The sequence below is a fragment of the Mauremys mutica genome, chromosome 7 (assembly GCF_020497125.1).
Source record: "Mauremys mutica isolate MM-2020 ecotype Southern chromosome 7, ASM2049712v1, whole genome shotgun sequence".
Classification (NCBI taxonomy): domain Eukaryota; kingdom Metazoa; phylum Chordata; order Testudines; family Geoemydidae; genus Mauremys; species Mauremys mutica.
The window spans coordinates 125,286,831-125,431,009 of NC_059078.1; the positions used below are offsets into that span (position 1 = coordinate 125,286,831).

The 144,179-nt window shown below is 46.4% G+C and overlaps 3 protein-coding genes across 8 annotated transcripts in view; 1 reads left to right on the forward strand and 2 right to left on the reverse strand.

The window, feature by feature from the left end:
• Positions 1-6,204: 6,204 nt before the first annotated feature.
• On the reverse strand, positions 6,205-90,898 carry WBP1L (WW domain binding protein 1 like). Of its 2 annotated transcripts, none has more exons than XM_045024663.1 (4): positions 90,773-90,898; positions 26,833-26,935; positions 10,078-10,239; positions 6,205-8,415 (listed from the first exon to the last, which is right to left on the reverse strand). In XM_045024663.1, the coding sequence occupies exons 1-4, from the start codon at positions 90,857-90,859 to the stop codon at positions 7,664-7,666; spliced, it is 1,104 nt and encodes a 367-aa protein (XP_044880598.1). In that variant the 5' UTR covers positions 90,860-90,898; the 3' UTR covers positions 6,205-7,663. The 2 variants fall into 2 exon arrangements, with proteins under 2 accessions (XP_044880598.1, XP_044880599.1); XM_045024664.1 differs by lacking the exon at positions 90,773-90,898 and adding an exon at positions 44,032-44,279.
• Positions 90,899-101,648: 10,750 nt separating this feature from the next.
• Positions 101,649-144,179, reverse strand: part of SFXN2 (sideroflexin 2) — a 90,170-nt gene continuing 47,639 nt past the window's right edge. The window contains exons 1-12 of one of the 5 annotated variants that reach the window (XM_045022613.1): positions 132,831-132,903; positions 118,787-118,959; positions 117,983-118,153; positions 114,161-114,259; positions 112,720-112,795; positions 111,462-111,547; positions 108,480-108,540; positions 107,936-108,002; positions 107,012-107,061; positions 106,507-106,556; positions 104,625-104,672; positions 101,649-104,053 (exon numbers count right to left, since the gene is read on the reverse strand). In XM_045022613.1, coding sequence (XP_044878548.1) covers positions 103,954-104,053; positions 104,625-104,672; positions 106,507-106,556; positions 107,012-107,061; positions 107,936-108,002; positions 108,480-108,540; positions 111,462-111,547; positions 112,720-112,795; positions 114,161-114,259; positions 117,983-118,153; positions 118,787-118,944 — 966 coding nt within the window. In that variant the 5' untranslated portion in view covers positions 118,945-118,959; positions 132,831-132,903 and the 3' untranslated portion in view covers positions 101,649-103,953. Of the gene's footprint in view, positions 104,054-104,624; positions 104,673-106,506; positions 106,557-107,011; positions 108,003-108,479; positions 108,541-111,461; positions 111,548-112,719; positions 112,796-114,160; positions 114,260-117,982; positions 118,154-118,786; positions 118,960-126,024; positions 126,049-127,539; positions 127,699-132,830; positions 132,904-144,179 lie in introns of those variants that run through there. The other 4 variants (XM_045022611.1, XM_045022615.1, XM_045022612.1 and 1 more) reach the window with 4 other exon arrangements.
• ARL3 (ADP ribosylation factor like GTPase 3) overlaps positions 140,165-144,179 on the forward strand; it is a 19,926-nt gene continuing 15,911 nt past the window's right edge. The window contains 3 exon segments of the mRNA XM_045022616.1: positions 140,165-140,188; positions 140,190-140,345; positions 141,611-141,727. Of these exon segments, the coding sequence (XP_044878551.1) occupies positions 140,165-140,188; positions 140,190-140,345; positions 141,611-141,727 (297 nt within the window).

Genomic DNA, 144,179 nt, shown 5'->3' on the forward strand with positions numbered 1-144,179 from the left:
CCACCGGGGGTCGAACTGATTCAGTCCTCACGGGCACACTGGCCTTCCAGGCCCCCAACCCCAGTTCAGTGTCTCTCCCCCCTATTTCGCAGAGCTGGGTCACAGCTCAATGTCGCTACAGGAGCCAGACTTGCTCCCTGGAGCTGCTGCTTCAAGCCAGCGTCTCAGGTTTCTGTTTTCGGAGCATCCCTTCGCTGCAGCCACCTGCTGCTCTTCAGAGGGAAACAGCTCCTCTCGCACGTGTAACCCCTTAAGTACTCGGGGTTGGCTGGCCCCAGACACTCCAGCCATTGGGGGCGATCCCAGATACGACCAGCGCCTGCCGATAGTTGGTGGGGTGGGGGCAGAGTGAGGGCAGCTGGCTTCAGCAGTGTTACTGGGCCTGCTCGGTACAAGCCAAGCAGCAAATCTGGGAGCAGGAGGGATGCGACTCTGCATGCCCCCCATGTCAGGTCTGGGCAATCCCTCCCCCTCTTACAGTCCCATTTGCCAAAGCAAAGATTAACTTTAGAGGACAGGGAGCATTGCTCCTGAGCTGCTTCAGGTTCCCCATTGGGTGTGTGTATGGGGGGGAAGATTTAGCCCCCTCCAAGGGCTCTCAACGAAGATGGAAGGAGACCACAAATCAGGCCACCCCCTGGGAATCCTGTCTGAGGCCCCTTCCCAGACACCACCATCCATTTCTTGGCTACACTGGCCCTCTTTGCAGGACCCACCCACCACGCTGAAGGGAGAAGGCAAGCTGGTGTACAATCACGGCAGCCCCATTTGCAGCTTGTGAAGGACGGTGGCTTTACCCTAGTGCTTCATCCCAGATGGAAATGACGGACCTCCCTGTGTTCTGGCTCCTGGGGAGGTGGGTGGGGCACTGCTGGCAGGTTGGGGAAGGACTTGAGAGATCTGGGGATCTGCAACAGGTTTCATTTCCAGTGTCAAGCCACACGCCTTGGAGCAGGAGATATGGGATCATGTCAAACTGAGTAAGAGCCTGATGGTAACCTAAAGGAGGAAGAGGAGGAGGAGATGGGGGCGTTGAATCGCACCAGAGAGAGAGAAGTCCTAGTTTTTTGCAATCACATCTTAAGAGTTTCCCCATTTTGCTGGCCTTGGCGTAAGCATAAAAAGTAGATGGAACCATCCCTCAGGCTGGTGTTCCACCCCCAAATTAGCTTGGCCCACCGGCAAAACTTGCTCACCAAGTACATGCGACAGAGAGAAAGAGACAGAAATTCTTGTGCCCTTTTAAAATCTTGAAACATTTAGAAAGTAGGCGGATTAGTGACGCTCCCAAGGTCACTGGTACAGAGATCCAGCAGCCGCTTGGCTCCTGATCCAGAATGAGAGTTCGAGGCAGGTTATGGCTGGTTGCTCCAGATGCCACTTGCTAACATATTTAGCGCCGTCTGCTAATTTCGCCTCGGTCATAACAATGATCCAGTTTCTCAGGTTTCCTAGCAAGTGTCTATGGTATTACTTGAGAAGCTGATAAGGGCTGAAATACCCCCCCCCCGCCCCTTTACCCTAGCCCAGCCCTTGGATTAGGCCAACGTGATCTACTAAAGCATCAAACACTCAGGCTATGTCTACACTAGCACTGCTGTAGAAGCAGCAAAGAATCCTGTGGCACCTTATAGACTAACAGACGTTTTGCAGCATGAGCTTTCGTGGGTGAATACCCACTTCTTCGGATGCAAGTTGGTCAGGGCAAGTTGGTTGGTCTACACTAGCACTTCTGTTGGTCAGGGCTGTGCTCTTCCGCCAGCATAGAGCGCCTAAACGGGAGACCTTACAGCTGTGCCGCTGTAAGGCCTGTGGTGTAGATCTGGGCCTCTCACCTTCCTTTCCAAGCCAAGGAACAGGCAGCTGGGCACTAAATATGGAGCATTTCACATGAGGGCGTGCCCTGAACTCAGCAGAGACAGAGGAACAGATTGCAGATCCGAAGTGATGGTGGATGGAGGAGTAAAGACAGATGATGTTTTAGGAAATTCTGGATTTGGATCAAAAATACTCTTTGGATTTAGGTTTACGTTCATCTGCTGGGGCAGATTTTCAATTCCTGAATTTTGTGTGTGTTCTCTCTCTCTCACCCCCCCCCCCCCCCGTACGATGAGTTTGTGTGTGACCACTGATGTTCTACTAAAGTCAAAAATGCCCAGCAAATGCACAGGGCTGACTCTTCAGACCATGATATAGCAATTTCACTTACCAGGCAGTGCATCTCAGGGTGGCTAAGTTCTGATCGCTCCAGTTTCCTTCTGCCTAGCTAAATTCTCCTGCAGCTTCAAATGGCTCTTCTCTTCCTGTCCTAAAGCGATGGACGCTGTGGACTGCCAAGTACTGTTGAAAAGTTACTGGGTTTTACCCCAGAGGCAACTGAAGTTTAATAGTGAGTGAACAGATCCTGCTATAAATATTTTTAATACCACAGAATCCTTTAGAAATAGGCAGTGTGTGTGTGTCTATTTTAACATTACTAGCACCTGAAGCGTGTTGTCTGCATAAATTGTTTGAAACACAACCACAAGCCAGACATATTAACTGTCTATATTATACAGATGTATCCACCCCATCCCTCCCACACTTTCTAGTTCCTCTCCCTTTGAATACGCAGGGATTGACCTGGTTGGGCCTCCGGAGAACAGTGCCAATATGGGACCACACTGGTGACACTGCATTATTCCATGAGGTGCCTGGAAGCAATCCCAATATGGTCTAGGAAGGCTAAGACCATCGCAACCAACCTGATAAAGGTCTTTGCCAGAGTATGGGTGAGCTGGGAGATCTTCACTGACCCAGGGACCAACTTAATGTCATAGCTGATGAAGGAATTACGTAGCCTGTTAAAGATTAAAACCATCCAGACCTCCTTGTACTGCCCTTAAATGGACAGTCCTGTGGAATGCTTATACCAGACACTGAAAAGAATGCCCAAGAAACCTTGGGATGCCCAACAGCCTTGTTCATAGACCCTTATCTGCTAGAGTTAGGAGCCCAGGCAGGAGAGACTATACATGTAGGGGAGAACCTTCCGCCAGCATAGAAAGTTCAAGTGCAGCAGACTCATTCCCTTCTTTCTCACCTGAATTAGGGCAAACCCACTTAACCTATCACGCTATCGAAACCAAGCAGGTCATAGAGGTGGACACCCCCGGCTCCTTTGAAGGAAGATGGGGCAAGTTGTTAAACAGGAGCTCCAAGCCATGCTGGAACGGGGAGTTACCGAGGAGTCCCATCGGGAGTGGAGAAGTGCTAGAACGTTGGCCTTCAAACTAGATGGCACCTCCCAGTTCTGCATCAGTTTCTCCCATGCCCAGAGTGGACAACCTGCTAGAGTGCTAGGATGAAGCAAACTACATCACCACACTGGCAGATGCTTCTTGCACCCAGATCCCATGAGAAGACTGGCTTCTCTGCTCTGTATGGGCTCTATCAATGCCAGGTCATGCCGTGTGGCCCCCACAAAGCACCTGCAACAATTCAGCAGCTGATGGACTGGGTCCTCCAGCCACAGGCGCAATACGGCATGGTTTATTTGGATGATGTGGTCATTTATTGCCATGGCGGGGAGATCCACTTAAATAATGTGGTGGCCACCCTCAGGCACCTAGAAGACACTGGGTTGACGGCAAACCCAGCTAAGTACAAAACAGGGAAGGAGAAAACCACCTACCTGGGGTACACGTTGGGGAAGGGCAGGTCCAGCGCCTTGTCGATCAAGTGCAGACCTTGAAAGCTTGACCCATCCAGCTGTACTCAGTTAAGACACCACATAAGGTGGGAAAGGCCTCCCCAACTGCCTGCATATTCTTCCAAGGCAGGTGGGGAGAGCTGATGGTACCATCTTGAGGGGGAGGGTGTGAGAGAAGAGACACCCCACACTGGCCAGGAAAGGGTTAAACTACTGTGGGCTCCCTCCGTCTCACCCCACAACCCCTGCAGCAGGCGTCAGGCTTGGAGGGAGGGGTTAAGAGGGGACAGCTCATTTAGGGCTGGCTAGGAGGGAGAGCAGACCCCTGGCCCCCACTCTGTGTGAGGGGCCGGGCTGGAGCCAGGAATTTCTTGAGAGCCTGCTGCCTGTCAGAGCCTCCCTGAGGAGAGGTAGGCCTGATGCGGGACTGTTTGCTACCAGCACCTTGCTTGCTGCGGCGGGGTACGACTGTGGCATGTGGTGCCCTGCGTGAACGGGGTGGCAGCCAAATGAACCTTTGTTCCGTTACACCTGGCCAAGTTTACGCTAGTGATTTTCCCTGAGCCCATCTGAGACCCTGCTCAGAGGATCTTTCTACCACAAGGGTAAAAGATGGTTTGGGGGAAAAAAAAAAGTGGTCTGTGCCCTTTTTGCTTCTTTATGATCTACGAAAGCAGCCTGAAAGGGCTTTTCAAGCACAACGAAAGTCCTTGTTTTTCACCTTAGAATGTCAGGACTATCAGCTTACTTTCCTTTTTTGCTGGAGACGACCTGGACGATTGAGAGAACTGAAATGGGAACTTCCTTATCCTTAAACTGAAAAGGCAGGAGTGTTGCAAACTAACTGTAGTAAGATGAGGCCCTGAAACAGAAACCCTTATATCAAGAGGCCTGGTATGAGGCCTGAACTAAAGTAATGGTCAAGACTTTGCTAACGCAAAGCCAAGTGAAGCTGTGAGCCAGAGGCAGGCCACGCTCACAGAAGCTGGCAAGGAAAGGGCTGATGCTGCAAAAAGAGACAGACCTAAAAGGTACTGGACACCAGATATCAGAACATTCACATACTTGCACATTCCACACAGATAACAAGGAACAGGCTGACCCATCCCAATGATAGGGCCAAAAGGGGAATATGATGGATAGAGTTTTGTTCGAACCAACATGTACAAGGTGAAAGGCGGCACCTTGCTACGTAGAGGGGTTGCACCTCAATACGTCAGGAGTGTTGTGTAACTTGTTTGTACCTGTGTATAAGAATGCATCCCTGGCACAATGTCTGTGTGTGGCCTAGGCGGCAGTGGAGAGTCCCGCCTTTGACTGAGCCGGTCCGTTGTCAGGGAGCACATATGTACTAGCAGAACTGGAGACATCTGATCCAGGGAGCTTTTGTTTGACAATAAACCTGGCCAGGTGCCTTCGTACCTTATCGGAGTCTGTGGTCATTGGGGGTTCTCTCGGGGTCTGCTGTGCCAGCAATCTGCAGAGCTGGGGCAGCACACAGAGGGAACACTCATGCAGCTGACTGGTATCAACATTGAACAGAGCAGAGCACCACACCGGTGGCTGTCTGACAACACTAACAAGGAGAGCTTTTCTCCTAAATGTCTGCGAGGCCAGATTCAACACATGGGATATAGGGAGGAAATGTCGATGGAGGAGAAGGTGGAGGTATAGGATTCTTATTATTAAAATCCTGCTTTCTGAAAGTTAAATGCTTTTTAAGCTTCCTTGAAATATGTGAGGAAGCGAGTTTAACCATTTGCAGGGGGGAGGGATAGCTCAGTGGTTTGAGAATTGGCCTACTAAACCCAGGGTTGTGGGTTCAATCCTTGAGGGGGCCACTTAGGGATCTGGGGCAAAAATCAGTACTTGGTCCTGCTAGCAAAGGCAGCAGGCTGGACTCAATGACCTTTAGGGGTCCCTTCCAGTTCTATGAGGTAGGTATATCTCCATATATTATAATTCTGTAGCTGACAGATTTTAGTTCTCTCCTCAAAGGGAAGAAATGATCGATGAGCACAGCAGCTGGTGACAATTCTCCATGGGGGAAGGGTGAGGAACAGAAATCCTAGGCTTCTAGCAAATGATCAGTTCCCTACTTGTGTGAGCCACTAAGTCTGGTCACACTATATGAAGAGCCAGTCAGAACAATTAACGTGCCATGGAGTATTTTTTAAACCACCTGCACACACCACAGCATGGAACGGGCTTTGATGAATCTCAATGAAAGACTGTTTCACTGCATTCTAATGTAGACATTGCAATTCTAGTTCCAGTGGACATCTGCTTGATGTAAGGCTGTTTGTTATGGGAGGGGAGAGAAATGGCTGCCCTTTAAAAAAAGTTGCCCATTACAGATGAACAAGCACATACTAAAATGCGCTACCTTCAGTAGAGAGGCAAAGTATTTAAATGAGACAATCCACATTTGTTATGAGCAGAACATTGTGTATGTCAAGTAAAATGTAAACACAGATTTTTGTTCTCCCTTCACAAAATGAAACACACGCGAGTTATCAGAAAAGGCATTATATTTGGTTTCCACGTTACTGAAAACTGATTTTGGTTTCGATCAATCAAATCTGAATGCCTGCGTCAAGGTTTCAATTTCCCTCCATAACAGTAATGATCGAGATGACCATAAGTAAAGGAAAGCCAGAGGGAAACCCAAGCACACTTCATATATAGACTGACTCCTGCCCTCTTCCACAGGAACGCTCCAGGGAATGTTAGTTTCAGCGGTTTGTTTTTTTTTCCTTCTGGTTATACTAACAAAAACTCTACTGTTTATTAAAGCAAAGCTACAGTAAATTTTCTTGCAGTCTTACAGCAGGTTTCATATTACCAGTAGGACATGCATGCATGTATTGCAGTCACACACATACACGCTCAGACATTGTACAGTAGCCATTTGCCACCTTAAAAAAAGAAAAAACCCTAGACATTCATTTCTTGTAAGTGGTCAGCATTAGAATCGCACCAAACTTTTGGATTTAAAAAAAGAATACTGCCCAGATCTCCGCTGTAAGTAATCCTTTTGCAACGGACGGAGCTTTTGTCTCCATTTGTTCAACATGCATCACTGAAACCTGAAGGCACACTGGCCAAAGACAGCCCTGGTTTTCATTTTGTCATCTTAACTAAAGTGCTGCCCTAAGGGGACAAAAATAAAATGGAAAAAAAAAAGGCCAAACCTTTTGCAGCACACAAGTTGAATGTCATGTAGAGACCACAGTACTTGGAAAGGCAGCCCAGCTGCCTGGATTCTAACTCACAGCTGTGCTCTGAGAGGCATTGATTAAAGGAATATATTTGCCTTAAAAAAAAAAGTATGTAAAGGCAAAATCTGCAATCCTTTTTGCAACTTGCATGCTATAGACTAATATTCCATCTGGAAGAAACTGGTCCTTCAGTTACCAGCTTCAAGTGGGGAATCTCCTGCACCCCTACCTGTTGCTGAAGCACCAGAGATTACAGCGCTGTTCTGATTTAGTGATTTCACGATTTGGGGAAAAGTGGATGTGCTCTACTCCCCTCAAGAGCCCTAATCAAACCAGAACTCTCGGGCTGCTGACTGCCAGTGCTATCAGAAGCAGTGTGCTTCTGGGAAGACACCTGGAGGGTGGAGCCATACTGTATTTCTTATCCTCACAGGGTTAGACTTGCTGAACTTCATGACTTGCAAGATAAAGCAGGTTTTGGAAAACTAAAACCAACCAAACAATAATAATCCATCACCAAAATCATCATTAGCAAAGTTCCATTTTACAAAAGTCTCCTTTTGAAACTGCAGTCCCTACTATGTGTACGAGGAGGGATGTGATATTAAAAAAACAGGCGCAGTTGCCCACCCTCCCAAGCAGTGCTTTTGGGGATAGTCCCAAAATTACATCTGGGGTAAAAAAAAAGGTTGCGTCACCTTTTTAAAAGTTGTTAATCCTTTTATAGACTCTCCCTTACGACTCAGCCACTTTAGCTGGGAGAGTGATTAGTATGAGAGTTTGGAGAGTCCTGCTCGTTTATGGTGTTCAGAAGGACACACACCGGCTGCCGAGGCAGATGGTGGTGGTTATGTTCACGGTGCTGCTCTTCGGAGGCACTGAAAAGCCCTTCTTCCTCATCCCCATGGAGGCGGCCACTGCAGCTATCACAGAAGTCCAGGGGCCCATCCAAAGTATCGTCGATGAGCCCATCAAGCTCCTTAAGGTCGTCGTCATGGTGGCCCCGGTTGCAGACGCAGACTTCGATGCCTGAGTCGCCAGTGAAACGGCGGTGCCTGCCGGGAGTCTTGTCCCTGGCATCGGGAATAGCGCTGTTCTGGTCTAAGCTTTCACAGCTGTAATCTTTAAGCAGTTCCTCCTTGCACTCGGAATCCTTATCCGGGAAGGACACAGGATCGGCTGTCTCCTCCAACTCAGCTCCGGTGCTGGAGTTGCCTGGCTCGGTAGCCTGCATTTTGGTGACGGTTCGTTCAACCAGTGTCATGGAGGATTCAGGGTCCCGGACGCTGAGGGGCCCAGAGCTGTCAGTGCTGTTGTTATTGCCACCTGGTGGTGGAGGAGAGCTTGTCTGTGCTGGCTGGAGGTTTCTTGGAGTATCCGGGATTGTGCTACTGCTGCCTGCCGGGACACACTGCTGATGTAAGGCACTATATGGTGGGGGAGGGGTTGGAGGTCGGTTCACCACTTCCTCATAGGGAGGTAGTAAATAATTTGGCAAAAATCCTAAAATGGGGAGGTAGAAGTTATTTCATGTGCAATTTCATGAAATTTGTTATTCAAAATAGATCAATGTCATTCACGTAATTTATGATACTTTGCCCATCTCTAGCAGCTTCTAAACCAGCGGTTCTCAAACTGTGGGTCAGGACCTCAAAGTGGGTCGCAACCCCATTTTAATAGGGTCGCTAGGGCTGGCTGGGGCCAAAGCCCCACCTCCCAGGGCCAAATCCCGAGGGTTTTAGCCCTGGGCGGCAGGGCTCAGGTTACAGGCCCTGCTGCCTGGGACTGAAGCCCTTGGGCTTCGGCTTTGGCCTCTCAGCCGGGGGCAGCGTGGCTTGGGTTTTGCCCCCCTCTTCTCCCCCAGGACGGTGGGGATCAGGTGAGCTCAGGCTTTGGTCCCCGCTCCTGGGGTCGTGTAGTAATTTTTGTTGTCGGAAGGGGGTCGTGGTGCAACAAAGTTTGAGAACCCCTGGATTCCAAACCAAGCAATAATGAGTTAGCATCATCCCCTACGTGAGGATGTAATTATCACATTTTAGAGAAGGGGAAACTGAGGCACAGAGAGACAACATGACTAGATCGAGGTCAGAGGGAGTCTGTACAGAGCTGGGAATAAAATCCAGATCTCTCGACTCCCAGTCCCATGCTTAGCTACTAGACCACCCTGGACACAGCACTATAAATTACACCAGAGAATAATCCTGTATTGGTTGCAGGAAATTGACTAGGTGACTTCATAGATTTCTAGGCTGGGGTTCTATAATCACTGGTGTTTACATTTCCAAAAAAATCAAAGATTTCACCCCCTGAAGGAGGCAGCTATTATAAGAAAATTAAGAGATTTGTCCATATTTTGTTTTAACATTGGATTCAGTATTTGTGGTGTGGCCAGAGTGAAACCCTATCACCACGAGTGACGAGGGGAACATTATATTTGTGCTTATAATGGACTTACAAATCAATTAAAGATTTTCCTAAGGAGGCAAAACAGGCTAAAGTGGACTGAATTAAGCAACTGATCAAAACACTCTTTAAAAAGTATAACTTCAAGTGAAATGTCCTTATATCATAATATACCGGGGCAACTGCACTCTCTTCTCTTTCTGCCAATAAAGCTCCCCCAGATGCAGTAACAATGAATCTGTTAACTCACTGGAAATCGAGCATGGTCTAGTAGGCAGCGTATAGGATTGGGAACCAGGAGGGTCCCAGCTGAGTCACCATTCCCGCCTGGCCCCTGGGTGACCAACCTCTGTCAAACCACTTTCTTTACCTCAGTCAAACCAGCTGCAAAAATAGGTTACATAGCTGGCGTATCAAAGAAAGATCGCTCCAAGCTCTCCTGAATTTGGTCTTTTAAAAACCTCTCCATGGCTCCAGGAAAAGGTACAGGTAACCCAGGAGCAGAAAAATGCCTGTGATAAAGGCCCTGTTGCTGGCACAGTTCTGCTTCCAGAGTCAGCAGGGCCACATGTTCCAGGCAGCTAGAATGTACCTCCTCCTCTCCACAAACCACAGGCTAGGCAGCAGCAGCCCCCAACCTCTCCCTCTGCCCCAGCAGCTTCTCCCCACCTCCACCCGACATGGCGAATTCTTTGGTCTTTACTCTTTCAAAAGCCAGCCTGCTCCCTCTTGCATCTAGGAAGATCTGTAGGAAGTACATACGGAAATAAAATGGCAGGGCTGAGTAGTTATGGGCTTCTCGGTAAGCAATCAGGTTAATCTCGTGTTGCCGCTGCTGTGCCTGGAGGCGGTGTTTGGCACGCCGATGATGGCAAACGCAACAGCAGCTTAGTATGATGATGATAGTCCACACCAGCCAGAACCCTGGGAACAAACAAGGAGGGGAGAACCGGTTATTCACAGTGCAAGTCATTTCCTTGGGGGGCAAAATGCGAAATACACACAAGATGCAGTGGAAGAGATTATGGGATAATATTTAAAGCAATGAGCTGCAGATGTTCTATACGTTACATTTGTGTTAAAAAATATACAGGTTACAACCAGGCTCCACGGCGACATATTGACCCAAAGAACAAACCAGGCAATTTTATATGTGCTTCAGCACTCGAAAGAGCAGAGTCCTGGGCGAGATCACGAGCGTGCTGGGGACACAGCTCCGAGTTGTCCAGGCAGGGCTGGTGCAAGGATATTTTGCGCCCTAGGCGAAACTTCCACCTTCCGCCCCCCACCTCTTCCCCTCCCCCTAGAGAGTCGCTTATTATGAACTTTCAGAAATGAATACCACAGCATGTGGCATTGTTCATTAGAATTAATACACGTTCGGCTTGAAAATTTATTAATTTCATTATTCAGTCTACTTATTTAATAAAAATAAATGAATAACCTGACAACATTGACATTGTTTTCACTTTGCACAACACAGCATGGATCTTAAAATAAATCACGTACATTACACACAATACGCTGTCACTTCCTTCCTTCATTCTTTCATACCAAAATCTACTACATTTTATTCTACCTTTATAATATCCAATTATTGTTATTAATAAAATGTATAAATTCAGAGCCTTGCATGGTGTCAAGTATCAGGGGGTAGCCGTGTTAGTCTGTATACACAAAAACAACAAGGAGTCAGCAGCAACTACACACCACACCACAGAAACACTAACCCAGGAACCAATCCCTGTAGCAAGCCTCGTTGCCTACTCTGTCCCCAGATCTACTCTGGCGACATCGTCAGAGGACCCAACCACACCAGCCACACCATCAGACGCTCATTCACCTGCACGTCTACTAATGTGATATATGCCATCATGTGCCAGCAGTGCCCCTCTGCTAGGTACATTGGCCAAACCGGACAGTCTCTATGTAAAAGAATAAATGGACACAAACCGGACATCAAGAATGGTAACATACAAAAGCCAGTAGGAGAACACTTCAATCGGGTTTGGCTCGGAAGCGGAAGGGAAGCAGACCGGGGTCAGTCACTGGGAGGATCAGGTTTAGCTGGGTAGTGCAAGGGGAGCAGACCGGGTTCAGTCAGTGACAGTTCGAGTCTGGCCAGGAATTGGGTTTGACAGGGAAGGGAAGCAGACTGGGTTTGGTCAGTGAGGGTTCGGGTTTGGCTCGGGAGCGGAAGGGGAGCAGAACGGGTTCAGTCACTGGGAGGATCGGGTTTGGTTGGGGAGGGGAAAGGAAGCAGACCGGATTCGGTCAGTGATGGTTCAAGTTTGGCCGGGAGGAGAAGGAAGCAGACTGGGTTCGGGTCAGTGGGGGATTGGGTTTGGCTGGGGAGAGGAAGGGAAGCAGACCGGGTTCAATCAGAGAGGGAATCGGGTTTGACGGGGAAGGGAAGCAGACCGGGTTCAATCAGAGAGGGAATCGGGTTTGACGGGGAAGGGAAGCAGACCGGGTTCAATCAGAGAGGGAATCGGGTTTGACGGGGAAGGGAAGCAGACCGGGTTCGGTCAGAGAGGGAATCGGGTTTGACGGGGAAGGGAAGCAGACCGGGTTCAATCAGAGAGGGAACCGGGTTTGACGGGGAAGGGAAGCAGACCGGGTTCAAACAGAGAGGGAATCGGGTTTGACGGGGAAGGGAAGCAGACCAGGTTCAATCAGAGAGGGAATCGGGTTTGACGGGGAAGGGAAGCAGACCGGATTCAATCAGAGAGGGAATCGGGTTTGACGGGGAAGGGAAGCAGACCGGGTTCGGTCAGTCTGGGTTCGGGTTTGGCTGAGGAGTGCAAGGGGAGCAGACCGGTTCGGTAACTGGGAGGATCGGGTTTGGCCGAGGAGGGGAAGGGAAGCAGACCGGGTCTGGGTGTGGAGCGGGGAGAGGGCGCAATCTGGGTTTGGCTGGGAGGCGGTGGGCGGGGCCGCAAGGTGAAATGGGTGCTCTCCTCTCCAGTCCCTGGCATGCAGCAGCAGCAGGCTAAGTGCAATTGCAACAGGGCAATGGGAGCGTGTCGCCTGCTTTGCCTTCACGAGTCCGTCCTGCGCCCGGGCCGGGGACTTGAATGCTGGGCTCTTGCTCTGGCAGGGGGGCGTGGAGCAGGCAGGACTGTGAGGCAGAGAGTGCGCTACCCTCATGCGAAAGCAGGGTCGGGAGGGTAGAAAGCTGGGGTGCAGGGAGGTGGGTTAAAGCGGCTTAGCCACCCCTCCACACAAGACAGCCTGCAGAGCTGCCAGCCTTGGCGTCCCTCCCTTCTCTCCCCAGGGAGCAGAGCCTCTGGCTGCAAATCCTGCAGCCAGCTCTGCCCCGGCTGCACCTCTCTGACAGCACAGCTCAGCCCCAGCAGGGGTCTTACACCTCCTGGCTGCTGTGCAATCTACAAGACAAAGGAGCTATTACTGTGCAAATGTACCTATCAACACAGCAATCAAATCAAAGGACTTTCTGAAGGCAGGAGAGCAATTCATTGGGAGCGTGGTTCTTATCATATACGTCTTCCCTCCCTACAGTCTGCGATCTGCAGCCAGCGTCTTGATCGGTGGCAGTGCCCCCAAATCTTGGTGCCTTAGGCCGCTGCCTAGTCTGCCTAGTGGCTGCACCCGCCCTGTGTCCAGGCACCGTGCTTCATGTCAAACATCTCACCCATCATAAATGTTTGTTCTAGCCAAAAAAAATGGTTCCATATAGAGCTGATGATGGCAAAACAGATGACTCTAGACTGGAAGGATACGTCACCTTCAAAGGGGATCTCTCACCCAAGGAGCAGCATACATCGGTGCTGAGATTTTCTTTTCCCCAGGAGTGCGCCAACCCCGCCCCGGCCCGAGGCCCCGCCCCCATGCAACTTTCTCCTCTGAGGCCCCGCCCTTGTTCCGCCCCCTCCCCAGTCTGCTTGCTGCTCTCCGCCCTACCTCAAGCCCCTCCTCTAGCCGTCAATCAGGAAATCAGGGGCACCTCCAAACAGCTGTTGCTGGAGGGTGCAGAGCACCCATGGAGTCGGCGCCTATGGCAGTATATGAAGGGCCCTGACGGATTACAAAGCAAGTCTAACATTTAAGGACAGAGAACAAGTCTGATATTGATCTGACTGGAGACTAACATTTCTCATTAGTAAATTATTGAATTTGTAAACTTTGGTGTGACCTGGCACACATGAAGGGGGTGGACAAGGACGACGACCTTGAGGTCTTTACCTTCTGTGGCTGCCTGAGAGATGGGATATGGGAGGCTCTGGTGAGAGGAGACAGGTGGGGGGACTAGGGCTTGTGCCTCCTGCTTGGCATGGGGTTGGAAGAGGGGAGCCACAGCAGTGCCAGCACCCCAGACGGCCTCCCGGGGTCTCGGCCGGGGTCAGCTCTAGGGCAGTGTTTTTCAAACCGTGGGTCGCGGCATGTAAGGAGCTGGGTCACCTTCCTTTGGTCAGCACCGCCAACCAGGATATTTAAAGTCCCATCGGTGGTGCTGCCCAGCTACGGCAGGCTAGTGCCTACCTTTTCCGACACTGCGCTGTGCCCCAGAAGCAGCCAGCAGCGTGTCCAGCTTCTAGGCAGGGGGCCCAGGGGGCTCGGCACACTGCTCCGTCCCGAGCACCGGCTCTGCACTCCCACTGGCTGGCTTGGGGGAGGGGTGAGGGAGGTCCCTGCGGGCGAGAGTCACATGGAACCAGACCTGCTGCTGGCCACTTCCAGGGCGCAGCGCGGTCTGCGGTGCACCCCTGCTGAGCTGCTGACCGGGAGCTGCCAGAACTAAGTCCATGCCCCAACCCCGCGCCCCCCCAAACCTGGAACCCCTTCCTGCACCCCAAACCCCACCCCAGAGCCTGCACCCGCAGCCCAGAGCCCTGACCCCCTCCCACACCCGAACCCCCTGCCCCAGCCCTGAGCCCCCTCTCAAACCCAGAGCCTCTCCTGCACCCCAAACTCCTCATCCCCAGCCCGAGCCCAGAGCCCTGACCCCCTCCTGCACCCAACCCCTTACCCCAGCCCAGAGCCCTCTCACACCCTGAACCCCTCATTCCCAGTCCCACCCCGCAGCCCACACCCCAACCCTCTCTGCCCCAGCCCAGAGCCCTGACCCCTCCCTGCATCCCAACCCCCTACCCCAGCCCTGAGCTCCGCCAAACCTTTTGGAGTCCAGCACCTTTGATAATTCAAAAGGAAACTTTAAAAAAAAAACCCACCAGCGTTTTAAACTGGGTGTGGTCACTGCTGCTTTCATTTTTCTCATTCTGGACAACAAAGTCAACCGTTCAAACTCTTTGGTCTTAGTGAATTAACACAATGCTTTTTCACAAGGGAATTTTAAAACAAAACTCTTATCCAACTCTCTCCGAAAAGCAAACCAACCCCAACCACTCTACACCAGGACAATATTTCTAGAAATGTGTGTTTTACATAGGATTCCGCCTTCCTAGCCACAATATTTAGGGGTGTTTGGTTCAGATTCATCTCTGGTTCATTCTTTTTAAACCTAATTTTTGGCCTAACTTACTTAGCATACATATATAATTTACACACACACACACACACACACACACAGAGCATCTCCATAGTTAATGTTGCAACAAGATTTTCCTTTTAATGGGACCTTTGCAATTTTCTAATACACTCTCTTTCTCACACAATACATATTAACATTAACGCCCATTTCAAATGCTGTAATTATACACTAACAAAACTATTTTTTGCCAAGTATAAAGTTGTATTAATAACTGAAAAAAATATTAAATTCACCTCCCGAGAAAAGAAGTGTTTATTTTTAGAAGGTAGGGAGAGGGAGGAAGAAAAACCTAGGAATCTCAGGAATGAGCAATCATTCATTCCAAACTCAGGACAGAAAGTAGTGCACCCACAGCACTAATCTGGAATAAGTTCACTGTTCTCAGTTCAAACAAACAAATACAATATACTGTGCCACCACGTTCTTAGAATGGTGCCTTGTCTTGACATAGTGAGATACACAAATCAGCCTAAACTCCTAGCTTGGCCAAGCAGATTGAAGTACTGGATCTCTCATTATTTTCCTAGAGGAATGGAAATCTATCTTGTGCCCAAAAGTGTTAATGTTTTATGAGTACTCTGCATCTTCTGATATCTGTAGGTAAGTCCTATTTAAAGCTCCCATGCAGTTTTTCCAGCTAGTCCACTCTGCCGGCTTACTGTACGGGTGACAGGAAAGAATGTAAAAACAATGAGGAGTCCTTATGGCTCCTTAGTCCTTAGAGACTAACATACGTATTTGGGCATAAGCGTTTGTGGGCTAAAACCCACTTCACCAGATGCATGGAGTGAAAAATATATATACTGCTTATATATATATATATATATATACACATATATACACATATATATATATATATATATATATACACACACACACACACACACACACTGTATTACAGAACGTGAAAAGATGGGAGTTGCCTTACCAAGTGGGGGGTCAGTGCTAACGAGGCCAATGCAATTAAGGAGTACATCGCCCATTTCCAACAATTGACAAGAAGGTGTGAGTATCAGCAGAGGGAAAATGACTTTTTGTAGTGAGCCAGCCACTCTCAGATTTGTTAGTCTCTAAGGTGCCACAAGGTCTCCTCATTGTTTTTGCTGATACAGTCTAACATGGCTACCACTCAGAAAAGAATGTGAACTTTTGAGTAACAAGAGTGACAAGGAATGCCTGTGGCACTCAGTGTTCCAGCCTGATGTCAGAATTTTGGTATTTCTCTCTCCCGCAGTCACTCCCACTCCAAAGAGGCCTTTATCCAGAGTACTGAGGATTGCCCCACTCCAATCTCCAACACTGCCTGGAGGGACTGATTTGCAATCAGCACCTTTCTGGTTGAAGAAGACTGGACAGAACTCCTCCTGAAAGAGATGATATCCACTCACTCAAGCCCTAGCTAGACTAGGAAGTGAGAAACCAGTCATTGAAATCAGGTCTTTCACATAGCATCATTATGGAGTCAGCACCATGGTAGGCCTAGGTTTCATTTAATCACCTTTCTGAATTTAATCTCAAGAAGAACAGAGAAAGAAAGGAGGAGAGGAGAGAGATTTGGAGAAAGTCATCCATAGCCATACTCAAAAAACAGCTGTGAATTACACCCACCCTTTTCCAACTGTTACAGGGTTGTTAAAATAAACACAAAAGCAGATTACTGTAGTACATTTTATCAGTTAATTTCCCCAGGAATTATTCACGTACTGGTAAGATGTGCATGTTCAGCTAAGATGTGCTGGAGAAATGCCACTGGTAAGCAATAGAGCTGAGGCAGCAGAATTCTTCTATTGGGATAGCTGCTCCCTCCCACGTCTTAGTCCTCTAGATACAAATCAAATATTTCTATATGAATCTTATTGCAAAGGAACCCAAAGTGCTTTACAAGACAAACTGATAGACAAGCTGGATGGAGGGACTCAAGTAAAGCACTGTTACCTCTGGAGTGAAGTGTGGCAACTGTATAATGCACAGCAATATCACACAACAGTTCAGGATAGTAAATTAATGCTGGATTCCACTGAAACTGCACATGGACTTTGAGGGAAGCAGAACATAATTAACTGGCTTGTTGTCTGACCAACACTCCAGGAACACACCCTATTCTTATGGAAAGGGTCATGGGATTGTTCTTGAACAGAAGCAGTCAAGACTTCTGCTGTATTCCTTGTATGAATTTCTGGAACCAGAGCCAGCAACCGCCATGTGGAGGGACTAGTTCACTGACCACCAACACTTCTTGCATCTTGTAGGTATTCATAGGTGGCCTCCAATTACTGACTCAGCCCAGGCCAGAGTAGCTTGTTAGATCAGAGGATCACAGTGCAAGATGTTAAAAGTTGCAAGCCATAAAAATCTTAAAACCTAGCAAATATTTAGTGCAATTATTTATTTGAAGTGGAAGTATGAATATAAGGCTAAGCGTAAAGATGTCTAGTAAGATGCACTGAAAATACTGTACTGTGTTTACGAGAGGGGGAAGCACATTAGGGAGTGAACTGTACGTGAGTGCACTGAGTGTTGACTGACCTGGAATGAGTGATGGTGAAAATGTGAACAGAAACACATGCAGGATCATGCACAGAACAGGTTGTTGTTTCTGGAGGTAGGGGAGAGTAGGGGATTTCCAAAGTTACCCACGCAAGACTGGCCACATAGCAATTAACAGAAAACCCACAGAAATGAAAAATGGCGAGAGAATGATCTATTGGTTGACTGGTGGGGATCCGGAGCTGGCAAACCATGGCTGAGCACAGTGGCAGCAGCTGGACTCCTAATTTGGAGAAACATTCATAGATTCCAAGGCCAGACGAACCATTATGATCATCTAGTCTGACCTCCTGTATAACACAGGTCACAGAACTTCCCCAGAATAATTCCTAGAGCAGAGCTTTTAGAACCACCACCAATCCTCTAAGTATGGCCTGCTTTTTGTTTCCTACCCTTGGTACATGAGCACAAAAGAAAACATGTTTTCCATTACGCACAGGATAAAATATACTTCCGGAGGGACTAAATAAAAGCCTTTCAAGAGTTGTTTCAAAGACCAAGAAAGCAGAGAGCAAGTCTACCTCATACAAACAATGGGGGAGATATTCAAAAGGCAAAACGGAAGTCTGGCACCCAACTCCCAATGAAAGTCGATACGAGTCAGGCACCCACCTGCCCTCTGTGCCTTTGAAAATATTTCCCTGATGTGTTTCAACAACTTTCTCCCTCCCACGTGGAAGATACCTACTGGCTTTATTTTGGGCTGAGCAAAATTATCCTTCCAGGGAAGGTGATAAAAGAACAGGCAGGGATCAAGCTACCCAGAGATGGAAAGTGCCTTCTTTGGAAGAATGACCAATCACTTCTTGGTCTATTGGTCAACGGCATCAAGATCTCTCAAATAGACAGAAATGACAGAGCGGCTCATGTTCTCGGTTAAAAAGATGCACAAGACAATCATCGAATTCACGGAAGTTTCTGAATATTTCTCAGTTCACTAAAACAGTTTTGTCAAAAACAGAGGCTGCCCTCATCTCAAAAAAGGTCAACCTCTGAGACAAACTGGTATCAACAGCAATCTGTGGAGAATATGGCAATAGTGATGCATTCAAAAGTGTTTATTGCATCAGTAACAGCCAGGGAGTTAAGTTTTTCCACAAGAGCTCTGTGCCACATAGTGTCAAAAGCTTTTATTAAAAGATATTCATCAGCTCCATACACAGCATCAAACACACTGTCCAGGTAACAACAGTATGAATACTGATCGCAGCCAAAACAGGTGCTATACTAGGATTTTTGTATGTGGAGGTTCTATTCCCAATACAATCAAACCCTTTTCTACTACACATCGGTGTCTTTGGAGATACCTGTAACAACATTTCACCAAGGGGGGAAGGTGGTCATTTTCTGTCTGACAACAGGACGCACAAATACCATGTTCACCAAGGGCAACATTCCAAGCAAAGATTTCACTGAGGGAAGCTCCTTTTATCCAGTGCAAAATGAAAAATATGTTTTCTTTTGTGTTCGTGTTGCAAGGGTAGAACAGAATAATCTGCCCTAGAGATCACAGTAAACTTGGGTAAATGCCACTGTTCTGTTGGCAGGAAGCTCACTAAGGCCAAGCCAAAATACACCACAGAGTGCTTCTCTGTCTGACAAGCACGTTGGGTAATGATCTTGGATTCACAATATCTGGTACAACAGGAGGGGATGTGGGGCAGCTTCACTAACAGAAAGGCATACTTCCAAGTAGCAGCATCTTCCACAAAGATGCTTGAATAAAAGCTAGTTGAAGGGTCAATATTTTTGTCACCCAAGAATGGGAGACCACTTTAATCAATGTTGCAATCTTGGTGTACTGGAGTTTTGCAGATCGCGCCAGGAAAAGACAACTCTGATCTCAAAGGCCATGTCAATATCCTGCCTTTTCAGAGAGGAGGCTGCTCCAAATCAGTACTGTCCCTTAAGAAGGGATTATGAGGCTACTGACAACGTAAGTCATCATACAACAGTAGAAGCTGCCAAGTGTAACAAATATTTGTAGAGTGGAATTGTCAAAACTCCAACCCCTGTTTATCTGCCCTCAGAGCTGCTGACTTGAACAGGTGACGATGGAGGTTAACTGCAGCTAATTCTTAGCCTCCTGGATGGTGGTGAATATACACACGATGTAACTACTGTATAAAACCTAGAGAGAGACATAATAAACAGTACTGAACAGCCCTGCTCGTAGCTTCATCATCTTTCAACTATAGTCAATATGAGGCAGCAAATCAGCAAACGCTATTTAAGTCTCTGTTTGTGTCCTGGGGAAAGACTAGCTAGAGATAAACAACTTCTTTATGCTCCAGATGAAATAACAATGCTACAGGCCTAGTGAGGACCAGCCTAGGACAACTGATCCCCAGTCTCTGTTACTAGAATACAAATGGCAAGTTGAACAATGGCCTCAAATGAATCCAAGGTGCACATCAAATTTCAGAACATGTCCAGGCCATTGGAGAACCAACTCCAAGATAATATTTTACACAGGCAAACCGAAGTGGCGAGAGGTGCAGAAGAAGGCTGGAAGTAAAATGACCATTGAGGGTATGTCCACACTGCAATTAAGACACCCGCGGCTGGCCCGTGCCAGCTGACTCAGGCTAGCCAGACTCGGGCTAAGGGGAAGTTTAATTGCGGTATAAGACATTCAGGTTTGGGCTCTCGGACCCTGCAAGGTGGGAGGGTCCCAGAGCTCAGGCTGCAGCCTGAGCCTGTCTACACCGCAATTAAACATCCCCTTAACCTGAGCCCCTTAGTCCGAGTCAGCTGGCACAGGCCAGCCACGGGTGTCTAACTGCAGTGTAACTAACAGGGTCTCAGCACAAATATCCTGACTGAGGATTGGGGGGGGGGGGGAGGAAATAAAAACAATCGCCCTCTCTCAAGGTTCCAGGGAACACATGTAGAGGGTTAGTGAGAAAATGGTTCAGAACAGAAATAATATAAATGGTGTTGTCTGCAAATGGAGAATGTTTTTCATTTATAATCCTTCTCCCAGTGGCTGCATATTAAAGATTTTTTTCTTTCAGAATTGAGGTGATCAGTATCACTGCTGAGGGGTGAAAGCAGCAGAGGCCACAGAGAGGAAATGTAGAGCTAGAAATAATTCTAACTGCCAAGAATTCTTGCTCACTGAGCACCTATCTGTATAAAAGCTCCAGAATAAAACTGCCAGTAAAACACTATGGCTACTCAGTTAAGCACTCAAAAAACATGAAATGCCAAAATTAAGATTGCACATGCAACCTGACTCGGCTAATTGCACATGTGTTATGACTCATTCTTGATACAACGAGGTTACTCTTCCAATGTACAGTATTTTCCTACAGCCCTAAGTTGTTTTGGTTTGGTTTTTTTACACCCTTTAGGGTGTCAGGCATCAGACTCAGGGCATATCTACACTTACTGTGGATTGGTGCTGCGGCGATCGATACACCGGGGGTCGATTTAGCAGGTCTAGTAAAGACCCGCTAAATCGATCATGGGTCGCTCTCCCGTCAGCTCTGGTACTCCAGAAGAATGAGAAGCATAAGATAAGTCGACGGGACAGTTTCTCCTGTGGACCCAGTGCAGTGTAGACACTGCAATAAGTTGACCCAAGCTACATGAATAACGTAGCTGGAATTGCGTAACTTAGGTCGACTTAACCCCGTAGTAGACCTACCCTCAGACTTCAAGTCCAGAAGGGATCATCGTGATCAGCTTGTCTGACATCCTGCACGTTGCAGGCCACAGAACCTCACCCACCCCTCCTGTAATAGGCCCATAACCTCTGGCTGAGTTACTGAACTCTTCACATCTTGATTTAAAGATTACAAGTTACAGAGATTCCACCATTTCCTCCAGTTCAAACACCAGCAAGTGACCCGTGCCCCTCGCTGCCCAAGAAGGCAAAAACACCCCAGGGTCTTTGCCAATTTCACCTGGGGAAAATTCCTTCCGGATCCCAAATGTGTTAGATCCTGAGCATGTGGGTGAGATTCACAAGCCAGGCACCTGGGAAAGAATTCTCTACAGTAACCCAGAGCTCTCCCCATCTAGTGTCCCATTTCTGGCGGCTGGAGATATTTGCTAATAGTTACAGATGGGCCATATGCCATCGTAGGCAACCACCATAAACTCATACTCAGTCTTGAAACAAGTTAGGGTTTTTGCCCCCTACTACTCCTCTTGGAAGGTTGTTCCAGAGTTTTACTCCTCTGATGGTTAGAAACATTTGCCTAATTTCAAGCCTAAACATATCGATGGCCAGTTTATATCCATTTCTTATTCTGCCAACATTGGCTCTTAACTTAAATAATTCCTATTCCTCCCCCTGGTGTTTATCCCTCTGATGTATTTATCTTCCCTCAGCCTTCGTTCGGTTAGGCAAAACAAGCCAAGCTCTATGAGTCTCCTCTCATAAGGTAGGTTTTCCATTCCTCTCATCATCCTAGTAGCCCTTCTCTGCACCTGTTCCAGTTTGAATTCATCTTTCTTAAACATGGGAGACCAGAATTGCATGCAGTATGCCTGATGAGGTCTCACCAGTGCTTTGTATAATGGTGCTAATACTTGTCTCTCTCTACTGGCAATACCTTGTCTGATGCACCTAGGATTGAATTAGCTTTTTTTCCCCACAGCCACATGACATTGGCAGCTCATGGTCATCCTGTGATGGACCAATACACCCAGGTATTTCCTCTCTATTGTTTCCAATGGCTAAGTCCTCAGCTTGCAACAAAAAAATCTTGTTTTTAGTCCCCAAATTGATGACCTTGGACTTTGCACTATTACATTTCATCCCATTTCTATTCCTCCAGTTTTCAATTTTATCCAAATCTACTTATGTGATATTCCGGTCCTCCTATGTATTGGCAATACCCCCCAACTTTGTGTCCTCCGCAAATATCACTAGCACACTCCCACATTTTGTGCCAAGGACATAAATGAAAATGTTAAATAAGATTGGTCCCCTGACTAATATAGTGTCAGCTTAAACATTCAAAAATGACACCTTGGGACAAAGGCCAAACTCAGAAATTTCCAGCAAATTATAAGCAATTGAAAAGGGGATTAGAATGGAAATTGTTAGCAACCTATTTACAGTGGCTACTGCACTCTTACTATTTACCACTTGGATAGTGCCTCCCATCTGGGGATTCCAAAAGCACTTCAAAAACATTAATTAAGGCAATTCAACACCCCTGCAACGTAGGTGTTCTCTCCATTTCAAATCCTCATCTAAAAAAAAGGAAGATTCTATTCAAAGTGACATTCTTCATTTCATCTTCTCCTTGTGCTTACCAACAGATAATTCAGGCTGTATAGCTCAATTTTTTGGCACCAAGGCATTCAAATTTTGTTTAACGAGGGGAGGGGATGGATAGCTCAGTGGTTTGAACATTGGCCTGCTAAATCCAGGGTTGAGTGTTCAATCCTTGAGGGGGCCACTTAGGGATCTGGGGCAAAATCAGTACTTGGTCCTGCTAGGGAAGGCAGGGGGCTGGACTCAATGACCTTCCAGGGTCCCTTCCAATTCTATGAGATAGGTATATCTCCATATATTTATTTTATATGTATATTTAAGCTGTTACCTATTTTTAAACACAGCCTGTTCACCTGCTTGACATATGTTCTTTATTCCTCCACTCCACCCCTTAACAAAATAATACAATGATTTTGCTTCCTATTCTCCCCCTGCTGCCACACACATACCATCATCTCTTTTAATTGGTTCATAACACTACATACCTCTCACTCCCAGTTATTTCTAGAACTTTTCAGACCCCCTGATTTCTAAACCAAGACTCCCTCCAACTCCTTAAAGTGGAAAGAGAACCTGTTTACAGGAAATTCTCCCACTGCCCATAAGATGGGATCATATTACAGGAGGCACCTCCAGCCTGGACTAAGTTTCTTTCCATTCCAAAAAACATTTATTCACATAGCTGGAGTTGCATAGCGTAGGTCGACTTATTGAGGTAGTGTAGACATAGCCTTAATGTGCATTGCAGGAAGTACAAAGAAGTAACATCATCATCATATGTATGTGTTGGGAGCCGAGTGTGTGTGTGTGTGTGTGAGAGTGTGTGTGAGAGTGTGTGTGTGTGAGAGAGAGAGAGAGAGAGAGAGAGAGACAGGAGTGTATGAGACTGTGTGCTGGCTGCTGGAGAAGTCTATAAAGAGACAGCACACGCTCTCTCAAGGAACTCACCTGAAGGCTCAGACCACAGCTCTCCTGCTACTGAGCCCTGTCTCCCCTCCCCTGCTCTGTGGAGATGGGGTACATGGGAACGGAGGAGGTGGGGGAAAGGGGACACCCTGACATCAGCAGTGCCCCCAGACACACACACACTGGGAGCAGCTGGCCAGGCACGCCAAGGCAGAGGGCAGGAGCAACGTGGCTGCAAAGCAGTGGTGGGGAGGAGCACCTGAACACACACCGCTGTGGGCAGCTCTGCTAATCAAGTGCACGGCACTTGATTCACTCCTGAGCAGCCAAGTGACCACGCAGCTTAGAGGGAACACAGGCCCTGAAAAGGTCAATATGAGCTGCAACTTCTCTACAGCTATTTCAGTATATGGATTGCACTGGTTAACGTCAAAAGCAACCACAATTTAAAATGGCAATTTAATCATTCATTAGTAAAAATTATTAATATGAGTCCCTATGCTGGCTGTGTGGAGAGCAAAGCTTTGCCATGCACGCAATGGCTGTTGCTTTCCATATGGGGGAGAGAAGCGTTTGAGCTCTGTAAACTTGAAAGCTTGTCTCTCTCACCAGCACAAGTTGGTCCAATAAAAGATATTACCCCTTTCAACTTGTCTCTCTAACATCCTGGGACCAACAGGGCTTCAACACCACCACCGCTTTCCATATGGTCATTTAACTGCCCATAATATTTATATAGCATCTCTCATCTTGAAGGATCTCAAAGTGCTTCACCAGATATACATACCCAGAATCCTGCTGTTCTGTGATTTATGTGGCAATGGATGAAGACTGTAGATGCAGGGCTGAGCTCCAGAATCTGAACTTTAATTTAAAAAAAAATTGTTCTCATGGATGCAAAGAAACCCTTGAAAAAAATGTAAACTGAAGTGATATCTGCCTGGGCCTGCAGCCAGCCTGAAATAACAGCTCTGAGGCAGGAGTTGCCCCATTGAGATAAACTGGGCAAGGACTCAAATCTAAAAATGCCAGTTTGAATCCCTATATTGTTAGCTATTCCCCGATGAACACTTTAGCACATATATCCAGTTAATGCGTTTATTCACCCCATAATCTTCAACTGCCTTCCTCATTTTCCCCAGCCAAATGTCAAAAATGTTTGGTTCCCAGCTACCTAAATCTTCAGATTTTCCGACTGCTTTTATGACGCAGTGAGATATTGTCAATGCAAAGAACTGTCACATACTGATAATGTGGGCCCAGTGTAAAATAAACTGAGTTTAATATTAAAAAAATAACAGGCACTACTATGCTGATTGCACTGTTTGCTTTCACTTCAGTACAATCTCCATTTTAAAACATATAGGAAGCTGTCTTCTGATTTCCATATTTCTTCTAAGGAGCAGCTGTATTCAAGGCCCCTGTTGCAAAATTTAGGTCCAGACAAAGGACGAAGCATCAGGAATTATTGCCGTTGAATCTGGAGAGATCGGAACTCCTCATGTTTGTGTTACTACTTTTTACGTAAGTATCTCACTGTAGGAAACAGACTGCCAGTATCCGAGGGATTAAGCAGTAGGTACAACAGTTACATAAAAGCAACAAGACTACAAGGTGTGGTGATAAATAGTATCAGCACATTAGAGATGGGTGATCAGTTCACAATAGTTCCAGGGGGCTTGTGCGCAGGCCCTCCTTTCTACCCAACCCCTTGGTATTATAGAAATATACAGAATATCACCACCCCATTTCTCGGGTCATATAAGATGGAGTGATCTTTCTTACTTCCTGTCCTTTGAGCCTCCCTTTTCCCCTACACCTCTGATAAGAATCCTGCTATCTTTAATCAGCTTCTCTCTCTGTTTGGTGCCCTCCAGAAATAGGCTAGTCTACACTAGGACCTTACATTGGCATAGCTATGTCTCTCGGGGGTATGAAAAATCCACATTCCTGAGAGATGTAGCTATGCTGGCCTAACCCCGGTGTAGGTCGCACTAGGCCGACAGGAGAATTCTTCCGTCAATCTAGTCACTGCCTCTTGGGGAGGTGGATTACCTATACTGATGGGAGAACCCCTCCCATTGGCATAGACAGTGTCTACACTGAAGTGCTACAGCGCCATTGTAGTGGTTTCAGTGTAAACATACTCTAGATCTGACAGCTCCAGTCCTTGTGAGCCAGCAGATGTATTTGAAGTATAAAAGAATCCTGTCCTCCGACTCAATTAGAAGAAAAAATATGGGCACTCTCAGTTCCTTAGGTAAAAAAATTAAGCTAGCAAGGAGTGTAGACAACAGCGTACATTAATCAGGGCCCCACACACCTACTCTACATCCATGGAATCGGCCCAGAATCCATTCCTCACCAGATGAATTGTGCTCCAAATCTGAACTTATTTTTTTTTAAAAAGATGAAATTTCTAGTCCTGATGCTTAAGAAAACCTTATAAATAAGGCTACAATTATGTCATGGAATCCGTGACTTCCAGAGATCTCCGGGACATTTTTTGCTTCATCCCTGGGGCAGCTCTCAGCTGCTGCTAACAGCAGCACCCTCGCCTTCCCCTGCACCTCCCAGCCCCTGGGCAGCAGGGGGACCTGGAGCTCCCAGACTCTGCAAGAGGACCTGGGACCCCACACAGCTGCTGCCGTGACTCCCCCAAGAGCTGCCTGCCACAGCAGGTGGCAAGGACCCCCGGAGCTGCCCAGCTGCGGCGGGCATGGGAGAAGGGGACCCTGGAGCTGCCCAGACGTTGCAGGTGCTGGACCCTCCGTCCCTCCCCATTTTGTCAGGGATATTTTCAGTAAAAGTCAGGGACAAGTCAGAGGGTTCTGTGAATTTCTGGTTATTGCCCGGGACCTGTCCCTGACATTTACTAAAAATATCCAAGACAAAATCTTAGCCTTACTTCTAAACAAAGTGAATCAAATGTAAACCAACCCAGTGTTGTACAGTGCGTCCGTTGCAGATAGCCTAAAATGATGAAAGCTCAAGCTGTGCTTGTCTCTGAAGCTAAAACACAACTGCCTGAGCCAAATGGAGAAGGTTTTTTTTGTTACAAACTCCAAGCACTCTGTCATGGCTGTTGGTAGGTAGTACCACTGCCATTACACCAGAAGATGCCAGGCTAAGCAGGTCCTAATTGCCACAACACTCTCACCCAGTCCAAAGCAGGGATCCAGTTGTTGCCACTGCTGTAGCACAGCTGGATGGCAACACATAAAAGGAATTTAAGAAGGAAACCCAGAAGGCGGCTCAGAAAGGCCCATGGTCATGCAGATTATGAAGGGAGTCTATAAAAGAAGGAAGGACTTACACCAGAGTTCATAGTAGTAGTTGCAACACTGTGACTGTCCACAACAGTGGCCTGTTTCACATATATAACTTTGATTGTTGACGCCCAGGCAGGTTTGCTTGTCCTAAAATTAAAAACAGAGACACACAAGTTACTAACATTATATTTTTAAAATGTAACTATATAACGCCTTCCACACAAGGCTCTCAAAGCATTTTAAACACATGCATTAGATTTCTCAAGACACTACTGAGATACGTAAGTATTAACTCAAATTTACACAAAGAGAGAGAGTGCGAGAGCACTGCCCAAGTCTATTCCATAATTGAGATGATAACCCAGGTCTACCAACTGTATATGGTCCCAGGCTTTAACGACTAGACCATGTTACCTTTTATTACACACCCTCCAGTTCATTTTTAAGATATCACATTTTGTGCTCTGGACATTTTGTACATAGGAGAGAAAGATTTTGTTCCACATTTTACTCTGTTGTATTACTGAGGCCGCGTGTCAAGCGGAGGAAATGCTTTATAAATAGAGAATGTTGTAATTTGAGTGAAAACTGCTTGAGTTTATTTAAATCCAAGTGGCAATTACGGTATATGCTTGTAAAACTCAGCTCTGGAATTATTCTCTTATAATTAGTAGCCTAGTTTATATAAAATCAGCTTTCCAGTAAAGCTTCTTCCTGGAAGCTTCAGCATTCTAGGAGTGGAGCCAAATCAGCTGTACTTTATCACCCTTGCAGTCTTCCCTCACTGTGGTTCTCAACCTGCAGCCCAGGTGTGGACTGCATATGTGGCCCACAATGATAAATAGTTGAGAACCACTGGTTTACGTGTTACTACAAATAGGACTACACGTTTAAGTGATGTGTTTTCAAGTACACACCATAATAGGTGAACAACAACTGTCATGTTCTTGGTATTTACCACGGCTAACTGGTTCGCTGGATACCCTGTGTATATTTTATTCCTTCATTTTAGGGTGGTTGTTTTTTTTTTTTAACCAAGTGATATTTCACTTTTGTTGAACATACCACTCGGACCAATTATAGTTCATGTAAATGAAACCCCATAAGCTTTTTTTTTTTTTAAAAGACGACATTCTATTTTTGGATTCAAGGAACATGTGAGTATCAGTATTAAAACATTCCCACCCTTCCCACCAACCCAATTAAGAGTTAGCATACACCACAAAAGCCACACTTCTGGCTTCAACTCCTCAAGTGCCTGCATCTAAGTAGCAGTGTAGTTTCTAAGGGTACGTCTACACTACCCGCCGGATTAGCGGGTAGCAATTGATGTATCGGCGATCGATTTATCGCTTGTAGGGTAGACGCAATGAATCAATCCCCAATCACTCTCCTGTCACCTGCTGAACTCCAGCTCAGCAAGAGACTGAAGCAAAGTCGACGGGGGAGCCGCAGCGCGCCACGAGGACGCGAAGTAAGTAATTTTAATTCGATCTAAAATACGTTGACTTCAGCTACGCTATTCTCGTAAAGCCTTGCAAACTGTAAAGGGGTTTTTGAGCATGTGCACAGCTTCATGAAAATACAGAACAGTGTGCTACTTTCCCTTAAACTGAATTGGGGCAGAGGCCATGAAAAGATATCAGCAGCCCACCTGCTTAATAGACAGAATGAGAGAGGGCTGACTGTCCTGCTAGCTCTGCAGAGGCAGCAGAACTTTCTGCAGGACAAACCTCCTAAAGAGCTTGGCTGCAAGTGACTGCTTTTTCCACTCACAACCCTGCTGTTAGACTTGCTTTGAAATCAAGTTCGTTCAATCATGAAGTGCTAATGCAATTAAACAGTATTACAAAGTGCCGTGCGTTTTATGTTCTTTATTGGAGGGGCTTTTTTTTTTTTTTTTTTAAATGCTAGATGCAGAAAGCAGATGTCCCACGCCTTGATAAGGTCTTTTCCACCTGTAATTTCTAAGATGACAGTCAAATGTGCAAGTCAATCTGCTACGCTATCATAGCATTTTACATTTCAATTTCTTTAACCACAGCATTTGTTTCCCAACGTGCAATTATGGTCAAGGAAATAACTAGAAATGGCACATCTTGCAATGTCTTTGTGGCTGATGTATCCCAAGTCATATGTGTCCACTTACTAACCATTTTTTCCCCTATTAGCCATGCAGCAGCAATGCTATTGGAGAAAGAAACGATTCTTTCCTGGCTCATACATCAGCAGAATTGAGACTTAAAATCTGTAATATTGTTGATGATGCACAAGAAAATGCAAAACTTGATTTTCAGATCAGAAACTTGGCTTTGCAGCTGTGACAAACTCTAAAGCAACATTACATGTGTCAACTGAACAACTGTGAGTTAGAGTCAGAGACAGGCCAGAACTGGAATCTCGCACTGTCATTTTAAGCGTTGCTTTGCACCAGGTCACACATTTCAAGGAATTAAACAGCATTTATTCCTATACATATTTTCTTCTGTTCAAAGTATAACATTTCAAAGAGCAAAAATTAAGACTTTGTGGCAACAACCTGTAACAAAGATATAAACCTCCCTGGATTGTCTCACTCAAAGTTCAATTTTATTTTGGGGGATTTCATCGTAAGTTGTTCAAACCATATAATCAACCCTCTGAATTCCCCCACCGACTCCCCCTTGCCTACAAAAATCAAGTTTAAGACAACTGCCCTGTCCAGTCCAACGCTGCACAGTATCATCCTTGCCTATACGTACTTACAGCAGGCACTTGGTGACCCTGAATGTTTTGTCTTGTTAATTAGGTATGTTGTAACTACCACCAGGCACTTTGTTAAACTTTGATTTCTCACGGCATCCCACTTTGTCCCTTTACTCCACAAGTGATGCAAACCTGATTTAGAGTCTCCCCCTTGCCTTCCCCCCCAATATTCAATGTCTTGTAGGCACAGAGGGCTGCATGGAATATCACATTTTCCTCTGTTTATGCGCCAGGCTGCCACACACTTAACTAAATCACACAGCCTGAAAACCCCCTTTTCCCACAAGGCCTACAAATGTTAAACTTACTTCAACAACATGCCATTCCCATTCCCATCTATATTATATGAAAGATTTAAGTTATCCCCATCCCAAGTCTCCGAACGTGTCCTTGTTGGGACTTTGCGATTTAGGCCAAGCTCTTCTTGGGCAAGGGATGCATTTGTAAACACTCTGTTTAGACTATTATTTGGAACACTAAACACATGGTGCTTATATAATAATTAAGGTAGCCTTCAACTGCAGCTCTTTTAAATGAAGATTAATTTTTACAAAATCGCAGCCATTGAATTATTAGTTACCAACATACCCCAAACAATGTGACTCTCATATTTCAAATGTCTCCTGGGCAAACACCATGTACCTTTATTATTATTCATTATTAAAGTGAGGCCCAAAAGGAAAAAAAACAGGTATGAGCAAGACAAAGGACAGGAAGAATATTTTTGTAAGAAGAGAATGCACGCATGCAAAAAATTATTGTCTCATGGAGGCAAAAATTAAAGGATTAATGCATTGTGTTAAATTGCTTTTGTGTCTAGCAGCTATTTTTAGATGAGTAGCTGTAAAGGTCATTTTAATCAGAGAAAGGACTTTCTGTGCTAATAATAATGGAACAATTAGATAGTTGCAGTTTTAAAAAGGACATCGGCAAATGCCGCTTTATGTTTTGTTCTTGCACTCACTTGTAAGTTTTATGATCAGAAATGGGGGGGGGGAATCTTAGCTGACCAATTTCCCCCCCTCGTTTCATTAAAGCATTATTCTTTGCCATAGGTACTAGAGCTGCAATGCAGGGGTTCTATTGGACTCTACTGGCTGTGTCTGGTTGTCAAATAGCAGCAATTTGCAAGCATGCTTCTCCCACCTCAACCTTCATTGGGCTAATAGCAACCATTCTTCTCTGCTGGTAACCTCACCACAGTTATCCATTTACTGTCACCTCCAGAATAGATTCCTGCAGTGGAGTCTACACGGGACTACTCTTGAAGGACATTCAAACTTCGGCTTAGAGCAGAAAGTGCCAGTCTGCTTACTTAGCATTTTGTGCATGTGCCCATTACATCTATTCTGCAAAGACTGATTGGCTTCCAACAAGTACAATTCAAGGAGTTGGCTCTCCCCATAAAGCTCTGTATACTCTGGGTTCTAGGTACATTACAGACTGCCTCTTTTAGGCTATCCTCCAAAAGCCATGACTATCTGGGACACGTGAGCTGAGCCAGCATTAGGGGATAGCAAGCAGGGCAAATTCCCAGGACCCCATGCCACAGGACTTCAGCCCCAAGCTGCCGGGCCAGAGCTCCAGCTTCAGCCTGGTGGGGCTGGGGCTTTGGCTTCAGAAATGTTGCAGAAATCCAATGTGTAAGCAGGTAAGGAAGGCAGGGTGGGGCCCCACTCTGTTTCTGCCCTTGACCCCAGCAAATCTAATGCCATTCTTGCATGTGAGTTGACAGAACATTGATACGTACCATTTTGGGGGCAGGCGTTTTCAGCGGAGGGCCCTCAAGCCTGGCACTCAGTTCGTACACCCACTTGGTACAACAGAGCAAGCACAGCAAGCTGAGGGGCATGCTGCAAGGCCCAGCTATTGCTCAGGATTTTTCTGAGGTTGAATTGGCACAGTCTGAAGATCCTTTCTGTATTATTTTGACATGTTAATCTGGATTATTTTTGCATTACACCTGTAGTATTTATAATACACACTATATAAATAAATAAAAGTAAACTTGGCTATTTTGGTTCGTTTCCCAGTAAATGATAAACCCACTGCTGTGTTGACAACTCCACAACTAACAGGGGACATAGGGTGACCAGATGTCCCGATTTTATAGGGACAGTCCCGATTTTGGGGTCTTTTTCTTGTATAGGCTCCTATTACCCCCCACCTCCTGTCCCGATTTTTCACATTTGCTGTCTGGTCACCCTAAGGGGACATGCAAAGCTGTTTTTATTTACACCTTGTATAAATAGTGATTTCAAATTTTATAGTACACTACTTTCAAAACTGTATTAATAAAAGGCTAATTAGGATTTCTATAAACACTTCATATTCGGAATGCTTTACAAACAATCCTTGTAACACTCATCTGGAGGTGGGCGTATGCAGAACTTGAGACAGCATCGTTAAGCAATTTGTTTAAAACCACAGAGAACACTAATGCATCTGTGCTGGGATTAGGAATCAAATTTCTTACTCCTAGTTCTGCACTCAGACCTCACTGTGTATCCAAGTCATAAACTTAAAGAAGGTCAATTTTGAGACTAAACTACTTAATGTCTCTAACCTTCACACGTATGCTACCTGAACTGCCAGTCCCAAACGAGCAATAAATAAGATTACATTTATATAACTATAGAATGAGAGAGACAAGGTAGGTGAAGTAATATCTTTTATTGGACCAAATTCTGTTGGTGAGAGAGACAAGCTTTCGAGCTTACACAGAGCGCTTCTTCAGGTCTAGGAAAGGTACTCAGAATGTCACAGCTAAATACAAGGTGGAACAGAAAAGGAGTTAACACACGGCACAAGGGACCAGTCAAGAGGAAGTGGGCAGTAACACATCTACAGTCATAGGACAAAGGAGGGTTATAGTGGGTTACAGATTGTTGTAATGAGCCATTAATCCAGTGTCTTTATTAAGTCCATGATTTTTGGTGTTTAGCTGAGTTATGAATTTAAGTTTCCAGGCTAGATTTTAGAAGGTGTTGGGCACGTTTCCTTGGAGGATGAGGTCAGAGGGATTTTTTTTCACCCTTTACTGAAGCATGCTTTCTTGGGGTATTTGGGTGGCCCGGTCCTGATGCAATCTACTTATCTGGTGGTATGTTCTTGTTTGGTGAACGCGGTTTTAAGTGCATTAGGTGTGTATCCTGGACTTCTCCTCAGAGCACATTCAGGAGTCTCTGTGCTTAGCTGTAGCGAACAGATTTCTTGGTGTGTTTGGGGTGGTTCTGGATCTGGTTTCTTGTATATAATTGTCTGTAGGATCCATTATTGAAACTGATTGTGGTGCCCAGGAAATTGATGCTGGTGTGAGAGTGTTTCAGACAGAATTTAATGGATAGGTGGTGGTGGTGGAAGTTGTAGTGGAATTCTATGAGAGAGTTCAGGTCACCTGTCCAGAGGATGATGAAAATATCATCGATATATCTCAGTGTATCCTTGATTTCATGATGCCTTTGTCCAGAAATTCTTCCTCAAGGCAGCCCATGAAGAGGTTGGCACATCCTGGGGAGCCATCCTACTATCCAGGGCTGTTCCCATGGTTTGGAGAAAAAGTGTTTGTTGTTGAATGTAAAACTGCTATGGGTGAGGATGAAATGGATGAGTTGGCAATGTTTGGGGTGGAGATCTGAGTGCTGTCTACGGTCTTGTAAATATTTGTGGCAACCAACAAAGCTGTCATTATGACGGATGCTGGTGTATAGGGAGGTGACATCCAAGGTGCAAGGATGGTGTTCTGAGCGAGGTTAGCCCTGTAACCATGACACAAGCATCTTCTAGATAACTCAGAACATACAAGAAATTTGAGTTTACACACACCCCTTTTTTTAAACACACACACACACACACACACACACACACACACACAGTCTTCAACCACCTCCTCTGATTTGACCACCTGCACCGCTTCCCGCAGCTCCCATTGGCCTGGAACAGTGAACCGCAGCCACTGGGAGCAGTGGGCGGCTGGGCCTGTGGATGGTCAATGTAAACACTGTCTCGTGGCCTGCCAGCGGGTTACCCTGACGGGCCGCAGGTTGGCCACCACTGCTCTTGATGCACTATCCACTGATGTGGAACAGCACTGTACAAACAAAGAATGTTTATTAATGTATGGCATTTTCTCCCAAAATCATGCTTTGGTGTTAGCTGCTCCTGATTTAAAGTGATTCTTAAGGATTCACGGCTCCTCTGAAATCCATGAATATACAAAAATTTCTGGCTGCTCTCCAATTTCCATGTGGTTTCACAGATCTCAGGAAAGATCCTAACAAACAGCAACTACATTAATCATGGCCACGTTCTTTTCTTAGTATGAAAATCTCATTAGTTGTGGTCACCAGTCCTTAGCTGCTGACATAGAATCACAGCAATGTAGGACTGGAAGGGACCTCGATAGATCATCTAGTCCAGTCTCCTGCACTGAGGCAGGACTAAAAATTATCTAGTTCATCCCTGATAGCTGTTCGTCTAACTTCTTCTCAAAAACCTCCAATGATGGAGATTCCACAACCGCCCTAGGTAATTTCGTCTACTGTTTTAGAAGTTTTTCCTAATATCTAACCTAAATCTCCTTTGATGCAATTTAAATCCATTACTTCTTGTCCTGTCCTCAGTGGTGACCCTCTTTTACATACCTGAAAACTTATCAGGTCCCCCCTCAGACTTCTCTTCTTCAAACTAAACAAATCCAATTTTTTCAATGCTTCCTCATAGGTCATGTTTCTAGACCTGTAATCATTTTTTGTTGCGCTCCTCTGAACTTTCTACAATTTGTCCACAACTTTCCTGAAGTGTGGTGCCCAGAACTGGACACAATACTTCAGTTGAGGCCTAGTCAGTGCAGAGTAGACCGGAAGAATTACTTCTCGTGTCTTGCTCACAACACTCCTGCTAATACATGCCAGAATGATGTTCACTTTTTTTGAAACTGCGTTACATTGTTGACTCATTAGTCTGTGATCCACTATAACCCCGCAGAGTACTCCTTCCTAGGCAGTCATTTCCCGTTTTGTATTTTTTCATTGATTACTCCTTCCTAAGTGTAGTACTTTGCATTTGTACTTACTGAATCTCATCCTATTTATTTCAGACCATTTCTCCAGGTTTTCAAGATCAGTTTGACTTTTAATCCTCTCCTCCAAAGTGCTTGCAACCCCTCCCAGCTTATCATCGGCAAACTTTATAAGTGTACTCTGTATGCCATTATCCAAATCATTTATGAAGCTGTTGAATAGAACAGACTCCTGCGGGACCCCAATCAATATGTCCTCTCATCTTGACTGTGAACCATTGATAACTACTAAGTACAGTTTTCCAACCAGTTGTGCACCCACCTGATAGTAGATTCATCTAGTCTGTATTTCCCTAGTTTGTTTATGAAAAGGTCATGTGAGACAATATCAAAAGCCTTACTGAAGTAGAGAGATCAATCTATTGTTCGCTCCCATACACAAGGCTTGTTACCCTATCAGAGAAGGATATTGGGTTGGTTTGACATGATTTGCTCTTGACAAATCCACATCGACTGTTACTTATTACCTTCTAGCTGCTTACAAACTGATTATTTGCTCCATTATCTTTCCAGCTATCGTAGTTAAACTGACAGGTCTGTAATTCCCCAGCTTGTCCTTATTCCCCTTTTTATAGATAGGTACTATATTTGCCCTTTCTCCCGTCCTCCACAAGTTCACTTAACGATTCCCATGATGAGATTTGGGACAGTCGCCAAAAGTACTTTTATTTTATCATTCTAATTCAAACTAATTTTCCTTATCTGGCCTCACCAAACTACCCAAAATCAAAGTAACCATGCTCACTTCACAAGTTTCACTCTGCACCATTGTGGCTGGTCTTCATCATACAGCATTAGTCTGTGTTCAAGCACTGAATTAAATGGACACTGACAGATATGGCAATTTCCTGCAATATCCTTAGGAGAGCTTATGGAATTAAGTTTAAGTATGTTTGGGATCCACTGTATGGTTTTTGTGGGCCAAGATTGTAAGCAACTTCTCTCTAAGAGGGGAACAGGGATGCGAACACAGGGAAGTGTTATGAACTTCAAAGTAGTACACTGAACAATGTGCTAAACGATGGGCTTATGGGGCAAACAGTGTCAAGTGATTTGCCAGGGGAATCCATAGGGGGAGGTGAATGCTAATTCCTCTTGTCTCCCCACCCTGATTATGGAAAAATCCAGCCTTTTGATGCCACACCTTGAGAAGTGGACCATTGTCTACGGATAACCTGTTCCCAGAGTCTCAGGATCAAAGGCACAAGCTGTAGAAAGCAAAGACTAATCTATTCATAGATATGCTAGTTTGGAGCGAAGGCTGTTATTACATGAACCTGTAACAGAGACAAGATGGGTGAGGTAATATCTTTTATTGGACCAACTTCTGTTGGTAGAAGGGACAACACAACGGCAATGAACTTGTTACTACAGAGAACTCCCTTGATTGGGGCTTGATGGAACTGATTCTTACCAGAGCCCTTGTTGGGGTGATCTCTGGTAAACTTATTAGCATGCTTGTAAATTCTTTTATTGTATTTAATGTGTTTTTTTTCTGTAATGCTTTCACTTTAAGAATAAATGTGGTTGCTGATAAAAGGCGGTATGGTAACTTGTAACTGCTGATAATTACACTGTTCGTAAGCCTTCAAAGAGAAAACAATGCTCACACACTGGCAGTCTGGCTTGCTGAGAATATCGCAGTGTAAGCAGGGGACTGGGCAGCCTGGGAAAACCTTGGTCAGGAGGGAGAGAGATGTGGATCTCTACACAGGAGAAGTGGAGGCTGAGAGGCATGGAACCTAGGGTGAGTGCCCTCCAGGGGCCAAGGTACGCTTGCGCTGAACTTGACATACAAGTGGATGAAAAAGGGGAAAGCAGTACAGAGGCCATATTTATGAGCCACTATTAGTCAGAGTTAAGGAAGTAAATCAGAAAGCCTTCAGAAAATGGATAGACACAAACTTTGTATTTCGATTAATTCACAATCAGCTCCTATACTATATATTTTGTAAACCTCCAACAGTAAACAAAAGGGGAGAATGGTTGTCTACCAACACATGAAAAGTGTCTAAGAATCATCAGCCATAAAAACTCTTAAGGAAATCTAACAAATGCAAGTTTATGTCTTGAGTGTATTAGGTTTCACATATCAGACTGTAACTAGCCATTGGCTAGTCCTGTCCATCATCAATACCTCATGACAGAGTACACACAAGGGAACTGAAGTAAACCGGTGTCTACGCTCAAATAACGAGGGCTTACGTGGCTGTGGGTTTAATGAACTAGTCTTTTACTGCTGAAGATTTTAGCTGAAATGCTAACTCAGGTCACAAGTGCAACTGCATTTAGTGATTCATCACTGCCCTCAGTTGTGCACGTCATAAATTCATTTTATAACCTATCATGCTCAAGATAATCTCTGAGATGTAAAATGGTACCCAGTCAAGGCCAAGCCTCGCCCTGGACCCAGAACTGTGCAGGGGATTCCCCCATATACTCTGGGGGCACTAAGGAGCCAGATGGTGCCTCCCCTGCTCCCATCATGGGGTCTTGGGGGAGAATTGTGGAGGACGAGGAGCCAGCCAGAGATTCCAGCTGGTAGAAGCAGGAGCAGCCAAAGCAGAGACTGCTGCACATTCCAGTCAAAACTGGAGGTTCTTAGACTTCCTCTGTCCTGTGCTGATCAGCTGTTTGCTCCCATCTGCCCCCTCCCTCCTCACAGTCTCTTCACTTTAGCTTCCCTCCACAGCCACTCCTCCTACCCTCTTCTCCCCTGCCATGTGCTCCTCATCTTCACTTCCCTTTCCATTTAGCTGATCTATCTAAACCAGTGGTTCCCAAACTTTAACAACCTGTGAACCCCTTTCACTAAAATGTCAAGTCTCACGAACCCCCTCCTAACAATTAATATTTCCAGGGATTTTCTCTTTTACCTGAGTATAAATTATAAAAGCAGTGATCTTGGAAATATAAAATTTGTTTTTATGATATGCTTTTTACACACTATTATTATTATTAATCATTACAGTATTTTCATTACATTATGAAAATGGCAAAACTCTTCCAAGATCTCACTTTCATAGCTTGTATCACTTTGAATAAGCCTGTTATAAGACAAGGCGCCTATGTTTCATCAAGGAGTATCAGATATGAAATAGCATGAAGGTATTTAAGAAGCCAACTCAAAGAGTTCCTCCTACACAAGCATTCAGGTCTTGAGCAGTCCTGGCAAACCATGCACGTTACAACAAAGCTTAAACTTGTCCTTCATAATAATTTAAAAAATACTAGCTGCCTATTTAATTTTAAAAACAGCAAAAAATATCCACCTCCCTTTCCATTTCTTATAAGGAGTCTTGAAGTTTAAATTTCCTCAGTGTGGTAGATATGCTTGCTTTGATCTGCTTAGCTCTTGGAAGTCCAGGGGCTCCAGGCTGCTGGCCCCATGCTGCCCGGGGTCCCTAGGGACAGTTCTGTCCGCCATTAGGGAATTTTTTCCTGAAAATCCCTTGTAACATTTCGCGAACCCCAGTTTGGGAACCACTGATCTAAACTTACCCCATGCCCACAAAAATCATGGAACTAACATGCTGTTTTTGCTGCCATCAATTGATCACTCTGCTTCTGTATTATACACCCCTTCCCCCAGCCTGTGTCTGTCTTGTCTATTAGACTGTAAACGCTTTGGGGCAATGGGCCATCTACTACTCCGTGTGTGTGTAGTGCCTAACACAATGGGGTCCCACTCTTGGATGCCCCTTAGACAACACCTTAATAAACCTGATTAATAACAATAACCAGCTAGCATTGCAGGCCAGGACTGAGATGCACTGGCAGAACCATAAAGCAATGGACTAGCAGAAGTCATGCGACTCAGGACTGCATTACATTGGCCAGGCTGTGTGCAGCACTAGATTAACCTTATGGGTACTGTTGCAGGTCAGCATTGAGGCATAATTGTGAGGACTATGTGGTGAACTATCCAATATCATTATAGATCTTCATTTCTAGAAGCGCTAAATTCCTCAGACACATGGAAGAAAGGAAAAATTAACAAAGCATTTGCATTTAAGTATTGTGACTTTGCGAGCATCATTTAATGCAAGCATGTATAGGCAGGAGTTGGGTAAAGGTGCAAACTATGATAATTATGTAACAGTAACTACTGGAATCTGTGGATATTGATCTGTGCCACGTCATACGGGCAATAGCCTCTTGTAAGTCTGACCTAAGTCAGGTGACTGGGGCTAGCGAATAAAGAGAAGTCTTATCAACTCTCCTGCATGCTATACCTTTATTACAAATGGTGACAAGTTAAGTTTTACCTTTTATATGTGAAAAAATGCCAGATAAAAAATATTTTGAGACAAGTGAGCACCAAATGTTGACAGTGTAGTAACGTGCAAAGAAAACATACATCAGAGCTGCCCACACACAAGAGAAGGGCCCCAAATAGGAGTTTCAAAATACACTGCTTGGTGCTTCGCTACTGCTGGCATCATGAGAACAATATTTAATCACCAAGATTAATTGGCCACAGTGGATCCAACCTTAGCCACCAACGCACAACGTTAGAGGTTTTATAAACACAGTTCACCTTCGTGAACAAGTTGGCTCACTCATTCATTTCTATGCTTGAGAGAGACTCAACCTTTCAAAAGGGTACCCTGTCACTTTAAAAAATCATGCTGTAAATTTTTATCTAATATTAAAGTCAGTTTTCACTTTTGTCTATATAAACTTTCATTTTCAGGTCCTTAGTGCTGCAGTGTCTGGGCTGTAAACATGACATGGAAATGTTTGCTTGTTTAAAAACTTTTTTTTATGCCTTGAAGGAGGAGTCCTTGCTGTGTCCTGACTCCTCCCCATTGGTAATGTCATTTCCAGGAAAGAGCTATTCAGAGAACGTTTCTGAACTGGCTTGGCTTTTTTTTTTTTTTTTTTTTTTTTTTTAAAGTTGACAGCATTTTAAAGTTTAACCAAATATTTTTTTTAAATAAAATTAATCCAACGTTTAATTTGCCTTTTGCTTTTTGAGTCTTTAGATTGTACTTAGGTCACGTTCCTCTCTGCAGCCAGGACAGCGAAAAACTCACTTTTAATGAAAGCTGGGATTCTTACAAAATCAAATGCGGTCAGAAGCTGGAGCTTTAAGAAACACCCAGATACCACAAATATCAGACCTGAAGAAGAGCTCTGGGTAAGCCTGAAAGCTTGTCTCACCAACAGTAGTTACTCCAATAAAAATATTACCTCACTACCTTGGTGTCTCTGACACAGTCTTCACTTTCTTTTATATTTTAAAGGGAAGTGAACATTTCATCTTGAGTGATTTTTCTATCCAGTTGTTTTGACTGGTGTTGTCCATTGTTGCTGCTATTACGGTTTCCAATTTTCCTTCTCAGCAGCAATTCCCTGGCAAAAGCACTTCACTCGGTAGACCAACTGATGAAGGCCTGCAATGAGTGGCGTTAGAAAGGAGGCTCCATATGCACATTTCCCTCCCAAGATCTCATTCTTCCCCTTCATCCATAATTAGTCCATTTGTTAGACTCAGTTCTGTTAGGGAAGAGGTTACATTCAGTAAAGCACGTAACTGAATCAAAACAATGGAGCAAAACTTGATGCTGTTTTAGCTCAGATCAAAATATTTTTAAGATTCATAGAAGCTGAGGGAATCATACAAACTTTTAAAGGGCAAGAGCAAATTAAACGACTTGCAGAGATCTATGACCCTAATATTCAAGAGAACATTTGCATGAGGCTCTCAAAAATAAATCCAGAGCCTCCAACCTTTGTACGTTAGGTTTAAAGGAGTGATCTGAAATAGGATCCTCTTATAAATCAGCCTTTTTAATTAGAGATTTCAAAAGTGAAATTTGAACCGATTGTCACTCACCAACATTTGAAAATTCATAAGGGATCAGTAGATAAAGGGGTCTAGCAAATCACTCTATTTTTCTAATTTGCAGTGAGTTTTGAAACAGAGTCAAACAAACTTTTTCCCCCCCTGGGTGCTTTTTATTATGTGGCTGCATTTACAGTAAAAATGTGTACACCTGTTGTCCAGCTGACAAGGGTCTGGAATTTTCAGTCCTGTATCATGAAAACCAAGGCCCTCCTGTCTACACTATGCTCTGTCACTGTTGCCAGGACCAGCTGAGCACAGATTTTTCCATTGTAAACAAGGCTTCTGCTAGCTCCAGGCACTAATGAAGTTCTCATCCTTGCAAAAAACTTGTTTGAGCCCTGCCTGATATATTACATAGCAGTGCAGAACACTATGATTAGACCAATAAGGAGCACAAGTTCTTGAGAAGACTGTAGCTGACTTACCCTTGCATGCATTTAAATTCTTCTAAACTGTAACATACACGTCAAAGTTAAAAAAATAAAAATAATAATAAAGAAAGACCTGGAAACATTTTTTGAAGAATAAACAGTGAAGAAAAGCGGTTATCTACAGTGATACAGGATAAAAGGGATAAAGTTTGGGTTTAAAGTTCTACACAACAAGAGGACACAATGATATTTTCCAGGATTATTCTCGTGTTGATTAGGAGTGAAGAGCAACCTTGCAAGATTTGCCAGCTCAGGCAGAAACTCTACTCACTTCACCCTCTTTACCAAGATTTTTGACAATGAAAAACAGACATTTTACTTGCTTGTCAAAAAACTTGCCCAATTCGGATAAGAACTTTGCAAGGGTGGTGAAAGGGGCCTTCAGCTCCAGGCTGGATTAAATATTTAAACTTTTTAATTGCTGATAAACTATTGGTTACTCAAATGCAAAATGCTTTAATCTTTTCAAACCTGATCCAAGCCCACTGAAGTCAATGGAAAGATTCCCACTGATTTCAATGGGCTCTGGATACAACAACTCTACTTTATTTAGTACCATGAATTAAATGAATTGAGAATAAGGCCAAGAGACTGAAACAGCAAATTCTACCAGCAAACAACACTCATAAGCTCCAAGCACAGGAGTACTAAAAAAATCCTTATACTTGTCTCCCTACTAAACACTTAAAGACACTCAAAGACACAACACTGTTGATCTTTCCTGGATTAAAGGCTTCTAGTAGACATTTCACATTTGCTATTTACAGGACTTATCACTTAAAGTGACCTAGCAAGGATGGCCTGGGTTTTGATCCTAACAAGCTTAATTACACAAATGGTACTTGACATTTTATTATATGTATTATGTAGCCATATTACATGCTGACGGCACTAGATCACAAGATAAGCGGATTCAGCCCAATATTGAACCAAACTCCTATCATGGTGTCAAGAATGAATACTGTACTCCTTGAGGAGTCTCTCTCTTTACAAAAGAGGGGGTTGTAACTGCCTGTGGCCATTTTGACCTCCATAACACTTGTTGTAAGTGTCCTGGCCAGATGCCAACTGGGGTAACTTTAATTAATTCCCCTTACAGTTTGATATGTATACCATATTTTTCACTTCCTGTCTCAAAAACTGTTCTGTAGTTCCCATCATGGCCTGGTAAACAGTTGCTCAATTTCATACCACAGGGAACTCCACTTCAGTGGTATGTGAGGTGATTCCTTCACATCATTTATATACAGGAAATTATCCCAAAGCATATGACCATCTGTCACCTAGAAACTGACAAAACTGAACTTGGTGTTTTCCCTACACATTAAATGAAAAAATACTTTCCCAACACTGTTTTTATCCACAAATGAAGGACAATCAAAATATACAGAAACCTGTTCTTGAGACACCACCAGCTGTTTCCCCTTCCCGTTTATGCATTATGTACCTAGGGGGTGTTTTTTAAAATGTATACCGCAAGTGGAACAAAAATAGATAAGCAGTCAGGTCTCCAACATTAAAATGCCCTGTGTTGAGCTAGACAGATGAGTAAAGGGAACTCGAGAGCTCCTAAACTCTGGTTTTGCATGCTACCTGGCTACCATGCAATAATCACCCTCATTTTTGTTTTGGGTGGGGGGGGGGGAGAATAGCTTCATAGATTTAGAAAAATAATCTTAAAAATAAAATATATGGACATCTGATGCTGACCCCACTTCAAAAGCTGAACTGATCTTGCAGAATTTTATTACAGATTGAAGATTTATTTAAAATCCTTAGAATAATTTCTTCAAAGGCTAAACAGCTCTTCCATACCTACTGCCCACACAACTTTCAATCACAAAGGTCTTTCTCACCACAAAGCTATGACAGCACTGTATTCCCTGTTCAACTTTGAGATTTTCAAGCAGATTCTAGTTGGATTTGGTGTGCTAACAAGTGAACCATTATTAGAGCCATTATGTTCAACTGCAAAAGGATCATCACATAAAACTGTTTTAGAATCAGTGAAAAAAAAAACAACCCACACCCTACATTTGGAGAAAAAATTAGCTGGTAACTGATCAAGTGACAAGGCTGCTTATGCAGCAATTTGCTAAAAGTTTGACCAGTGGTTCTCAATCTTTTGTACTGGTGACCCCTTTCACACAGAAAGCCTCTGAGTGTGATCCCCCTTATAAATTAAAAACATTTTTTTGTACATTTAACACCATTATAAATGCTGGATGCAAAGTGGGGTTTGGGGTGGAGGCTGACAGCTCACAACCCCCCATGTAATAACCTTGTGACCCCCTGAGGGGTCCCAACCCCCAGTTTGAGAACCCCTGAGTTAGACTCTGCTGTCCTTGTAAGCAACAGAAAGTGCCTAGTTTTAAATGCCTCGATTGGCTTGGTATTGTAATACTATATTAATAGTTATAATGCTATACCTATTTATTGTACATTACTGATTTTAGCAGTGTTGAGGACAGTTTGCAGTTAGATCTCTAGGCAGACATGCCTCCCAGACCAAAACAAGTTTTAGAACTCTCAGAAACTTAAGAACAAATAGTTGGCAATGTACTCCCAGTCAGGGAGCAGCGGGTCAGTTGCTACTGTTTCTCATTCCTTGTTACATTACCAAATATAAATTGATTGTTTCTTGTTAAAACACCAACTTTCCAAAGCTATTAAATAAGTCACCAAATCCAGGATCTGTGCCTTGCTAAAACAGGCATCCTGCACATGTTAACTCTGCCATTTTCTGTTTTGTCTCTTCAGTGAGTTATTTTGCTACACAGCATGACTCCAGCTAATAAATATTACCCATATATTAAAAAAAACTCTTCAAACACTGACAGAAGTTTTAAAGCAATGTAAACACATTTCCATATTAGGGCCGGTGGAAAGTAGACGTTAAAAAAAAAAAAGGCACACAGGAGAATCCTCCTTTGTTGTGAAGCTTGCAACAACAACAGCTTGTTCTCCTGAACTGAAGTTTTGTTTCTTCTTTGCTAATGAAAAGAAAGTTGTCTTGCAACAGCACCACCAAAACACACACACACACACACTTTTCTCTCCTTGGAAAGTGAAAAAATATTTTCTAAAAAACAAAAGTTCTCCACCGGAACCGGCAGCAACCAAAGCTCGTTACCTGTCTCAGCCCCAAGAGGAAAGGCATCCTGCATGCTCATCATCCACACTAACGCTTTGGAACAAAGGAATTTTAAAGTCCCCCTACAACCATTTCCTCAGCTGATGTGCGCAGGGTGCGCCTGCGATCCTATTTAAACCAGGGCTTCCGCGGCTGGGAATGTTAAGTAAACAGGGTCCCAGAACTCAGCACGCACTCGGCTCGCTCTCCGCCCTTCCCCTCGCTCTCCTCCCACACCCTGTGACATCTCAGACGCAGCAGAGCTGTAGGGTTTGGCAAGGGGGAAATGACATCAAAACTGGAGACAGCTGCTGATTAACAAGAAAAGGGCTTGCTACAAACTTGCGATGCATCTTGGTATTTAGCAACCCTGCTCTATGCAGAGGCACTAAACACTACAAGGAAAACTGTCTTGGCTCTAACCAGATGCCCCAAATGGAATAAAAACCTATATTAAAGAACAGCTCTTCAATGACATTTAATTAAAATCCCTTAAGCAAAAATACCTCAATTTCCCCTCAAAACTGGCTGTCTACTTTGGATGTAGCTCCTTTGAACAGCTTTGTAGTCTGCACTAACAGGCAGCATTTGGGGAAGATGGATCAAAACCACAACCAGGTATTTAAACACCTCCAAACTTGGAGGATTTGGCTAAAATGGAACACGGATCTAAAGCACTCCCCTGGTTTTGCCCACTTTGAGTTTTTCTTTAAGTAGTTCTTACTGCACTACTGGCAAATTCACCACCACAAACAACACCTCGCTTACTAAATGGCAAAGCTTCCCTTTCTTTCAGTGGGAGCCGGATTGGGCCCCCAAACAAGGCTATAAAGAGGTGATGCAGAAGCTATTTTTATCCTTGCCATGCAGTGAGAGCACATTGCTGTCCCATAGCACCCTACTTCTGGGCATTAACCATCTCCACACTTTCAGACCAATGGGAAGTTGTACCTCGTAAACAAACTTATCTAGTCACCAAGAATGCCAGTCTTGTTTGTCCTCTCATAAACAAGCGGTACAGCAAGTTCTACAGCAGTAGGGGAGATGACACAGCAGACAGTAATCTAAATTTAAACTGTCTATACCTCCTACTTTAAAAGTTCACCAACCCCCCCCTTTTTTTTTTTATTTCTCTTAAATCAGCAGCTGCTCTCATCTGTCATATGCCAAACTAGAACACTCATCACTCCCATGTGCACAGGCAGCAACTAAGCAAGCATTTAACAGAAAGGGAACTTCTCTTTTATTTGATCTTCTCAGCCTCTAGGCTGCTACAAATTAAAGATATTTGGGAAGGATCAGAGCAGGAGTCCTTTATGTACAGATGCCTATTAAATCCCTTATTAGGAAATACTGGTTTTTAAATAATTTCAGGGCTTTAAAAAAAAAGAAAGAAAAGAAAAGAAACTACTTACAATTCTTATCAATTCTGATTTTCAATTGCATTACATTTTAAAAAAGCCTTAAAAACAGCCAAACCGTTCACAAGCAAGTTTGGTGAGCACTAGTCTGAGACAATTACCCCCTTTTCAAACTTCAACACTCCTGAGCCACTGTTACCATGTTCTCTTTGGAAGTTACTGAATTGTTTCCCAACTGAGCATGTAGTTCTGGGGGTTCTCTGAACACAAACAGGTTGAGAGAAATGTAGTAAGTATCCTTCATATTTACACAACACCTCATCCAAGCATTAGAAAACACTCTACAAACACTAACTAATCCTCTAAACGCATAATTCAATGTTACATGGTACCATCCCCATTTTATCAACAGGGAAACTGAGGCACAGAAAAAAGAACAGAAGTACTTGTGGCACCTTAGAGACTAACAAATTTATTTGAGCATAAGCTTTTGTGGGCTACAGCCCACTTCATCGGATGCATAGAATGGAACATACAATAAGAAGATATTTATACATACAGAGAACATGAAAAGGTGGAAGTACCCATACCAACTGTAAGAGGCTAATTAACTAAGAGAAGCTATTATCAGCAGGGGAGAAAAACTTTTGAAGTGATAATCAAGATGGCCCATTTTGGACAGTTGACACGAAGGTGTGAGGATACTTTAACATGGAGAAATAGATTCAATTAGTGTAATGACCGAGCCATTCCCAGTCTCTGTTCAAACCTAAGTTAATGGCATCTAGTTTGCATATTAATTCACGTTCAGCAGCTTCTGGTTGACGTCTGTTTTTGAAGCTTTTCTGTTGCAAAATTGCCACCTTAACGTCTGTCACACAGTGATTAGAGAGTGTTGTTCTACTGGTTTTTGAATGTTATGATTCCTGATGTCAGATTTGTGTCCGTTTATTCTTTTGCGTACAGACTCTCCGGTTTGGCCAATGTACATGGCAGAGGGGTATTGCTGGCACATGGAGAGACAGAAGTTAGTAGTAAATTGCATCTGCTCAGCTATTGGATTTTCTACCTTTTGCAAGTTATCAGAACTTTAAATGACCAGTCCAAAACGTTACTCCGATGTTGATTATGCCACATAACACATGGCTATAAACTCATGGATGAAACATTCAAACCATCATAGGTTGCTTTGCCAAGCAAATGAACACCACCAATGATACACAGGAACCTGTTCCTGTTTTGGTCCTGGGTAGGTAGGGGCTCTTTTGTCAACATCTGAAGCATCTGGTCTTGGCCACTGTTGGAGACAGGACACTGGATTAGATGGACCTCCCATCTGTTTTACTCTGGCAATTCCTATGGTCCTACTGTTAAAAGTTGACACCCTTTGACAATCTGGCAACTTCAACTGATTCTCCCTCTCTTTAGCAAACCACGCAAGAGTCTCCAGTACACATTCAAAAGACAAGAGCTCAGCAGTAAATCTAGCGACTCAAGATCTAGATTCTAGCTACACAGTAAAAAAGGAAGTAACCGATCTTAAAAGTAAGTTTCCCAGCTTACTTAGCACCACTCCCTCAGAAGGGGGCTTGATGCTCTATCATTGGACGAGTGAAGTCTCTCTCTTCTCTCCATGCGGCGGTTCTATGCTGGGAGCCCTGTCACTGCTTGGCCCTTCCTTTTGGCTTTTCCCTTGTGTGTTGGGGTGCCAGCTCCAGCGATGATGCTGTCAGTGCCAGAGGAGCTGGTGCTGACACCGGTGCCAAAGTGGTAGCTGGCAGATATGGTGTTGAGAAAGTGACAGCCAGTATCGATGGTCCCAGAATTAAGCTGATCTGAATCAATGTGACTGGTGTAAAATTCAATGCATTTTTCTTCCCGGCCTTTTTTGCACCCCTACAGCCTGGGGTGTGGCGTCTGCCTGAAGGGGCACTTGCTGAGGATGACCCTTTGGGATCCTTGGAGGTGAATGACTCCTCCAGGTCTGAGACCATGCGCATTTATCAGGTGTAGCGTCAGCCACATGTCCCTCAATTTGCAAGTGATTGATAAGAAGTATTTTCACTCTGAATGCTTATCAGGGATGTGGCTCTCCCCCAGACAGAATAGGCATCAACTATACTGGGGAATGAAGTCTGGCAGTCCTTTAACCCAGATTTAGAGTCTGCCAGGGCGGTAGGCATGAGGCGCCTTGTTCCACTGTGCAGGGGTGGGTATGGGGAAAGGGGTCTCTTTTGTTCTGTTTTTAGGAAATGTCCAAAGCAGAGAACTGAAGATAGGGAGGGGTGAAGAAGTATTTGTTCTCCAATTAAATATAGAAGATGAGTTTGAAACAAGAAGAAAAGTAGACGGTTGGACACTTGCCAGATTCAGTCTTGCTGCCTCAGGCGGTAAGAGGGAATGGGGGGAGGATGGCAGCTGCAGTTGCTCCAGTCCTTTATGCCCTTGCAGAGAAGCACGAAGTGGCACTCATGGCCTTGATGGACTCTGCAATTCAAAAAGATCCCATCTCATATCCAGTGGGATCCACACTGACCCATAGCTGAAGAACACAGTGTTCCAGGTAATGGTATGTCAGTGATTTTATATGAAGTAACAATATTTTCTATATTACTCTCCACCGCATTTCTCATGCGGCCTAACATTGTGTTTTTCTGACCACTATTGCACCCTGAGCAGAGACCCTCATTGAGCTGTCCACAATGATGCGCAAGTCTTTCTCTGGAACAGACACAGTTAATTTAGAATCCCATCAAGTGTATGAGTATTTCAAATTATTCCCTCCAGTGGGCATTACTTTGCATTTATCTACGTTGAATTTTATCTGTCATTATTGCTCATTCATTTACCTTAGGGCTGGTCTTCATTATGGGGAGATCCACGCTGCTACAGTCAATGCGGCAGGGATTGATTTAGCGGGTCCAGTGAAGACCGCTAAATCAACAGCAGAGTGCTCTCCAGTCGACCCTGGTACTCCAGCTCTCCGAGAAGAGTAAGGGAAGTTGACCGGAAAGCATCTCCTGTCGACTCAGTGCAGTGAAGACACCGGGGTAAGTCAAACTAAGCTATGTCAATTCCAGCTATGTTAGTCACATAGCTGGAGTAGCGTAACTTAGGCTGACTTACCCCTGTAGTGAAGACAAGTCCTTAGTTAGGTCCCATTGAAGTGCCTCAGTCTTCTCTGGGCTTGATAATTTTAGATCACCTAAAGTGATCATTTTAGATCACTGCAAGTTTAGGAAAGCAGCAGGAAACCCAGAAGAGAACGGTTAAGATTTGTTCTTACCATTCAGTTTTACAAGAAATATAGAGGCTCTGCTTCCTTTTGTATTGGCTCTGGGACTCAGCCTGAATGTGTTTCCAGCCAAGTATCAATTCCGCATGGTGGATACTTTGAAGAAAACTGAAAACTCTGATTTACTGGGAGATGATAAATATAGAAAGAAGAGTCAGCAGTAACTGTCTCTTCCACAGCACCACCACATTGGGTGGTACACCTTGAAAACAACACTGTGAAGAGTAAGGGCTTGGCTACACTTACGGTTTGCAGCGCTGGTAGTTTGCAGCGCTGGTCATCCAGCTGTGTAGGAGCAGCGCTGGTGTGTGGCCACACTCACAGCTACCAGCGCTGGTGTGTGGCCACATTTGCAACATTTGCAGCGCTGTTGGGAGTGCTGCATTATGGGCAGCTATCCCAGCATTCAAGTGGCAACAACGTGCTTTTCAAAAGAGGGGGGTGGAGGGTGGTGTACTGTGACAGGGAGCGGGGAAGAGAGAGAGAGTGGATTTTTGGAGCCAACACTGTGTGTTAAGTTTCCTGGATTAAAAAATCACAAAATGTTCGCGAGCCCTTAGTCTTAACTCTTAATTGCAAACAGCCTGCCTCCAACACGGACTCCCCACTGTTTCACTCACTCCCTGTGGTGTACTGTGACAGGGAACGGGGAAGAGAGAGAGAGTGGATTTTTGGAGCCAACACTTTAGCTTCCTGGATTGAAAAATCACAAAATGTTCGGGAACCCTTGCAAACAGCCTGCCTCCAACGCTGTTTCTCTGTCAAGCAAACATTCTCTCCCTGCCTCTCATTTGATCGTTCACAGCCAGGTACAGATAGCTCCTGTTTGCTGTGATCAGTGTTTGTTTTTTAGATAAGCAGTTCAACGGAGCTCCGATCGGAGTTCACAACAAAACAAAGAGAGGCTGCATAACAAAACAAAGAGAGTAATTTAGTTAAAAGCTTTCTGGGATATCTCCTTATTCCCTGGAGGCCAATAAAAGCGCTGGTGTGTGTCCACACTTGATGAGCAGCGCTGGATCACCAGCACTGCAATCGCTACACCCCAACCTGGCCAGGTGTACAGCCAGCGCTGCAGCCAGGGAGTTGCAGCGCTGGATGTGCCTTGCAGGTGTGGACGGTTACTAATTGCAGCGCTGGAAAGCCTCTACCAGCGCTGCAACTTGCAAGTGTAGCCAAGCCCTAAAACAGCACAGACTACAGCTAAGCATAGCAAAAGCTCCCTGAAGAGTTCTACAAATGTACCACAACTCAATCCAACCTGAAGTAATCTCCTGGACATGCCACCCACCCCCCTTTCTGACAATACACCTCAATCTTGACTTTTACCACTGTCATTATTCCAGTCGTGGGTGTCTCAAACAGGAATGGTTCTGTTATAGAGGCAAATGCTGATTGGGATTCAGATGACACCACCAAATCAGCCAGTTAATCTGCTGGTCTACCTAACCCCCAGGGTTCTCTGAGGTTTCTGTTGCCATCTAACAAAAAGAAACCAAACCTGTGACTAGACTGCTATAGGAAAACAGAAATACTGACAGAGCTCCAGCATAAACTTTGAGGGGTGCCTCTCCAAAAAGAGTTAGCATGGACTGACCAGTATAGTGCAGGTTCTGAAGAGCAAGGAGGAAAAGACTTAAGGAGAGTCTCTTTAGGTATCTTCAAAGAACTTAAGCAAAGTTTAAAAGAATAAATGAAACTACAATTTCAATAATCAGGAAAGCTCAACACCAGTTATTCAAAAGAACAGCAGTTTCTGAACACACATTAAACTTAAGACATTGCACTTCTAAATTACTGTACAAAAGCCTGGCTCAAAGTAACAGAAATCCAGTCTTAACTTCCATTCTCCATTACAGTATCAGAGGGGTAGCCGTGTTTGCTGCTTTTACAGATCCAGACTAAGAGTCCTGTGGCATCTTATAGACTAAGACGTGTTGGAGCATGAGCTTTCATGGGTGAATACCCACTTTGTTGGTATTCACCCACGAAAGCTCATGCTCCAATACGTCTCTTAGTCTATAAAGTGCCACAGGACTCTTTGCTGATTCTCCATTACAGTGATTTTGTTTTCATACATAGATTGGGGGGCAGAAGGGCAGGGGGGGAAACCTCAATCCCAGAAACCTCAATCTTAAATATACTCTCATACTAAAAGTTTTGTAAATCGCCCTACAGAACATTTCCTTTAACGTACTCATGATACATTCGAATACTTGGGAGAAGAAATTTGATCTGTTTTTCCAAACACTGAGCTGCTCCTTTCCGAAATGTTAGAACATCTAATACAAATTAGGATGGAGTGAGGGATTGACGTGGGTGGTGTTATAAGTACAGATCTGGACTGATTTAGTACAAGTGCTTACAGGAAACAGCGGGAAACTTGTCAAGATCTTACAATCTAATGTCACATTTACATTGTTTCTACTTTGGCTCATGTTTTTGCATAAACAAGGAATACTGTAGATACCCCAATGCTCACCACCCCTCTCAAAGAATGGGCAAACCCTTCCTTTCTAATAGAGACTGCTGGATGTAGTTCCCTCCAAATCTGATCAAGGCTATTGCTGGCTGCAAAGGATGTCTGGACAGCAGCTCCCCACCCACGAAGCCCAGGGCCTGTTTTGTCAGTCAGAATGGACTGCTAGAGAATGAGGCACTCTCTTCACAGGGCTGAATACCTTGCCTTCACAGCTCTTGTCCTTCCTTCTAGTCCAGAAAGCTTGGATTCCAGCTGTGGCCCAGATCACTGAGCTGCCATTCAGTGGACCAGCCCTTTTAAATAAATAGAATGAGTGACTGGGTTCAGCATATCTTGATCTGCTCTCTATCTCTAACTCTTAAATTCCCTTTTGTCTGCCTTTTGATTTATCTACTGATTCATTACTGGCCTTATAGCTGAATGCCTTAGTTTAATCAAACTGTCTTTAGCATGAGTAAATGACATTTATTGTATGATGTCCAGTATTTAATTCTGCATAGCATTTTAAGACACAATTTGTATGAAAAGTGGAAGACAAACAAAGTATTATATGAAACATTTAAAGTCAGTTTAGCGGTAGAAGAGGAAAGCAACATGTTATTTGGAGGATGGGGAAAAAATATGTTTGTACCTATTGAGTCCTTAAACCCTACCAAAAAAATCTCAGATGACAGATGCTTTCCTTTCCCCTCTCTGCACATACTCCCTCCCCTCTCCACTCAGCTGTCCCCTAGACCTGGAAAATCTATTAGCTTACCCAAACAAAAGCTGCCACTCAAACTCCATCTTCTCTGCAAGGCAATACACCAGCAGCTAATTCAAACTACTGGGATTACCTAATTTAGTGGGCACACGTAAAACATATCCTCCATACCTGCTCTGTTCTTATATAACATACCCATCTCGGTCGCATGGATGGAGCAGGTCAGCAGACTGATTTAGATTTGTGTACAGAGCTGGAGAGAGTATAACCCAGTGTATCGGACACTGGGCCAGAAGGCAAGTGAGCTGGGTTCTGGTCCTGGCTCTGCCACTGACCCACAAGCTACTTCACCTCTTTGTCTCTATTTCCCCATCAGTAAAATAGGAAAATGTTACTCTCCTTCTTTTGTAAAGTACTCCAAGATCTCCAATGAAGGATGCTATATAAGAGGTAAGCAGTATTATATATATGCCTAGCAATCTTGACAATGACCCCTTTAAAGAAGTGACAAGTTATCCAAATATTCCCCAGGTCTGTATTTTGTTATGAGCAGCTTCCCAGCAGACTGCTGGGGCCCTGCATAACTAGTAAAATGGCAAGCAGAAGTTATGCTAGTAACATTCATGTTCCTGCATTAACCATAACACTGCACTCTACCCAAGCACTGCTAACATTAATATCCATCTCTTTTACTGCAGTGGTGTATCCATACACCAAACAGTTTGGGCATTACAAAGGCACAACTTTCAACACCTCTCCACCCCACATCCTCACCTTTGGAGCATCTGTAGCATCTCCCCTTGGATAATTTATGCTCAGTTTGTTTATGTAACACTTATTTTATATACTTAAGTGTTCTATGATTAAAAAGCCCACTAAAAAATTATCTAAAAGGACAAGGCTGACCAGGAAAAACTCCTTTTATTAGTATCAGCGAATAGGTTTCACCTTGCTATACTGACAACAATAAGTTTTACTAGAGCTCATTCTCCCTCTGGAACATTAGAGGTGGAGAAAGCCCAATAATCACACTGCAATGGGTGTAAGACACAGGATGGGGTGAATGGAACAACCTGCCCTAATCCCCGTGAACATTATGCTTGAGGTGAAGATACTGGGTTGGCGACAGCAGAATGCATGATGAGAGGCAGTGATGGGGGAAGAGGGGGAAAAGAGAAGCAGTGGCCTCTCCCCCGGGGCCACCAGCAGGGGTTGGGCCCCTGCCCTCCTCTGGATCCACAAATGCCAGAGGAGCAGGCAGCTGGTGCGAGTTTCCCACCTTCCCAGGCATGGCGGGGCTCAGGCTTCTGGCTTCAGCCCTAGGGTGGCGGGCGCCAGACTCTGGCTGCAGGGTGCCAGGCTCTATTCTCCATTGTGGGGCTTTTGGCTCCAGCCCCGGGCTCATCCCACTCCACCACTCCTGGCCTCCACTGCCTCTCTACCCACCTCTCCATCCACGGCTTAACTTGTCCCCTGGCTTGCGGCTGCGTAAGTCTGCTATGAAAAGCGTTATTTGTATGTTTGTTAATATCTCTTTTCACTGTCTCCCAGCTAGCTAGTAAGTCTGCTGTGAAAAGCGATACATACAAGTATCAGTTTTCACAGCAGCAGCCTTATTAGCTAGCAAGTCTTAAAAACAAACAAACTTGTTCTCAGATACAGAGTTGGAACTTTTACCAGGTAAATGATTCAGGACAGACCTGAGGCTGTGTTGTTGTTTTTTTCCTATATCTTAGGGACAACCTGAAATGAAACCACTTCCTTCTCTTTACCAAATAGTAGGGAATCAAAGGAGTTTTTTGCCAAGGAAGATTGAATTTCCTAGTGTCTCTTCTAATGTAGTGTTGGACTCAAGGGCATTCTTGACTGGGGCAAGATCATTTTTCTGACCCAAATTTGGTAAGCCTATTTGAGAACAATCGATCTATATCTCTAAAGATGACCAATGGCCATCAGGGATATTGTATTTCTAGTTTACCTCCCAGCAGGAAACTCTCTGAGCTGCCTACTAGCTAATACACTTTTCCCATAAGTTTCAATCACAATTTTTGCTCACACACACTGGCACTAATTAAATGTTTTAAATAGTTTCTTTGTGAAGACTATTAAAGATAAGTCACCTAGAAAATGGCAAGTAAGTTTCAAACTGAAAATGTTATCCTCAGTTTTTTATTTTGTTCTCATAAAATTTTTTGATCTTCACTAGAATATGAACACGAGAATGAAATGGTATTTTAGACAGTAAGATTCCACTTTTAAAGTTAATTAGTAAATACTAATCTATAAATTAATAAGAATATTCAATGATAACCCTAATGGGAGTGGGAATACCATTGTATGTGCAGAGGACCAGATTTGATCTCTCTCCTTTTAGGGTAACCAGAGTAATTCCAAAGAAGACAATTAATTATGCTAGATTGACACCAGTAAAACCAAAAATCTGGCCCAATATAAATGTTCTGTAAAGCTGTTTAATAAATTCTAGTTTGTATCATTTGGTGAGTACAATGATAGAAAAAGCCTATATTTGGAGATATCTGTTCAAGAGACACAGCCAAGGTTGAACCACGAACCCTCAGTTCTGCGTCGTCTGACTTGACTGTTTGGTTTTCTCAACTTAAATGTTGCATTATCAGTAGTATTGTGGGCAAGGAAAATGAAATATTAATGCAAATGACTTCACTGCAGTGTTAAGATTTTAAATGTAAAAAGTCAGGGAGCGAAAAGCTTCAGGTTCTCATTGCAATATTAACTCACCTACTTTACAGAGACTGGAAATAAAATGAAATTTTTATCAGTTTTACCTCAGCACATACAAAGCAGCTACATTAACAATGCAATCTTAAGGTTGAGCAGTTAAAAACAGAAGAGCCAGGAAAAGCAAGAGTTCAGGTTCCCACGGCGATGTTATTTTGGCCATGTTACACATCCTGTATGTTTTCCACTTCATATTTAAAAAGAAGATGAGCATTACAGCCTGTAGTTAATGCTTGTGCTAGAACACACTCAAAAAAGTTCATTGACTCTTTGCTGTTACAAAGTCTCTATTTCAGTCTTTTAACTTTTTCAAAATAGAAAAAGCACTTACAGAATTATAAATAAAGCAACCTTCAAAAACTAAAGAAGAGAGTCGTGTAATTTTGAACCATGGTGATTTGCCCACCTCCTCCAAACTTTTTCCATACTGAGACACTGTTTGCCATATTTCAGCCTAAAGAATTTTTAGGACCAAATTATGAAACCACAAAAATAGGGACTATCACTAATATCCGTTATTCAGAGGTGCAATCACATAAGAAGAAATGTGGGGAGGAGGGAAGCAGAAGTGAAAATCATGAGCTTTGCAGTCAGATTGAGAGGGATGCCAACAGAAAAGCAAAAAAAAAAGTTTAGTGAGTGTAAAGGAGAAATGCCTCCTACCCACACACGATAGCTCATCCTGTGTTTTCATTCAATTCTATTTAGCTATTGCATTATATAAATGCTCTGAGACGAGATTCCCAAATTCTCCACACGCTAGGCCAAAAAGGGCTAGGAGCATACACAAAAGTAGCACACTTAGCCCATGAGTGAGGGGGAGGGGCTGGTTAAGGAAGTGCCTCAATATCACTCGATAACCTCTTTAGATGTCAAGAAGCTTTAACCGGCTCCAAAAGAAGTCCTGTCCAGTCCTCCATGGCCTGAAGAACAGTGGCTATGATGTGGGGGGTTGGAGGATGGCAAGATTAAAAAGAATCAGGAGAGCAACCTACAGGAACTTCAGGGTTCTGTAAATGATATGGGGGACCCCCGATGAACCGAAAGGATAAGAAGGTAAGAACTGAAGCCAGAAAGCAGAGAGTGGCCTTCTCCACAGAAGTGTTAAGACTGCTCTTGGAGGTGCACAAGGTGTATTTTCCACTCTAACCACCGCTCACTCCCCATTAAAGCACACATTTTAGACTGACTGCACAAGAGTTACCAAGGTTACAGACATACTCCTTCCAAGGCACCAAAGCAGATTTATATCTGCTACCTGCCTAACCTGTGTCGCAACCCTCATCCCTGCCAACCCCACCTTTCACACTGGTTTCTCTTACAGGACAGGTAGCACATCCACAACGCTGTCTTAGACTTTGAAATCTCAAACATTTCCACAGAGGTCCTTCCACTGCAGAGAACAAATCAGAAGAGTTAATCTGGAAGCACAAGAGAAACTCAGGCTGAAACACCTTGAAATCCCCCTGCTCTATTTGGCTGCCTAAACCAATCCATGCAAATAGCTTAATAGTCCCATTCTAAATGACACCGACACGGAAAAAACTTCCATTTTTATTCAGCAAAGTCTGGCTCAGCCATACTTGACACCAGGGCCGGCTCCAGGCACCAGCATAGCAAGCAGGTGCTTGGGGCGGCCAATGAAGAGGGGGGGGGCGGCATGCCCGGTGGCAATTCGGCAGCAGGGCTGTCACTCCCTCTCAGAGCGAAGGACCTGCTGCCGAATTGCCGCTGTAGACACTCGGCGGTAGAGCTGCTGCTGGATTGCCGACTATCACAATCGCAACAGCGGCTTTTTTTTTTTTTTTGGCTGCTTGGGGCAGCAAAAACACTAGAGCCGGCCCTGCTTGACACAGGAATACCTCAGAAGCTTAAAGTTATTTTCTATTGATATTTTGTTACATTCTTCCGTATCCTTTTTTTCCTCTCTCTCTCTGATAAAGAAAATATGAACATTATTTTACACAAATACCTATCTTTTCTTAAAACAAAGCATAGTCTTTAGATTATAGAAAAGAACTCGGATTTGGGTGACGTGGGCTCTATTCTCAACTTTGCACCAGATTCTGACCTTGGCAAAGTCACAGCTTTCCTAGTCCTCAATTTTCCAGTGAGCAAAATGGGGATATTACTTACATATCTCAGAGGTGGAGGCAGCTTATTTGTTAGAGCTTGTAAAGCACTTCAAGATCCTTATATACAAGGCACTATAGATGTACTGACCATTATATATTCTTATGCTGAGTTAGGCATCTTAACTAATTGGTATATAGTATCAGAGGGGTAGCCGTGTTAGTCTGGATCTGTAAAAGCAGCAAAGAGTCCTGTGGACTCCGACGAAGCATCCAACGAAGTGGGTATTCACCCATGAAAGCTCATGCTCCAATACGTCTGTTAGTCTAGAAGGTGCCACAGGACTCTTTGCTGCTTTTAATTGGTATATAGTTGCAAATAAATGCTATGCCTCCCAATAGTTCTTGTCTAAAGAAGGTAATTTTCCTGGGTTTTAGAACTGGCCACTCACCAACTCAAACATGCCCGTGGTTTATTGGCTTCCCTTAGGGTATGGCTACACTTACAAATCTGCAGCGCTGGTAGTTTGCAGCGCTGGTCATCCAGCTGTGTAGGAGCAGCGCTGGTGTGTGGCCACACTCACAGCTACCAGCGCTGGTGTGTGGCCACATTTGCAGCATTAGCAGCACTGCTGGGAGTGCTGCATTATGGGCAGCTATCCCAGCATTCAAGTGGCCGCAATGTGCTTTTCAAAAGAGGGGGGTGGAGTGGGGTCTAGTGTGACAGGGAGCGGGGGGAGAGAGAGGGGGGATTTTTGGAGCCAACACTGTGTGTTTAGCTTCCTGACTTGAAAAATCAGAACATGTTTCCAATCCCTTAGTCTTAACTCTTAATTGCAAACAGCCTGCAGCCAACACGACTCCCCGCTGTTTCATTCCCTCCCTGCCTGCAATCTCATTTGATTGTTTACAGCCAGGTACAGATGATCACAGCAAACAGGAGCTCTGTTTGTTTTTTAGATAAGCGGCAACGGCAACGGAGCTCCACGCGGCGCTCGTTCATAACGAAACAAAGAGAGGCTGCATAACAAAACAAAGAGAGTAATTTATAAAAGCATTCTGGGATACACCTTATACCCTGGAGGCCAATCACAGCGCTGGTGTGTGGCCACACTTGATGACCAGCGCTGCAGCACCAGCGCTGGAATCCTTATTCCCCATGCCGAGTGAGGTGTACGGCCAGCGCTGCAGCCAGGGAGTTGCAGCGCTGGAAGTGCCCTGCAGGTGTGGCCACTTACTAATTGCAGCGCTGGTGGAGGCTTTCCAGTGCTGCAAATCGCCAGTGTAGCCATACCCTGTATCATGGAAAACTTGATACAGGTAGAAGGCCATCCACTGCACTATGACAGTGAATGACCCTAAATAACTGAGCAATCTTCAGAGAGTAAGGCTTTGGCTACACTTGCACTTCAAAGCGCTGCCGCGGCAGCGCTTTGAAGCGCTAAGTGTAGTCAAAGCGCCAGCGCTGGGAGAGAGCTCTCCCAGCGCTGTCCGTACTCCACCTCCCTGTGGGGAATAACGTACAGCGCTGGGAGCCACGCTCCCAGTGCTGGGGCTTTGACCACACGGCGCTTTGCAGCGCCGCAATTTGCAGCGCTGGAGAGGGTGTGTTTTCACACCCTGCTGCAGCGCTGCAAATTTGCAAGTGTAGCCAAGGCCTAAGAGAAAATATAGGCAATTGGATTCAATACTCCATCTTCTAGGACAGTGGTAAAAACAAGGACAAGGACTGAATGGGAAAAGGGGACTGAGGCCATGTCTACACTACAAACTTTGGTTAACACAATTTATGCCAACATACAGCTGCTGAAGTTAATCACTTGTACGCACGCATGCTTGGCTGCTTGCATCAGTGCTCTACATCGTCACCAGGAGTTCGTGTGTCGATGCAAACCGCAGTACCCCACAGGTAGGTATCCCAGTGTGCCACATGCTGCCATCTGGCACAATGCCTCCTCGGAAGTGTTCACAATGTGTTGTGGGATAGATATAACTCACCCAGGGATCTCTGGGAGTTAGGGATCAAGTTCTCAATATGCAACTTTCTTCTTCCCATAATGTAATCCATCTTCTTCCTCCCCCCCTCCTTTTTTTTTTTTTTGACATCTCAAACTCACGCAGGACTGTTCAGTGACAGAAGTATAGAGCCCACATAACTCTGTACTACTCAGATGAAAGTCGCAAATACAGGATGTGTGATTCTCCACTATTATCAGTGGGGAACAGGACGGATTTTTTCAGGACAGATTGCTGAGGGACATAGCACAAAACAATTCCAGGTTGTTGGTGGCACTCACAGAGCAGCTGCAGATGGTGGAGCACCACTTCTAGGCCCAAGAAACAAGCACTGAGACTTTGTCTATATTGCCACTTTACACAGGGCTGGCGCAACCCATTAGGCGACCTAGGCAGTCGCTTAGGGTGCTATCATTTGGGGGGTGGCGACCGTGGCGGACGGACCTTCCGCTGCCCCTGTCAGGGGCGGCATTTTGGGGGAGGGACCTTCTGCCGCCTCTGTCGGGGGTGGGATTTCGGGGGCGGGACCTTCCGCCGTCTAGGGCAGCAAAAAAGCTGGCGGCGCTCCTGACTTTACAGCACTGAAACTTTCTCACTCAAGGGTGTGAAAAAATTTGGGATGACATAGGCACATGGACTCCAGAACAAGAGCTGCACTGACAGGAAAGAAGAGAGTGGCAACCACGCTCTGGAAGCTTGCACTGCTGGATTGCTACCGGTCAGTGGCAAATAATCCACAGTGTGGACCTTTGTCATATAAGTTGTCAGGGTTCCTTCCCCACTCTGAACTTTAGGGTACAGATGTGGGGACCCGCATGAAAGACCCCCTAAGCTTATTTACCAGCTTAGGTTAACAGTAAGCTGCCACCACCAAGCGTGTTCCAAATCTTAGGGGACAGCCACTTGGAACTCTGCCTTCCCCCAAATATCTCCCAAGTCCCCAACCCGCCCTTTCCTGGGCAGATTTGAGACTAATTCCTCCCCCTCAAGTCCTTACACCCCTTTTCCTGGCTAGGCTCCAGAGTATACCCTCACCAATTAGTCCTGGTGAACACAGATCCAAAACCCTTGGATCTTAAAACAGTGAAAAATCAATTAGGTTTTTAAAAGAAGGATTTTATTAAAAGAAAAAGGTAAAGTTTATCTCTGTAAAATCAGGATGGAAATAACTTTACAGGGTAATCAGATTCAAGGAGCCCAGAGGAACCCCCTCTAGCCTTAGTTTCAAAGTTACAGCAAAACAGGGATAAACCTCCCTCTAGCAAAGGAACATTTACAAGTTGAGAAAACAAAGATAAAACTAACACGCCTTGCGTGGCTGTTCCTTACAAGTTTGAAATATGAGAGACTTGTTCAGAAAGATTTGGAGAACATGGATTGATGTCCGGTCCCTCTTAGTCCCAAGAGTGAACAACCCCTAAAACAAAGAGCACAAACAAAAGCCTTCCCCCGCCCCCAAGATTTGAAAGTATCTTGTCCCCTTATTGGTCCTTTTGGGTCAGGTATTAGCCAGGTTACCTGAGCTTCTTAACCCTTTACAGGTAAAAGGATTTTGGTGCCTCTGGCCAGGAGGGATTTTATAGAATCGTATACAGGAGGGTTGTTAGCCTTCCCTTTATAGTTATGACACAAGTGTGTAGGGCCATTGTGTCCTGCAATCCAGGACTATGACGCTCAGCAATGTGCAGGACATAGTGGATGGATTTGCAGAAATGGGCTTCCTGAACTGCAATAGGGCTATGACACATATACCCCCATTTTGGCACCATCCCACCTTGCCCTTTATTCCCTGCTTGAAGTCAAAATTCTCTCTACAGCAAGCAGTATGGCTTTACTTTATGTGAATTTAGTCCTGAATCTTGGTGGAAGGTGTTCTCTCTCTGTAAAGCCTTATAATTGTTACCAGCCTAGACTGGATTTGAATGGATAACCTGGAGGTGAAAAGCTCCGTATCTCATTACTAATTCCTTGACCTGTACTGATTCCATATAAAAACCAGTGGGAGAACACTTCAACCTCTCTAACCACTCAGTGACAGACTTGAAGGTGGCAATTTTGCAACAAAAAAACTTCAAAAACAGACTCCAAAGAGAAACTGCTGAACTTTAATTAATATGCAAACTAGATACTATTAACTGTGGGCTAAACAAAGACTGGGAATGGTTGGGTCATTACACCAATTGAATCTATTTCCCTATGTTAAGTTCTCCTCACACCTTCTATGGGCCATCTTAATTATCACTTCAAAAAGTTTTTTTTTTCCTCCTGCTAACGATAGCTCATCTCAATTGATTAGACTCTGCCTGTTGGTATGCATACTTCCACCTTTTCATGTTCTCTGTATGTATAAATATCCCGTCTGTATGTTCCATTCTATGCATCCGAAGAAGTGAGCTGCAGCTCACGAAAGCTCATGCTAAAATAAATTTGTTAGTCTTTAAGGTGCCACAAGTACTCCTGTTCTTTTTACTGAAATCACAGGGGATTATGCCTCTACTAAGAGGAATAGCAGCAGGAGCAGATAAACTCTTAAACCCATGATCTTTGTTCTTATGCAAATATATCAAGCAAACAGGGAAAGACTGAATACAAAGAAGGAGTGGTCTCCAGAGGTTTTACAGGAGCAATATACTACTTTGTATCTCAGTCACAGCTAACACAGATCATAGTTATTTAAAAAAAAAAATCCCATTTGTCTCAAAGTGTTCTAAAATGAAGGCAAGAGACTTTTCGGCTCCATTCAAATGTGCACAAGCGCCATCCCACCCACCCACACCCTGAGTAATACACTAGGCAAGTGTAGTATTTCACAATACCTATGCCATAGATTAGAGAAATCCTGGACACTACATCTAAGGCTATGTCTACACTGGCACTCTTGTCCCTAAAAATTGTGTCGATCAGAGGTGTGAAAATAGACACACCCTCCCCCGAGCAACAAAAGTTTTAGTGACAAAAAGCGCAGGTGTGGACAGTGCTTTGTCAGCAGGAGTTGTGCTCCTCTTGATGAATCTACCGCCCCGGCTGGGGGGTGGTTTTATTTTGTCGCTAGGAGAGCTTACGCCATTGTAAGGTTTGCTGTGCAGACATAGCCTAAATGTGCAGAGCCCAGCATCTAAATATCTATCCTCCAAGAGCTATGTTGGCTCTCACTACCCAATGAACATTCACTACATTTAGACCCTGGTGCTATGCCAGTACGGATATGCACCAGCCCTAATGATGCAAGAGGAAATTCTCACGGTGTTTCAAAGTGGCATCAGCAGAGCGAGGTCTAGAGGAAGTATCTTATATCATTTTATTTTTTTAAACTTTGCAATGTCGTACCTTCCAGAGAGGTTGGCACACCAGGGGATAGCCACAAACAACTAAAAATGTTCATCAATGGAGTAGATGCTACTCGATACCTTTAAATGACTACTATATGTGCAGATTTACTGCTTCATTAGATTATCTACATAGACAGCAATGGGCAAGAAACATTCTGATCAGTAGCAGTTCCCTTAACCTCTTTCTGTTGAAGGATGTTCCTTCCCTGACTAGCCATTACTTCCACTCTACCCCCTTCCCAAAATAGGGATGCCTTTCGAAAACCTTTGTGACTGTCAACCACTAACACCAGTGACCACTGTGATGAGTGTAATATAATATTTCATTGAAAGGTGACATAGGGCCAGAAAGAGTTAATTAATGGCCTAACTTTAAAGACTTGTTAGGAAGATATGTAAATGAACAGAGCTTTGAAATGCAAGCCTGCATTGTTAGAGATAGAAGGGGAGATGTTTGCTCAGGTCTTGTGATGTAAGCAAACAAGTCTTGTCTATTGTTATAGCTTTGATTCAAAGATCAAAAAAGGAATATTAACATTTATGATGACACTTCAGTGAAATAGTATTATTGTCTACATGTCTCTTTGAAGGTTGTGATAAACTGTATATTAACTGTTTAATGGATAAATTACACTATGCTAATTGCCATGATGTTTGGGAGACAGAAGATTAAACTTATTCTCTCAGGCCAAAAGTCTGCTGGGAAATGTATAAAAACCCTTGGACACCATCCTGTTTTATCTCAGATTTGTGTTGGGTTTTGAGAAGGGGAAACCCTAAGCCAAAATAATTTTGATCCCCAGTCACTGACTGGAGTCACCCTGAACATGGACAGTGGACTATAACCTGTGGATTATTTCTAAAAGGACTTTTGGCAACTACAAACTCATCTCTGCTATGTATCTGAACCTTAAGAATTGAATTCAAGTCTGTAGGTATATTGATCTTTTAACCAACACTCTCTCTCTCTTCTTTTTTAATAAATTTTAGTTTAGTTAACAAGAATTGACTATAAGCGTGTATTTTGGGTAAGATCTAAGTTATAATTGGACCTGGATGTGTGGCTGATCCTTTGGGGTTGGAAGAACCTTTTCTTTTATATGATGAGATAAGATTTTCAGGAATCATCTTCATATCTGACAGGTGTGTCTGGATGGAGGCCTGAGGCTGGGAACTTTAAGGGAAATGCATTATTAGGACTTTTGAGTAACCAGTATGGTAATACAGAAGCTGTTTTGGGCTGGCTTGCTAAATCTAAGTACTGGAATATCCACCAGCTTTTGGGGTTTGTCTGCCCCGTTCTGTTTGCAGTTCACCCTAACTGAGTGACCAGAGCTGGCTCCCACAGGCAGCATTGTCACAGTCACACATAGGAAAAGAGCCATTCACCTGCTACAGGGGCATTTTTGTTCCATGTCCGTATGGTGTCTAACACAATGGGGTCCTGGTCTATGACTAGGGTACCTAGGTTCTACGGTAATACAAAATAATAATAATTTGTTGTTTTTTGTTATAGTTGAGCAGCTCTAGCCGAGATAGTCGCATCCTCTTTTAAGCACCTCCATCTCACTCTCACATACAAAACATTCTAGCAGAAAAGAACCAAACCCACCATATTAAGACTAACTAGAGGACATGATTGTATCATGAGTTGTGCATTTTAGGTCTCCTTGTGAAATCCTATATACCAACGTTCACATTAAAAATAGTTTGAGGAAAGGAAAGAAAAATGTAATACAAGTTAGACAAACAATCAGAAGACTCAGGCAGGCAGTGATGACACTTTTTACAGTGTTAGCACAGATCACATTATAAAATGTTCTTGCAAGTGACCTTGTGTCAGGGCTTGGCTACACTTACAAGTTGCAGCGCTGGTGGAGGCTTTCCAGCGCTGCAACAACACCCCGTCCACACTTGCAGGGCACAACCAGCGCTGCAACTCCCTGGTTGCAGCGCTGGCTGAAAACCCATCCCGGCAGGGGTATAAGGAGTGCAGCGCTGGTGATCCAGCGCTGCCCAGCAGGTGTGGACACTCACCAGCGCTTTACCTGTCCTCCAGGGAATAAGGAGGTATCCCAGAATTCCTGTTCAGCCACTCTGCACATCAGTTTGCACTCTACTGCTCTTGCCTCAGGTGACCCGCCCTGTAAATGCCCCGGGAAATTTAAAAATCTCCTTCCTGTTTGCTGCAGCCAGGTGTGGAGTGCAATCAGTTTTAATCAGTTACAGGTGACCATGCCTCCACGCGGCAAACGAGCCCCAGCATGGAGCACTGGTGAATTGCAGGACCTCATCAGTGTTTGGGGTGAGGCATCTGTTCAGGCACAGCTGCGCTCCGGCCGTAGGAATTACGATATCTTTGAGCAGATATCAAGGGCCATGCTGGATCGGGGCCATGATCGGGACGCAGTACAATGCAGGGTGAAAATTAAAGAGCTGCGGAGTGCCTATTACAAAGCCCGAGAGGGGAATCGACGATCCGGAGCTGCTCCCACGACCTGCCGTTTTTACAGGGAGATGGATGAGATACTTGGGGGTGACCCCACTGCCAATCCCAGGATAACGATGGACACTTCTGAGCAGGCTGGGGGACAGGAGGAGGAGGCGGAGGAGGCGGCGGAGGCGGAGGCGTGGGGGGGGGGAGGAAACCGCGAGTGAAGCTCCTGGCATGGGGGAAGAAACCGCAGATTCCCTGGAGGCATGCAGCCAGGAGCTCTTCTCAAGCCAGGAGGAAAGCACCCAATCGCAGCAGCCAGCAGTTGCAGAAGGACAAGCAGAGGAGCATGTTACCGGTAAGCGGCTTTTATTTTCTGGGTGAAATGTTTCTGGAGAGGAGTGGGGGTTATGGATGCATGCATGCCAGCCTCTAGATGTGGAATAGCCCGTTGATGTGGTCTATCACGTCGCGGTAATCTGCCTCAGTTATCTCAGCAAAAGCTTCATCCAGAGCGTGGGCAATATGCCTGCGCAGGTTTATAGGCAGAGCCACTGTGTCCCTTGTCCCAGTGACGGTGACGCGTCCGCGCCACTCTTCTGCCAGTGGTGGGGGGACCATTTCTGAACACAGGCAAGCCGCATAGGGTCCCGGGCGGAATCCACATTGCTCTAAAAGAGCCCCCCGCTGTTCCCTAGTGACTCGCAGTAGGGAAACATCTTCCAGGATTAAGTCCTGTGAAAAATGTTGGGAGACTCTTTAGTGAAGAGATAGGGAGATAAGATCACCCCTGCATCTGCATCTTCATTTCACTCAACCCCTCTAGCACTCCAGATTACCCGAAGCAACCAGCTCCCCTCTTACACCCAAGCCCCACTTCTCCCCATATAAGCACTGCTCACTCACCATGTCGTGGCTTCTGTAGTGTTATGCGTGTGGGTAAAAGAATGCTTAAATAAGAACTCACTCCCTCAGTGTAACAATTCATGTCTGGAGATAGTGGATACAATGCTGCCCGTGTTAAATGTTGTCATTTCTGTTTCTACAGTGACCTTGACTACTGGACTGCCCAGATGTTCAACATCACAGAGGCTTCAAAATTTGAGAAAAAATCCCCGAAAGAGCAAAGAAGACATGCTGAAAACTGTTCTTAATCAGTCTGCTCGAGAGAGTAAGGACTTGAAGGATTGGCGAGAGAAAGAAAGCAGGACACGCAAGAGAAATGCAGTGGCCAAGAGGAAAACCACGGAGCGGCTGCTAAGCATCCTGGAGCGCCAAGCGGAGTCTATAGAGTCACTCGTTGCCATGCAAGCAGAGCACTACCGTGCTACTCCCCCACCCGCCCCGTCCTTTGTGCCTTGTGCCCCAATGTCAGCTCAAACCACCTTTCCCCAGCATCCAGGTTCTTACCACCACCAGCTGCCTCCAACACCTGTATGTTCCCCAACCAGCCCTGATACCTACCACCACCCTTACCCTCTGCATTCAACCCCCATCACCATGCAGTATATGAACCCTGAAGTGCAGGATTCATTAAACAGCAATCCAGACAGGGCATATGCAAACTTGTGACTGTACAGTTCACCAACCCACACCCCTGCCCTCTTGTGTTCATGAAATGTTGTGTGTCTGTCTGTCTGTCAAGGAAGTTTTTTTCTTTTCAATAAAACAATTCTTGGCTTTGAAAACAGTCTTTATTATAGCAGATAGTGAAAGATACCTTAGCCCAGTAAAGAAAGAGGCACTACAAATCATATTATTATTATGGATAATAGAATAACAGTGTAAGCAGTGCAATTCACTCCCATGCAAGGCAGCAAACATTATTGTTGGCTTTCAGCCTCAAATTCTTCCCTCAAGGCATCCCTAATCCTTGTAGCCCTGTGCTGGGCCTCTCTATTAGCCCTGCTCTCTGGCTGTGCATATTCAGCCTCCAGGACTTGAACCTCGGTGGTCCATGCCTCACTGAATGTTTCACCCTTCCCTTCACAAATATTATGGAGGGTACAGCAAGCGCATATAACCGCGGGGATGCTGCTTTCCCCCAAGTCTAGCTTCCCATACAAGCAACGCCAGCGGGCTTTTAAACGCCCAAAAGCACACTCCACAGTCATTCTGCACCGGCTCAGCCTGTAGTTGAACCGGTCCTTGCTCCTGTCAAGCTTCCCTGTATAGGGTTTCATGAGCCAAGGCAGTAACGGGTACGCGGGGTCTCCAAGGATCACAGTGGGCATTTCGACATCCCCTACTGTGATCTTCCTGTCTGGGAAAAAAGTCCCTGCCTGCATCTTCCTGAACAGGCCACTGTTCCGAAAGATGCGTGCATCATGCACCTTTCCAGGCCAGCCTGTGTAAATGTCAATGAAACGCCCGCGGTGATCCACAAGCGCCTGGAGAACCATAGAGAAATACCCCTTCCGATTAACGTACTCTGATGCCAGGTGGGGGGGGGCCAGAATAGGAATATGCGTCCCATCTATCGCCCCTCCACAGTTAGGGAAACCCATGTGTGCAAAGCCATCCACAATGTCCTGCACGCTCCCCAGAGTCACGGTCTTTCTTAGCAGGATGCGATTAATTGCCTTGCAAACTTGCATCAAAACGATTCCCACGGTCGACTTTCCCACACCAAACTGGTTCCCGACCGACCGGTAGCTGTCTGGAGTTGCCAGCTTCCAGATTGCAATAGCCACTCGCTTTTCCACCGTCAGGGCAGCTCTCAATCTTGTGTCCTTGCGCCGCAGAGTGGGGGCGAGCTCAGCACACAGTCCCATGAAAGTGGCTTTTCTCATACGAAAGTTCTGCAGCCACTGCTCATCATCCCAGACTTCCATGACGATGTGATCCCACCACTCAGTGCTTGTTTCCCGAGCCCAAAAGCGGCGTTCAACGGTGCTGAGCATTTCCGTAAATGCCGCAAGCACTTTAGTGTCACACGCGGCAGGCAAATCCATATTGATATCATCGTCGGAATCCTCACTGTCACTTTGGAGCTGAAGGAATAGCTGGACTGCCAAACGTGTTGTGCTGGTGACACTCATCAGCAGAGTCCTCAGCAGATCGGGCTCCATTTGCCACAGAAATCGCGATTCACACAGAGAGTAACAGAAAGACACTCACAATGGCGCCAAACGCTGCTGGAAAGAGTGAATGCTGGGATGTGAAGCGATGCACCACGGGGCGCTGGCAAACAGGAAGCGGAATGACCCGCACACTTCCTTCCCCTTCCCACAATACTCAGCGCCAAAACGGCGCCAAAACGGGACGAGGTGCTCTGTGGGATAGCTGCCCACAATGCACCTCTCAATACAGTGCTGGAAAGTGCTGCAAGTGTGGCCACACTGCAGCGCTGGTAGCTGTCAGTGTGGCCACACTCCAGCGCTGGCCCTTCCACAGCTGCATGACCAGCGCTGTAACTCCCAGCGCTGCAACTTGTAAGTGTAGCCAAGCCCTCAGTTACACATTTCTGATTAACTCTTTTGCATCTTAGAGTCTAACATATAATCTCTGTTGTTGCTAAGAACATCTAGTCTGCCAAAGAAAGCATGAGCAGCCTCAGAAGCAGAATGACGCACCTAAAACAAATACTAATCCCCAGTGCAGATTCCATGCAACTGAATTTGGTCATAGAAAATGGGATCAAAAGTTCTAAAACATGCACTGGAAAAATGAGGAATCGTCCCACAAGCATATCCAAAGTCTGGAGCAATTCTTAAAAGAATAATTGCTGTCAAGTTAAGAGAAAGGGGAGAGCAGAAGAAAGCCCAGCATGTATAAAAAGTAGCCATTAGGCAGTGTTTTGTGGACATTTTAAAAATGACACACACAGCTTATTGATCAGTGTTATCATGATTAAACCATACATGATGCTCCATCCATAACCACTCCTCACTTAAAAGCTTGAGAGAAAAAAGATAAGGCATTAGAAAGCCAAGAAAACAAACACAGAGGCTCTGGCTGATAGACTGGAGGAGGCAAGGAGTGGGCCAGACCAAAGGGACTCGCACTCAGAATGCTCTACCTCCAGCCTCCAGATATTTAAATCAGCAAAACCCTTGCAGCAATGAGCAAATGTACAATACTAGCGAGCATCTAGGACCTCCAGGAGAAAGAGGAGCCAATAAAAAGTAATTCTGTATCCATCCACCAGGATCCGAAGGTGAGTCAACAAGACTTCAGGGTCAGCGGTATCAGACTGCTGCTGACAGATCGAAAAGGAGCTGCATGGACACTCAACCTTTGTCTGAGACTAGAAGCTCACCAACCAGTGACTAGCATAGTCTCTGTGCCAGACCCAGGGTCAAACACTCAAGGAAGTCTGAGGATTCCATTATCTGCTCTATCTTTTGTAAGCACCAAGCAGAAAGCGGGGGACTTTGGTCATTAAATACTTCCTTAGGTTTATTTTTGAGCTTCTCTTTCCCTATACATTCCCCCAAACCCACCCCTAAATTTAGCAAACATTATTATTGTGCATTTGGGGGTGGGGAGCCAAAGTGGTCATTTTGTTTACTTCTCTCTCTGCATACCAGCACCATCCAGGGAGTCAAAGATATGCACATGCCTGAGTGCAGACACAGATACAGTGGATGCTGGTTATGCACAAATTCTTGGTTTCCAGTAAAAAGTTGCCATTATCCAAGAGTTGTAAATAAATTAAGGTGTTTAAGTGCACGCACTGCATATGTACAATATTACAATTAGACAATGATAAACTACAACTGTCCTTACAATGAGTAAAATAAACATAAAAAATGTTGACGTAGTTATAATCAGTGCTCAAAGTGAAACAGCACACACATTTAAAAACACAATTTATCCAATGTTGTTTGCTAATAACCAGCATCCACTGCTCAGCTACTCACACTTGCTTAGCAAAGGGCTCGCGTAGTGCCTCCAGAACCCAAACGCCATCAGCAAAACACAGGTCCACATTGTGATGGGTTACCCTGCGGTGCCACCTGATGTCCTGGGGTGCCACTGAGCCTGCCCGTTCCCTCACCCTGTCCTGCTGAGCCAGGCCCTCAAGCCTCATCTAGCGCGCACACAGGTAGGGACATGCCCGGCTGCAGAAAGAGACAGACACTGAAATCAGCTCTGCATGGGAAGAAACAGGTAGGGGATTGCCCAGCACTACAGTGCACACCCCTTCTCGGGTGCAAACCCCAAATTGTATTGTCCTGCGCTGCACAGAGAAGTGTACAGCGTAAGCTCATGAAAATCGCCCCCTCCCTCAATGTGGAGGAAGACATACACAGCTTTTTGCCCTCAGTTATGAATTGCACAAACTGGTTTAGAGAAAACAAAACAAGTTTATTAACTACAAAGGATCTATTTTAAGTGATTATAAGGGATAGCTAACAGATCAAAGAGGATTACTGAACAAAAAAGCAAACATGCAAACTAAGCTTATATACACTATAGAAACTGGCTACAAGTAGTAATTTCTCACCCTAGATGTTGTTTTAAGCAGGTTGCAGAGTTTCTTGAAGATGAGCTACTCTTGCTTGCAGCTTAAAATGCCTGATATTCCTTTCACAGGCCAGGCACCTTTCCCAGCCTGGGTCCAATCCTTCTCCCACCCTTTGTCTCTTTCTAGATGTTCACAGCAGTCATCCTGGCCGGGGATTCAGTGAAGAAAGAACCCTGATCATCTCACTCTCCTGTCTTAAAATAGGATTTACATATGATGGGAATTCTTTGTTTCCCAGTTTGATTCCCCAGGGTGGTGGAACATTTCACAACAAAGCATTGTTTTAAGTTAGGTCAAAATGTGGGTCTAAATTAACCGTCTGGAATTCTGTTAAGGATGGTTTTGCTCAAAGAAATGACTGCCATAGTGTAGTCATGAACACTCATTTCAATTAGTGCAGGGGTTCTCAAACTGGGGGTCATGGCCCCTCAGAGGGTTATGAGGTTATCACATGAGGGGTTATGAGCTGTCAGCCTCCAACCTCTAACCCCGCTTCACCTCCAGCATTTATAATAGTGTTAAATATAAAAGAAGTGTTTTGAATTTATAAGGTGGATCACACAGAGGCTTGTTGTGTGAAAGGGGTCATCAATACAAAAGTTTGAGCATCATTGAATTAGTGCGTGAGAAACCCTACTTTTAAGAGTTATACTGAGCCAGTTATCTACATACAGAAGTTAAGACAGTTCAGAAAAAAAGAGTTATGGGTGACAGAGCACATTAAGGGACCCTTTTCCCAACAGTATTCCACCTTATCTGGCAGAATGAATATCATGTCTAAATTGCTTTACTTATTCTGCTAGAAATGTTCCTAAGAAGTGCTAGGAATATTTATTTCGCGTGGGTTTTTCTGTTGAGAAAATGACATTTATTACAGAATCTCCAGTCTGGCCTGGCTTGCTAAGGAATTACATGTTAAAGTCAGCTGCACAAGAACTCATTAAAGTGACCTTTAGAATTAAAATGTTCTGCCTTAAACAAGAGACTTTGTTGAATATTCCCACTAAATAATATCCACTGTTTACGACTTGTGGATCAGTCCTCAAACCACTGATTTAATATACTAACTACACAGTAAAAGTTTGCACAAGGTCAATCAAATGTCAATTATATTCTGTGCAGATTATAACATCGTGAATTGTGTCTGAAAAAAATCAGAGAAATGTTTATGTAGTTCGGGCCCAAAATTTAGTTTTCATATGCTTTTATTAAACATGATGTAGCATCACAACTTTGCACATATTAAAAAAAAAGACCATCTCCGCCCTCAGAAAATTTACCATCTAACTTAGAGAAAAAGAAGCTGGTATTATTACACCTAGCAAGAGAATCATGCAAGTGTTGGTATTTTTAAATAGATGTTCACCATGGAAATCCAAGCAGTAGTAGCCAGTTTTGAGGAGGATTGAGGCGAGCAAAGATATCTGACGCACAAAAAGGATTGTCCTGCACACACTGGAAGCTCAAATACAACTGCATTTCAGCATGCTAGCACATTAAAAGTAGACAATCTAGTTTCATATCCAGACCCAGTGAACGTCAAAATGTGATCTAGCAAAAGTATATTTGGTTTTCAAATTCCACGGTGCCAGGAGCGTTAGAAACCTGAGAATTTCCTGTAATGAAAAAAAAAGAACTTTTGCTTCAATAGTCTTTGTGGAATATGGCAGTGCCATTCCTCAGCCATTCTGGGAGACCCTGCTTATCCTCTGCTTCCCTGACTTACAAAGCCTTCTGTTGGGCAACTGGATGGGAGAAAGATACATCATGAGTAACTGCAGAATAACAGTGGAACGTACATTTGGGAAACTGAAAGGTAGATGAAGGAGCCTGATGTCAAGGCTGATGAGAAATCTCCCTCTTATGATAGCTGTTTGCTGTGTTTTACACAACTTTTGTGAGAGGAAGGTGGATAGCCTTGTAGATGGCTGGAGGATAGCTACTGTAATGCCAATATTTAAAAAGGCTCTAGAGGTGATTCCGGTAACTACAGACAGGTAAGTCTAACATCAGTACCAGGCAAATTAGTTGAAACAATTGTAAAGAATAAAATTGTCAGACACATAGAAGAACATAAATTGTTGGGCAAAAGTCAACATGGTTTCTGGGAAATCGTGTCTTACTAATCTATTAGAGTTCTTTGAAGGGGTCAACAAACATGTGGACAAGGGGGATCCAGTGGACATAGTGTATTTAGATTTCCAGAAAGCCTTTGACAAGGTCCCTCACCAAAGGCTCTTATGTAAATTAAGTTGTCATGGGATAAGAGGGAAGATCCTTTCATGGACTGAGAACTGGTTAAAAGATAGGGGGCAAAGGATACGAATAAATGGTAAATTTTCAGAAAGGAGAGGGGTAACTAGTGGTGTTCCCCAAGGGTCAGTCCTAGGACCAATCCTATTTAACTTATTCATAAATAATCTGGAGAAAGGGATAAAAAGTGAGGTGGCAAAGTCTGCAGATGATACTAAACTGCTCAAGATAGTTAAGACCAAAGCAGACAGTGAAGAACTTAAAAAAGATCTCATAAAACTAAGTTATTGGGCAACAAAATGGTAAATGAAATTTAAAATGGATAAATGTAAAGTAATGCACACTGGGAAAAATAACCCCAACTATACATACAATATGATAGAGGCTAATTTAGCTACAACTAATCAGGAAAAAGATCTTGGAGTCATCATGGATAGTTCTCTGAAGACGTCCACGCAGTGTGCAGCGGCAGCAAAAAAGCAAACAGGATGTTAGGAATCATTAAAAAAGGGGATAGAGAAGAAGACGGAGAATATCTTATTGCCCTTATATAAATCCATGGTACGCCCACATCTTGAATACTGCATACAGATGTGGTCTCCTCATCTCAAAAAAGACATACTGGCATTAGAAAAGGTTCAGAGAAGGGCAACTAAAATGATTAGGGGTTTGGAATGGGTCCCATATGCGGAGAGATTAAAGAGGCTAGGACTTTTCAGCTTGGAAAAGGAGACTAAGGGGGGATATGACAGAGGTATATAAAATCATGAGTGATGTGGAAAAAGTGAATAAGGAAAAGTTATTTACTTATTCCCATTCTATAAGAATAGGGGCCACCAAATGAAATTAATGGGCAGCAGATTTAAAACAAATAAAAGGAAGTTCTTCACACAGCGCACAGTCAATTTATGGAACTCCTTGCCTGAGGAGGTTGTGAAGGCTAGGACTATAACAGGGTTTAAAAGAGAACTGGATAAATTCATGGGGTAAGGAATGGTGTTCCTAGCCTCTGTTTGTCAGAGGGTGCTGATGGATGGCAGAAGAGAGATCACTTGATCATTACCTGTTAGGTTCACTCCCTCTGGGGCACCTGGCATTGGCCACTGTCAGTAGACAGGATACTGGGCTGGATGCACCTTTGGTCTGACCCAGTATGGCCATTCTTATGTTCTTACATTCTTATGGTTGGGAGACTTGCTGAATGTTTTGAACTACCAGAGAAGATGACATGCTACAGGGGCACAGAGTCAGGCATGCATTGTGCTCCTACTTTGAGGCTAGGGATCACTTGTGAGAAATGTGTATGCTTTTGTTTAAGGCTTAAATCAGGATTACTACACACATATTAGCATGTACGTGCCATGCTGCAAAGCTTCCGTCATGCTATAAGTGGGGATTCTACTATGCTTTGTGGGGGTTTTAACATAGTGTATGTATGGATCTTACTCTAGTGTATGCAAAGGTGCAGTGGAGGTGGGCATTTTCATTAGTTGTTCTAGATGCCCAGCCCAGACCACAAAAACTTTTTGAAAATATTTTTAATAAACAATACACCAATGTAAATGTTTAGATCAGTAAAAAATATTAACATACATACCAATATGCAAATAGTAAATGAAAAAAATATACCACAGTCAAGAGTAGCATGCAGACAAGTTTCTGCTTTTAAGGTCACAAACGTGCACATGTAGACAACTCAACCCTGTTGTCTGCATCTTTGATGTGGGAGGGCCTCTCCCTTGCGGGTATCTCCCACTGTCTACCATTTTCTTTGTTGTCCCATGGCACAGAATGCCTGGAGCAGGACCTGTTTCTGAGCATTGTAGCTGGGGAGACACAGGCGGTGAAGCAGTCCTTGACCAGAGAGCTAGCATGTTTTCCAGGAAGCTTTGCGCCTTTGTATCCCCAGCAGCTGTGTTTGTGAGGACCATGCCATTCTCCTGTCTTTTTCCTTCTCTCTGTCATGCTCTTCCTTCCACTCCTCTGTCTTTTTCATCTCTTTCTTTGTCCTTAGTTGCCACAAGCTGTCAGCTGCTCGGAGGGGTGGGGGAAGAGGGTAGGAAAAAAACAGCTAGTTATTGTCCAAATTGAAGTCTCAATGCCAGCAGTGATTAAATGTTGCTTTTTCCTTGATTTTGGAATTCTATTCCCACAGCTCTTCCCAGGCTTGGGTGAGCTCGGAGATGGTAAGACTTTTCACAATCGTCTTTGTTTGTGTAGAAGCCCTGGGCCTGTGGTGGGTGGTTGTTCTGCCAACTTGGGCAAAGGGATAATAAATGTGAGGTAGACTATGGGTGTCAAGAATAGGATCACCTCTGCAGGCTGTCATAGAATCATAGAATATCAGGGTTGGAAGGGACCTCAGGAGGTCATCTAATTCAACCCCCTGCTCAAAGCAGGGCCAACCCCAGTCAGATTTTTGCCCCAGATCCCCAAATGGCCCCCTCAAGGATTGAGCTCACAACCCTGGGTTTAGCAGGCCAATGCTCAAACCACTGAGCTATCCCTCCCCTCGTATCCTGTCCATACATTGGAGGAACCATCTCCTCAAAAGGCAAAGGATTATGATCAAAAAGTCAATAGGCAAACAGAGAAAAATATGCCATGCAGCTGTTTGACGGGGTGGTATCCCAAAGCTGGCGCAGGAATGGAAGGGAAACATAAGCTGAAGGGGCAGTGCCAGGAGTGCTGCACTGCTGTGCAGTCTCTGTGGACAATTAGAGCACTCTTTGGCTTACGTTCTCTTTAACCCTTGCGGACCAGCATAAAGTGCTCTGCAAAACAAACAATGTTCTGCATTAGCTCCCTAGGGCTTACAGTGCCTTACAGTATCTTTTTCAAAATATTTGTGTACCATGCATGACTTTTCTGGTGTAACCCACAATACCTCACACTGACTAAAAGCTGAGGGCATTAATGAAAGCGTGAGCCAGATAAATGCTTAGTGCTTTCTCTTTTCTGCAATTGCTGCTACAATAGAAGTGTTTTTACTTAAAACCACCTCATTGTTAAAAATATAAAATATATGGAGATCTACCTATCTCATGGAACTGGAAGGGACCCTGGAAGGTCATTGAGTCCAGCCCCCTGCCTTCCCTAGCAGGACCAAGTACTGATTTTGCCCCAGATCCCTAAGTGCCCCCTCAAGGATTAAACTCACAACCCTGAGTTTAGCAGGCCAATGCTCAAACCACTGAGCTATCCCTCCCCCCACATGGTGCAGCTGGGGGGCGTTGATTGTGGAATGAAGACTGGGTGGGAATAGACGGCCAACAGGCAACACAGGGGCTAGTTAGGACACAGCAAACAAGCTATGGCTGTGTTTCGCATCGATAGAAAAGCGTAGAATTTACACACTCCTCAGCACAGACAGCACTATGAGCAATGGGTGGAGGAATTAAAAGCCCAGGTGATGGAAAATGCCTGTACAAACATGGTGGGGTTGAAAACACATGAGGCAGAAAGAAGGTAGACCAACATGGCAACACCCTCAATATAGCTGTATTATAATAGATCACACAGTACTTACTGCAAGTGATCCCTTCCCCAGGTCAGATATCTTCCTGTGATCCAGATGGTTCCTCTGGCTGTGAACTGGCCATCTCCTGAGTCTCCAGGACTGCGTTTCTCTCTTAGGGCTTGTACGCACTAGTGCTTATTTTGACATAAGTTAAGTCGCTCAGGGGTGTGGAAAAGCCACCCCCGAGTGAGGCAAGTTACACGGACCTAAGCACCCATGTGGACAGCGCTATGTCAGGGGGAGACGCTCTCCCACCGATATAGCTACTGACGTTCAGGGAGGTGGAATAATTACACCGACGGGAGAGTTCTCTCCCATTGGCATCAAGTGTTTGCACTAGCAGTGCTACAGCAACGCAGTGCTACAGCCACTGTAGCAATTCGTGTAGTCTAGCCCTTAATCCATCAAGTCAACGATATCAGAGAATTCATTCAGTCTCCTCCCTCTTGGTTTGCACCTTGGTTGACATTGGTGGAGGGTGTCCTCAAAATGCAGGGGTTCAGCGGTGAGATTTCCAGCAAGTTGACAGTCCTATTCATTATAGAAGCTGCAGATGCTGCAAGCTCTCCCAGAGGTCCTATTATTGTACTTCACACTCTTATAACCCAGTCGGAGTTCCTTTCCTTTATTGCGGCATTGGCTTACGTCCCAGTTGAACCTCCCTCTCTTTCATTTGTTTGGACAGCTGCTTGTATATTTGCGCCTTTCAGTGGCTAGAATTCAGATGGGCCTGTACATGCTCCTCTCCCCTCAGGGCAATGAAGTCTCTGACCCCACCCGGAGGCCACACTGCAGTCTTGACTGATCAGCATTAAGGAACATGACAGCTTTGTGATCTCCACAAGAGCTGGAATTACAAGACACAGAACCTGCACCAGCATTTAAACAGGGAGGTGACCTCCAACTAGGATGACCCCAGGCACTAGAGAGCACACATGTAAACAGACAGGCCAACCCCAAGCCAGCAAAGCAGTGTGGGATACCAACAGGAGGAACTGGCAGATGCACAACAGTTTTGGGATGGGTAAAGTCATCCCACATCTCTCAGTAAATCTGCTTTTAAAGTGGATTGAATGATGCATGTTAAAACACCAGATAAGCAACAGCAACAACAACAAAAACTGACTGTGGAAGCAAGACCCTTTAACACGAAATAACGCAAGTTAACCTGCAATAAGTTCCAATTGTAGACAAGCCCTTAGTTTCACCATCTAAACTGCAGATACTGAGGCAGAGAGGTGAAGTGATTTGTACAATAATGCTTCATAAGCAAGTCAATGGCAGAACCAGGATTAGAATGTAAGAATTCTTAATACCATCCTTGTACTTCTCCTTTAAAAGGTCTGACAATATACAAAAGAAAATCTTTTTGAAGTGTTACAAGAGATAATGTGCTATTTTCAAGTTCGCCCTCATGAAAATGTACCTCCTTTAAGAAAGCCTGGCTGTTCAGCCCCCTCTGTTACCACAAGCTTTACACTAATCTCTAATTTGCATGTTCATCAAGATACTGCGCCCTCAAAGGCTCTTAGTTTGGAATTGGCAAGATGTCTGGTTTTGGGGTGGGGATGAAAAATGCTGACAAATGCAGAATCAGCCAGAGGACTTTATATGCAATATTTGTACAATCCAGAGAACATTTTAAAAAAAACTATTTATATAATTAAAGGTGAGAATTAAAGGCCTAAACAAGCTAAATTTTACCCTTCACCCAGTGCTGAAAGAAAGGACAATGACTTACAAAGATTATTGGACAACACAAAGTTGTGCAAGAGACAGCAGAAGTTTTCTTCATAAGAATTTTGACAAAGATCATGTGTGTCCCTCATTTAGGAATCTATCCCAACTGTTTAAAAAAACTGTAATGGCAGTTTAAGTGTTTAGACTTCAAAAAATTAGATTCCTCTATACTGGAGATGCAGGACAGGAACTTACAGAACCAAAATGGAGGAAAGACCTGAACATATTGAAATCCCCAGGGCAACAGGCAACAAGCAGGCCGAGCACAACATGGAAACACACAACAGAAGCAGAACTGAAAGCCATCAAAATGATACCAGAAGAAGCTAAGAGTGCAGCGAGAGCCTGTCAGAGATAGAAGGCAATGGTGAAGACCCTTTGTTCCGCATGGAACAAAGAGGCATACGTCAGTCAAGTGACTCAGACTGGCTATGCAGCAATAGCTCACCAAAAACCCATCCAAATGTTTATTTTCCTCCAAGCGCAGGCATGTAACTCCATTAATACAAACACACCCATCATTTAAGGTCCCGGTAAGTTGCACAGCAGCCTATTAAGTGCCATGCAGGCGCACAGGGGACCCAGCCCTGGCAGACCTGCCACAGCCAGGAGACAGGTGCCCCTCTCCCATCCCGAAGCTAGCCCAGCTCCTGGTCTGCCACGGCTGGGGAACAGGCGCCCCTCCCCTGGCAGGGAGAGGTGTGTCCTTCCCCCTGCCCCATCCAGGTGCTGCTGCAGGGAGAAAGCACTGGGGGGAGTCCTCTCTCCCTGCCATAGCCCCAGGGCAGCCTGCACCCCAAACCCCTCATCCACAGCCCCACCCCAGAGCCTGCACCCCCAGCTGGAGCCCTCACACCCCTGCACTCCAACCCTCTGCCCCCTCCCACACTCCGAACCCCTCGGCCCCACCCCCACCACATGAATTTTGCTATGTGCACCAATATGGAGGTGATGTGTGACACATCACCTCCTTATTGGTGCAGATAACAAAATTCATTCCGCACATGCGTGGGAAAAATGAGAGGGAACACTGCCCATCATCTATTTGCTAGATTCCAAAGAATCAAGGTATTCAGAGACCACAATACTGTATCTACACCATTCTTAGAGGGATAATGTGTTTTGAACATCATTTCTCCTTCCCACTCATTCCCCTCATGTTATGTGCTCAAGTATTGGTTTGGGGTTCATACTGTGACCTGCATTCATAATTTGACCTGTAATTGGTATATAGGATTTATCAGATCCTTAATTGATCATTTCTAGTATTCTCCCGCCAGCAGTAGCCAGTAACTGCTGTTTTAGAGGAAGGTGAAAAATATAACGCACGTACACAGTTACGCAATGCTGTACACGCAGGCAGTAGAGAGAAAATTCCTTCCTGATCCTTATGGCCATTAGCTTACACCTCAACCCCTACCAATGTACAACAAGATATTTAAATGTGGGACATATGACCTAAGCGTGGAACACCTAGAGTAACTATCAAACTTATTTTTAACTTATTCTCACTCTGTGGATCAAATGAACAGATCTGCACTCTCTTACAGGAGAGGATTTTCAGGAGAGGTTCCCTACGCAAGGGTTTGCAGAGAGATGTTCCCTGCTCAGGCTTCTCATTAGACATGAGGGGAGATCCCTGACCAGGCTGTCCCCAAATTCAGTAAATGCAGGCCAGACTCACCTCAGCCGGACTGCGTTGGTACTGTCGTCATGCTACCACCACCCGCCCAAGGGCGCAGAAGGTCCTCGGCTCTCCTCTTCCAGCAGCTGTAGCCCCCGCCCCTTCTCCTCACTACACTACACTTCCCCTCCGAAAGGGGAGAGAGATCTCGTAAGGATCGATGGTTAGGGGAAAGGGAAGGGAGAAAAATGGGGCCCCGTTACAGTTTTCACAGGAAGGGAAAGAGAAGTTGAGCCTCCTAACCCTATGAAGAACACAGCAGCCTAGGGCTTCTTCTTCTTCCTCTGTCTGTGAAAACCATATAGGCCCCAGCTGCTTCCCCTGCCCTGAAATCACAATGGGCTCCCTTCCTCAGAGGCCTTGCTCTACTGCTTTAAAAGGGAAGGGAAAGCAGAGAGAGAAGCAGGGGGCCTAACTGCCATAGATGGGTCACCTCCTCTTCCCAGCCATGCTGGCTCCTGAGGTCTGCAAAGCATCACCTAAACTGCCAGTACAGCAGCACAGGGAGGCCAAATCAGCGGTAATGCAGAATGTGCAACAAAACGTGGATGCTCAAGAGCTCTGGTTTGCACGATATTTGATAACTCCTTTGCATTCAAAGCTAATCAAAGGGATTATTGCTCAAAAAATAATTAGCCTTTACAATCCTGCTACAGTATTTGACTATAAGCCCTTGCTCAAGTGAATTCCCCAGGATGATTACAGTACTCTGACTATTCTGTTCTTTTTTTAAACCCAGGATTACAACCTGACTGATTTCAACGCTTTAGGGCAGTGTTTCTCAATGACCAGTCCGCAGACCGGTGCCGGTCCCGGAGATCTCCCTGACACAGTTTAGGAAGGCAGCAAGCCAGTCCGTGGTATCAAAAAGGTTGAGAAACACTGCTTTAGGGCGTAGTATTCATTGGTGATGGACGACGTTTATCCTTAATCCTGCTCTACCACTTCTTCCACTACATTTCTTTCCAGTCAGCATTGAAAACAAGACTGCAAATGGCATGCAGAGGTGCTTTTCACAGAAGTTCTGTTTTTTGTACTAGATGTATAATCAAGATACTAACCATTCATCAAAGATACCATGGCACTTTTTGCAAATGTAATGGTGTTAATTCCAGTATTTTTGCCAAATTCTAATCTATGTATTTACATTCCACCTCCCTAAATTTCCCACATCATTTCAGATGGATAAAATAGTCCCTCCAATTCCAGTTCTGAACTGTTGTGCAATGTTACTATGTACTATTGAAGAACTTCTGCATTCCACTCAGAGGAAGCGGCATCAATTCCTGTATATAGTGTATAATATACTGCAAGCAAGCAAGATGGAATTTTCAAGGCACCTAAGCCCCACTGAAAGTAAATGAGACTTGTGTCCTAAATCAATTGTCTCTCTAATATCCTGGGGCCAACACGGCTATAACACTGCAAACCTACCAATTAGGTGCTTTTGAAAATTCCACCCACAGTCAGTAAATGACTTTAGTATCTCTGCTTCAAAAAGGGTTACAAAATTACTATGCATAATAGAAACCTTAGCATGTGTCTCACTGATTCAGACACACTGCACAGTCTGCACATAACAGGTTCCCAGGGTCTTCAAAGACCCTGAAGTAGGACATTCATTTTCTAAATACACTTCTACTGCTATCACTTTCCAGTTTCCAACAGTTCTAAACACTTCACAGGGAAGATATAAAACAATTTTTTATAAATACAAATCTATCCAACTTTTACAGGGAAACAACAGGAGCGGCGCCAGCGTTTCTCACGCCCTAGGCAGAATTTGGGGGGGCGGCATTTTGTGCGCTCCCCCCGGGGCGCACAGGAGCTTCCGGTTCCACTCCCATCGCGCCACCGAAGAAGGATCCTCCGCCGAAATGCTGCAGGCGACAGCGGCAGTCATTGAGCTGCTCAACTGCCTGCCGCTGTTTTCCGCGGCACGTTGGCAGAAGGTCCTTCTTCGGCAGCGCAACGGGAGTGGAACCGGAAGTTCCTGTGCACCCCGTGGGGAGCGCACAAAATGCCAGCCCCCGAATCCTGGCACCCTAGGCAACCACCTAGGATCGCCTAATGGAAGTGCCGGCCCTGGGAAACAAAGACCATTTAATGCTTTGGCTCCTCATTTTCTAAAATCTTTGTGACTGGAAACCACAGTAGGAAGATTTTTGTTTAAAGGCATTAGACTGTATTATGTATGGAATGTAGAAGTCTCTCCATTCCCTATCATTTTGTTCCTGTAAGCGTATCTGCTTTGTTACAGGCCAATGAACACAGGTGAGTTTGGGCTGTGATTTGTTAACTCAGGGAACACAGCCTTGAAATCTTGATTAGCAATCACTTACCACACATGCCTCCTATCAGCCCAAAGCTATGTGGCAACAGAGAATTGAGATAAAGCAGCAAAGAGCAACACCACACAAAACTTGCCTCTTACTTCCCCCAATCTAAAAACACTCAAACATATGTTTGGTATTGCATTTTTCAAGTTTCAGCATGCTGATGTTTAAGGAGGGTCTCCGCTTCAATTATTTCATTAGGTGAAAGCTGCCCACCGTGTTTTCAAGTGTAGAGAATGATGGGAATTAAAATAGTTTTGGACTTCTTTGGCGACTTTCACTCATCCTTGTGAGGCAGGCAAGTATCTTCATTTCACAGATGGAGAAAACAGTCATCAAAGGTCAAAGGACTTGCCTCAAGACACAGAGTGAGTCAGTGGCAGAGCTAGGAATAGAATCCAGAACTCCTGATTCCTAGTCTCATGGCCTAACCACTAGATCCCACACTGCGAGTAAGAGCAAGGACAGGGGATACAAGGACAGGTTAACTTAAGTTTTTTGTTCTTCTAATGACACACACACACACACAGGAGATGCAAAAAAATTCCAGATGAGACTGACAGGAAAGGGATCAAGATCTTGGGCTGATGAAGAGGAGCAAAAATGAGAAATTAAGAAAATAAAGTTAGGAGCTTACCGTATTTTTGACACTGCAATTTGAAACAGACTTTGAGGTGAAATGCTAAGTCCTGGCAAATGGAATGCAATCACTGGTGACGTAACATCTGCAAAGGCTATTTTATCTTAACTTCAGATCACAAGAGACTTAATGTTCAAAAACAGTCAAAATGACAATAGAGAGGTAGTTTGAAGACCACGCTATATAAATTCAGCCCTCTTCCCAAGCATTATCTGTTTGGAAAGCAGTCAGCAGACTGGCAAATGAGACACCCAGTAATGAAAAGAACTCATCATATAGATGGAGACATGTGTCACGATCCTTGGCTCACATTCAGGAACAAAGACATGTATGAGTAGCCAAAAAGTACTAGATGCCTTTCAAACACATAGTAAGACATAGTCCCTGACCTAAAGAGGTTACCATCTAAAAGAGTTTTGTCTAAGGTTATTGCCTGTTACATGACAAGATCCTAGGTTTTTCCAGATCGGCTCAGATCCGAGATCCATCTAGTTCAGTATCTTGTCTCTGACAGTGACTGGTAGCAGATACTTCTGAAGAAGGTAAAAGAACCCTGTAGTAGCACACTTGGTATATTCTGCCCACAGTCTCAACCTGATCTGTGAGATTAGACCTCTTGGAACACTGGGTGGTTCCAGACAACTGGAATAAAGCTAATGTTGTGCCAGTACTACTGGAACAACTTACTAGGAGTTGTGGTGGATTCTCCATCACTGGCAATTTTCAGCATCAAGACTGGATGTTTTTTCTAAGAGAAATGTTGTAGTTCAAACAGAAATTAATTCAGGGAAGTCCTATGACTAGGGTCCTACCAAATTCATGGCTGTGAAAAACACATCATGGACCATGAAATCTGGTCTTCCACCGTGAAATCTGGTATTTTGTGTGCTTTTACCCTATACTATACTGATTTCACATGGGAGACCAGAGTTCTCAAATTGGGGGTCCTGACCAAAAAGGGAGTTGCGGGGGGGTGACAAGGTTATTTTAGGGGGGGGGATCGTGGAATTGCTACTCTTACTTCTGTGCTGCTGCCTTCAGAGCTGGGTGGCCGGATATTGGCGGCTGCTGATTGAGGGCCCAGCTCTGCTGGCAGCAGCACAGAAGTAAGGGTGCCAATACCATACCAGGCCATCCTTACTTCTGTGCTGCTGTTGGCAGTGGCTCTGCCTTCAGAGCTGGGCTCCTGGCCAGCAGCCGCCGCTCTCCAGCTGCTCAGCTCTGAAGGCAGCACCGCCGTCAGCAGCAGCTCAGAAGTAAGGGTAGCAGTACCACAAGCCCAGTACAATAACCTTGCAACCCCCCACACAACTCCTTTTTGGATCAGGACCCCTACAATTACAACACCGTGAAATTTCAGATTTAAATAGTAAATTTCATGATTTCAGCTATTTTTAAAATTCTAAGACCATGAAATTGACCAAAATTGACCATGAATTTGGTAGGGCCCTGCCTATGACCCATGACATACAGGAGTTCAGACTAGATGATCACAATGGTCCTTTCTGGCCTTCTAATCTATTAATCTTAGAGAACGGATTAAGCCCTGAAACATGAGGTTTAATATTCCTTCCAAAATTTGTTAGTATTAATCATAAGCACTGGATATTCTTGATAGCCATATTAAGTATCCAATCCCTTTCTGAAGCTTATTAATTCTTGGCATCATCTTCTTGTGACAATCTTCACAGTCTAATTATGTATTATGTGAAAAATGTATTTTATTAGTTTTGCATTTTCCACATTGTAATTTCACAGAAGGTCTTGTGTTCTGAGACAGGGAGAAATTTTTGATGTACCTTCTTTATATCTTCAGCAGTTTATATTTGTCTTCTTATACCTTCTTATTTGTCTATGTCGTGGGGTAGGTACACCCTGTTCACAGGATAGCAGGTTGAGTGTGACAAGGGGTTATGACTCAAGTGGCTAGAGTAGATATTGCTGTTATAAATATATTTATGCTGTTATAAAGATATTGCCCTATAAAGCAGGGCAATCCAGCCTAGCAGCCAGAGTCCTTGGGGCTCAGGGCAGTGTGGCCTAATGGCCAGAGTCCGTGAGCAGTGCCCACACCCTGGAATAGGTGTGGGGCAGGGTACGGGGATCTGCGTCCACCGTCCTCAACCGGGTCCCAGCCCAGGGCCCTAAGAAACCGGTAGTCTACGGTTTGGCTCAGTTTCCTATTTTAACAGTTGCATTCCCTGGGTCGCTTCCTAACTTTGTTTCCTGTTCTGTTAGTTCTCCTAGGAGTGTCGGCCTTCTGGCCCACTCTCGTCCCCCAGGGTCAGCGGGGATTCCGCTGTCAATCCCACTGGCTTGGCCTCCACAGCCTGTAGAGCCAGCAACTCCCTGGCAGAAGCCCACAGCATACATCCGCTCTTCTCCTCAGCCAGCCCAAACTGAGCTGGGCCACTCCCTTTTATACCTTGTCTCCAGGCTGAGCATGACCATCAGGGGCTAGGGGGCATGGCCTCTTCATCTCACAACGTGCGGTTAACCCCAGCGGGATCAATGCAGGGGAGGTACACCCAGTCACAGTCTCCTTTCTAAAATAAACAATCCCAGGCCATGGCTACACTTGCAAATTTGCAGCGCTACAGCAGGGTGTGAAAACACAGCCTCTCCAGTGCTGCAAATTGCGGCGCTGCAAAGCGCCAGTGTGGTCAAAGCCCCAGCGCTGGGAGCGCGCTGTCCGTTATTCCCCACAGGGAGGTGGAGTACGGACAGCGCTGGGAGAGCTCTCTCCCAGCGCTGGCGCTTTGACTACACTTAGCGCTTTGAAGTGCAAGTGTAGCCATAGCCCCAGTCTTCTCAATCTCTCTTCACACCAGTTGTCTGTATCCTTGATTATCCTTGTCACTATTCTCTGAACCCCACCTAATTCTGAGAGAGTACCTTATGCAACATTCCAGATGAGATAGCATTGATTAATAAAGACATGATAATGTTCTTCATACCATTCCTTATTCATCTTAACATCCTGTTTGCTTTCTTGACTACAGCTGCATATTGAGCAGAGGTTTTCACTGAGCTGTCTACAATGACTCCCAGGTCCCTTTCATGCACCGATACCATTAATGTAGAACTCTGAGAGGTATTAATAGTTAAGTGTATTCCTCCAAAGTTCATTACTCTGCATTTATGAACACTGAACTTCGCTTGCCATCCTGTTACCCATTCACCCAGCTTGTTTAGATCTCTCCAAATTCACCACAGTCCTGTCTGGTTCCAACTAGCCTAAACAGCTCTCTCTCATTTGCACCTTTTGCTACCTTACTACTCACCCTTTCCAGATCAGTAACAAACATAATTAGACAACACTGGACCTAGTATGAAACCATGATACGCCCCACCATTAAACTTTTACCACGATTAAATTTGATTTAATCCTACTCTGTTTTCTGCCTACTATAATTTAAACAGGAAAAGGATAATAATCTTACATTTACTATATGTAATGCCTTTTACCACAAAGGATACCAAAATGCTCCTGAGTAAATTGAAATATAAACTATTACATATACAAGAAACATCTCAACTACCACTGAAACACAGCTACCACTCACATTAAATGTGACCCTGGTTTAATAATGCCAAGCAATACTATACAACAGGCAACCCAGGAACCAAACCCTGCAACAAACCCCGGTGCCAACTCTGTCCACATATCTATTCAAGGGACACCATCATAGGACCTAACCACACCAGCCACACCATCGGGGCGCATTCCCCTGCACATCTACCAATGTGATATATGCCATCATGTGCCAGGAATGCCCCTTTGCTATGTACATTGGCCAAACTGGACAGTCTCTACGCAAAAGAATAAGTGGACACAAATCTGATCTCAGTAGGAGAACACTTCAGTCTCTCTGGTCACTCAATAACAGATCTAAAAGTGGCAATTCTTCAACAACAAAACTTCAGAAACAGACTCCAACGTGAAGCTGCAGAACTGGAATTAATTTGCAAACTGGACACCATCAGATTAGGCCTAAATAAAGACTGGGAGTGGTTGGGTCATTACAAAATTTAAATCTAATTTCCCCAATACTAATTTCCCCCTACTATTACTCACACCTTCTTGTCAACTGTCTGAAATGGGCCACTCTCATTACCACTTCAAAAGTTATTCTTCCTCCTTTGGTATCCTGCTGTTAATTGACTTGCCTCATTAGACTGACCTCACACTTGGTAAGGCAACTCCCACCCTTTCATGTATTTATACCTGCTCCTGTATTTTCCATTCCATGCATCTGATGAAGTGGGTTCTAGCCCACGAAAGCTTATGCCCAAATAAATGCGTTAGTCTGTAAGGTGCCACAAGGACTCCTCCTTGTTTTTTCAGATGCCATTGTTACAAACAATATAAGGGATTAAAGATGGATGTTTAGAAAGAGAAGAATTTTGAGAAGAATAAAATTTGGTAGGATTATTTTAGGTAGGCAGGCCAGATAAATAACCTTTGGTGGAATTTGGCCAGAATAATACATGTATCCAGCAGCACTATACAGAGTCATTGGTTCAGAAGAGACTCAGAGGGAAGAATAAAAAGAACAAAGAGTACTTGTGGCACCTTAGAGACTAACATTTATTTGGGCATAAGCTTTCGTGGGCTAGAACCAACTTCATCAGATACATGGAAGAATGCAGGGAAGAATGCCACCTGCTGGATGATGTTGAGATTCAAGCCCTGACCTGGCCTGACCCTGCTTGGCTTGTGAGGTCTGACAGGATCAAAGAGCAAGGTGCTATGGCTGACAGGCATAGTTAGCTATAACCAGCCCCATTAGAATCCAGCCTTATAAGAATTTTCTGGGTTGTATTTTTAAATATAGTTAAAACAAAAAAAAAAGTAGTGGATTCTCAGAAAGATAATTATGAGTCCAAGTTAAAAGCAGCCCCAATTACTCCAAAAAAACCAACAACCAAGGACTTACCAGGATACATTTTACATTTTCAAACCAGATTTTACATTTGTTGTATAGAAATAAATTTACACCTCAGTGGAGAAAATCATGTAATACTGTATAAGATTCGAGTTCACAGCCACGTATAAAACAAGAGTTTTAATGGATGGGAAAACATGCTATGCACAGGTGGACAGCCAGTTCAATTATGGTGCTACTATCACAGTACATGGAGTCCTTTATCCAACTTGCAGAGTTACTTAGAGGTTCCCGTTTTGAGCAAGTACAGAATGTACTTTGATCCCCACTGTCTCCTGCCAAAGCTGCAGAAATCAGTGAGCCAAAACCAATAGTCTCAAAGGATATTGTGGCAGAGGTGTAATATGGCCTCCAGTTATATACAGCAGATTTCATTCCGAAGGATCTCAATGCACTTTTAAAGACATAGGAATAACTCCACTCACTGAATAAAAGTGGCTAGGCCAACAAAGGTCTTCTGGAGTCTAAGGCTATATCTACTCTAGCATTTTTGTCAGTATAACTTATGTTGCTCATGGGGTGTGACAAAACACCCCCAAGTGACATAAGTTAAAGCAACAGCAGGGCCGGTGGGGACAGTGCTAGACAGCAGGAGCCGCTCTCCCACTGATATAGCTACTGCCGCTCATAGGGGCTGGCTTAATTATGTCTATGGGAGAGCTCTCTCCCGTCAACACAGAGCAGCTACACAGGAAATGTTACAGAGGCGAAGCTGCATTGGTACAGCTGTGCCACTGGAAGGTCTCTAGTGTAGACGGGGCCTAAAAAGAAGGACCTGTACCCTCACCACACCCATCGGTGGGTTATGGAGCTTTTTTACCTTGCTGTGATGTTTCAGGCACAGGCCTCTACCTGAAGCAGGATACCAGCTTGAACCCCAGGTGCTAAATGCAGCCTCACCTCTGGTGAAATGTGGCAGCTGTTTAACAGTGTACACCCATGTTACACAAAAGCTTAGAACATTAAATAGAAATGTCATACTATGATAATGCTTGACATAGCTTCAACTGCGGAGCTGAGTTTTTCACTTACAGAAGGGATTCAGCCTTCTTCTTATGTATAAAGACTAAAGAGTATCATCCCCAAAATTAGAACATTGATTTTGATCTTGGCGTGAGACATTTTACAAGTAAACCCATTACACTGAGAAGACTTGTAAAATGTGTCCTTTAAGCTCTGTCAGACTGTTTTGTCTCAAATGATCTTAAGAGTGGAACACAGGCTCTTCAAACTTTTCATATTAGTTATACCTCACTGAAATCTGTGCATAAGCTACATTCAACAGAATATAGTTGTAATTAAGCTAAGAAATCCATACATGCTAGGCATGGAAACGTACAGAAAAGGCATTCAAATTACTTTTATTCTACCCTATAGTGACATGATACAACACCACAGAATTATGATTAATGCATTTTAGAGTTTATGGTTCCAGAGTCAATAAAGCGGATTTTTAGAAATATTTATTTTTTCACTCCTCCCACCATTTATGGTGTCACTACAGAGCAGAGTTAAAGAATCCAAACCTCCTTAACTAACTGTTTGATTTTCTTTTCAGTTTAACCTTAACTCTAAATTTCTTGATTTGTAGTGGTTGTTTTTTGGATAACTACAATATTTTAACCCTTAATTTACTAATATATACTCTCAAAATTAATTCCAGTTTCCTGGATACAGTTGAAATTGCAAGGAAAAGTCAAGGAGGCAGAGCGTGGTTAAGCAAATTGAAGTCCAGATAGTATAGGAAATTTTTTGGTAGAGACAACAAGCATACTGGACTATTTTTAATCTGAAAATCAGAATCATCTGCAACAGAGCATGCTCTTGGGAACCTTTGTTCAGTACAGGCTCAACACTACGAGCTCAACGTACTGAATTACACAACACATTCCCTGCAATAATACTTCAACATTCTTTAGGTCTCCCAGTGCAAGTACCGCCCCATCCTAGCTTTAACAATGTTATTTATAAAATCTGAAGGAATCACAACTATAAAGTGGCATGGATGCAGGTGTACATGAATAAGATAATGGTATAAGCTTATTTTCAAGATTTCACATTTCTGACGACAATTCATCATAGGCAATGAAAGAACACTAGGTGTTTGAGATGCAGAGATCTAAAATAAGATCTAAGATCTAAAATAAGCAATGTAAGAAAATTTTATATACTTGAACTAAAACTATACAAAGGAAACTTATAAAATATCTTCTTGCCTCTATCTGGTCTCCACAGGAAATACACACTACCAAGAACAGTAATGTACCTTCACCCATGAAATACATAAACTTTTTAAAGCAGCCCATCCACTCTCCCGCTGTCTTCCTCCCCCTAGCCCCACTTCTCATATCCACCAAGGTCTATTTTGCTGTGGTATTGATTTAAAAGATTAGACGTACACATTGCATACACAAGTAGCGTGCCACAAGTACTCCTGTTCTTTTTGCGGATACAGACTACCACAGCTGCTACTCTGAAACTTGCTTGTATTACCATTGCCATGTCCTCCCTCACCAATTCCTTCTTGTTTGACACACAGCGGGAGGCAGGGACTAACAGTTATCTTCTACTCACTTTACAGCAACTACCGCATCTTTGTTTGTATATAAAGGAACACAGAGGTCCACAGTTTTCTAGAAATAATTCTTCCCCCTCAATGGCATACCGCTAAGATATGCCGTTCGCACTAAGTTGAAAAATGTATTTACATTATCTCCCAAAGGAAGTGGTAGACACCTCATCGCTTGGGTCAGTAAAACCAAACCGAAGACACAGTCGAGAATACACAATAGGGTACAATTTTGCACTAGCCCCCACAGGAAAGGGCATGAAGATTTAACAGATCTACAATTTCCATGGTCACAGATAGGCTGCATTTGAAAATATTTAAAAGATTCTAGATAGTCAGCTCTCCAAAACAGCAGCCTTCATGCCACTCAGCAAAACAAGATTTTCAACCACCTTGGTGAATATATACAATCAGGAGGAGATCAGAAATTTTGTGGTCAATTCTCCAGTTGGTCAAGACCAGGTGTCCTGAACAATATGTTCTGAGCTGGACACATACCTGGGTGACAGTCCATGATCTGGGTTACATGGGAGGTCAGAATACAAGATCATAATTACCTCTTCTAGATTTAAACCTAATAACCTGTTGGATTTATTTACAGGTTTGGGGGTTGGCTGGTTATTTTTCTTTTACCCAGGGTACTTCATACACCGCCACACAGAGTAGGAATGGCAGGGTAGGGCTGACACAGGGCAATGGGGTGAGGTACGAGAACATGAGAACATAGAGGCAAAAAGATTCCGCTGAACATGGGAAGGGAAGCAGGGAGGGTTGAGATTCTTCGCCCGGGGAGCTGAGAATAAGGGGAGAAATCTGAACGGCGTCGTGAGGAAATCAACAGCACAGCAAGGAAGGGGAAAGCAGTAAGCGGAGTAGACCCCTGTCCCAGGTATGAAAGGGGGTACATGGGGGGAGGGGGGAGCCCCAAAGAAACACCCCCCTCGCCCCTCAACCCAGGGAGCTGCATCTCCAGCCCCCCCCCCACTTCACACCCCTGAGAGGTCAACTCCCCCCTGCCAAGGCCGGTCCCCTTAGGGCAGCTCCCCTCAGACACCTGCCCCCCCCCAGCCTGCTGCCCCCCCCGGCCTATCCCTGCCCCCTCCTCCGCCAGCCCCCCCCGGCCCCTACCTGGGCGGGCTCCACACTGGCCGGCAGCGCCTCGGGCAGGGCCTGGAAGAGCAGCAGGGCCATGGCGCCGAGGAGCCTCCTCTCCATCCCCCCCCACCCCCCGCTCCCCGCCTACCTAACCCTACCGCGGCCCGGCCCGGGACGGGAGCAGAGGGGCGCCCCGGCTGCCGCCCCGCCCACCTCGCGTTCCCATTGGGCCGCCCCACGCCCCACTCGGCCTGTCATTGGCTCATGCTGCTTCTGCTAGGGGCTGGGCTAATCCCGTGGGCCGCCATCTTGAGTGCGGCCCGGGAAGAACTGTTTCCGGTTTGGCTGCCATGATGGGTGTGGCGGAAGCACATGGAAGGGGGAAGTCGGAACCTGACATTTAAAGGGCCGGCGGTGGGAGGGAGGCGGATGGTAGCTCAGGGCTCCAGCACAGCCGTCTGGCCTGTGCCCGCCACACACACCCCGACCATGTCTCTGTCACTGCCCTTCCCTCCTCCCCCAGCTGTGTCCCCATCACCCTGACCTGTAACCCCCTTTTCCCCCGATTGTGTCCTCATCACCCCCAGTTCCCTGCCTGTGTCCCTGTCACAGCCCTCCTCTCCCTCCCCGACTGTGTCCCCATCACCCCCAGCTGTGTCCCCGTCACAGCCCTCCTCTCCCTCCCCGACTGTGTCCCCATCACAGCCCTCCTCTCCCTCCCCGACTGTGTCCCCATCACCCCCAGCTGTGTCCCTGGCACAGCCCTCCTCTCCCTCCCCGACTGTGTCCCCATCACCCCCAGCTGTGTCCCCGTCACAGCTCTCCTCTCCCTCCCCGACTGTGTCCCCATCACCCCCAGCTGTGTCCCTGGCACAGCCCTCCTCTCCCTCCCCGACTGTGTCCCCATCACCCCCAGCTGTGTCCCTGTCACAGCTCTCCTCTCCCTCCCCGACTGTGTCCCCATCACCCCCAGCTGTGTCCCTGTCACAGCTCTCCTCTCCCTCCCCGACTGTGTCCCCATGACCCTCATCTGTGATCGTGTTACACCCTGACCCTCCCCGACCACATCCCTGTCATGCCCCAATCCTCCCTCCCCTGTCCCTGTCACACCCTGAGCCTCCCTCCTCTGCTACCATGTCCCCATCATGCCCCAACTGTCTGAACGACTTCATCCTCCTCCCCACCCAGTATGATTGGTACCATCGTCACCTGCCTTGGCAGGGAACTGAACTAGACAACCTGACTGGTCTGGTCTGGTCTCTGGCCCCATCTATGACAGTCAAGACAGACCCAGGAGGATGCCTGATGCCCAAACAGCTCCAGTGCAGGTGCCCCTGCTGCTACCACCCCAGAGGACAAGGTAGGGTCATGGTGGGGGAACAGGTGGGAAAGCTTCACAGTGCATGGGCCATAGGAGGCTCCATGTCCATGTGGGGTGAGCCTAGGACCCCAAATGCCTTAATCCCTTCCTGTCCAGAGCACATTCTGCTTGTTCCCACTAAAGCAGCTGAGGACCCGCAAGCCTGAGAATCCCACCCCAGCAGTCCCCCTCCTGATCAGGGGCACGGGAGGGAGAGATAGTGGGTGTGGGAAGGGGATCAGCATGACAGGCGAGTGGACACATTCCCACTGCTAAGGTGTAAGGTTGCTCCCACTGTGTTAGCTCTGCCGTGTTGCACATGCTGCATCTTCAGTCCCCAAGATTAAATAACCAATAATGCAGTGACAACGTTAAAGAAAAGAGGAATAGAAAGTGTCACTTGACGGAGCTTAGCTTAGGAAAGGTCTTGGCTTTTTGATGTGCAGTATAGCCTACCTGTCTCTTTGCACTAATGTGGGGGGAATTTTTTGCATGTAATTCCCATTTGATTTGATTTTTTCTTTTCAAGATAAAACTCTGTCATGTTTCACATTTTTGGCCATCAGTTTGCTCAGGACTTGTGCTCACAATTGCTCAGTAAAAACGTATCCTTGCTTAGCAATAAATAAATAAATAAATAAACCCTCTGTCCCTCCCAAGGCAGCAGTGTTTGCTCAGCTTATCGCTAACCCCCTCCCCCAGCAAAACAAACAGCATGTGTTCCTCTTGAGTCAGGTACAGAGTGCCTGTATAGCATGCCAGTACTCACCGTGACAGGATATGTAAGAACATAAGAATGTCCATACTGGGTCAGACCAAAAGTCCATCCAGCCCCGTATCCTGTCTACTGACAGTGACCAATGCCAGGTGTCCCAGAGGGAGTGAACCTAACAGGTAATCATCCTATCAGGGTTGGAAGGGACCTCAGGAGGTCATCTAGTCCAACCCCCTGCTCAAAACAGGACTAATCCTCAGACAGATTTTTGCCCTAGATCCCTAAATGGCCCCCTCAAGGATTGGGCTCACAACCCTGGGTTTAGCAGGCCAATGCTCAAACCACTTAGCTATCCCTCCCCAAATGATTGTTCTCCTGTCATCCATCTCCACCTTCTGACAAACAGAGGCTAGGGACATCATTCCTTACCCATCCTGGCTAATAGCCATTAATGGACTTAACCTCCATGAATTTATCCAGTTCTCTTTTAAACCCTGTTATAGTCCTAGCCTTCACAACCTCCTCAGGCAAGGAGTTCCACAGGTTGACTGTGAGCTGCATGAAGAACTTCTTCCTTTTATTTGTTTTAAATCTGCTGCCCATTAATTTCATTTGGTGGCCCCTAGTTCTTATATTATGGGAACAAGTAAATAACTTTTCCGTCTTCACTTTCACTGAAGCAACATTCCTGGAGGAGTGAAAATGGTGGTGGAAGCATCGGCTGGTGCCTGCCTCTGTGTCTTTTGCCTTCTCTATTCCAGTTTGCTTTCGTGCCCCTCTGCCTTCTCTGCCTGAGAGAAGAATGAAAGTCTGTGGTGGAGGACTCAGGCTCTGGGCATCCGATAGACTTTCTGCACACAGAGTATGAGATCCCTGAGAGACCCACCTTTTTCTGAACAGTGGTGCCATAACTAGTCCAATACAAAGTCCATCCATGGTGCTCGTCACTTGCCTGAGGCAACTCCTTGGAGAAGATGGCTGCACTCTCACTGCCAGCTGCTGGGTCTCTTGCTGCTACTCCACCAGCAGAGCTTTGTGCATCAGCCTTGTTTGTGTGGTCCTCCTTCACAAAGATGTAGCACTGAAGCTACTGAACAGGAAATCCACCTGGAGACATGGCTAAAGGGTGGGCAACCTAAAGCTGGCTTGTTGATGATGTTACCAGCTTTGCCCGTTACTTTGGGGTATGGCTCATGTATTAAGGTTACTCTTCAGGGTGGGTAGGAGGAGAGAGAAAAAAGCTCAGCAGTTTGAGCATTGGTCTGCTAAACCCAGGGTTGTGAGTTCAGTCCTTGAGGGGGCCACTTAGGGCTCTGGGGAAAAAAATAGTACTTGGTCCTGCTAGTGAAGGCAGGGGCTGGACTCAATGACCTTTAGGGGTCCCTTGCAGTTCTATGTGATAGGTATATCTCCATATATTTATTGAGAGAGAGATGCGTTCCCACCACTCCATGAAGCTTGACTCAAGTGGGGGTCCCAGGTGGTGGTGGTAGCTGAGGGTCCAGAATGCTGGGGACAGGCAGAGCCCCCAGCACGATCAGTCAGGAGAAGATGAAGTCCCAATGGAACTGATGCAGAGTTTGGATCCAGGCATCAGAACACTGACTTGAGTGTGGGTGGGGTTTTTGTAGAGAAACAACAATGGTTCAAGGGAGAACACTAGATTTGTTTATGTGTAAACAAGGGAGAATACCAAAGTTGTTTTGGTCAGGCTACACATGGGAGCTGATCATTCCTGGCTTTGGATGGTGTTCCTTCGAGGGAGCTCACAACGCAATTAGGGAGCTTCACTACTGTGGATACCAATGAAGGATTTATTACTAGAATTGGTCTGATAACTGCTGAGCTGGGGGTGGGCAGCCGTGAGCTCATTAACATCTGGAGCAGAGATCCCCCATGATGCAGTGCATCCCTGCTTTCCTGGGCCCAGAGTTCAGTGCGGTTCTTGCCTTGGAATCTCTGTTCTCCATTCTGTCTGCTAATGGAGATGCCTCCTTGTCCCATCTGCGATGCAAATGAGGCTAGGGGAGTTTCCTTAATCCTGTCATCCTTATCCCAGGGGTTAAGGGGTGTCTCCCAAGGCCTTTTCATTACTTTTTGTAAGTCTTTCTTCTGATGCAGATTTAGTTCAAGCAGAGGCTGGGGTGGGGGTGTCTTTTGTGAGTCAGACAGGCTGGGTACTGCGCCCTGGCTCCCCATGAACACAGAGCTGCTAGGTAACAATGATGGTGCCTTCTATGCTAGTGCCATTAATGATGTGGACATGTGTGGACATTTCTGCTGTTCTGTCATGGCAAAGAACCAGTTATTTCCCAATGGCAATGTTAGGCTGGCCCATGTATAGCTGAACACAGCCTAAACTAGGCCTGAGTCAGCACTGTATAATAGTTTGGACAAAAGAAAAGCCATCTAGAGAACACACATGAAAATACTCTTGGGTAAGCACCACCAGGTGGCGCTGTTACACATGCCTCTGTTTTTCTTAGCATGTGAACAAATGATCAGTCTTGGGAAGACATGCTATATTGTGGTTAGTTTTTGGGTTCTGCAAGGTTTTTGTAAAGGCGGGACGGGGGGCCTTGGTGAGGGAGCTGTGCAAGCAGCAGGGGAATTTAATAGATGCATTTAACTAGGCTTATCAAAATTCCATTTTTTTTATTTCAACAGATAATGTTTATTTTAAAGCATTTTGAAAGATTTTTTATCAATTTAAGTGTTTACAGTTGTGAGAGATTATGGGTTAAGCAGTTTTCTCTATTTTTATTGAAGCACATTTCAATCTATGGGATGTTATGGTTGGAGAAGAAACAATTATTTAATGACTGGTGACATGGAGATTCAAAAATTGAAAGCGTTATAACTGCTATAACACGCATTATCAACATCATCCACCACAATTCCTAAAGTCAGTATCCTTACGTCAACAAGTCATGCCTGTTTTTACTAGTCCATCCGCTAGTCCATTTGTAAAAAGCCTGCTTCAAAAGTCTGAATCACTGGATTTGGATGCTAAGGTCTCAAGCAGCATTTTTCTTACTGTGCCTATCTGTGAATTTTTATTATTATTGATGGAAATATTGTTTCTGTGTGTGTGTGTGTGTGTGTACAGTGAAATTGATGTTTACTGACATTGACCAATAAAAATTTAATTTTTCCAAGTCTAATTTTACTTACTCAGTTTCATTAAAACAGGCCCTTTACATACGCAGTCCCAACAGTCATTAAAGGGCAGTTTGAGTAACAGGAACAACCACCAATGGCTCCCACACTCACCTGCAAGCACAACCTCCACCATGAGGGACTCACAAGTTACATCATGCCCGAGTCTAAATCCAGCCATTAGCTGGAAGGCTCCTGTTGTACCAAATCTCTGTGTGCTGGATATAATGAGAAGCAGGAGTTAGAACAGGGGTCAGCAACCTTTCAGAAGTGCTGTGCCGAATCTTCATTTATTCACTCTAATTTAAGGCTTCGCGTGCCAGTAATACACTCTAATGTTTTTAGAAGGTCTATTTCTATAAGTCTATAATATATAACTAAACTATTGTTGTATGTAAAGTAAATAAGGCTTTTAAAATGTTTAAAAAGCTTCATTTAAAATTAAATTAAAATGAAGAGCCCCCCGGACCAGTGGCCAGGACCTGGCCAGTGTGAGTGCCACTGAAAATCAGCTCGTGTGCCGCCTTCGGCACCCATGCCATAGGTTGCCTACCCCTGAGTTAGAACCATTGTGATTAACGCTCAGGAATAAGCTACCAAGGGAAGTGGTGGATTTTTCAGCTCTTGCTGTCTTAAAATCCAGCCTGGTGGCCTTTCTGGAAGATGTGCTTTATCCAAACAAATTATTCAGCACAATGGGAGTGACTAGGTGAACTTCTCTGGCCTGTAAAAAAAACAGGAGTACTTGTGGCACCTTAAAGATGCCACAAGTACTCCTGTTTTTTTTGCGGATACAGACTAACACGGCTGCTACTCTGAAATCTGTTCTCTGGCCTGTGTTATACAGCAGGTCAGACTAAGTGATCCTTTCTGGCCTTAACATCTATGAAGCCTGCTTTTCTTCTGCTCCAAAACTGAAAGAATGATCAAGTCATCAGGGTGCTAAGACTGGGACTCAGGAGCTCTGGGTTTAATTTGCAGCTCTACCACAGACTTCCTGTGTGACCTTGGGCCAGTCACTTAGTCTCTCTTGCCTCAGGTCTCCATGTGAAAAATGGCACTGCTGTCCCTCGCACAGAGGTGTTGTAATGATAGATTGCCAGGTGCCCAGCTACTGCAGTAATGGTGACCAGGTAAGAACCTCAGCTAGAAAAACATTCACGAAGTTTAAAGCCATTTTTACTACTGCTAAGGACCCCCATTTCCCCCCAATTAACATGTGGGATTTCCCCATTTGGGTCTCGCATTATCCAGGTGGCACATCTCACACTCAGTCACCATGAGGGGGCCGAGATCCCAGCTGGGAGCCTCTGGGAGCCAAGGTAATACAAAGCACACAGACCCATCAGAACCTGGTTTGCCACACAGGGGTTTCCAGAGCCTGTAATTTAGTTTTGCAAATTGTAACCCAGTCTTGTGCCTGGCTTCAGACCCAGACACAGTCTAGGCATTGTTTTTTCCTGTGTCTGTGCTCATGTGACTCTGAGGTTTCTTTTCGCCCTAACAAAGCTGATACAGTCAAAGGTACACTTGGCATTTTCCAGTTCTTCAAGTCCCAGGACAGCATCACATTAACCCTTCAGAGGCTGCAGGGGACTGGGGGAGCTGACAGCATTTTCTAAGAGGCGGTAGGGGCATGGACAGGGGATCCGGCCATTTAAACAACATTCTATAATGGGTGGGGGAGGGGGAGAGTTCACTCTGCACGGGCATCCAGGGTGATATTTTGGTGGTGTTTTTCTCACGTGTCTACCTTCTATGGGCCTGCCCTTGACAATGACTGAAGAATATCTATTTGGTTTAGTTTTTGTTGTGGGAGGGGGAAGGCGGGGGGGGGGGAGGGAGGGAGTTGTCCATGGGCTGAGTTTGGCTTAGGCATTGGACAACATGCCCACCAGTTGTTATTACAACACCCACTCCAGGCTAGCTCTTAAATTAACACACACACAGGGAGAGGTACTGTAAGCAAGCTAGTGGGATGAGTCCGGAAGAGGATTTGTCCATTGTCACATAATACATTCATTAATGAGCTGGAGGATGGCGTGGACTGCACCCTCAGCAAGTTTGCAGATGACACTAAACTGGGAGGAGTGGTTGATACGCTGGAGGGACAGGGAGAGACCGAAAGAGCCCAGGCTGTTTAGCTGCTCAAGAAGAAGGTTGAAAGGCGACTTGCTTACACGTCCCAGAGAGACAATCCCAGGTGCTGAAGGGCCCTTTACTCTCGCAGAGAAAAGACAGAACAAGAGTGACTGTGTTATACAGGAGGGCGGGTGACGCTTATAATTGTTTCCATAGGCTGAGCTCTGTGCTGATAGCATCTCAGGTTTTCTGGAACTAACCCCATCCCCTGAGATTCCACAGACAGACTAGTAGCTCTGGCAATTTCAGAGGCCGTACCGGCCGGGGGCTGCCGTTTCCCCCCCTCATGTGAACTTTCTACAGCGCTTGTGCTTTGGGGCCAAAAAGAAGTGTAGACATTCTCGCTCAGGCTGGACGCTGAGACCCGTCACTCTCGCCTGGTTTCAGAACTTGGGCAGGGATGGCTACACTGTTATTTTTATCCTTGTAGCGCAAGCCTGAATCAGCTGATCCAGGCTCAGAGTGGCTGTTGAGAGGGGGTTGCGGTGTAGACGTGCCCAGCGTTTGCAGCAGGCATGTTCTACTATTCGAGCAGGTTGAGACAAGGAGTGGAGCTCAATGCTCCTTGAAAAGGAACAGGCCCATTTTTGCCCAAAGATGCAATTTTAAGCACATCATAGAAAGGCCATGCAGTCCCCAAAGCGGTAACACTGGACGAAGACAAGGGAGCAGGCACATCCCAACTGCATGGTATTGGAATGAACATCCACCAGGAACCTCGGGTATGCATTTCAAAATTCAGCAGCAGCTGGCTCGTTAGCAACCCGTGTAACCAGGATCCCATCCTGTTCTCCACTCCCTCCTCTGGCTCTCTGTGGAACATGGCCTCAATTGTAAAGTCTTAGCCTTTATTTTCAAGGCCCTGACAGCCTGGGAGCAGGACACCTAGAAGTCCACCTCCAGCTTCAGCCAGCTGCCAGGGACAGTTCTGCTCTGACACAATGGAGCAGTCTACACCCAAGGGACAACCAGGGTACACGAGAGACACTGGTGTCTTCAGGGATGGCCCAGGACTGTGGGATCCTGCCAAAACTCAGGACAACAACTATAGTCCTAATATCAGACTCTCTTCTTCAGTGTTGTGGTCTCCCTAAGCTCGTCATGGCTGCAGCATGGGAATCAAACTAGAAAACTGCTGTCCCCCTCTCTAGCCAAAGGGATTCATCAGTCTTAATGTTCAAACACTGTTGGTATCTTAGTCCATCTAGTATCAGAGGGGTAGCCGTGTTAGTCTGGATCTGTAAAAGCAGCAAAGAATCCTGTGGCACCTTATAGACTAACAGACGTTTTGCAGCACGAGCTTTCGTGGGTGAATACCCACTTCTTCGGATGCATCCGAAGAAGTGGGTATTCACCCACGAAAGCTCATGCTGCAAAACGTCTGTTAGTCTATAAGGTGCCACAGGATTCTTAGTCCATCTAGCATCTCCTCGAGGAATCAGCTGCTGAAGTCACGTCAACAACAAAACTGAAGTTCTCATGGCAGGGAGGAGTCCCCTCGAGAAGCTAATGACCTTAATGCCGAAGTAGGATGGGCATGTGTGTTTTGAATAGCAGTGGCACATGGTGTTACAAGAATTGACTTGTAAACACCAAGGCATGAGGCTCCTTGGCTCCAAGCACAGACACGGCTGGTATGCACACCGCAGAGCCTGGGTGTGGTGTGTTTGCCACAGGCTCAGCACAATTCCAGACAAATTGCTCTTGTGCAGCCTGTGCAAAAAAGCTGCGGGGAGGGAGAGGAAAGAGAAGTGATTCCCCTCTTCTTGGGCCTCTTCCCTCCCCAGGAGAAATTGGCCCTTGTTTCATTGGGGATTAGAAATATCTGAGATAGCGAATTGCCTCCATTATGTCCTAACAGCAGGACGGCAATAGAGAACCCTGGCCCCCGACTCAAAGCCATTGTCCAGCTGACCAGCTGCGACCTGTTTGTTATTTACGAGTGCCCAAAGGGGGGCTGAGGCCTTGCCCAGCAATGAGACGTGCTCCCAGCCCCCAAGAGCTTAGGATCTGAAACCCTTATCCTGCAGCCAGATCCACGCAGGCAATGCGGCCCCACCTGAGCCCAAGAATCCAGAGCCAGCGGCAGGATCAGGGCCTAAATTCAGACCTAACAAGCAAGGATCGTAAGGAAAAAGGGATGGAGGGAGGGGAAGAGAGGGATGAGATGGGGGAACCGTGAGAAGATCAGGTGGTTAATCAATAAGAGACTCAATTAGGGCTTTTAACAATTGTTCGCTGGCCTCTCCTAGGGGAGACATTGAGGGAGGTGTTTGGGGTGAATGGGTTTTGGGAGGGTGCCTCAAGCAGGGGGCAAAGACCGCAGATGGCACGAAGGTAGCAGGGGTGAAGGGGAAAAGGAGATCAGGGTGGAGATGTAGAGGCCTAACTGCCCTCAAAGCAGGCCAGGATGCTTGGGCTCGCTGCCTAGAACAAGGGGGAGCCCAGTGGAGCTGGTCACACGGGACTGTCGAGTAGGGACACAGCCACTGGGATAGACTGGAAGGGGCAGGCCAGCTGGGGAGATTGCAGTAACTGAGGCAGCAGGGAATGGACGAGCAATTTTCCCAAGAGGAGGGAAAGGAGCGGGCTCCGTTCAATCGGCCATTGGGCTCAGTGCTGGTCTGGAAACATTCAGAGCAGGCAGCGGGAGGGTCAAGCTCAGGAGTTCAGCCTTTTCGTACTCACACTGATCTCCAGCCCACACACCCGCCTGCTGCTCATCTCCCCCCAGCCCCAGCACGCTCATTGTACGTCAAAGCCACCGCCGCCTGCGAATCGAGGACGGCCGTTACTGCGCTCCCGGGGTGGTCACAACTTTCATCTCCCACGAGGCCGGGGGGCATTGCAAACAGCCCCCCACGCTTCCTGGCCACGGCCCAGACTGCTCTTTGCCAGGCCAGTCAGAAGGGTGGCTGCTGTCACGCCCTTCCCTGGCCAGGTGGCCACGCGGCTCACACAGCCTCGGCCATTAGAACCTGCTCCCTTTGGGCCAGGACAGCAAGGTTATTATAATTGCCAGCTGGAGCGTTCCGCAGGCAAGGGCAGAAGAGAGGCCAGCCAGTCTCACCTGGTCGATGGGGTCTCTAATGGCAGCCAGCAGGCCAGGCCGCGACTGTGTGGCGGAGACGCAGTCTGCAGGGCCTGCCCTGGCGCAGGAACTACTTGCTAAGTGTGCGTGTCCCCAGGACAGATTTAAGCCCTCACCCTTCCACAGCAATAACCGAACTATCGGACACTTGTCGCTGCAGTCAGGACACACGCCCCACCTTCTCGAGCTACCCCTTCCCCAATACACCACCCCAGCCACACATCCTTGCTCCACTAATAAACATGCACCTTCCTTCCCCCCCTCCCCCGTGACTGACTGACTGACACACACACACACGAGCTGAGGTACAGTTCAGTACCTTCAGGGCATAAAACATCACAGGGATGTTGTAATTATCCCAGAACCGAGGATTAGAACACCAGGAAAGTCAGCATTAAGTTTAATTTAAAAGAAATCGAACTATGTTAAGGTATGAAAAGACAAGTTAGGGACCCCAAGCAACCTTAACTCTGCCCAGTAATGCCATTCCGGGTTGAGGGAAGAGAACGAAAACGGCATCTATTAATTTCATCTAATGTTGGAGGACAAACTAAAATGTTTTAATTATAACCATACGCTTATTGCATTGCATCACTAGAGGGCAGCATGGACTTTTTAGTCTGTGGCTGTACAGCACCTAGCACACAGGCGTGCTGGTCCACATTTGGAGCTCCTAGCCCCTATGGAAATAGGAATAATAAATGGCAATACAATGGAAATCTTAGCAGAGGAGTCCTAGTGCAGACAAGGTCTCAGCCAGTTGCTAAAACTGGTGCTGAATTCCACCTGGGGAAGTTGACAGGTGTCTCTTCAGTTCCTGTCCTAAAACGGTGTGCAGGGCTGCTATTTGCTACTAACCAGCTGCCACGTTCCACCCCAGAGGTGACTGCATTTCAGTGCTGGGTGAAGTGAAACTTAAGGATATAGACACACACTCATGGACGACTTTGTATATCCGTTAGTAAAGTGCTTCGGCTGGGAAGCACGATCAAAATGTCACCCAGTCAGTAATTCTATCGGCTTAGCACAGACCAAATTGGAACCTGAGAATTGTGCAGGGAGTGACCTCGTGTGCTCATACGAGGGCAGAATTTGGACTCCCAACATTCAGATCCTCAAAATGCTCCAAACCGCAAGGTCGTTCAGGCTGCAAATATCAGCAGCCATCACAAATACACAGAGACGTCCCTCGCAGGCTCTTTAAAGCAAGTGTCCACATAAAACACAACAGCGGCAGCGGCGACAGTTTTAAAAATCCTCAGATTTTATTTCCCACCCCTGTATCCGCTGTTTGTAACAACTTCTCCCACTCAAACACTTACAACTAACATTTCCTTGCCCAACAGGTTTCTAGTGAATCAGGAAGTTTTCCTCCCTCACCTTAAAGGAGGCTGAAATCTACAGAGATCCCCCCTTGTCCCCACTCGGTGGCCCAGTTGCACTGATGCCAGCACAGCTCCAAGAGTAGCTTGTGTTGAGTGGTGGGTAGGACCTACACAAAAACAGTGGTGATCGTCTGTTCTTCAATTACAGGCAATGGTACGGTGGATTTAAAAAGAGAGAGAGCATAAGAACATCAGGGCATTTCGCACTCCATTGCATGGACTGCAAAGCAAGACAAATCTGGGACCTGAAATACTTGAGGGTGAGGGACACGTTTTCAAAACACACTGGTCCTGGTGCATGCAAGTGCTCAATCTGCATGTGCGGTTTCCTGTTTGCACTGCTCAAATGCCGACAACCTGGCCCTACCTGGTTACAGAAAGGCCCTGGCTGTTTTTCAAGACTGCAACCACATTTGGTTATTAATTAGTTATTTAGTCAGAAGAGGCTGGTGCCTTCTGAAGGCAGGTGAACAAAGACCAGGGCCAAATAGTGACCTCACTTAATCTAGTGTGCAGCTGGAGTAATGGCACCTGTTTAACTGAGAGCAGAATTCAGTTCACAGCTGGACAGAAACAGGCATCAATTGTACTGGATATGACCCGCAACAGGGATGGCAGAGCCCATCCTGCCTCCGTGAACAGAAGAGAGATAGCACCATGTGTGTATTACCCCAGCTACCCCCATCCTGCTAGGCAGGGGAGGGAGCCGTCTAAACAGGGGAACAGAGCAGTCATCTGTCACGGAGAGAGGGGCACAGGACTGCAAGAGCCTTCAGCCACGTGCTCTGCACCGGGGGGCCGGGCTGGGATACCTACAGCAATCAGACCAGTTCTCAGGCACTTTGTAACAGGTGGCATCAGTCCAACACCTAAAAGAACAGGATCCAGGCACGCCGAGGTCCTGTTGCAGCCTCCCGCAGGTCAGACCCAAGGGGAGGGGTTAAGGCAGCAGGAGGTGCGCTTCCCTGGATTAGCCAGCGACAAGGAGGAGCCGCTGCTAAGGCCCAGGGATCTGCTGACCTATGGTGCCCAGTGAAGAGGGCACATTCCCGCTTCTGTCCACTAGCAGGCCAGCACCCGTGCAACAGATGGAGCGCCCCCAGCAGGTGTCAGGCACTCAGAGGTAGGCCCCAAATCTGGTTTGGGGAGCAGAAGATACAGGGTTAAACCAAAGAGGAGCCAGAAGTCACCCCCAGATCTGCCCCTCCCCCCAATACTTTGGCCGACAGGGGATGTGCGGGGGGAAATCCAGGTCTGATTGGTATGTCCTGAGCCCACCTCCAGCTTACAGCCCTGCAGCTGCAGGTGGCCCTACGGCGCGCGGTGCAGGGCCGCGGACGGCTCCCAAGGTAGAGGCTCGATTTACAATCCCTTGTTAAAATAGACGTAAGGCACGCAGTCCCCGTGCCTGGCCTGGATGGAGGCTCGGAGCTCCGGCTCCAGGCTAGACAGCGCCAGCGAGCTGCAGGGAGAGGAGAGGGAAAGTCAGGCTTTGATTTGCTCTGCACTGCACTTCTTCTCCCTGACCCTGTTGGAAGTGTCCCTGGTCTGGGTAGGGCCTTCTCTCCAGCTGGCCGGGGGATGGGGTGGGCAGGAGGCAGGCTTTTTGCAGCCAGATCTTAACAGTGGCTATGGAAGCAAGTCATCGGCCAATATGAGCTACTCTCAGGGCAGGGGGCAGAGTGCAGAGACCTGGGGAGTCCAGCCCCATCCTGAGCCCCAATCCTGGGGCAGAGACCTGAGTCCAGCCCAGCCCCATCCTGTGCACTGATCCCAGGGCAGGCGGCAGAGCACAGAGACTGGGACTCATCTCCCCCATTCCCCCACTCAGGGCAGAGCCCACAGCGTGGGGATTAGGATCTGTGCACAGGCCAAACCCTTTGGAAGGGCAGCGCTGGCTGCAAGCCCTCAAGATGACCAAGTTCCCAGGGACAGGCAAGGCCCTTTCCAGAAGATACTTGCGACCCCCAGGGTAGGTGGAGGATAGCTTGGGAGAGGGGTTCTCAGGGAGGGAGAAGCAGCGCGGCTGGTACCATCTCTGTGGGAACAGCGAGCAGGCAACCGGCACCATGAACAGGAGGCTGAGGGACAGAGAAAACCGAGCGTTACTGGCGACAACGTCCGCTCTCGGATTGAGAGCCAACCCTCGGTGACATTGACAGCCCCCGCAAGAGTGCCCTCTCCTGGGGGGTGCAAAGCCGAGAGCTGGACCCCTCACGGTCATTTGAGCTCCCATGAGGTGGGGCGTTAGCTCTGGGGAATCCTTTCTCCGCTCCCCACCTCCTCTCCTCAGCGTGGCTTGCGGCACACCAGCCAAGTGGCCAGGCACAGTGGCTGGCTGATTTCGGTGCTGGGTGGAGCGATCTAGCTACGCAGCCATGTAGAGCACCCTAGGTGTTCCTCTGGTGAATGTCACTTTGGTGCAGGGGCCAAGGTTCAGTTCCCAGCCGGGCTAACGAAGTCCAAGGCGCCTGATTAACACCAAGGTGCAGTTAAGCACGTTGCCCCAGACTCCCATACAAATACCAGTGAACTGGCCACCCACACTTGGCCCGGCAGAGCAGCTTCTCACTCCGGAGCTTCCTTCCTTGTCTCTGGCAAGGTGGCTGAACTGGGAGTCCAGAGATCAGGGTTAAATTCCCAGCTCACACCCAGACTTGCAGCGGTACGTGACCTTGGGCAAATCTGTCTCGTGCCTTAGTCTCCCCCAGCTGTAAAATGGGGATAATGCTTCTCTTCCTCGAGAAGACCCAGGGCTGACTTCACAAAACCCCCATAGCTGTAGCATGGGAGTGTCGGAAAATCCAAGGCATCCAGTAGGATGACGCCTGGGCCCCCAACCCCTGGTGCAGGGCAGGACCTCCCTTGTGGGGCCCCCTGTCCCAGTGGCAGACTGCTCCCTCTTCTGTCTGTCACAACTGCTCCAGGCCCAGAGTGCTGGCAACCCCTGGATTTCCCCTGCAGCTGGTGCAGCTCTGAGAGCGAGGGCCTATGGGAACCTGGTGGATGGTCCCTGACATGCCTCAGGAGAGCCCACAGCAGTTAGCATTGCTTGGGTCCAGGGGATTTAGACGCAAAGGAGAGGGAATACCACTGGGGAAGGTATGGTCTAGCATCTGCTCCTTTGCAGCATAGTAGGGACCCTGGGCTCAACCTTCACCAAGGGGGACCGTCTCCTTGGGTTAAAGATGGTCCTTCCCCCTTCCTCTGATCCACAGCATGGGAGTAGGGCTCAGTGTAGTGCAGATCCTTGGTCTGCTCCTGATGTTTCTTTCTCCTCCACTTCTGGAGATCAGTCACCCAAGGATTCAGCAGGGGCCTGTGTACATTAGGGATCATCACGTGCTGTGCTGGAGTGAAGGGGGGCGCAGCCCCCATGTGACTCAGCCAGGTTTCACTGGTGCCATTAAGGATGTGACAAGCACCCTACGCAAGAGGAGCAAGCAGCTTCTCCTCCCCAGGTGCTGGGACTTGTGATACCGGGGGAATGTCGTCTAGCGGTTAGAGTAGGGGATGGCTTCAGGATTCCTGGGTTCCATCGCCTAGTTCTGCCTCACTTTGTGGCGCTAGGCAAGTTGCAACCCTCCCCCCATCTGTGTGTCTGCTTCACCAGCTCTGAAATGGGGATGTAATAATTATTACCTGCCTCAAAGGAACACTGGGAGAATCCACTAATGATTTATTATTACTACTACTGAGGTTCTTATCTGTGGCAGGGAAGCCCTGGACTCTGAGCTTGACAGAAGGTGGGAAAGGAAAGAGATTGAATTTCAGAGTCCCTGCCTGGAAAGAGCCAGCTGTTTGCTCCTGTTAAGGCCATATGCTGACTGGGTTCTTTAGAAGGTTGTTTTCTGAACCCAAAGCTGCAAGGCCAGAGCTGAGGAAGGGTGGACGTTCGGGAAGGAAGATACTTACAAGCCCCCGGCCAGCATCACTTGTAAAGGCGCGTGGAGGACCTGAATTCTCTGCAAAGAAATCAGCCCAGAAGAAGGTGAGCCCGGAACGTCGTCCCTGAAGTTCTCACAGCCAACGTCCAACCCAGCCAGGGGCGAAGGAAGTCTTTCCCACAAGGAGCTCAATGTGCTTGGTGGATCTGTGATCAGATCTAGTCTGGCACATCCCTTGTTCATATCCCTGATACCCACATGCTTTCTGGGGCTCCCTTAAGGTCATCTGGAGCTCCAGTGGGCCCCCATAAGCCAAGAGGGCCAGCAGAGGCGGGGGAAACTGAGGAAAGAGCACAAGTGAGAGAACCCCAAGCCCTACCGACGGTCGGGGGGGGGCAACGGGAGAAAAGAGGGGGTAACAGAGCCACGGGGAGGTCTGACTACCAGGAGAGGGGAGCTGGATATGGATGTGGACAAGATTCCACTGGATGGGGATGATGAAGGAGGAACTCAGACCCTCCTGGACCACTCACCTTCATGAAGGGGAACTTCTCCAGCCGCTCCATGAGAATCGGCAAAAGAACTAGCCAGAAAGAGAGAGAGAGGAGTCAGGATTTTATCAGCCCAGCCGCCCCATTCTCTGCCAGCAGAGCTCCCTGAAGAGCCAGGGGCCAAGCAAGGCGAGATCCAACCACAAGGAAAAAGCCGTCACGGGAGCTCACCCCTCGAGGTCTCCCTGCCTGGCTCCCAGTGGCCAGGGACACGCTTCGTGTCAGAGCCACCACGCCGGTGCTCCCACTGCCAGTCGCTTACACCCAGGAGGGCCAATATCCCTGCCCTGGCCCACCTTCTGACTGCGGAGCCGAGCAAGCACCCCTGCTGCGAGCCAAGGGCAGGGAAAGGAAGGGGGCATCTCCTGTCGCTCTGCAGAGCCCCCTGGTGGCAGGTACCAGCGGGGCACCATGAGCCAGGGAAGATTTCCATCCAGTGGCTGAGCCATGGGGCCATCAAGGTGCGTGGCGGGTGTGTGGGGAGGGGAGCTAAAGAACAAGGGTGCGAGGAATCCCCAGGGGTTGGAGGAGATGGGAAATGGTTCTTTAGACCAAACAGGCAATACCTGGACAGTCTATACAGCCCCTTCCGTCAGAGGGTCTTGGCGCGCTCTGCAGACACAAAACAAACCACCCCGAGAGGCAGGTACGCTGGCCCATTGTACAGATGGGGAAACTGAGGCAGAAAGCGGTTCTGGGCCCCAGACATCAGGCGGTCCCAGCCTTTTGCTCTACTCACTGGCGTATCCTAGGCACCAGCCTTTCTGTGCCCAAATGGCTCCCAGACCGAGTTTCATCCCTCCTCCGCCTCCCGCCAGCCCCTGTACTGCTGGGTTGCTGGGCCGGTTGCAGGCTGCTGCCTCTGTCTCCCCCCCAGATTGCAGGGGCGGCGTCGCTGGTGCTCACCCATGCCAGGCGCTGCCATGACGATCCTGGAGATCACCACCTGGGTAATCCCCTTGACTGCAGCGACCTGAAAGCAAGGACAACAGTCAGCCAAGCTGCTCCAAGGGCTTCATCTGATGGGGCAGTAATGCAGCCAGCTGGGCTGGTCCGTGCTTGCTGCTCCAACGCCTTCGTGGGCTGCTGGGGGAGAGGGGGAGTCCAGGTTTGAAGCAGCTGTGTCATTTACTCCAGTCCCATCCCCCAGCCTCCCTCCCCCGGGAACGGGAGCGAACACGTCCGGATTGGCCTTGCGATGGCAGAGTTAGGATCAGAAAGGCAGCAAGGCTGGGAGCTCAGACCTCTCTGCAGTTTGTCTCACGGGCCCGCACCCCACCCCCCGTTCCTGGGCCAGCTGCGGCATCAGCTTCCATGGAGACGCGATCACAGAAAAGGATTCAACGTGTTTTCAGGTGGCTCGGCTTGCGGGATTGGGGCCACACGAGCAAAGCAGCCAGGCCGTCAGAACCCATCGGTGACAGCCACCCCGTCCTGCTCCGCGACGTACCCTGGAATGGCCCAGCTCACAGTCCTTCTCATCCGTCACCATGATCCCGTTAATGAGCTCCCTAAACACAGACAGGGAACCATGAGTGTCTCAAACCCAGCCTCCTGGGTCACCCCCCCTCCCCCCACAAAAACAGGATGGGCCCTCCTCTCCTCCCCGCAACAGTGCAGAATGGTCCACACCTCCCCTCCCCCCAACTCTAGGCCACGCCTACGCTACCTTTGCACAAGGGCTGCAGACACCTCCAAAATTGGCTCCCTGGGGGTTTATAGGCTTTGACCCTTGACCCTGGTGTCATCATGAAGCCCAGTGCATTGTGGGTGTAAATGCTACCCAGCTGGAAGGGCAGTCATCTGATATGAGCAGGGATAAGATAGGGGGCAATGGAGAATCAGGTCCTTTTCAAACCTGCTGCCACGTGGGCCAGAACCACGTGAACAAGGGCCGATGAGGGCAGACGGGTTGCAGTGTGTCTGTTTTTGTTGTGTGTTTGTACAGCACGTACCACAGTGGGATCCCTGGGTGCTACAATGTGCCCTCCCCCAAATCACCCGTGGGTCCCTCATTTATCATCTCTTTCCCTGGGCTGGAGCAGCACCCCAGGCTGGCAATAGCCGCAATAACCCCAGCTAGACAGAGATGGCATGGACAGCTCCCACCCGCCTTGTCTGGCACAACTGGTACCCCTTCCCTGCACCCTACTGAAAGGTGCTACCCTAATTCAAACAGGAATTATTTCGGGGAGGGTCCCTGGCCTGCGTTACCCAGGAGGTCACACTTGTGGACCACAGGGGTCCCTCCTGGCCTTGGAATCTATGATCGTTCATAGGAAAGTAGAGTTTTGCCATGGTGACTATGACTCCTGGCTTGTTTCTACCCATAAAGACCACTTTGTGTTGGTCTTTATCCACTCCTGGCCCACCACTCTGCTGCCAAATTCATCAGAATAAAGCAGTTGCAACCGCCCATAGCAAGACTCGCCCGTCGGTGTTTTAATACATGATTCAGACAACGTGCCCAGTAAATCTCTGGCAGGGAGATCAGGTAGCCGGCTCAGCCCCCTCTCCATCATCCTGATGCAGGATTTATCACTAAACCCCCGGGGCTGCCCGTCTCGTGGCAGAGAGGGGGTGAAATGAACGGCTTGCGCAATGCTGCCACCTATGGGAGGCTGCTGGAAACAGCACCTCCCCATCTCACAGGACCACTGCGGGAGCGTGGTGACAGCTCTGCTATCTGTTAATACCCCGACCCCACCAGCCACAGCAAGAGGATTTTGTCACCGAGACGCAGGTTTGGTTTTAAAGAGCTGGGAAAATCTGATCATCAATAATACACGTCGTTCTAACCGCACAGTTCATGCGTTTCTATGGTGTCCATCCCTGGAGCATCTGGGCCCCTCATGGCAAGATAACCAGCCACATGTACAAAAGCCTCCCAGATACTGCCCCTCTACCTGCCCAAGCACAGCCAGCCAGGTTTCTGCAGCAGTGGATTCGTTAGGCAGGCAGGCAGTAGATCAGACAGCCTCTGCAGAACCCCTGTTCCACAGCTCCACGCCTCTGCCACTTGGGCTAAGACAGAACACCCCCGGATCACTCTACAGCAGGGGCCTTAGCCTCCAGACCAGCCATTGGAAACAATTTTACACACACACACCCTTGTGAGCACAGCGTCAGGCCGGCCACGCTACCGCGCAGCTGGACAAATAAAGGTCAAACTTGGATCAAGCTCACCAAGACCTCAGAACCTCGGTCCTGGTGCGTTATCAGAGGGAAAGAGCTGTCAGCGGGCCCTCAGCAGACAGCGCTCAGCTGCTGGTTCAGGAACCATAGCAGGAGCGCCCCAGATGGCGTTAGCCGCCATACCCAATGCCATTACACATGCTAAGATAAAGACAACCAGGCCTCAAGCTTCAGGGCCACAGGGGTCAGGAAGGAAAGGCCCTCTTCTCCGGGTCCGTTTTGCCAGATCCGTCAAGGGGTTTTTCCACCTTCCTCTGAGGTGTCAGCTACACTGAAGGAGGCCAGATACAGGCTTTCATGGTCAGGTCCGGTCTGGTAACCCCCATTATCAGTGGTCCATCTAGTCCTGCATCCCGTCACCAATAGCAACCAGACACTGCAGAGGAAGATGCAAGTGCCTCTCTGAAGGACGACCTCACAGCAACATGCCAATAGATCAATGTTTAGTCTTAGCCTGGGCAGCCATCAGTTGGTGACAGTCCTGACGCAGGTGGGGGAGAGTTAAAGGGTTTAGGTTAAAAAGCCTCGAAGCAGAAAAGCCTAGAGAGCCTGTGTTTATAAAACAGACACTGAGAATCCCCCACTTACCCACTGCCAGCGAGATTTGCTTACAAAACACTACCTCACACGACCACTAGCGGGCCTTTTAAACAGGCTCCTCCTCCCCTGTGGCCTGTTTTCAGCAGCTCCTAAAACAGCCATTCACAGCCCAGATGGGACGTTAAAGGCAAAGATTGGTCTGTTTAAACCTGCCAATCAACAGCTGTTTTTACTCCTAAAACACCTGAGCTGTAGTTGGGCTCAGAATAACCCAGCGCAAACCCAAACCCCTAGCTACAAGTCAAGGCAGACGCTTCCCATTCGGTCCTGCCGACAGTTTAGAACGTGGGGGCGGCTCTCTCAGCTGTGCAGGCAAGTGCTGGCTTTTAGGAATAATATCAAACATGTACATCAAGCTTTGTACAGACATTAACAGCCTAGCTCAGAACCATCACACTGATGGGGAAACTGAGGCTGAGAGAGGGGACGTGACCTGCCCTCACAGCAAGCCAGTGACAGACAAGAACAGAGCCCAGGAGTCCTGGCTCTCGGATCTAGGCTCCAACCACTGGTTAACACAGCCTCTCTCCTCATTACAAAAGTCACCTCTGGAACCACAAGCAGATCCCCCATCCTTTGGTTTTTGACAAGGTCCAGTAGGCCGGAGCACATCCCTGGAGAACAGGGACAGACTTACTGTTGCCTCATCATGGGGATGTTCACACAGTTGGCGGCAGCCACGGCCGCGAACGGGACCCAGCGTGCCACGAGGGGCGGGGCTCTCTAGGAAGGAAAGAGACCGAGGTGAGCATGGCCATCACAACAGGCCTGGAACCGTCCTCAGCGTCCCCTAGGTGAGAGGAGTTGCTGGGCTTCAGACCAGCAGGAAGCCAGCAGCCCAACACGCAGCGTGAGAACTGGCGCCCTCAGCAGGGAGGAGCGACTGACTCGGGGACTGAGCTCCCGGGCAGGACTGACTCTCAGAAGCAGAGGTGTGTAGGGGAAGCTTGCTCACTGCTGCATGGGCCAGGCCTTCAATGAAACCCTCCAACCCTCAGGGGTCTCGGCCGGCACCTTTCACCCAAATCAGACCCAGCCGCTAAATCAGGCGGAAAAAAATCCTGAGCCCCAACTTCCTTATTCAGCCCACTCCCCTGTGCTACAACAGCCAGGCCAGCTAGTAGCTGTGTCCGGCTGCACCTGGGGTTAGTGCTGGAGTACTGCCGAATGCATCAACAGGGCTGGAAGATCAGCACCCAAAGGCCTGGCAAGGAGCATGTGAGGCAGACCGCAGTGAGAAGCCTAACGAGACGGGTCTGGACACTGGGATCTACCCAGAAACCTGCTGGTATCTTCACAGGGAGGGAGAGATGGTCCCAGCAGAAGCCACGTTTGCATGGCTGTATGCTAGGGGCGAGGGCGTAGCTGCAAAGGCGCTTCGGACAAGGAACCGGGGCATGTGCATCACAACTAGGCATCGGGGTCGTGACCGCCGTGTTATTAAAAGGGGAGGACGGGTGTAGTATGGGAAAGAACAGTTGTATTACAGCAAGGGGATTTTAGCTCCTGGAGTGGACAGGAAAGACCAGGTCCCCTGTGGTGTACGCTGAATGCCAGATCACTGGATCTTTAAAGGGGCTGTTGAATCAGCAGCTTGTCCATGGAACTCTCACTCCTGCAGAAAGCCTTTGGGGAGAACGCGGAGCAGCTGCATTCAACCTGGGGCCGGCTTACGCTCGATTGCAACAGCCAGGGCACCAGAGTGGACCTGTCTCAGTGGCACCATCGGAGAAGCAGATCTGACAAGCGGTGGAGCCAGCAGCGCCCTCGAAGGCAAGTCCCCCTGGTTTGCAAGCAGAGAGCCTCCTACGCTGCACCAATGCCCTCTTCAGATACCCCCGCTCCACAGTGTGTTCCCCACCGCAGGTACGCACAGTGGACCCCCGCCGCGGTACCTTGGTGTACAGGTTGAGTCCCACCGCGGTCGCCAGGGCTGTGCTGGTGGCGGTGACGTAAGCCACTCCGATTTGCCTAGACAGTAATTTACGGGAGGAAATAACACATAACTCAGCAATTCCCAGAGGCTGCCTGAACAAGTGCCCGTCCCCTGGGAGAGGCTGGGAGGCAAGAGGCGTACATCCTGAGCGCTCCCCCAGACAGGTTCAGGACTGGCTCCCACATGGAGCTCCCAAAGGGCTGCGGTTCACACCCTGGGAACGTTTCCACTTGGGGAGAGAGCGCAGGAAGCGCGGCCTCATGGTTAAGGCACAGGACTGCGAGGTGGGGAAACTGGATTCTGTTCTCGTGCCTCAGTTTCTCCATCTGTGAAATGGGTTGATATTACGTCTCTCGGTGTTTGTAACATGCTTTCTGACCCTCTATGGTAGGGGCCAGAATATTCTTAAGGAGCTGAAATCCTGCGGCTCATTACATGCCCTTGCTGGCATCTAACTCCCAAACTCTCTTCCTTGGCACATCAGATTTAGGCAGCTCCTGCAGTTATCAACTTTTCTAACTTTCCAAAGACGCGCAGCCACCTCTGGGGTGGAGGGCAGCAGCCACCCCATCCGACGCTGCTCTGTGATGCAAAGAGGGGACGTGTTGGCCAAGGACACCAGGGCAGATCGCTGTCCACGCAGAGCGGAACGGACCCTGGTGACTGCAATGTCCGGCCCACTCCAGCCCCCTGCAACTCAGCATATCGACCTGGATGGACTGAAGGCCCCAGGGCCTAGTGTTCCCCAGCAGACAGCACCTTTGGCAATGGGGTTCACCGGCAGACCCTCCCTTCCTTCCCTCCCCAGTTCTAAGTCCCTGGTGTCCCGAGGCAGAGTGAGGGGCAACCAGGAGCTGGTGGCAGCACAGGGCACCCAATGTGATAGTTCCCATGGCAGTGGAAGGGTTAAACCAGCCTTCTGACCCCAGGGAGCAGCATGTGCTGCAATGGTCTCTTCCATGGGCGGGTGCGAAGGGCCGGCTCCCCTTGCGAGTCACCTCTGACAAACTCCTAACAGAGCCTGGGGAGAGGGACCTCTGGGTGCGTCTAGGGGCCCACGGAAGGGACAGCTCTTCGGTGAGGTCAAAAAGACTCAGGTCCAGATATCTAAGCCAGGCAGCCTCCAGTCCCATGTGCCTTTAGACTCTGCCCTGGGGTTGATCCTAGGCATGGCAAAAGCAGCGCTATGCCTAGCCACCAGTGCCACAGCCACCACCTGTTCAGAGATAGCCTAGAGATGTCACGCACCAAACAGGAGCCCATCTCACCCAGTGCCCGGGGAGGAATGGCAGGATTGCTCCCGACAGGGCATTTCCTCTCCCGGCGACAGGGGCGGATAGCTGGTTGCGAAGCCCAGGAGGCTCTGAGGCGGCGGCAGGAGGCACGGGGCAGATACTCACGTGAGCGAGATGGGGCAGGCCGCGTTCCTGTTGGTGTAGTTCACCAAGGCGTTGAACGACTGGTTCACCCACTGCCAGAAGACGACTGCTGGGACTGTCCTGTCGGGGGGAAGACACCAGAACTCAGCCCGTGCATTCTGACCTCCCCCTACCCGCCAGAGCACCGAGTCGCAAGGCTGAGCTAGCTGAGTGTGAGAGTAAACATCACCCCTATTTTGCCGAGAAGGAAACCGAGACACAGCTACCTGCCTGAGGTCCCACAGCAGGCAGCGGCAGAGCTGGGAAAAGAACCAGGAGTCCTGGCTCCCACTCCACAGGGCCATTAGAGCAGCAAGGTGGCCAAGCAGCAGGCAGGAGCCTGGGCACTCAGCTGGGCAGGGAGGATTCCTGGGGGATTTGTTCATTCCTGCCAAGCTGTGATGAGCCCAGGGGCGGGCCTGTGGTGGGCTCTGCCCCCATGGCCACTCACTCCACCAGGCACCACATCAACCTGGCTCAGTTCTGCTCCACAGCCTGGCGTGTCCCTACCCCTTCGAAGGGAAGGATGGTCTGTGGTGACCGCGTGTGGGTGGAACTAAGGATCTTGGCAGAGATCCCCAGCTCTGCCAGCGACTCATGGGGACTTCTCGGGCTCCTCACTCCCTGCACCTCAATTTACCCATCTGTCAAATGGGGGCAGAGGGGACTCGTTCCTTGTCTCACGTTGCCAGCGTGACTTCACTGTCTGCAAAGCACTTGGGGATCTGTGGGCAGAGGGGGATAGAAGTGAGAGGATCTTTCACAGGCCAGTTGGGGACTGGATGCTCCGCCCTTTAAAGGCCAGGAAGGGGATAAAGATCATGGCTAAGAGTATCTTGAGCCACACAGTTTATTGCTCATGCAAAGGGAGACTCCACCTTCATTAATCCGATTGGTCATTACCTGAGGACTGGCAATCCAGGTAGCCAATGGCAATACGAGTTTAGAAAAGAGGTGGAGCTAAGTGCCTTTTTGTTCCTCCCCCTGCTAGTCCCGCCAGCATCCGACTCTACACTAGAGCTGGAAAAGGTCCCAGCCTAGGTCTGTTGTCTGGAGTCAGGGCAGGATCATTCCCTACGGAACATTCTCCTTGAACGGTATAGGAGGGACACAGGGGAAGGCAAACACGGGGGCATCTTTTAATTCCACTGACACACACCAGAGCAGGAGAAGTTTTTCCAAGGGTGAGAAAGGCAACATTGTGCTACAGATTCGGAACGGTCTCTCTTCAACAGTGGCACTCACTGGGAGAGGTGGGATCTGGGATTTCAGACGATACAAAGGAACCAGGAGAGGCAAGTTTAAAAAAAAGAGCAGCCAGAGCCCAGGACTGGCTTTGGGTTAATAATTAAAGGGCTTTTAATCAACAGCAGAATCAGTTAATAAGATAAAGAAGAAAAACATGCGAGTGAAGCAAAGGAAAGACATGGCCTTAATTGGGCAAAAGACTCATTTTTTGCCCAAATATTTGGATGTGTTAGAGGCCGGGGCAGAGAGGAGGGATTTAAATCTAATGAAACAGAAATGTTAGCAGGCCTTTTTTTTTAAAAATGGTGTCTCTGTGCTCCATTTTAACATTTTCCTGCCGGGTTGCAAATCCCAACCCAGCCATGTCTTGCTGGAACCTGAAAACGAAAGGGGACAGTCAAATTGACCAGTTTACCTTTCATCCTTTTTTGAAACTAACCACCCCAACCAAAAAAAAAAACAACAGATGAATTAGCAGAAATGGTGACAAGTAATTTCACTTGCTGTAACCTCAGAGCAAGGACACGTTTCCTCCACGAGCTCAGGATTTCTATGGTGACCACGTTTAAGCTCCTGGGGCTGGGTGGAAGGGCCAGAATTTCAAAACATGGCAGAGGAGGAAGCTGTGGGGGGTTGGCACAAACTTGGACTGTGTAGCTATTGGTGCAGGTATTTGTAAGGTCAGGCACATGCATAAGTTAAGGCAGTAAAGTAATGATCTTGCAGGCCTCAGTCCTGTAAGAAAATATCTTAGCTAAACAAGGCACACAGCCCAAAAGACTTAACTGCTTATGCTAACTAGGAGTAGGCCTAGATCATAAGATAGGACACCACAGAGGGCTGTCTGACCACAAGAATGCCATGGTAACTAATTGGCACATATGCTAATAAGCTTGAAGTAAACGAACATGTAACCTATGGGAGAAGGGCACCCCGACATTAGTAGGGCAAGGAAATACAAAGAAAACCCTCCTAAACATGCATTAAGCACAGCGACATCCACATAACACATTATAAAAGTTGTATCCCGGCCTCTACGCCTCGGGGAGATGTAACGTGTTGCCAGGATGATGACCCCTGGTGATGCTGAGGAGGACGATGATCACTTTGAGTCCCTCTGCAAAGGACGGTGGGAGTATACAGATGCTCAGACGCTCACTCTGTATTAGCGGCATCTATCATGCTGGGCTGGAGCGTTTGCAACTTCACTAAGTGTGTTAATAAAACTAATACAAATACAGAAGGTATTTCCTAAGAGTGAGTGTTGCAACCGTGCACATCGGGATTCCCAACTGACCGGTAATTTTAATAATACTGGGCCTGATCTCAGGAGTGTTGATGGGGAATTCTTAAGTAATCAATATAATTAATACACAATCTCTAGATCAGGCAACAACTATATGGAGAGGCGAGGGAGGACTGAGAGGCCAGCCCAAAGGTCGTGAGCCCCACGGTTGAGAGCAAGCACACAGTGCAAGGAATACAACCGGTAAATAACATTCTAGCAGCGTATGACGAGTGCTACGCAGGCCCATCTGTCTCCCTGCATGAAGATCACCAGTGTTTCAGGACAGGGGTCAGAACGAACATGAGACTGGATTGGAGGAAAGATTAAAGAGGCTAGGACTCTTCAGTTTGGAAAAGAGAAGACTAAGGGGGGACATGATAGAGGTATATAAAATCATGAGTGATGTTGAGAAAGTGGATAAGGAAAAGTTATTTACTTATTCCCATATTACAAGAACTAGGGGTCACCAAATGAAATTAATAGGCAGCAGGTTTAAAACAAATAAAAGGAAGTTCTTCTTCACGCAGCGCACAGTCAACTTGTGGAACTCCTTACGTGAGGAGGTTGTGAAGGCTAGGACTATAACAATGTTTAAAAGGGGACTGGATAAATTCATGGTGGCTAAGTCCATAAATGGCTATTAGCCAGGATGGGTAAGAATGGTGTCCCTAGCCTCTGTTCGTCAGAGGATGGAGATGGATGGCAGGAGAAAGATCACTTGATCATTGCCTGTTAGGTTCACTCCCTCAGGAGCACCTGGCATTGGCCACTGTCGGTAGACAGATACTGGGCTAGATGGACCTTTGGTCTGACCCGGTACGGCCTTTCTTATATTCTTATGGAAATCCTGGGGAAATTACCTTGCCCATGAGGTTTAAAGGTCCCAGCCGTGTCAATAATTCAGGAGGATGCTGCACTGAGTGGTCAGAAAGGCTCAGAGATGGAAGATCAGGTTTCTCTTCACGTTTATCACATCATGGGTCTGGCCCTTCCAACTCCCCTCTGTCTAGGTGTTTACACCGTGCCCATTACCATGGCATCCATGATGGTGGGATTAACATTAGAATCATGGTGCTGCGGAGTCTGCCCCCCTGCCCTTCACCACCAGGAGGGAGCTAATCCATACGTGGCTTCCTGCAACTCACTGCGGGCAAGTCTGACGTGGCTTCTTGCAACTCACTGCGGGCAATTCCCTGCTCAGCCTAACAGGGACAGCTTTAAAGGGGGACTGGGAATGGGGCTCTCGCTGCCCCCCTGCAGCTCCTTACCTGTAAAACTGCAGCATGAAGCCAGTGATGGCCATTCCCCCGGGCACCTGAAATGACATCCTCCCAATCAGGTTCATCTTCTCGCCTGAGTCTGGGTGGAATGCAGAGTCGTAGAGCTTCTTGGCGTAGAACAGCTGTTCCTGGCTGGTTCCCGGGGGTACCAGGCCAGCCCTGCAGGTAACAGAAAGAGCAACGTCCTGGGAGTTTGTCAGCTCCCCACTCCCAGACACTTCAGACTCCTGCCAATCTCCAGCCTTCACGTACTGCCATGCCTGCAGGGTGCCTACAGAATGGGCTTAGGTGAGCACGGCTCATATAGGGGGGCAAGGATGCATTTGGTCTATGCTCTGAAAGGGGAGCATCCAGGTTCTCCATACCCCCCTCAGTATCCCCGCACTATGAAAGACCCCTGCTCTCCTGCCCCACCACCTCTAGGATGTCCAGATACCATCACCACCTTACCTACCCAGAAGGCCTGCATGAGAGCTCCCTATGGCACCTGCCCGTGCAGACCCGTAAGAAGCCAAAGACTCTGCTGGGCAATGTGAGATGCCCCTCCTGATCCCAACCCCCGGGGTTGAGCACATGCAATCTATTGGCTGGCATGGGGTTGCTCCCGCACATACTGTCCACTCAAGCACATGCTACTATGTCACCCCCTTGTGATGAAGAGGGTACAATACCACTGCTGAACAGAGAGGGAAGCTTTCCTCACCCCACAGGTTTACCTCTCACATACAGCAAGGGCAGGCAGCAAACAGCCTTCTACCTTCATTCAGATCCAGTGGCCGCCCGGCCATTTACCTGCAGCTTTCCACCAGCGCCTTAGCCCGGTCCAGCTCATGTTCAGACACCAGCACCGTCCGCGGGTCTGTGATGTTGAAGAAATGCTTTAGGCGCCCCAGAAAAGTGTTCTGGTCCCAGCGCGGGGCGTCAATGCTAAAATTGGTCAGCCTGATCATCGTTTTAGCGGGGATCTGGAGGGGAAAGAGAAAGGGGAGAACTTAAGAGGAAACCTTCCCCTAACCCCTGCAAAGGTTCCTGGACGAGAGTCCTGCCACGTGATTGGCTTTCAGTCGGCACTTCCCCATCAAATGGCCTGGTGGGCAAACACGGGAGACGATCCTTCCTCCCAGGGCCAGGAAGAAAACCCAGTGAGTGAGAGTTAGGAGTTGCTCAATCCACTGGCTTTCGGCCTAGCCTCCCTTTCTTGCCAGCCTGGATCTGAGCCGACAGGTAAGTGAAAGGCAGGGCCCAGAGCTGGGGGAAGAGGGCATTCGCCTGACATGAGTTCGGCCCTGCAGGGAGCCAAGAAAGTAGATTTAAACAAACAAAAATCCTCTAGCCGGAGCCCTTCACCCACTCCCAGAATGTGATTTCTGAAAACAGCTGGGCAGCTAACCCCAGGCCAAACCAGGGGAAGGAGTAAAGGGAAGCTGAAGTCAAGATATCTCCACTTTTGATCCTATAGTACAGGCTTCCTCCCTGGAGGCCCGGTGTCCCCGCTCCATTTGGGCACATGGCCCTGTCTCCTCCCACCCCACCTTCCATCTGTGCAGCTCTCCTGGTTAGACAGCCTGCCCCCTCCCGTGCTCTGCCCGCTTCATTAGCCATCTTACCCTGCATCACAGGGCGTGCTACATACTATGGAGCAGTGAGAAAGAACACGTGGCTAAAAACAAGCCCTGGCTAATGTGCTTCTCTCTCCAAAGTGCGCCTGGCTTTAGCAAAGTATTTAATTAGCCGCCACTAACTTCTTTTCCTCGCCTGCAGATTATAGTGATCTCAGCCCAAGAAGCCCTGGAATGGGATTCCTTCTGAGGACAAAAACAACGAGGAGTCCTTGTGGCACCTTAGAGACTAACATATATTTGGGCATAAGCTTTCGTGGGCTAAAACCCACTTCATCAGACGCATGGAGTGGAAAATACAGTAGGCAGATACAAATACACAGCACATGAAAAGATAAGAGTTGCCTTACCAAGTGTGTGTGTGTGTGGGGGGGGTCAGTGCTAACGAGCCAATCCAATTAAGGTGGAAGTGGGCTATTCTCAACAGTTGACAAGAAGGGGTGGAAATCACTTTTGTAGTGCTAATGAGGCCAATGTAACCAATGTAGCCCATTTCAAACAGTTGACAAGAAGGTGCGAATATCAGCAGGGGGAAATTAGTTTTTGTAGTTACCCATCCACTCTCAATCTTTCTTCAGGTCTAGTTTAATGGTGTCCAGTTTGCAAATTAATTCCAGTTCTGCAGTTTCTCGTTGGAGTCTGTTTTTTAATTTTTATTTTATTTATTTATTTATTTTTGAATTGCCACTTTGAAGTCTGTTATTGAGTGGCCAGGGAGAATGAAGTGTTCGCCTACTGATTTTTGAATGTTATAATTCTTGATGTCTGATTTGTGTCCATTTATTCTTTTGCGCAGAGACTGTCCGGTTTGGCCAATGTACATGGCAGAGGGGCATTGCTGGCACATATCACGTTGGTAGATGTGCAGGTGAACTAGCCCCTGATGGCGTGGCTGATGTGATTAGGTTCTATGATGGTGTCCCTTGAATAGATATGTGGACAGAGTTGGCAACAGGGTTTATTGCAGGGATAGGTTCCTGGGTTAGTGTTTTTGTTGTGTAGAGTGTAGTTGCTGGTGAGTATTTGCTTCAGGTTGGGGGACTGTCTGTAGGCGAGGACTGGCCTGTCTCCCAAGGTCTGTGAGAGTGAGGGATTGTCTTTCAGGATAGGTTGTAGATCCTTGATGATGCACTGGAGAGGTTTTAGTTGGGGGCTGTAGGTGACGGCTAGTGGCATTCTGTTACTTTCTTTGTTTGGCCTGTCTTGTAGTAGGTGACTTCTGGGTACTCTTCTGGCTCTGTCAGTCTGTTTCTTCACTTCAGCAGGTGGGTATTGTAGTTTTAAGAACGCTTGATAGAGATCTTGTAGGTGTTTGTCTCTTTCTGAGGGGTTGGAGCAAATATGGTTTTAGAGCTTGGCTGTAGACAATGGATCATGTGATGTGGACTGGATGAAAGCTGGAAGCATGTAGGTAAGTATAGCGGTCAGTAGGTTTCCGGTATAGGGTGGTGTCTGAGGACGTGCTCAATTGAGACGTAATATTGGCTTGGTGTTCAACAGAATGTAGTAAGAAGAGCATGGAATCCATTTTAACACCACTATTGAGCTGCTTATGAATGATTTTGTGACCATACTCGCCTGGGCATGCGCGTATGTGTATATATAATTCTCTGTTGAATATGCTGAACATTTTGTTGAGTGACATTTTTGACTCCTTTTGAGCGCTTAAACAGCTACACGTAGCGACTTTTCAAGCTTTGTCTGGTGACTTCCTGCTATATGGGCTCCTCACTCCTGGCCCTCTGTGCTCTGACCTTCCAACCCTGGTGTTACAACTGACACCTGCTCCCTAGGAACTGTACTGGGATCCCATAGCTCATTGCATGGAGGCTGCCACACAGTCATCATGACCTTTGCCTTCCCATCTGGACTGGAACTGAACCAGCAACCTACAATGAGAACAGCTCCTTGCCCCATAACTGTTCCCCTGAGCCAGCCTGGCCCAACGTCAGTCAAGCTCTGATATTGCAGGACAGTGGAGGTTTCAGATGCTTTGCCCGCTGGCACTTTATTTTGGACTTTTTTAACCCCATTGATAAACTCCTTGGGAAGTTCAAAGCCCCTGGAATTCTGGACTGGATCCCTCTGGAAGTTCACCTGAAAAATACAGTCTGCCTTAAAGAGAGATTTCTGTCCTGCTGCCAGGAACAGAGCCACCTAGCTACCCAGCAGGAGAGTGAATCCATAGTGCAGCCTTTACCAACACACTATTTACTTACATCACGCCATCAAATGCACATTAAATGCACCACGCTCCCCAACCCCATTTAGCACTAATGCAATATTAAGGTTGATAACGCTTAGCATTCCTTTAAATAGGTCTGTCTACATTCCACATGCTTCACGGACACTATCTAATTAATCAAAGACTTTCAAACTCTCAGACTTCCGGAGAAGTTAATGCTGCTCTTAGGACATTAACTTTGGCACATTGCACATCCTGCTCATTTCACTGGGGATTTAACAAGCAAGCAATATACTAAAGTTTTATAGTTAAAGAACACCAGAAGTTAAGACACTGAATTTAAGCAACATTGAGAAAGACGCCTTAACTTGGCATTCCTAGTCATCTTTTTTCATAGATTCCAAGGCCAGAAGGGACCATTGTGACCATCTAGCCTGACCCCCTGTCTAGCACAGGCCTTCTGAGCACTCGACCCAACACTAAACTTGCAGTATCAAGATCACTTTTTTGCAATTAATTTCCCTGTGTTTTTAAAGCCAAAGGAGACAACAGAAGGTATTTTGCTTGGGAAATTTGCAGTCTGTGCTAACAGAGCTCGTAAATTCTTTGATTCTGGGCCTATGCCAGAGACTTTTAGCCCAGCGATGCACTCGGTTTATAAATACTGCAAACTTCCTCTATTCTTGATGGACTTTATAACGTCCTTGGATATGGAATTATTTGGCCTGTAGAGTATACAAGATCCATCAGCTTGGTTAATGGACTGAGTAGGTTTGTTGTTATCAAACCCCGCAAGAAGACAAGTTCTACAGAAAAATCTGCAAGATGGGCAACTTCTGAGCTCGTTGGCTGATAAATGCCAAGTATTCTCATTCTTGTACTCTAGAGAGCCAGCCATCATTGCAGTACTGGCCTGGGAGCTAGGAACGCCAGAGTCCTAATCATAGCAGAATACATATAGTCTAAGTCTTCCTTTGAGCTATGCAATGGAATGCACACCTTTGGGTGTTTAGTATCTAACAATCTACCACTTCTTGGTAACAGATGTTCCGAATGCCACGCCTGGGAGAGTTGTCACAGCACAGGGCCTTAGGGAAATCACAGGAATGAGAGAGAGAGAGAAAAGGATTCTCGGTTCCTCTTCTCCATCCCTGCTGAGGCAGTATCGGTCCCCACAGAGCACCGTGAAGTCCAGTTTCAGACATCCCAGGAAGCGTGCGTCCCGTGGCTGACTAATTAAAAAATCCTGTGGATCGATCCATTGTCGCTGATGAGATTCCTGCTCTCACACTGGAACTAACCTGCAATTTATCAGACAATTGCAAAACATGGCAGCCTGGCTAACTTCAGTGGTCACTGGGGGTGGGGATGCCCCATGCCAAACCCATACCCGACCAATGGACTCGACAGCACTTGTTTTTCCCGCCACCGAAGTGGGTGCATTTTGAAATGGACTGCCATCTCCCACTGGGGCCATGTGGGCTGCCGCATAAATTACTTCAGCAGCTGCCCAGTGCTGCTGTTCTGCCTACATTGCTGATTGGCCTAGAGGTCTCAATGGAAGGAAGGGGTGTAGCATCAAAAGGGGAGGAGACAACTGCCATGCTCTGGGGATGATGATGGAGAGCAGGAAACAGACAAAGTCCTTTTCAGCCATCAGCCACATTCTCTTCTCTCCACTCCTGCAGTGGCTTTCATTTAGCCAGCCAGCTACAGAGCATCTCACTTACAGGTTGCCTCCTACCTCTTCATAGCTCCTGTAGAGATGCAATCAAGGGAGAGTAATGTGTGCAAATCCAGAGGCAGTGCAGTCCAGTGGCTAGAACTGGGAGGCAAGAGTTGAGCAACTGGCCCTGCCAGTATTACGTAGCTTCCTTGGGCGTTGTTGAAAAAAAAAAGCCACTTGAAATACAGGTGCAGCTTCTGAATCTGGTTTTGGTGGTGGAAACACTGGAGAGGGGGGAGGAAAAATAAGAGACTGGAAAATGAAATACTCATCACTCTGCTTGTCAGTTTGTCCCAAGTTAAAGCCTGCAAAGGAGCCTAATTATTAATCAGGACTTCACAGAGAGTCCAAGGACCTTGTACTGTGCATGGGAATGTGACTTGCCGTTGCACTGCTAGAAAACAGTCCACCAAGCTGAATCAAGCTCACAGGTCTCAGTGCTGTGCTTGACCTCTGAATAAATATTAAACTCCTTTTATGAACGTGCATCATTCTCTCAACATGCACAAGGCATTCCAGTCACCAGGGGCCTGATCCAAAGCCCACGGAACTCAGTGAGACCCACGCATTCATTTCAATGGGGTTTTCTCAGGCCCATGGGGAAGAAGGTGGCGTTTGACACAGTAACACAGGACAGTCTCACAAGCAGGCCAGGGAAATGTGCTCTAAATGAAATTAGTGTAAGATGAGTGCACACCTGGTTGAAAGACCGTACTCAGCACAGTCATCAATGGTTTGCTGTTAAACGGTAGGCCGTAGCTTGCGGGATCCCACAGTGATCAGTCCTGGGTCAAGTACTAGTCAATATTTTCACTGATGACTTGGATAACAGAGTGGAGAGTATTCTTACAAAATGTGCAGGTGACACACTGATGGGAAGGGCTGCCAGCAGTTTGGAAGGCAGGATTCGAATTAAAAATGACCTTGACAAATTGGCGAATTAGTCTGAATTCTACAACATGAAATCCAATAAAAGACAAGTACAAAGTACTTCGCGTAGGAAGGAAAAAAAAAATCAAATACACAACTACACATGGGAAATAATTAGCTAGGCGGTACTACTACTGAGAAGTAGCTGGGGTTATAGTGGATTACAAATTGAGTGAGAGTCACCAATGTGATGCAGCTGCAAAGGCGGCTAATATTCCAAGCCGCATTAAAATAAGTGTTGAATGTATAACATAGGAGGTAATTGTTTTGTCAGCACTGGTGAGGCTCCAGCACTGGTGTGTCCAGTTCTGGGTACCACACTTTAGGAAAGATGGGGACAAACTGGAGAGAGTCCAGAGAAGAGCAACAAAAATAAGAGGTTTAGAAAACCTGATCTCTGAGGAAAGGTTAACAATATTGGGGAAAGAATACTGAGGAAGGACCTGGTAACAGTCTTCAAATACGTTAAGGACTGTTATAAAGAGGATGGTGATCAATTGTTCTCCAAGTCCACTGAAGGCAGGGCAAGAAGTAACGGGCTTCATCTGCAGCAAGAGAGATTTAGGGTTAGAAAGTTATTCCTAAAATCTAACCATAGTAGTTAAACGCTGCAATAGGCTCCCAAGGAGGGGATTCCACAACCTATCACTGGAGGTTTTAAAGACCAGATTGGGCAAATTCATGTCTCAGGTCTAGGCTAACTTGGGCCCAGCTCAGCACAAGGGGCTCGACTTGATGACTTCTTGAGTTCCTTCCACCCCTACAGTTCTAGGATTCTAAAAACTCTAACGTCCATGGGGAGGGAGAAGCAGCTATGGAAGAGATACACCTCACAGTGAGGGAAGAAAGAGACAGAAAACACTGATGGTAAAAGCAGACCAGGGAGAAAAGCCAAATCAGAAAAGACTAGAAGAAAGAAGGGACAGAGTTTTGCAGTGAACGTGGGGATAACCTACCACATGGGAGAGTCATGAGTTACAAACAGGAGTGATTTAAAAGGCCTTTGAGATTCTTGGCTGGAGGGAAAAACAGCAGTCAAAGAGTTAATTTAAAGAAGAGCTTTGAAAGAGGAGTCTGAGGGGAGTGGAGCTATACAGGCTCTGAAAGAGAGAATGAAGGTGTAAACCAGACAGATGGAGATCAGGGCTGAGGGAAACTGATCTATGAACCTCAACACCTCAGTGGTGCAACGCCACTGATGCAATGGCGCTAAGGACGTATTTAGCTCAGAACATTTCCAATTGTACAGTGTTTGCTTTGCCCAACATTGTGACTAAGTTTTAATGATGCTTTGGCTGATTTTATGTCTTTTCTCCCACCTTTGGATGGGGTGGACTCAGTGAACTAGTCCCTCACCCCAAGAGCAGCCTCCCACCCCCCTACGGAGGTTAGGGATTCCCCCTTATTTTCCTTTCAGTGGGCCATGGAAGACAACATAATCTAATTCAACATCTCTCTTTCTGTGTAGAGGACGCATCAGCAAGCAGGCAGAGAGGAAGGGGATGTGGGTGGGTAGCCCCCAGCAAGGGACGGGGTGAGGGGGAGAGCGAGGAGGTGAGGATTTCACCACCTCTGTGGCTGTTGTCCAAAGCCCGGAAAGATGTTTCCTTTTAGTTCCACCGAAGGAGAAACTGGCTCAAACTAACATTCAGCCACTTGGAAAGGTCCAGAAGAGTTACCATGGCCACGGCAGAAACATTCCATCAAGCAACTGATGTGATCAAAATGCCGTTAACCTAACAGAGCTTGAAACAGCTACTGGGGCAGGGGGGAAGCAAAGGGGGCTGCATTTTTCAGAAAACTGATTTAAATAAACACAGAACCCAGGCAGTCAGCGACTGGCTTTATGAGAGATTTCAGATGATCCAGGAGCTTGCTCCATGCCGCTTCATTATGCCCAGAGTCTGTTTAGAGAGTCACCAGTTGCAAATATTCCCAGGGCTATCAACTCTTCCCACTGGATTGGGTTTCAAAAGATTCCTTGTCTTGCAACAGCGGGTTTTGCTTGCATGGTTTCAATGTGCCACAGTTTCAAGTCTCAACCCTCCATCCCCTACCACAGTGACATGTGGCAGGTTTTCCCACACCTCACTGGTTAGCCCAGGCCAACACACACTCCCTCTTTCCCCTGCTTCCTCGCATGAGGCTGCAGCTGGGCACCCATGGTTAGCCTGACATGACCCAGGCTACAGCAGGTACAAGGTGTCAGAGGAAATCTCTGTTTGCTCCCTGTCAATCATGTAGGCCCCACCCATTAACTCAGGCGCTCTGAAACATTGTGGAAGAAGACCCTATAGGGTTTGGACAAAGACCTTTGTGTGCATCCTGACAGCAGAAACTCTGGCCCAGCCCCTGACCAGCTCCCATGGGGATTATTCTTCCCCCACAAATCACCACGGGTCCATCCAAAACACAGCAACCAAAGTTACCTTCCTAGGACACAGCCTGTTTCACCCACATCACACCCACTCCCCACTGGCACCCTTTCCAGGTTCCACAACTCCACTTCTCCCGACCTCTCTGAGCTCATCTCAGGCCCCTCCACTCTACCAAGGATGCACCTATGGCACTGCACTGGCTCTCTCAGCTCCCCAGGGGGTTTTCACTGTATGCCACACCCCCACCCCCAATTACACTGCACTGCCCTCCCCCCTTGGATAACCTGGGCCTTCCACTGTACTCACCTTCCTAGTTCCTCTCCAATAACATCCCTGTCTCCACACACAGCTTACACTGCACCTGCCATCTCCTCTCGGAGTCTCTGGGCTAGATACTGCACCCTCCCACCAAAACCAAAAACCGCTGCACTCCTCTCTGACCACTTGGTTTGCACGCTACCCTCCCCCCACGGCACTGCACCCTTCCCCTCTCCCATCCACCCCGCAACAGGGTGTACACTGCACCCCCCACCCCATAGCACTGCACTTCCCTCTCACACCTGCTGGGGTTACACTGCAGCCCCCCACCCCACAGCACTGCACGCTCCTTGGGCCTTGCACTGCCCCCCATTACGCCGCGCTCCCCTCTCAGACCTCCCGGAGTTGACACGATGCCGCCCCCCCCATTACACCGCCCGGCTCCCTACCTGCCACTGCCCCAGGCAAGAGCCCCGCTCCCTCTGTCCGGCCCACGTGGATTTCGCCGCCCCGCTCCCTAACGCGTGGCCCTTGTCAGCCAATCAGAGCCGGCCTCCCCCACGTTGCCAGCATCAGCACAGGGCCTGGGACGGGAGCCAAGGGGGTTTAGTACGCATGCGCCGGACAGGGAAAGCCCGAGGAGGGGCACGAGGCCAACACTGGGCGAGGCTGGATGTCTGACCCCGCCCCCTGCCGCTCGTGCGGCGTGCGTGCCGCGGAGCAGGGTGACGTTGAACGTAGGAGGCGGCGCGCATGACGCAGTTGCCCATGGTAACCCGGGAGCCGCGTAGAGGATGGTGAGTGCGGGATATGAGGGGGGGCTGGGTTGGGCTGCTGGGGGGGGCAGCCAGGGGAGGGTCCTGCTGTCTGGGGGAGGGGCAGCCTGGGTGGGGAGGGGGGATTGGAGGTTGCTGGGGGGGGGCAGCCTGGCTGGGGAGGGAGGATTGGAGGTTGCTGGGGGGGGGCAGCCTGGGAGGGGAGGGGGGATTGGGGGTTGCTGGGGGGAGGGGCAGCCTGGGTGGGGAGGGGGAGGGGGGGTTGCTGGGGGGGGCAGCCTGGGTGGGGAGGGGGGATTGGGGGTTGCGGCGGGGAGCAGCCTGGGTGGGGAGGGGGGATTGGAGGTTGCTGGGGGGAGGGGCAGCCTGGGTGGGGAGGGGGATTGGGGGTTGCTGGGGGGGGCAGCCTGGGTGGGGAGGGATGCGGGGCTGGGATCTAAGCCTAGGGGGAGGGATGGGGAGCAGGGTGCCGGGGGCCCAGCCTGGCTGGGGAGGGATAGGTGGGGGCTAGGGTGCTGTGGAGAGGGAGGGATGGGGGCCCAGCCTGGGAGGAAGAGATGGGGGCTGGGTGTTGGGACCAAGCTTGGGGGGGAGGGCAGGATGGGGTGGGATGCTGGGGGGCCCAGCCTGGCTGGGGAAGGGTGGATGGAGGAGGCTAAGGTGCCATGGAGAGGGAGGGAGGGATGGGGGTCCAGCCTAGGCGAGGCAGGAGAGATGGACTGGAGGGGCTAGCCTGGATGGGGAGGAAGGGATGGGGGGCTGGGGTTCTGTGAGCCAAGCCTGGATGGGGAGGGCTGGATGGGGTGCTGGGGTACTATGAAGAGGGAGAGATGAGGGCCACCCTGGGGGGTCTCATTGGAGGAGAAAAGACAGGCAGGTACTCAGAAGTGTCAGGCATGCAGTGCCAGGGGGAGGAGGGGTTGACACAGCTGCTGCAGAGGAGCACCCCATCCCCCCCTGAGGTAGGCTAGCCCTAGGGCAGGATGGTGTGCAGGGTGTGTGCAGGAACTAAAGGGACGCAAGCTTATGACAGTGAGACAGAGGATGGGTGAAAGAGGTGAACAGCCTCCAATAGCCCCACATATAGGGCTACATTCAGTCCTCAGATCCATAGAGATGGCCTGGTTTGCACACACTGGTTCAAGGCAACCTCATTTTCCCTAACTGAGGAGCTACACAGACAGCGTGCTAGGAGCATAGCACACGCAGCATCTTCATTGTGATGGTTCTGCAAGCTACGTTCCCCACCCATCCCAGCCTGCAGAGGGAGAGATGGGGGCCACCCTGGGGGGTCTCATTGGAGGAAAAAGGACAGGCAGGTACTCAGTCACAAAAGGTGTGGAGACAAAGGCCAAGAGGCCCTGTTCCCTTTTTGTTCAGTTGATGGTGGGTCATTACACTTGATCTAGACACAGTGGTCATCACAGGAGCTACATCTGCTTTAAAAACGAGGGCAGTTACATAATGCAGTGGAGCACTCCACTAACTACACTTGGGCAGCGGCTGCTGACAGATAAAGTTGCACTTTTGCTTTCCGAAAGTCTCAAACTGGTATAGTCTGGGATTTGCTGAATGGTTTCTGAGCATTTAGTGTGTGTGAGATGGGGTGGGCGGGAAGGAAGTAGGTAGTTTTCAGTGCATGTTTTACTTAGTGTTAAACAGAAAGATACACAAATGTATTTCCCATATACTAAATCAGCGTTTCCCAAAGTGTGCGGTGTGGCCCCTTGGGGTTCATCAGAGACTAGCTGGGGTGGGGAGAGACACGGGGAGCACCCCAGCTAAAGACCCTGACATAAATTGTTCTCCAGAATCTCAGCTTTCATTTAAAAAAACAAAACAAAACAACAAACACTAAGTCTCTAGTTGTTATGGCTGTGAAGAAAACTTTGAAAATGTGAAGGGAGCGAAACTGCCGCAGAGATCAGTGTTTGCAGAGAGCCTAAATCCATAGCCCTCAAGTGTGAATTGCCCCATTCTTTTCAGTGGTTACTCATTCTGATGCCAATAATGAGTTAACAGTGTTGACATTTAAATTATTTCAATGCACATCAAAGCATATAAGAAATGAGTGGAAGTTTAATATTATGAAGATCTATACCAGCATTTCCCCAAAGTGTGGGGAGGAGGGCATGAAGTAGCAGCTGGGGAAAGGAAGTGAGGGCACAGCAGATGTATAATGAGAGATGGGGAGATTGCAATCCCACCATGTGAAGTTTAACAATGAGAGCCCAGTCAGTTTTGTTGTCCTAAAAGAGGGCTCATCTTTTGAAAGTTTGGAAAATATTTTGTTAAATGGCACCTGTGGCTTTCTTGCTACTGTAAAGAACTATATTTACATGTTTATGGCACTTTATTAACAGGCATCAGGCAAAGAGTATAATAATTTTGTACTTATAGGGCCTTTTATTCAAGGATAGCAAAGTGCTCTATCATGATGTTCAAGTATTATCCCTTTTTGCAGATGGGGAAACTGAATTATAGAGAGGTTAGGTGACTTGCTCAAAATTATTATATGGAGACAGGGTAGTTTCTGCATAGTTAAAAGTGCAGTCAGGCACCTTAAGGCTGATTGTGACCTATTCTTTCCAGCAAAACCACAATCCATTTATTGTCAGTAGTCTCCTTGATACCTAGAATTTTTTCCAGAAATTGAGAATTTTCTGAGATAAGATTTGGAAAGTGAGTCCTTTTAGAAATGTTTGCGTATGGTCTAATAGTTTGTTGGTGCTTTTATCTGCCCAATAAAATTACATTACATCACAGGGTGGTTGTTTTTTTTTTTTAAAGAGTACGTCTTAACATTTACTCATATACACCGGTTAGTTATCAAAGACAGGTATGCTGAAATATGTACAAACATGTTCCAAAAACTAGACATGAGTTTCAAATACCAAAACCATCAGAAGGAAGAAAAGCATGCAGTCATTGTCATCATTGACACCCATACACACACATTTTGTGTGTGAGTCTTTTTCCTATGAAAATCTGCATGTGACACATTGCTACCAAATTTAAAGGATGCAAAAGAGTTTGATTGCAGTTATGCAAAGGCATGCACAGAAGGACCCATTCAGATATCTCCCAGTGTCCTAAATAGAAAACTTGGTATGACCTCTTTTGCTAGAAAACGATGTCAGTGGTTTGAGCAGGGAAAACTTTTTAGGTGATTTGACTCCAGCAAAAGTTAAATTTTAATGCAGGAAAAAATGTATACATTGAATGACACCATAGTCTGGAGCTTGCACAGCAAGTAATTGATTTAGTTTTGCCTGTATTAGAAGTATTGAATAAGCTGTGCTCAATAGATTATGGCTCTTTAGTTGTTCTGAAAAAGGCTTAATGCTTTTATGTAACATCTGGAGTTAGGCAGGCTAAGAGAAAGTTAATCAAACTTCATGCTTCAGGGCATCAGCTGCATTAAGGAAGGACTCCCCACCCTCACACACTGTGTACAGAATTGTACAATGGATCAGGAATGAAACATCAGCTACTAGCCACTGCTGAAGGCATGATATTAGACTCGATAGACCATTTGTTTGATCCCACTTTAGCAAATCCTATATAAATACAGTGAAACCTTCACTAACCTTCCTTGAATAGGCATCCTCTGTCTTCCGCAATGATTTTAAAGTTGTTGTTATTACCCTTTACTGTAGAGCTTAGGAGCCCCAGTCAGGGACCAGAACTCCACTGTGCTAGGCACTGTACAAACACAGAACAAAAATATAGTTCCTTCCCCCAAGAGCTTACAATCTAAGTATAAAACAAGAGACAGCAGGTGCATAGACAAACCAGTGGGAGAGTACAGGGGCAATATTGGTCAGTGTGATAGGCAGTTTTTTGTAGGCATAATGGAAAAGGAGGGGTTTGAAGGAGGATAATGAGGTAGCTCTGCAGATGTTTATTGGGAACTCTTCCTAAGCCTGACGAGCAGCACAAGGGAAAGCACAAAGGTGCTTGTTTCAGATTTAACAAATGGGTAATGGAGGCTTACGCCATGGGCCAATCAGAGGCAGGAGTCAGCATCTTGATAGAGAATGAGAGAGGATAGGTAGGATGGGGTTAGGCCATGAAGGGCCTTAAAAGTGAAGACAAGTAGTTTCTGTTTGATGCGATAGTGAAGGGGGAGGCAAAGCGTGGGGTGACATGGTCAGGTAGTGGGCTAGGAGAATGATCTTTACAGCAGCGTTGCAGTTCAGTGGAATTTTATTTGATCTTTTGTTAAATGCCACCCTGACTAGGTAAACATTTGCTGGTCAGTGAAGGCAGTTTTTACTGATATTCTAAATTCATCATCTGAGTTTTGTGGCTAATACAACAAAACAGAGAATATTTGCTTCTTCTCCCTAATGGGGACACAACTCCACCCCGTAGTGACTGATAGGCCCCATGTTGCCATATTTCAAGCCCATAGCATAATGTGAAATAGTTCCCTCCATTACATCCTTATATTGTCAACTCTGATATGAAATTTACACAGATTATTTCAATGCTCAATTCCCCCCAGATCAACTTCTAATTTGGCTTATAAATGTGACTCTTCCTCTCAACAGCTTCTATGGCACAGGATGTGGTTGCATGCACCAACAAGTTCTAGAAATCCACACCGCTTGGATTCAAAGCTGAATAAACCTGCCAAACCTTAGGACTGTACATGTCATTGTATTTTTATATACAAGTATTAAGAAAAGTTTAGCGCAGGTAGCTATAACAAAAAAACTTTTGATAGTTCAGTAGGTGTTTTCAACCTAGAAATTATATATTTTCATAAAACCACATATTTGTATTCTGAGAAGGATGCTAATGAGATGATAATTTTCTTTCATATCCAATTTGCTTTTTGAGTGCTGTATTTCTCTGTATTTGCCACCTAACAGTGTAGAACCCAGTATTAAATATTATATAATTTCTTGGTAATTATCCAGTGGCTTTGTGTTTGCTTTTTTAGTATCTCCACCCACCTTCCAGAAAATGTAGCTATCTGAGTGGTGCTCTCAGGTGTCAGTCTCCTGTTGGAGGAGGTCCTGTGCGCCTCTGTACAAAGGAAAGATATTTTGGTCTCTTGTTCAATTCAGTCAAATACTAAAACAGATTATTTGCTTAATACATGCCACCACTTCTGGAGTTGCCCAATATGGCCACCCTCATCCAAAAGGTGTAGCCTGTTGAGAGTATACATCCTATCATACAGCGCTTCATCGTCTGAGTGGCCTCCACAGTTCCCCCCTCCATATTAAAAATGCTGCAATCTGTTCAGTTTTATGCAAATTACATGTAGTCTTCCCACTCTTGACAAGTTGCCAGTGCAGCTCTTCAGCTGGACAGTGTGCTTCAACCCCAGCTGAAGACTTGTTCTGCTACTGAACCATCTCATCCCTTAAACTGCCAATACACTGCTGCCCTGCCACCAATCCAACCAATAGATTGCTTTTGTAGTATCCTTGCCTTGCCTCCTGGCACATCCATAGCACCACTGCAATATCCATAACACTGCCCACATTTATGGTTTTCCCATTCAAAAGTTAATTCAGATATTTTGTTTGCAAGTAAAAATCTGTCTATCTGTATGTGCGTAGTAAAGGTTGCACATACCACAGGCTGGAATTATGCAGCAAGTAAATTAATTGTTACTTTTTCTAGTCTGCTAAACCATCAAGGAGCACTTAACACCTTTTAGCTCATGTATTTAGTAGGGCTGTCAAGCAATTAAAAAAATGTATCGCGATTAATCGCACTTTTAATAATAAAATACCATTTAAATATTTTTGGATGTTTTCTACATTTTCAAATATATTGATTTCAGTTACAACACAGAATACAAAGTGTGCAGTGCTCACTTCATATTTATTTTTGATTATAAGTATTTGCACTGAAGAAAACAAAAGAAATAGTATTTTTCAATTCATCTAATACAAATACTATAATGCAATCTCTTTATCATGAAAGTTGAACTTACAAATGTAGAATTATGTACCAAAAAACTGCATTCAAAAATAAAACAATGTAACATTTTAGAGTCTGCAAGTCCACTCAGTCCTACTTCTTGTTCAGCCAGTCACTCAGACAAACCAGTTTGTTTACATTTGCAGGAGATAATGCTGCCTGCTTCTTGTTTACAATGTCACCTGAAAGTGAGAACAGGCGTTCTCATGGCACTGTTGTAGCCGGCATTGCAAGATATTTACATGCCTGATGTGCTAAAGATTCATATGTCCCTTCATGCTTCAACCACCATTCCAGGGGACATGTGTCCATGCTGATGACAGGTTCTCCTTGATAACAATCCAGAGCAGTGTGGACCAACGCATGTTCATTTTCATCATCTGAGTCAGATGTCACCAGCACAAGATTGATTTTCTTTTTTGGTGGTTTGGGTTCTGTAGTTTCCACATCGGAGTGTTGCTCTTTTAAGACTTCTGAAAGCCTTCTCCACACCTTGTGCCTCTCAGGTTCTGGAAGGCACTTCAGATTCTTAAACCTTTGGTCGAGTGCTGTGGCTATCTTTAGAAATCTCACACTGGTACTTTCTTTGCGTTTTGTGAAATCTGCAGTGAAAATGTTCTTAAAACGAACAACATGTGTTGGGTCATCATCCAAGACTGCTATAACATGAAATATACGGCAGAATGCAGGTAAAACAGAGCAGGGGACATACAATTCTCCCCTCAGGAGTTCAATCACAAATTTAATTAATGCATTATATTTTTAATGTGCGTCATCAACATGGAAGCATGTCTTCTGGAATGGTGGCTGAAGCATGAAGGGGCATATGAATGTTTAGTGTATCTGGCACGTAAATACCTTGCAGTACCGGCTACAAAAGTGCCATGCAAATGCCTGTTCTCACTTTCTGGTGATATTGTAAATAGGAAGAGGGCAGCATTATCTCCTTTAAATGTAAACAAGCGTGTTTGTCTTAGCAATTGGCTGAACAAGAAGTAGGACTGATTGGACTTGTAGGCTCTGAAGTTTTACATTGTTTTGTTTTTGAGTGCAATTATGTAACCAAAAAAATTTACATTTGTAAGTTGCACTTTCAGGACAAAGAGATTGCACTACAGTACTTGGATGAGGTGAATTGAAAAATTCTATTTCTTTTATTTATCATTTTACAGTGCAAATATTTGTAATAAAAATAATATACTTTGATTTCAGTTACAACACAGAATACAATATATATGAAAATGTAGAAAAACATCCAAAATATTTAATAAATTTCAGTTGGTATTCTATTGTTTAACAGTGCGATTAAAACTGCAATTGATCACAATTTTTTTTAATCACTATTCCTTTTTATTTTATTTTTTTAGTTAATCACATGAGTTAACTGCGATTAATCGACAGACCTAGTATTTAGGTATTTATAAGGCTGAATTTTTAAAAATCCCCACAGATTTTACTGAGTGATGCTTCTCCTGGATATTAAATATCTATTTACTAGAATCAGAATACATACATGTAACTTTAGAACAGTAACGTTTTTGACTTACTGGTAGCCCAAACTAGAGTTTGTGTCTTGATTTAAACTGGATTGCATTTTAACTGCACACACGAGCTATATAATATATATGCAAACAGAGCTACTAAAGTAGAGTCCACATCTATATATTGGCTTGCTTTCCTTCTAGCCTTCTAAATCAGCTTACTTTATACCTTAGAGAATACTTTTATTTCTATAAATAACCCTTTCTCTATTGGCTAACCCAGATAATCCTGCGATCAACCATGCAACAAGAAGTGTCACTTGGATAGAATATGGAACGATGCTGATCTTATTTCTTGTAGGCTGTTGTGTTAGTTTGGAAGTTCATCAGTCAGCAATAGTAGAGGATCTGTTAACATTTGTTTTTCATTCCTCCCCTGAGAAGTATTTAGATAAGTGATGCTTTGTAGCTTATTCTTTTGCATTTGGTTTCTTGTAGTTGAATTTAAAGTTAAAAAGGTTCCTAATCTTGACCTGCTCTGGGAATGTATTGCTCTACTCTTAGCAAGCAGTACTGTGAACAGGATTAATGTTTCATCAGCCCTTTTAGCTTGAACAGTAAACTACAATAATAGGGCTTGATTCAAAGCCCCCTGGAATCAGTACTCCCATTGATTTCAGTGTGCTTTGGATCAAGCCCATCAAGAATAAGCAAAATGGTGGGAAATTTGGGAATGTCTCTATTTAGCAGTGTTACCCTTGTAAGGAAGTAGAACTTGTGCATATTAGAGGGTTGCTATTTATTTGGGGTATGTCTACATTTATTATTTAAATTGTGTATTAACACACTGACTTTTAGAATCAGAAATGTAGGGCTGGAAGGGACCTTGAGAAGTCATCAAGTCCAGTCCCCTACTATCAGGCAGGATCAAGTAAACATAAGCCATCCCTGACAGGTGTTTGTCTAACCCAGGGGTAGGCAACCTATGGCACGTGTGCCGAAGGCGGCACGCCAGCTGATTTTCAGTGGCACTCACACTGCCCAGGTCCTGGCCACCAGTCTGGGAGGCTCTGCATTTTAATTTAATTTTAAATGAAGCTTATTAAACATTTTGAAACCTTATTTACTTTACATACAACAATAGTTTAGATATATATTATAGACTTATAGAAAGAGACCTTCTAAAAACGTTAAAAAGTATGACTGGCACACGAAACCTTAAATTAGAGTGAATAAATGAAGACTCGGCACACCACTTCTGAAAGGTTGCCGACCCCTGGTCTAACCTGTTCCTAGAAACCTCCAATGATGAGGATTCCACAATGTCCCTTGGAAGCCTATTCCAAAGCTTAACTGCCTTTATAGTTAGAAAGTTTTTCCTAATATCCAACGTAAGTGTCCCTTGTTGCAGATTAAACCCATAACTTCTTATCCTGCTTTCAGTGGACGGGTCAGCTAAGATCATGTCATGCACTTGCCACTTGGCATAAGAAGATTCAATATTTCAGGATCATCATCATCGAACCGAAATGCTATCATGCAGACTGTATATCTATCACAGTCCAGAACAGCATTATAGATTGTATCATGCAGGGACAATCTTTCAGCAGATAAATCATCACTAATTGTTGGAAGAGTTAGCTGTGTTGAGAATTGTTCAGCAGTTGACAGATCTTTCAGACAGGCAACATTTAAATACTTAACTGACTAGTTTTTACACATTTTTGGCTGAATAAAAAGAGAAAACTTTGATCAATCAAGACAGTTGTCAGTCCCCCAATCTGCTCCGTGTAATACTCGGGTTATGTGCACATCTCATAGGTCCCGCTGTCAGACCAACACATAGTCAGTGACGTGAGCCTACCGTTTTGTATTTGTCGGTAGGCCAGTAACTCTGTCACAGAAGGAAATTAGGTTGATTTGTTCTTGACAAATCCATGCTGGCTGTGCCTTATAACCCTATTATCCTCTAGATGCTTTCAAATTAATTGTTTAATAATTTGTTCCAGTATCTTTCCAGGTATCGAAGTTAGGCTGATTGATCTATAATTCCCTGTCCTCTTTGTTCCCCAATAAAAGATGCACCCCCCCCACACAGTGCTGCCTAGTGGTCAGGTGGGGGTAGACATGTCTCCTGCAAGGCTACCCCTTGCTCTCCAGTGTGGGGCTTGTAAACCCCATCACCTGCCCTTTTTAAACAGAAGTCCTATGTTTGCCCCTCTTCAGTCCTTTGGGATCTCACCCGTCCTGTGTGAGTTCTTGAAGATCATTTCTAACAGTTCCAAGATTGCTTTCAGCTAATTCCTTAAGTGCCCTAGGTTGAATTTCATCAGGCCCTGCCAACTTGAATACATCTAACTTATCAAAATATTCTTTAACCTGTTCTTTCCCTGTTTTGGCCTCCATTCCTTCCCCTTGTTCTTAATATTAATTGTGTTTAGTATCTGGTCACCACTAACCTTTTTAGTAAAGACTGAAGCAAAATAGGTATTAAACACAACAGCCTTCTTGATGTCATCAGTTATTAGCTCTCCCTCCCTGCTAAGTAGAGGGCCTACGCTTTCCTTCTTGTTATTTTGCTCCTAACGTATTTAAATAATATATTCTTATTGCCTTTTATATCCCTTGCTAAGTGTAGCTCATTTTGTGCCTTAGCCTTTGTTACATTATTATAAATTCTAGTGTGGACAAAACACATTTGTTACTAGTTGTGTGGTTAAACTTGTATTTTTTAAGTTGTCAGCCTGTTGATGAATAAGTCTGAAAGTCTATGTACTTGATTGTCCTCCTACCCCACCCCTTGCCATTAGTCATCTTAGATTGTAAATTCTTTGGGGTTAGAGTATGTCTACCTTTATGTTTGTGCAGCACCTAATACAAAGCAGTCCTATCCAGATCTGGGTGCTACCATCACATATATATTTAACAACATACAGTACCTTGGATAGTATAAATTTCCAGTTTTATTAACTGACAATTTATGATAGACACAGACAGTATTAAGGCACAGGCACAAAAAGGTAGCATTAAGGTTGAGATTTCAATCTTACCATTGCATTTCCAGACTTGAGAGCTTAGCCTTAGCATTATGCTATCACTTCTTAAAAGCTTAGAATTGGGATGACATTTGTTAACTTTCTACTTGCATCCTACAAAAACATTTTTTTTAAATAACTCCTCAAAAACTCCCCCTGTACAAGGGATGGTGTATGTTCATTTATTAGTTGTGTCAGATAGTTTAGTTGATTGATATTCAATTAATGCCCATGTTACAGGTGGTGTCATATATAACTTTGGTTTTCCAGTGTTATCAGAAGCTTAGCTGGGATGATCTGTGTAGTGAGATCTTCCTTTGGAGCTTATTAATACCACCTGCACTGGAACAGAAGTGCTACATTGAAAGGCTGCTTTCTAAAGAAAAGTGCTGATAGTTAATTGCACTGGATCCTGAAGTCTTGTATCCACAGACTAGGACGGTAGTGCAGAGACAGTAGCAGGACAGGTTTCCCATTTCCCTTGCCAATGTGTCTCAACCCTGATCTAGAGGGAGCCACCTTCAGGAGCAGTCTCCATGGCCCATTGTGTCCTTGGCCTCCAACAAAAATTTGTAGAACTCGGAACTCTTCCCATCCACAGAGCACTTTACAACCTATAACTAATTCATCCTCAGGAGATTGGCAAGTATCATTATCCCCATTTCCAAAACTGAAGTTCAGTGACGTGCCTGGAGGGCCTCTGGGTCTGAGCTAGGATTTGAACTGTGAGTTCCTGGCTCCAGGTCCTACTGGTCTGAGAACAGAGCACACATGGCTGCCAATCAGTGCCTCCCTCTTATGGTATTTTTTTTTATGGGAACATCTGACCAGTAGAGACTGGACTGAAAACCAGATGACCCAAAAGGGATGAAGAGGCTTTTCCTCCACAGACACATCCCAGAGAGGGAGGATGATTATAATTAGGTATGATAGCAAGATTCCCATTGGGGCTCCACTGTGATAGGTGCCATACAAACACCTGGTAAGAGCTAGTCCCTGCCCGGAAGAGCTTATGTTCTAAACAGGCAAGATGAAGAATGGGTGTGAGAGGGGACAGCGAGGCACTGAGTGATTAAGTGACTTGCCTGAGGTCACCTAGCAAATCACTGGCAGAGCTCTTGACTCACAGTCTGTTGCCCCATCTACTTGCCGCACTGCCTCTGTTGTGTGGCTGTGCTTGTCAGAAGGATTCTGAATCAAAGTAGGGTAACCGGTGTTCCTCAGTTATATGCCAGCACCCAGAATGCTCTTCCGCTGACTGTTATTTCATAGTAGTGCAGGTGTCTGAGCACTGGCACCAGCACAGGTTTATGTTGTGTTCACGTGCACAGTTATTTTCTAGTGGTTTGCATTGTAAATAAACCGACGTGCCGATTCCGTTTCCTAATCCTGGGGCTGAGCCTGGCTGATGTTTCAAGTTTTCTTAACCATGAGGTACAGTGATCTGAGATACTTTTGTGAGAGGGAGATTTGGATTAATGGGGTTTTGTTGGTGGTAAAGATAATCCAGATCACCTGGTGGCTTGACTGCTGCTCGTTAATGTACCTCATCCTTGGGAGATGCTCCCTGGCGCAGTGAATACTGAATAGGCTACAGGAGTTGGGTTGGGCACCTCAGTCCTTTGAATAGCCCCCATCAGCTGGCATGCTGAGTGATATTAGTGGCAGTTGTGTGCTCCTAGACCCAAGGTGATGCTGCATGTGGGAGTGGGGCACTGAGAGAACAGAAGTGGAGAAATGGAAGAATTCTGTCTGCACTGGTGGTGGGATCTGCTGCCATGAACCGCGAAGCAGAGGGAGGAGGGCAAGGCTGTGGAGAGGGGGAAAAGTTTCAGCATGGGAAATAACATCTCGGATTTCCTGGCTGCCGCAGGGTTTACTGTCAATTCTGCGCAAACTGAAGAGTGCACCAGACCAGGAGGTGAGAATCCTCCTCCTGGGACTAGATAATGCAGGCAAGACCACACTCCTGAAACAGCTGGCATCTGAAGACATCAGCCACATCACACCGACACAGGTAAGGAAGGTTCTTCCTGGGCCCCCAGACTGCTGTGTGTTCTGTTTCCATTCCACACGCCATGTTAACCATATTTCAGATACAAGCTATGCCTGTGAAATGCTAAAAGGCTGCAGGCAGAACTAAATTAGAAGGGATATCATCATTATATTGGTGTGTTTTCAACTGCAGAAAGGGAGCCAGTCCCAAATCAGTGTATAGCTGGCGAATGTACATTTTGCACCCTTTGAGCCAGATTCTGACCTCAGGTATGTTGGTGTGTATCTGGACTAACTCCGTGGAGTTCAGTGGAATTACTTGGGATTTACCCAGATGTAACAGAAATCAGATTTTGGTCCCATTTGTTTTAAAACAAAGAGCATCTATTTGGAGATAGTGCAGCACTTGTACATTTCTGTCTATGCTCCTTGCTTCTTTCCCCTTGGGCATTCCTAGAATCCCACAGATCTTGAATCCCACAATTCGTGTCATCCCGAGTTGTTGCCTTTTACTCCCCCGATTCAGTGCTCCCCATTGGGGCAATTGTGTCCCTCCAGTCCAAAATGCCATCAGCACCACTCCTGACTTGACCAGAGGAGGCTGCTAGAGAGCTATACAAGGTGCTCATCTCTCCCCCTCCCCTAGAAGCGGAGTGCATTGCCTCACAGCATTCCCAGCCCCCGGCACCCCAGAGCAAAAGCCCACGCTCAGATTCCAAGCTCTGATCCCCTGGGGCATGTGGCAGCACGTTGCCAGGCCACACCACATCCTGTTTTTCCAGTTGAGCACCCTTTCAGTTGGAGCTTTAGTTCATGAAACGGACCCTTCAGATATGCAGCTGTTCTTTTGAGCTGAGCACTAGTGTTGTGTCGAATGAAGCTTAGTCCTCTGGCTTTGGGTTAGACTGTACTGTGTGCTCAGTTTTCACAGGCTCAAGCCTGCTTCTCACAGTGCCCTCTGTTTTTTTCCTTATCAGCATCTCTCTCTCACCTCTTGCTGTATCCACCCTTCTGAGCACTCCAAAGACATTAACAGCAACATATGTCTCTGTAGCCATGACAATGTCAGCCCTTGATCCAGGAACATATGCAAGCTGACATGCATGAGGCTGCTGTTCTCTTTCCTCTTCACCTCTCCCACAGCTGATCCATCTGAACAGCAACACGGCCATATCTTGCCATGCTTTTCAGTAATGTGATATATAAGCTGCTAATGGCGCGCTCTGATGAATATGATCCTGAGTTTCAGGTTAACACAGTGTGTGGTTTTACTTATGCTCATTACAGGGCTTTAACATTAAAAGTGTACAGTCTCAAGGTTTTAAGCTGAACGTGTGGGACATTGGTGGACAGAGGAAGATCAGGCCGTACTGGAGGAACTATTTTGAAAACACTGATGTTCTTGTAAGTATTGGCCACAGCTGAGTGCTTGTTAATGCAATGGCTTTCTAAGGTCTCAGGCAGAAAGACAGGCAGTGCTAAACGCTCTAATTCTGAGTAACACCATTGTTGGCATAACATTAATCATTCCGAACCCATTGGCGAGACTGGATACATGGGGGGAAATAGTGGAATCGGCAGAAACGTTTCAAATTTATTTTTGACTTTTCCAGCACTCCTATACATGCTCAATTACAAGTCCCTCAGGTATTAATGGCATAATGTTAACATATACTTTGCACATCTGTAGCAGTGTCCATTGGAGAATCTTAAGGCTTTTTACAGGTACTAATGAATTAAGCCACAAATAGTGAGGTAGGTTCAGTATTATCCTCCTTTTACAGATGGGGAAACAGAGGCACAGAACAGTTAAATGACTTGCCCAAGGTCAGCCAGAGCAGTCTGTGGAAGAGAGGCAGGAAGAGAACCCTGTCTTTAATTACAAGACTATCCTTCCATACCTATTTGAAGGTTAATGTTTGTAAAGCTCTAAACATGAAAACCTTAACTAAATGCTTAATTATAATGTAGGGCCTTTACAGTTACAGGAGGGGACACATTTCATCCTAGAGCACAGTACAGAATATATACAAAATGCAGCCACTTCTGAGGGCAGGGTGGCAGCTAGCTGGCACACACAACCCTGCACAGCGGGGGGAGAGGAGGAATATTGGCAAATCCCCCACTCTTATCAAAAGTTCTACAGAATCTGTAGCGTCTGTACAGATCAGCAAGGGCCTTTGATCTTGAGGTAGCATCTGACAGACGCTGCCTAGCTGTATGGCACTCAAGTTAACCCCCATAAAAGGTTTAAAAGCTGATGACTCAGCCAACAACAGAACCTGTGGTGCCAGTAAGTTTAGGAAATCCAAACCCAGTGCTTAGATCACTGAGGCTATGTCTACACTGCACAGTTGTCCGGGTGATTGGCACCCAGGTGTGAGCACCTGGGTTAGCCTTGCCTGGGTGTGAGCATCCCCACTGCAGAGCTCGAACCGCGTTACTGTGTCCTCATTGTTTCTGCATTCATCTGTGTATGCCTGGGAGTATGTCCCGTGATTTTGTGTTGAGACGCCTTAGGATTCTTTCCCAGTTGGTTGTGTCAATTGCGAGAGAACTTGTCTGTCCTCTGGGCTGGGGATTTGTGGAAAGGCACTGGAGAGCTCCCAGCACTTGAGTGACTTAGCCTGCATCCTCACTTGCAAAGTGGGTGAGTTCCAGCCTGAGTTAAAGCAGAGCCTAAGCTCTAACCCACACCCCCAACCAGCTAAGCTCATCTGAACAGTAAGTCGTTGCTATCACATCGTTTTACAGATGGGAGAAACTGAGGCATAGATGGAATGTGACTTGTCTGTGAACACATAGAAAGTCTTACATTACTTAGATTGTAAGCTCTTTGGGACTTGCTTCTTATATGTTTACACAGCAGCTAGCACAGTGAGGTCTTGGTCAATGACTGCGGCTCCTAGGAGTGGGGCTACCTCAATACAAAATAATAATTAAAAGTCAATATCAGAGCCAGGAATAGGCTCCTAATCTCCTGTAGCGTGCCATGCTCTAATCACTAAACATGCTGCCTTTCACCAAGGCGCTGCACAATAAAATACACAACAGATACTAAATAGCCAGGCTACTCAGCATCATTAGAGCAGGGGTAGAGGATGGGCCTACAGAGAGGGGGCCAAGGTTAACATAAAAAGACATCTCGGAGTAGAGTGACTTTAATTGCTGAATGCAGGGAGGGATGGGCTGAGGAGTTGTATGGGGAGGGAGAGTACCACGTTTTAGGAGCCAGCCATTACAACAAAGCCTGCGTCACTTGCCTTCCCAAAGCACAAGAGTGAGACCTTACAAGGAGGGAGCTGTGAGAGAGAGACCGGCCAGCGCAAGGCTGAAGAGGGGGGGTCCCTTTTCCATTACAGGCTTTCAAAAACAGCAGGGCCAACTTAGTCAGTGAGCTCCTGTATAGGCAATCAAGGCACAAAACATAGGGTGGGTATAAAATGATCACGACTGCTCCGTCAGGGATTATCTATGGTGCCGTGTATGGTGGGCAAGCACTATGCAAGCAGGCAAAAGTCAGCACTGCAAAGCAGCAGCTCGGGAGCCTTTGACTGCTACAGCAGACACTTCCAGTCTGCCCATTGTGAAGATAGCTACCGAGTCTCCACGGGTATATTGCAGGCCGTGTGACTCCCAGTTCTCCCTTGCCAAGTTTGTAGCAGCAATTAAACTGCCACATTCCCATTGCATTTACTGCAAGGGAAGGGAGATGGGAAAATAAAGGATCATTCTAAGCCTGGAGGAGCAGAAAGAACCCCTCATCTCTCCCCCGGCCTACTCAATACCACTGGAAAACCCTGCTTTGTAGGAGTAAGAAAATGGGCAGTGAGGAAAAGGACCCGTTGCAGCACTG

Excerpts from the sequence above, each read along its gene's own strand:
- WBP1L (XM_045024663.1), bottom strand. The coding sequence starts at position 90,859 with ATGGAGAGGAGGCTCCTCGGCGCCATGGCCCTGCTGCTCTTCCAGGCC. Across the intron at positions 26,936-90,772 it reads CCAGTGTGGAGCCCGCCCAG|GACAAGCAAACCTGCCTGGG; the intron begins GTAGGGGCCGGG and ends TTTTAATTTTAG. Across the intron at positions 10,240-26,832 it reads CTACTACTATGAACTCTGGT|GGTTCTGGCTGGTGTGGACT; the intron begins GTAAGTCCTTCC and ends GTTTGTTCCCAG.